The sequence below is a fragment of the Athene noctua genome, chromosome 8 (genome assembly GCF_965140245.1).
Source record: "Athene noctua chromosome 8, bAthNoc1.hap1.1, whole genome shotgun sequence".
Classification (NCBI taxonomy): Eukaryota; Metazoa; Chordata; class Aves; order Strigiformes; family Strigidae; genus Athene; species Athene noctua.
In genome coordinates, this window is record NC_134044.1 from 30,288,582 (window position 1) to 30,429,627 (window position 141,046).

The 141,046-nt window shown below is 41.5% G+C and overlaps 7 protein-coding genes across 14 annotated transcripts; 4 read left to right on the forward strand and 3 right to left on the reverse strand.

Annotated features, from left to right (window-relative positions):
* Positions 1-5,766: 5,766 nt before the first annotated feature.
* Positions 5,767-10,709, forward strand: LOC141963172 (transmembrane 4 L6 family member 1-like). The gene is made up of 5 exons (XM_074912247.1): positions 5,767-5,943; positions 7,652-7,741; positions 7,828-7,976; positions 9,366-9,546; positions 10,428-10,709. The coding sequence occupies exons 1-5, from the start codon at positions 5,767-5,769 to the stop codon at positions 10,440-10,442; spliced, it is 612 nt and encodes a 203-aa protein (XP_074768348.1). The 3' UTR covers positions 10,443-10,709.
* A 3,770-nt stretch (positions 10,710-14,479) lies between these two features.
* On the forward strand, positions 14,480-21,034 carry TM4SF18 (transmembrane 4 L six family member 18). Its single transcript, XM_074912312.1, has 5 exons — positions 14,480-14,770; positions 16,338-16,427; positions 17,090-17,232; positions 18,780-18,960; positions 20,688-21,034. The coding sequence occupies exons 1-5, from the start codon at positions 14,594-14,596 to the stop codon at positions 20,700-20,702; spliced, it is 606 nt and encodes a 201-aa protein (XP_074768413.1). The 5' UTR covers positions 14,480-14,593; the 3' UTR covers positions 20,703-21,034.
* A 4,967-nt stretch (positions 21,035-26,001) lies between these two features.
* CP (ceruloplasmin) lies at positions 26,002-47,309 on the forward strand. The gene is made up of 19 exons (XM_074912308.1): positions 26,002-26,230; positions 30,060-30,304; positions 31,516-31,728; positions 32,252-32,422; positions 33,018-33,272; positions 34,488-34,653; positions 35,635-35,774; positions 36,361-36,501; positions 36,623-36,834; positions 37,380-37,530; positions 39,344-39,556; positions 39,936-40,143; positions 41,231-41,370; positions 41,855-41,983; positions 42,519-42,625; positions 43,383-43,599; positions 44,228-44,367; positions 44,835-44,997; positions 46,031-47,309. Exons 1-19 carry the CDS (start codon positions 26,028-26,030, stop codon positions 46,102-46,104), a joined length of 3,288 nt encoding a protein of 1,095 aa, XP_074768409.1. The 5' UTR covers positions 26,002-26,027; the 3' UTR covers positions 46,105-47,309.
* Positions 47,310-47,435: 126 nt separating this feature from the next.
* On the reverse strand, positions 47,436-67,044 carry HPS3 (HPS3 biogenesis of lysosomal organelles complex 2 subunit 1). 3 transcript variants are annotated; one of them, XM_074912309.1, is made up of 17 exons: positions 66,795-67,044; positions 65,648-66,151; positions 64,140-64,326; positions 63,292-63,377; positions 61,939-62,131; positions 61,587-61,668; positions 58,995-59,149; positions 57,494-57,602; positions 57,110-57,291; positions 56,608-56,785; positions 55,761-55,991; positions 53,913-54,098; positions 52,550-52,738; positions 51,945-52,052; positions 51,387-51,593; positions 50,010-50,100; positions 47,436-48,466 (listed from the first exon to the last, which is right to left on the reverse strand). In XM_074912309.1, the coding sequence occupies exons 1-17, from the start codon at positions 67,015-67,017 to the stop codon at positions 48,339-48,341; spliced, it is 3,039 nt and encodes a 1,012-aa protein (XP_074768410.1). In that variant the 5' UTR covers positions 67,018-67,044; the 3' UTR covers positions 47,436-48,338. The 3 variants fall into 3 exon arrangements, with proteins under 3 accessions (XP_074768410.1, XP_074768412.1, XP_074768411.1); XM_074912311.1 differs by lacking the exon at positions 65,648-66,151 and having other exon boundaries at positions 64,140-64,311; XM_074912310.1 differs by lacking the exon at positions 65,648-66,151.
* Positions 67,045-68,272: 1,228 nt separating this feature from the next.
* Positions 68,273-72,531, reverse strand: LOC141963006 (tubulin alpha-3 chain). The gene is made up of 5 exons (XM_074911868.1): positions 72,466-72,531; positions 71,044-71,266; positions 70,373-70,521; positions 68,816-69,496; positions 68,273-68,590 (listed from the first exon to the last, which is right to left on the reverse strand). The coding sequence occupies exons 1-5, from the start codon at positions 72,466-72,468 to the stop codon at positions 68,285-68,287; spliced, it is 1,362 nt and encodes a 453-aa protein (XP_074767969.1). The 5' UTR covers positions 72,469-72,531; the 3' UTR covers positions 68,273-68,284.
* Positions 72,532-76,950: 4,419 nt separating this feature from the next.
* Positions 76,951-103,251, forward strand: HLTF (helicase like transcription factor). Of its 4 annotated transcripts, none has more exons than XM_074911701.1 (24): positions 76,951-77,070; positions 78,346-78,556; positions 79,138-79,304; positions 79,709-79,842; positions 80,837-80,937; positions 81,665-81,739; positions 81,957-82,148; positions 82,273-82,368; positions 83,262-83,310; positions 85,031-85,118; positions 85,827-85,903; positions 86,764-86,853; positions 87,078-87,175; positions 88,515-88,658; positions 89,486-89,624; positions 90,232-90,367; positions 90,677-90,856; positions 91,281-91,402; positions 92,685-92,863; positions 96,039-96,167; positions 96,849-96,961; positions 97,255-97,435; positions 100,297-100,377; positions 101,087-103,251. In XM_074911701.1, the coding sequence occupies exons 1-24, from the start codon at positions 77,051-77,053 to the stop codon at positions 101,237-101,239; spliced, it is 2,955 nt and encodes a 984-aa protein (XP_074767802.1). In that variant the 5' UTR covers positions 76,951-77,050; the 3' UTR covers positions 101,240-103,251. The 4 variants fall into 4 exon arrangements, with proteins under 4 accessions (XP_074767802.1, XP_074767803.1, XP_074767799.1 ...); XM_074911698.1 differs by lacking the exon at positions 76,951-77,070 and adding an exon at positions 77,191-77,718; XM_074911700.1 differs by lacking the exon at positions 76,951-77,070 and adding an exon at positions 77,192-77,718 and having other exon boundaries at positions 80,840-80,937.
* A 129-nt stretch (positions 103,252-103,380) lies between these two features.
* GYG1 (glycogenin 1) lies at positions 103,381-118,377 on the reverse strand. 3 transcript variants are annotated; one of them, XM_074911703.1, is made up of 8 exons: positions 118,221-118,377; positions 114,953-115,088; positions 112,904-113,078; positions 112,336-112,498; positions 108,479-108,605; positions 105,088-105,307; positions 104,390-104,440; positions 103,381-104,182 (listed from the first exon to the last, which is right to left on the reverse strand). In XM_074911703.1, exons 1-8 carry the CDS (start codon positions 118,357-118,359, stop codon positions 104,012-104,014), a joined length of 1,182 nt encoding a protein of 393 aa, XP_074767804.1. In that variant the 5' UTR covers positions 118,360-118,377; the 3' UTR covers positions 103,381-104,011. The 3 variants fall into 3 exon arrangements, with proteins under 3 accessions (XP_074767804.1, XP_074767805.1, XP_074767806.1); XM_074911704.1 differs by lacking the exon at positions 104,390-104,440 and having other exon boundaries at positions 118,221-118,376; XM_074911705.1 differs by lacking the exons at positions 103,381-104,182; positions 104,390-104,440 and adding an exon at positions 104,192-104,320.
* Between the last annotated feature and the right edge of the window lie 22,669 nt (positions 118,378-141,046).

Here is a 141,046-nt window from a genome sequence, read left to right on the forward strand (position 1 = left end):
CAGTACACTGAGTGTATGTTGTTAAATGAACTTAAGATCAGCAATTTAAATGATGGTAAAGGTTGATGGCAGAGTAGGAGTGCGGTTTAGGAAATCATCTTTAAAGTGTCTTGCGGTCATGTCTGTTTGTGATGTATGTGATCCAGACACTACTGATGCTGAAAGATTTGCAAGCAAATACAGCACGCTGCAGTATCAGTTATGGTAACATGAAAGACAGTTTTAAACACCATATTTCACATTTTGCTGCTATAGAATCAATACATAGGCTGTTCCTAGCCATGCAGTCTTATTCAGCAAGAATAGTTTTTAAAGTTTTTAACTGGCATGAACTTCGTAATGGCTAATTCTAGGGACAAGACTGCATGGACAGTGTGTGAAGCATATGCTAAGGAAACAAAATGGGCAATGAAATTTGTTGCTTTTCTTTTTTTCTTTTTATGAGCCTACAGATCCAAAATATATGAGATGATAGAGGTAATCTTTTTTGCTAGATTAGAGGTGAGTAGAAAATACTCACAGGATCACTACATGAGAAAGACAAAGATGTTTAATGAGTGACTTTTGCATCACAAGAGCCAAAGACATAATTGTGATATTTTTTGGTCCGTGTTCTCTGAAGTATCAGAACTGGATGACTTCCTGGATGTCTGGCTTATGCATACTGCTACAGGGGAGGGGAGTCACAAAAGCAGCACACTTCAAGCCTGGAAGATGGAAGACAGTCTGTTCCTCATGCTGTGTGACACAGATATGTGTGCGAAGCTAATCCCAGTTTTGTGGTTCATACGGCCATTACGTACACACAGTATGGAGCAGAGTATGCTGGCAGTGTAGTGATGATAATGCTTCATGCTTGTTTAACTTTTGCAAGAATGTTGTCACTTTGGGGATAGATTGGAAATACGGAATGCAAACCTGTGTGTACATACTACAGTCCAAGGGAGACCTTTGTTGGCTATTTTGCATGGCTCAAGTTTCATCCTCAGGCTCTGGCAGAAATAGAATTTGTTTGTCCTATGTCCTACTTTTATCTTAATAACATTGTTGCAGGAAGTAATGAACACAGGCTACATCATGGTTTTTATATGTCACCAGAAAACAGTTTTTTGAAGTGGTTGATTTGACTGTGGAATGATGTTACAGTAGCGTTGCAAGTCCAGTGTCAGTAATAGTTGTTCTTAAGTAAGGTTTATGGGCTCTTCAGAGGCATTTCTGTGCACTCATTTAGCAGCAGCTTTGCCCTGATTGTAAGCTTTTAAATGTCCAAGCTGGTTGGTTGTGTCAAAACTACTTTTGTTGCATCATTGCTGTCTCCTCCTTAAGTCAGCATTATTACTAATAAATTCTATTTTCTCTATATGTGTCAATATGTGTTGTTGCATAAAAGTGTGAGTGCTCGCTTCAAGCTGACTTCTGCAGTTCAGATTTTTCTGGTTTCTTTTTTCAGCTTTCTGTCTCAAAATGATGGCAAAAAGCAGACAAGCATATGCATGTGTATTATAGCATGTGAGGAGTTACTGCTTTTACGTCCAGTGATATGTCTTATAGGAACAGGTGGTTGCTCCACGTCAGAGGTAGCTCATTAGTTCATCTAAGGAGCTGTCATGTAATTAATAAAGGTAATCTAGAAACTTTCTTCTGGCTGTGGCCAGGAGACCACAGACCCCAGGGACCAGAGCCGAGCAGTCTGACTGTCCGGGCGGAGCTTGCCAGTTGACGTGCGCTGGTGAGGTGACATGCCTGGGGACAGTTGTAGCTACAGAACAGTGTTTGTGTGGATGGTGGCTGGAAAACATGAGCAATGCCTCACTTGGGCATTGGGAAACGGATGGTGGCACGGATGGGTGTTTCCCCATCTGCTCAAAGGGAAGCTGTGGGTGTTCCTAAGGTTGCTGGGAGCTCTCAACAGCTGGGCAAGAGGCTTCCCTTCGTTCAGCTGTCAGGTGGCTGCATCTTCATCATGCCTTCCCAACGGTTACCTGAGCTAGTATTTGCCTCTGCGAGCAGTAACCTACTAAACAGTAAGAGAAGAAAAAATGAGAATAGCTTATAAGGGAAGACAGGTGGCATTCGTAACCCATGCCAATACATGTGTGGTGTTGCCCAGTCTTTCCAAATGCATCTGTGCAGCCCGTGCTATTATTTCCCAGACTGCCTCACCTACAGATGTCATGCAGCTACCACGCCCTGCCAGTGTTTCTGCAAGAGGCACTTCCCTCCCATTAACCTTTTGCTGATGCTGGGTGGGGACCAGATGTTTTGCAAGAAAAGTTATAATGAGAAGCTCTCTGGTAGAAGTTGTGGTGTAGTGTCCACATGGCAATAATATTAGTAAATCCCTCTTGATTCACATCTGACCAGTTTTTATAATGTAGAAAAATTTATTTGCTTCAAGGATTTTTGATTTTTTTTATTTAGGTTGTTTTTGAGGTAATGGAAGACATTTGTCATGTGTGTTTGAGCTGTGTCTATTGATCACTATTGTGTCTTACCAAACCATGTCTGGGGTGGCTGTAAGGCAGTGTAAAGCAGTAGGACTGACCATTTGGAGCATTAGAAGAAACTATTGGGAAGAAACACGTTATGGTTTTCAGTAGAGGGACATCTTTCTTTCCATCTTTCTGTCATCTTTAATTTAAATCAGGAGATTGCTTATATTTGCTCAGAAAACACTGATAGTAAAAACATTTATTGCAAATGTTTTATCCTTTGGTTATAAAGAATGAGAACCTCTTTAGGTGCTAAAATAGTTGAAGAGGAAGAAAAGCAACATTCATTTTAGGGAGGATTAGCAAGATTAATACTGGGAACCTGGGATACCTGAGCTATAAAAATCTCCTGAAGGCAATGGCAGCCAGACTGCCCTGGCTGTGTGCCAGGGAGCTCAGGGAAGAAGGTTCTCCGGCATCCTCAGAGCACCGGCGCCTTACAACACACATGGGCATGAAGTTCAAGTATGGTAGAGTGCTCAGTGTCCTGTTAGGGCAACAGAGCCTGGGCTGCATGACCCTCTTCTTGACCCCAGGCTGACTCTGATGTGATGGGTCTGGGTCTGTCTGACCACTTTTGTAGTTATTTTGCAGATATCCTTACCCCCCTGTCCCCCCCTGATTTCATCTTTTGTAGAGTGGTGTGGGTGTTTCCAGGATTACTGTGGGCATTAAAATACATTAGTGGAATCCAGAGCTCTCCTTTGTTGTGCAGCACTCTTTGCAGTTGCAACTCAGTTTCTTCTGTTGATTCTGATGAATCTCCCTTGTGCCAGGAGAGTCTTTAACAGTGGTCCTACCTGCTGGACCTTAGGGCGTGTATCAAAAGGGCTTCACTGCCCCTTTGATTGTCTTGTCCTTCCTGTTCCACACTTCAACAGGTGGAGCTGAGGACTAGACCTACAGTTAGGCTTCAGCTTAGAATTAGACTTGTATTGTCTCTAATAATACTGGGTGATTGATTGCCATTTAATATGTGATCTTTATCCAGAACAGGCATCAGAGCTATGGGAACAGTCTTGTAAGAGAGAAATAGTAGAGCTTCCCATGGGCCATGGGGAAGCACCTGTGAGTGAGAATGCAATTATCTTACCTCTTTAAGTGAAAACACTGTGGTACTTGAGTAAAAGACTCAAAACTTGGTTCTGGCTTTGTTTACGCTAGTGCAGACTCTGCCTTCTCATGGTGCTGGACCATGTCTTAAGATGCAATTTGGGCCCTGCTGTTCCTCAGGTTGATGAGAAGCTTGTGTTTGGCTACTGCTCGTGAGGGGGTTGGTTTCATCACGTAAAACTCAGTGTGCCCAAAAGTCCACTGCATTCCAGAAATCCACCCCTGCTCACTTTGGCAGCCAGTAAAGTCAGGATTTATGAAGCAAACAGCCATGAGAAGTAAACAGGTTCAAGACTTATTGTAACATATATGGTTATATAGACAACTGCTATCACATTGTTTGGGAGGGGCAGGCGCTGGTAGTCACTGCAGACTGCAGTGCCCATGCAGTGTCCTGTGTGCTTGGTAATGTACAGAATTTATTTTAAATATAGGAAGTTCTTGATTATGTGAAATTTTATTTCAGATAAAGTGTTTAGAGAACAATTATACAGATTATGAATAGAACAGACTTTAATTCCCAGTGACCATATGTATGGGGTGGTGGTGGGTGGTGGGGTTTGTGGGGAGTGGTTTGGGTTTTTTTAGCATAACACAATAAAGGGAGTTTTCAGTTGAGCAGCCATCTCTTCCTGCAGAGGAAACTTGCAGGATGATGTTTATGCTTGTTTCAGTCATCAGAGGTGAAGGGCACAGTAATGGTAACCCTGTGTTTCTACAATTAGAGGATATTTTTCATAATGAAGGAAGTCTCCAAGGTCAACAGCTACAATACCCGGAGAAGTTACATCACAAGCCCACATCTGCACAAGGCTGCTCTCTTTCCTCCACACCTTTTCTTTTTGCACACACTTGCACCCTCAGCTTAAGTGTTGCTTGTGTCACTTTCAAGAACAGATTTGATTTGAACTTCTGTTTACAGTGTTATTTAGCTGTTAAAAAAAAATACACCCCAACTCAAAAAAAGGAATTAGTATTTTTTTCCCCTTAAGTAACTGAAAAAAAAATCTCACTGTAGTCTTCTGATATCCTGTACATTTCTGAACTTGGTTTGTCTAGCTACTGTTTTTTCAATGAGAACTGCACTGTATGATGAGGGCAGCAGCAGCACCACCTCCTGAATCTCATCTGGGCCTGTGTGTTTCTTAGTTATCATGGGATAGTAGTGGGCATGGCAGCTCATGCCTCTGCTGAGCTCCATGTAAGTGAAGAAGAAAGCTTTTGGCTATTTTAGCAGAATTTGCGTGAAGGGTAAGAGAAGACTGGATCTTAGTTTTTTCAGGTCACTTTATATCTCCACTTACTATGCAAATGAACGTTACTGGTACATGTAACACAGTTGGGAAACCCCTGATGTAGTACATTTCTCTGTTTGGGGTTATTCTATTTTTGTGTTTCTAAATTGTTGACATTTCAGTGCAAGGACTGTATTTTATAATCCTCTTTTTGACACAGTATTCTTTCTTTACTCAGTTTAGCTTTAACAAATGCCTGTCAATCTAAAGTCAGCTTGTCTTATAATGGCAAGAACAAGGACACTCCTTAGAAGCCTACCTGTCCATTTTATTTGTTTTCCAGTCTCCTGATGTTTGCTCTCATTCCATCAACAGGCTTGCAAAGCGAGAGGTTGCTCTACATACTCCTCATTGCTGTAGACCTTATTTTATTTATACACAAAACTCTGACTCAACATTGCTGAAGTCAGATGAGTCTTTCCCTGGCTTCAGGTTGTTCTGAATCATTCTATAAACCTAAAAGCTAAAGCTGCTTCTAACAACGAAAACAAAACCTTTTTCCTTCAGTTCCTAGCAGAACTTGTGTTGTGGTTTAAGTCTGTTGTTCATGTCTAATCATGTTCACTGGTGATCGTTCCAAGCATCATATATTAGAATGAAATTACCTAGTGTTCAATGTTTCCTTGATTGCATTTGGTTTGTCCACAATTACTGCATTTAAGAAGGGTGGTGGCGTTCTGCCATCCCTGTTCCTCACTCTGCAATTGGGAACGGCGGTCATGAAGAGGTGCAGACGTCATCGAGGTGGCTAGGTAACCCTGAGTATTTAAGGAGCTGAGAATAAAGGCTGATCTTCTTTTAGGTGTGGACAGATATGAGAGAGGTTGGATTGGACTAGTGAAAGAAAGATTTGTAAAGCTAAGAACATGTGTTTTGGAAGGTGTGCTAGATGTATTGGCTATAAGTTGCTTGTCCTTGCCTTGCTCAGCATCGTGGCCAACATCTTACTTTATTTTCCCAATGGCGAAACAAGATTTGCTTCAGAGCATCATCTTGGCAAATACGTGGAGTGCCTTCATGGCATTCTAGGTGGAGGCTTTTTGGTAAGTAATGAGCTAGTGGTTTCTTTTCTGTTTATCTTGGAACTACTTGGTATTACTGTTTTACCAGTTATATAAATTTATTGATCAAGTATGTTGACAGCAGGAATCTCTGGACTTGTATCAAAAGAATTTAGCTATATTACCCAATAGTTGTTATTAGTTACTATTGGTTACCTTATCTGAAACATAATGTCACTTCAAAGCTGAGAAAATTACAGGGTCTATGTTGCAGAATTCAAAGGCAAAACTGGAATCAAACCTCTCAGTGAGTCACAGTTTGTGGAAAAGGCTAAATCTTAAATTTTTGTTATATTATTGAACTAGTTTTCTTTTAAATGTCCCTAGATAACTAGCATTTAGTTACAATTCCTTAATTTCTGTTATCTGAGAAGTTAACAGTTATTCCTCTGCCTCTATCAAAGTCAGTTGTCAAAGCTTTACATTTGAGTAACAGCAAAGGATGAAGAATTGAGGATGTTGATTATAGGACATAGTTAATCAGAAACTCTTATCTTCTACCTCTTCAATTTTGTGGACCACACTGTAGCACATTTAAGTTCCCTGACTCCAGGTTTCCTTTTTCATTTGCTTTTAAAAGTCCTCTTAGAAATAGTCTACAGATGGAAAGGTGTCTGCAAAAAACAATTGTGTGGTAAGGGCCTCCATCTCATGAGAGGGGCTTACAGCTGTGACACAGCCCTGCTAGAGCCTCAACTGGCTTTTGCAAGGACTGGGCATTACACACAGAATAATACGAATGAAATCAATAGAACTGCTCCTGGAGCACACTTGTACAACCTCTCCTGGGCCTGCAGCACTGGGGCTCAGTAGTAGGCTTGAGTAAGAGCTGACAAGTACGTGACTGTTCCACTGGATGTTTTTTATTGCACTGTCTTGCTAAGTAAATCTGTGCAGTTTGCAGATAATACTTTGTTCTTTATGGTTTTTCAAGGTACTCCTGGGTGTAGAGTCTTTATAAGTGCAAGTCTTGTTAGTGCTGGTGGGGAGGATGATCTGTTCAATGAGCTCTGCTCCTTCTTGATTTTCTGCTAAAAGCTCTGGAGTATTCGTATTTCTTACAGATAGCTTCTGCTTTGTTACTTTGCATTTCTGTCACTGGAAACTGGTTGTGAAAACCTAGAAAAAGTTAGCTGTCTGTAATGAGAGGTTTGCCTGAATTGTGCAAAATATTCCTAGACTTTCTACTCCAGTCAGACTGGCTGCTTGTCCCACAGGCAGTGATGACTATTCTTCAGTGACTATATGTTGGTAGTTGGGTTTTTTTTAAACAAATAATTGAAAGACTTATCCTGTAATCCTCATTTGGCAGGAAGTGAGTGCTTTTTTTTTTTTTTTTTTTTTCTGCAAAGCATTTTACTTGCAGGATTGCAGCCTTTAATGTGAACAAAAACTTCTCAAAGTTGAAGTACTTTAAATTGCAGCAGTACCACGCCAGGCTCTTTATCGACAAGCTCTTTATGCACTTAAGTGCTGTGTATTCCCAAAGCAGAAATAGAAATAAATGTACCTACCCTGGTGTTGGTGCTGCTGATATCAGTAGTGAGATGCCTTCTGTGTTAATAGGAGTAAAACTGCCCCCCACCCCCTACCAAGAAGCAATATAAGTGATCACAGTGTGAGGATTGTGTTTCACCTGCGCCGTCTGTGCGACAGCCAGAACAGTGTGGTTTGTTTGCTCTGTTCCTAGGTGCTCATCCCAGCCGCAGTGTTCGTTGGGCTTCACAATGACGATGGCCGTGGGTGCTTTGGCCATGAGGACTGCGGGAAGAGCTGCACGGTAAGTGGGTCTCTGTGCTCCAGCCCCAGATAATCCTCAAGACAGACAATGGCTGCGTTGACCGTTTGTGTCTGTTTGCTGTGCAGATGCTGTCCTCAGTTCTGGCAGCCTTTATTGGGATCCTTGGTTCTGGATACTGTATAATCATTTCAGCACTCGGCTTGTCTCATGGGCCATATTGCTTTACTCGCCTAGAGAGAAACTGGATGTATCCTTTCACCGAATCCTCTGGAGGGTAAGTTGTCTGTTCCTGGGGGTGTTAGATCTTCCCCCACGTACACATGGGCTTTACTCCACTACCTTTCAGCAATGTCCAGTAACCATATACCAAGGTCCATTCATAAGTTTATGCTTCTCACTAAGAACTAAACAGATGACATCAGTTACCCACACTGCTACAGTTTAAAACCAAAGCAGTATAAATCCTCTATTCTACAAAAAGGGATCTGAGCATTTATAGAGGTAATAATACCTATATACCACATACTGTTCATGCCCATGAAATCTCTAACAGAAAGTATAAAGTTTTAGGACTTTGAGGCATTTACAAACTATGAATAGCGGTTGTTATGAAATCTGTCTTACTTGTGTAAGAATCTGTTTTGTGATACTTGCTTCTGAAGCTGCTTTGCGTCAGCGTAAACTGGCAGAATGCCTTCATTAGTGACAATAGCATAGAACCTTTGTAAACGAAAATAGGAGAAGTTTATAAGAATCTCTGTATGCTGTAGGGTGAGGAGGGCCAGAGGGTCTTAATTATCCCTAATTAGGGTTCTCCAGCAAACCAAGCCTGTGTAGCTTTGTATATTATTCCCCATTAATCCCCACAAATCCTGTGGGCTGGAGGAGGATTTGGGTTGGGTCATGATGTGCTTTGACAGTGTCTGTATGGTTGGCACCTCAAGGCTGTTTCTAGTAACAGTTTGTGGCTGATGCCGGACTGGAGGCAGCTTGAGTACTAAGCCACATAAAGCTCCTTTGCAGCAGGGAATTTGAATTCTGCATTCCAATTACATCTCTCCCAAGAGGGGGCTTTCCTCCTCCCCCCACCCCCGTCCTATATTCAGTTCTGTGACTGAACATAAAGAACTGAGTTAGGTCTGTGCTGAGGCTCAGTGGTGCTGATGTTCTGAAGATGTGGGTGGATGGCTGGAATATTGCAGTACCCCTCTGAATTTGCAGTGTTTGGCTCTTCCAGAGTAGGTGTGTGAGGGCCCAAAGACAGCAGCACAGGGGAGGAATGAGCCATTTGCTTCAGAGCAGTAATTGCTGTTTTTAGAATAAAGGCCCAGTCCTGAAAAGCTCTGTGGTTGTTTTGAGAAACAGCTTTGTTCTTCCAGCTTTCTTGAGCTTGTGTCTCACTTCAATCAGTCATAAAGATTCTGACTTTATAGCTTAGCTATTTTTCTAAAAAAAAGAAATTTAAAACATAACAAAAATGTATGGTTGATTGTTCAAGATGTTCTTAAACAGAGCTAACTGCATGGAATAAATCATTGCATTTCCTGTTGCCACTTAGAGTGATTATCCTCAGTGCAGTTACAGACTAGATGTAATTTGGTTCTAGTGTACGGTAAGCATCCCACTCGCTCAGTGTTAATATGCTTTTAATTGCTGTGTACAGGTACTTGTTTGAGTATAACAAGTGGTCTGCCTGTCAGGAACCTCACAACATCGTGCAGTGGAATGTCACCCTCTTTTCTATCCTCCTTGTCTTGGGAGCAATAGAGTTCATTCTGTGCTTCATACAGATAATCAACGGCATTCTTGGAGGAGTGTGTGGGCTGTGCTGCAGCCATGAGGAGGTAAGCCTTGTAGTTACAGCCGTGCTTCTCCGATGGGGGTGAAACACTGTTGTTACTGATGCTACTATGGAGTCTTACTTAGCAGCTATTTTTTTAACGTATTTTTAAGCAACAATTCAGTGTGCAACTTTTTTTACAGCCCTGTTGTGTTAAACATTTTCATGTAGTATTTGACCACATGCTTTCAGTTGATTCCTCAGCTGTCACAGTGAGGTTAGTCTGCATAGGAACTGGAAGCCTTTTTTCTTCCTGTGGCACGTGTGGTCATTAGCACTACTATATAGGTGATATAATAAAATACAAATCTGTTGATGGTGATGGTCTTTGCCATTGCTGCACAGTGGGGTGCAGTTTTGTGGTGGGCTGCTTGTTGCCCTGTATTTTGCTCACAGACTACTGAGAATGTTGTATGTCATGAAAACTGCAACATCCTGGCCTTGCTTAGGAAAATTAAGATAAGGAATAAACTGCACATAGCTAACAAAACCTGCAGAAAGATCTGGGGGTTTTTTTTGAATGAGGAGGGGAATTTCATCCAAATTTCTTCAGAGTCTTGTTAAACAGTTTGAGTATGTTGTTGTAATCAGTATCGTAGTGGTAGTGTTGGAATTGCAGTGGTTTAAGGTGTGAACCAGATACGATTTATTACACACATGTTATGTCTAAGAGTGTTTCAGTTTTTAATTGGCATAGTTGAATGTTGGGGCTCTTTCAAAGCTATTACTGTCTTCTTGTTCCTGTCCTCCATGCTGTAGCTGCAGTATCAAGAGCCGTGCTATGGTTGTCTAAATGTGGTCAGTTAAATTTGGCTCTTACAGTTGGATACAACATTAATGTTCTTCCCCTTAATATGTGTTTCTTTCTTTTTGTTCCCCCCACAGACATACGTTTGCTAGAAACCTGACAGTGCATTGACATCGGGGCACCTGTGGTGTGTGGGGTTTTTTATATTCCATGCATACTAAAATGCACACTGTTTGTTGTCAGGCTGTGCTGTTGCCATCAATTTAACTGACTTGGGGCCAGCCTTTGTTGTTGGAGTCATATGCAGGTTTTCCTCTAACCAGCCTGTATCTAAGGGCAAAATGTATTCTAAATTTCTTTGGTTTGTTTCATCTTAGTATGGGAATGGCCTGAACATGTCAACTGAAGATACCTTTTTTTTCTTTCTACTGACACAACAGCTCTGTACTTTATGCTGTCTTCCCAATAAAGTTGCACTTTCATTCTGGTGTTGGAATGAACACAAACCCAATCTAGTCTGGCTGGGGTATAAACAAATACTCGGCTGGAACAAAAGCAAAGCAGCAGTAAAACATGAATGATCGAGGGTAGATACATGCACTTCACCTTTTCAGGATTTTTTGGAACATCTGCTGTATTTCACAAATAAAGATTTGTATTAAAAATGTCCAGCAGGTGTCAGTGATTCTTTCCTTGGCAATGTGGAAACACTGCTTCCCTGGCCTTAGAGTAAGGGACTGTGGGGACATGAGAATATGCATATAAAGCAGTCATGTTATAACCTCCTTTTCCTCTCCAGCAGGTTCTGTCAGAGTGGGAGCTGCTCCGCTGTTTGGTTTGGATCGGTTAGCCGAGCCAGGCGATTGCGCATCAGCAGGGGTATGATTGATAGTCCAGTGGCATCACTGGGGTCTGACAGTTCAGTGGCAGCTCTGACGGATACAGCTGCGTGCGTGGAGCCCCAGCCCTGGCTCAGGGCTCGCAGTTCGTGGCTGGTGGCTGTTCAACGGCTGGAGCTGAGTTGCCTGGCAGTTGAGCCACTGCTCTGTGTCCCTTCTGCTGCTCTCCCAAGGGGCCTCACCTCCTGACTGCTCAGTCTTGAGACAAGACACCCTGCGGGTCTGGGGCCTGTTTGGTACCTCAGCAGACCCCCAGGCCTGGCAGGGTTCAGACAATATAGTGCAAATTCAGGTCAGCGGTGGCAGATTAACCTGAAATAGCTGACTTCACCAATAAGCAGCCTGGAGACGGTATTCTAAGGTCCTGTGCAAGAACCTCTGAAGTGTAGTTTGTAGCGTATTACAGTGAATGTTTTATTACAAGATAAAGTAAATCTGAATGATGTGCTGTCAGCAGCACTGTCAAGGTCAGTGTCCTACTGGCAGTGGTATTTTTAAAGTGAAAACCAAAATGTGATGTGCCATTTATTTCAAAGAAATGAGACTGATTACCACTACAGCTGAGTTTTGGAATGTACCATTTAATGTTGTCTTTGAAAACAGGTAAGTTTCTGCTTATGGGAGAAAAAAGAACTCCCTGTGGATGTCAGTGCATACTTAGTACTACTGTAACTAGGAGGGAGGTCTTTCAAAGGCACCCAGAAACTTGGTGTCTATCTCAAGCTGTCCTCACAGTCAAGTCTGCCCAGTACAAATATGTATCTGAAAAAAAAAAAATTAACTGTGAAAATGAAATTGTGCACACACATCTGCAGCAGCAAAAACTCACAGATGGGAAGAGTGTGTTTAGAATCTCGGGAGAAATACCATTTATTCATACATAAATAAGTAGAGGTAGGTGAGGGCAGTCTTAAATACCGTTTCTGCTTGTTGTGTTTATCCGTGCCTTGCCCTACTATGGGAGAGAGGAGAATATGCATGTGTTTATACACACACAATTCCTTGCAACTGTGCAGTATGGTGTCTCTGTATATGAAGCAGCACTCTTTGAAAAAGGATTTGCAAATTTAAATTGTGTGTAGTGAGAGGAGAAGAAAATGAGGGTCTGAATAGAGTAGGGTATAATTCCCACACAATTTACAGATTTTTTTTTTTTTGCCTTTGTATTTCCATAATTGTTACTTGTATTTGATACACACAACTAATTAACTGAAACAATTTTAGAGCTTGCAGTGGACAGAATGATTAGGCTAGAGTTTAGGATTAAAACTTTAGCTCAGATCCACATAGCACTAACACACAGCATTACTACTCACTGTTTATGATGTTGTTTAAAAAAAGGCCCTTTGTTGCCTGATGCATAAGACAGTGTTTTGGGCGTTTGATCAGTTACATCATGGAGAAGTGGTACTTTCAGGATATATTCATTTCAGTTTAGCAGAGCAGTCACTCATCCAGAGTAAACATGATTTTTCGGTAACGGGCTCGGCACCGACTCAGGAATATTGACAGCAATGGGAAAGCAGTTCTTGCAACACTTGGTTAGATATTTGAGAAACTGTTTGCTGGGTTTGCTTAATACTTGCTATAAAATGGTTGCTTCCTGTTCTAGCACTACCATGTGCCAGCAAAAAAAAACACACCTTGATTTGGTATTTGCAGAGTTCGGTTCCAATACAAAATAAATTCTGATGCAGAGTTCTGTACTGCACAATGAGTGCTGTTTCAGGTGTCATTTTCCAACCAAGTTTCTTCTAATCAGAACAGATTACTACAAGAAGTAACAGCAAATTTGATTGTAAACTAAGCTGCTCATTAGTGATTTTGGCCTTTGCTTTTAGAAAGAAAGATTTCAGCCTATTATGTCTCTGAGTTTTGTAATAAAAAAAAGAAAATCAGTCCTGGGGATGTGATGTGCCTGCTTTTAATTCAGCTGTTTCCTCTGATCTGTAAGACAGAGCGTTGATGATGTGTTCTGTCTGTGCCTGTGACCCTGCAAAGGAGGTTTGCTGCTAATTGTGATTAGAGGGAAACCTGAAAAAACTGTCCATAGTGATTAGGGAGTAGATCAGAAAATATGGAAAGATCCTCCAAGTAGAGTCTGAGGACTTCAAAATAAAACTATCTAGACAAAGGAGAGGAGAGGGAATTGGGAGAGTCACAGCAGAGAACAGGTAGAAAAATCGTGTAATCTCATGAGTATCACCATGCCCATTTCCTTGAGTGATCTCATTCAAAGCAATCAGAAGGAATTCGTTACAACATGCAACCCAGCTTTTATGAGATCATGAGAGGAGCCTCCTATGTGCAGAGCCTAAAACAGCTCATGAGGAAACAGAAGGAAAATAGGCCATGACATCATTGCTTCTAAAATCAGCAGTCTTGCTTTTGATAAAGCCCCAATTTTTTTTGTTCTCTCACTATGACTTTCCTGCTGTGAGCATTCAGACAGCTCTGGCTCTGTGTTACTGTGATGAATGTTTAATTGCTCAGGGAATGATGACACATGAAAATAGGGAAACTGTCTGGCTTTCGCTTTGCACAGTGCAGAACGACAGGCATTTCAAAAAACAGCCAGACCTTTTGTCCTGTACAAGAAGTCACGTGTCCTTAGGTCAGAGCCATAGCTGTGCATACTCAGCTGTAAGCACAGAATAGAGCAACTGGAGAAATAGCAGGATTTAATTTGTAAAACAGTTGAGCTGCGTAATTATGTGGAAAAGAGTAAGTAACTGAAGTGTGACAGTAAGTCTGCCTGTCAGTTTCTAACCAGTGTTATTTGGGCTTCTAGACTCCCTGCAAGGTAGCCGAGACTCAGCTTGGTGTTTGTGAGGCTGCCCTAAGCGAGCAGCAGGTGTTGGTTGGCCCTTAGGGCCATATCTGCCAAGCTCTGGTATTAATTCTGTGGTGTGAGGCAGTATGTGCCCCTCTGTAGAAAGACTGCACCTATTTATCATTTGACAGCTCCCTTCCCCACTTAAGGTAGAAAGAGTTTTGAGCTGCAGTAAGGCTGAGCGTCACAGAATATCCACATCCTGGTCCATGTTCTCGGGAGGAGTGTGTTTCTAAGCAGTCACTAGGAAATGAGATTTTTGAAGTTCCTTCCTGAGTCTGACTGCTAGACATGTTTCATTTGGAAGATCACAAAGGAGGATCTTTTAGAAGGGAAATTGCTATTTAAAGACATGCGCTTAGAAAGGACAATGAGTTTGGACAGCGGTACTCATCCATTGTTCTGTGAACCGTTAAACACCTCTGTGTCTCTGGAATCACACCCCAGTCACCTGGTTCCGGTGAACATGAAATGACTGAGTCCAGCTGAGGAGGTCCAAACACTTTTCATATCTAAAACCTTGTAATCTTTTGTTAGCTTAGAAGAGCAAAACCTCTAAAGTTCCTGAGAGATGGCTTTAGAGACATGTGGAAGCTGTTTGAGTTGTCTGCTGATACCTCTTGCCCTTTGGAGTATTGTTGTTAATGTCCTGTTATACTTCCCTAATGGGAGAGCTTCACATGCTGCCAGTTACCAGCTTCCCAACTACGTGTGGTATTTTGAAGGCATCTGTTTCTCAGGTGTGATGGTAAGTGTTGATTCTATGGATTTTTAATTAATTGCATTCCACTGCAAATAATATTGGGTTACAGCGCAGCGATGTAATTGTGCTTTTAAAGAGAACATGGATTACTTTGGTAAAATCACTGCAGGCAGACAAACTTGATCAAACTGAAAAAAATGTAAATATACTGAATGACATGCTGCATAGACTATTTAATTTCATGGAAGCGATTTTGCAGGGTTGACTCTTTTTTTCTGCTGGCTTTTTTTTTGTGTTATGCTTGTATTATGGAAGCAGGCACTATGTTGTTTTAATCCTCTGTGGAGGTTGAATTAGAGCTCTTTTACCAAAACAAAATGGAACAAAAACTCAAAAAACTTCTCATAACTGTTAGATGTTTGTAAGAGCTGGGTGCAGCCCAGTATTTAGAGGACTGGACACAGTTCACAGTGCACCAGGTGCCACTGTTGTTAGTTAAATACAGCTGATTGTCTCACAGATTGGCATAGTAGGATTTTCTCCATTACATTGTAACGTGCTCATCCGCAGTAGTAAGCAAACGCAGAGTTGCCCACTGCTCACACTGTTCTCTGTTCATAAAGAACTGTAGCCTCAGGGACAGAAGGCAGTAATGTAGTAAAAGTGTGTGTGCACAGTCAGTACTTAAGCAGGTATCCTGCATGAGTAAGGTGTTTTTATGAAGGTCCTGAACTGGGAGAATTATTAAAACATTAGACATTCTTTTCAAATTGTGTGTGCTTCCTAAAGCAGAAGAAAAACCTTATCTCTTCCAGTTGAGTAAAAAACTGTCAGGTAGAGAATTTGAACAGAAAAACATAGTTGAAAATTTGGGAAAAAGTTACCTGCCCAGTGATATTGATCTTTTGAAGCATTTTTAGCCTTAGGATTATTACCATTTTATTAAAAACATATATATTGTCCTGCAGCTTGTGAGAGAATAGCGCTGTAATTCAGAAACATTCCCTTTCCGTATTTCGCCTTTCAAACCAGTGCCTCTCGCAATTCATGGTTCTGGAGTCCCAATCTTATTTATGGAAATTATTCTAGTATCAGGTTTAAATAATCCAATAATCTGAGGAAAAGAGTATGGATACTTAGCAGAGAAAGCAAACAAAAGTCCAAGTGAATTCAATGAAAAACTTGTACTACTGACTATTTCTAGTATAACTGTTGGTGACAGGGGTGATAGATCCATAGAACTGTATCAGCAAGAAGCTGTTGAACTGGTGTGGTTGTGTCAATGAAATACCCTTCCCTTCATTGGTATTGATTCTTGTGAGCCTGAGTTTATTCTTTCAGCTTCAGTGATACAGCTGTGTCTGTGCTGGTAACACTTTGCTGTGGTAGGAGACACTGTACTCCTGTCTTTCAAGTACTGAAACAAGTACAGTAACAGCCTGATAAAATAGTCCTGTGGTTCCGTGGCGTGCCTTAGCAATTGTGCTCCACTACTGAGCAGTGTTACAGTCTCAGCAGGACAGAGCCGATGCAGTCGCCCCCTCCCACAGGTGATGAGGCTTTGGCTTCTAATCTGCAGTCATTTCACTGACCTTATAATGTCCTCTTATAGATCCTTCTGTTGGCAGTAATTCTAATAATACTGGAGTGTAACGTGTTCTATCGGTGCTGCCAGAGTGAGAGCTGTAACAAAACCTACAGGGTGAGTCCATGTTTTATTTTTGTGCATCTCTTTAGCTCTTTGCTCTGAGCAATTTCCTGTTTCTGTGTTTCCAGCACATCCTTCTGCCCTCTCTGCTGCTCTGTTTCCGCTTCCTTTCACAGATAAGGATTCTAAGCTGGGTTGAGAGGTCACAGAAAGTGTAGCACCTTCCTTCTGAAGCACAGACAAGATGAAAGAATTAAGAAAAAAAAAAAAAACACCCCCACACAAAAAATCCTTGTAAAATAAAAATGAAGAAGGCCTGAGAGTTTCAATGAAGTACCCCAACTAAATAGCTTCACCCCCTTGCTTGTATTATTTGGAAGTTATTTTACACTATCTGGGATGCAAACATGTTTAATGTGTGGTTGTGTTCCTCTAGCATTTTGGGAAACAGTTTTGTAAAAATGCAAGGGTGTTTTGTTTATTTTAAATTAAAACCCCCAAACAATATTTAACTGAGAGTTGTGAAACTGTCTTAATCTTTATTTTGTGTGTGTATGCTCACTATTTTGTACCCTGGTATTTTTCTTTTTGACTTTTGAAGATTGGGACTATCAGATGTGAAATTCAACCCCAAGGAAGTAGCTAGGCAGGCTGAATGACTGTGTTTGCTGTGGACACTGTGTCCACACAGTAATATTTTTCTTTCTTTACTGCAGAGTTTTATTTCGATTGTGCTAGCCCTGCTTGGAGTTGCTTTCTCTGGATACAGTTGCATCATTTTCACCTTGGGGTTGATCCAGGGCCCCTTCTGCAATTCATCACGTGGATGGGATTATATCTTCAAAGACACTGCTGGAGGGTAAGAAACGTCAGTGTAACTCTTCTGGAAGAAACTGTTTATCAAAACACGAGTCAGACAAATTCTCTGTTTTACACGAAATGGCATAGTCTCTTGAACACAAGACCTATATTGGTGAGTGAGGTTTTTCAGCTTCTTGAATGAGCACCTGAATCCTCAAAGAAAAGCATTTTCCGCCTTGTTTAAAGAAAGATTAAATGTAGGAATCTTCATACTGATCAGACCTGGTGGTCCATCTAGGTAAATGTGATTGTACCCACCACCAGATAAGGAATGTGTAGCAAAGAGTGTAAGATCAGAGTGAGCGTAGACGGGTACTTTTGCAGAATATTCTCTCAAATTCCTCAAGGTTTTGAGTCAAAGAGTATAGGTGGCATTTTTATATTTAATAACTCAATAGGTTTCTCTTCAGGTTCTAAAGCTCAGTGAAGTCTGTGGTTTGATGGCTACTTGTTTTTTCATACAGCTGCTGTATCCCATAAACACCTAATCAAGGTACACAACGTGTTGTCCATGTCCCAGCCTCTTCGAGGCGTGAAAGGTTTGGTTTAGACCTGTAACCTGAGGCTGCTTTTGCAAGATTTTACATTCTTCCTTTAAAAGATCAGAGCTTTATAAGACTTGAGTATTTCCAGTCGTATAATGCCAGGCTCTTCCAGCTCCATCTGAATGCACTGAGGATTAAATTTGTCAGAGAATCACAAACAAGTTTCTTCAGCATCCAACAGCAGTTCCTAAGCTATGGCCTTCTCTGACTACAGCCAGCTTTATTTTAAAATACTGAACTGCATCCTGCAATCTATACTATGTATCACCAGCATTACCATTCCATTTGTAAATACAAAAATGAGAGTTTGAGTTCAGTGTAAAGGGCCAGATGCTGAATAATGTACTCCAGATTTGGCTCAAAGCATTTCAGTTATGAATGTTTAAAAAAAAAAAAAAAAAAAAGCAACTGACAACAAACGAGTCTAACAAAGGTTCTTGCAATTGCCCTCCAGGCTATGGCATGTCTCAGTGAAAAGCGCCCATGTCATCTGTGCACATTATGATCCCCAAGGATGCAGAGCATGGCTCTGGAACAACTGGAAGTGGCACACGGTGACACTCACCTCAGATCTGCCCTTTAGGCTGTGTGGACTGGTTAGACTGATGGTGTGGGGTGTTCCTGCTCTCTGCACGGGACTGGTGTCAGCTGGACTTAACCTAAAGCTGAAATTAAATCAATAAAATGAGAATTCCTGTTTTAAACTTGGCTTTTGCCATTTGAAAAAAATAGCAGTGTCTTTCTAACACTTGAGTGTGTAACAGGGAAAGTAATGAAGCAGATATATTTGAGGAATAGAAGTCTTTTCACTCAGCTGCGTTTGTCAAACCTATGCAGGAGTTATGCTGGTGTAATGAAAGACTAGAGTCTGGCTCCTAAACTTGAAGCATATAAAGACCGGTATTTTTTTTTTCTATATATTATAGGTAAAATAATGTGTATCTAAATTGAATTGCATCCACCACATTTGACTGACTTCACACTGCTGTTTCTCCAATAGGTACCTCACAGATTACCTTGCTTGGTCTCAGTGCACCGAACCTGCTAAGATAGTGGAGTGGAACACCATTTTACTCTCTATTCTGATAGCTCTTAGTGGACTGCAGCTGATCATCTGTTCTCTCAAAGTGGTTGCTGAGTTGAAACGGACACTCTGCGGGAACTATTCTGTTTTTGTCCAGGTAACAATAGTTGAGGTAATTCCAAGTCAATTTAGCTTCAGCAGTTTCTCTCAGTTGAGGGACCTACCCTTTTGGCTTATGTATTCTCTATGCTACTGCATTTTTATTACCAGAGGATATGTACTGATAACAACTCTGTTGTGTTTCATTCATTTACCCTTATGGTATGCGGATATTGGTGACTGCTTACGCTGACCTTTAGGTCTAAGACTGAGAAGAAAAAAATGTGGCTGGGGATTCAGCACTGATGCTGAGTCCATTACTCCTATGTCAGCAGAAGTATCTGAGCACCTTCTAGTATTTAATTTCAAGTCATTGTTATCAATGTCTGGGTTTCACAGCAAACAGAAGGTGCAGGAGGTGATATGTAGCAGTCATGATCTAGGCATCAATAGGCCTTCTGGTTTTGGATGGGGTAGAGTTAATTTTCCTTCTTAGTAGCTAGAATGTTGCTGTGTTTTGGGTTCAGTATGGGATTTGGTATGAGAACAATTTTGATAACACACTGATGGTTTCAGCTGTTGCTGAGACATCAAGGACACTCGAACTCCCCATGTCCTGTCTGTGTGCAGATGTACAAAAAGCTGGGGGGAGCGCGGCCAGAGCACTGTACCCAAACTGGCCAATGAAATATTCCATATGGTGTAACGTCACGCTCAGTATGTAAAGGAGGGTCAGCTAGGAACTGGGGGGTTCTCTTTTGTTTCCGGGATTGCAATTACAGGAGCTTGGATTCCTTCAGGATCACCAGCCAGGAATGATATCAGACAGCAGGTGGTGAGCAGTTGCATTGTGCTTTACCTGTTTGTATTTCCTGTTATTTTACTTTATTTGTTATTAAATTGTTTTTATCTCGATCTATGGGCCTCCCTTTACCCCTCCAACATCTCCCCATCCCCTGGAATGGGGAGCGAGCGGCTGCCAGCTGGGTTCAAACCATGACAGTAATAACTGAGAGGGCTCTGCTTTGGGCAGAGGAACGAGGTAGAACCCTGGATCTCAGGTGGCTGATGTTGCCAACCTGCACGCTGGTGGGAAGTGGTGTGGTTCAGCCTGGTGCTTAGTTTCCTCAGCGTTGGAGGGAGGGTGACATTAGGGTTTACCCTTCCCTGCCCGTCTGTACTGGGATTGAGGAGCCCTCGGGGTTTGTCACCAACAGTCTCAGTGATGACAGCACATTTGAGAGAGATTTCTAATTTGGAAAAGCAGCCATCGCCAAGAGCGTGCCCGCACGCCCACACCCCCATACACACGTGTATCTGTACAGTGGCACACGCAGAGAGCACGGGGTGGGTTCCGCCCGCAAGGGGAGCGCTGGGTGGGCAGCGCTGGGTGGGCAGCGCCAGCGGGGCAGCGCCAGGCCTCCCGGGCAGCGCTGGCCAGGGAGCTGCGGTGCTGCACCGCCCGCGGGCGAGCAGGAAAGGGAGAGCTTCTCCTGGGAGCTGATTGTGACAGCAGCCCAGGGTGAGGTCAAGGCCTGTGGCAATTTTGTCTCAAAACACTCCTCTTGCCAGCGAAAGAGCCTCGCCAGCCTGGGACCCAGTCAGCTGCCACTGAAGGCAAAAGCGAGACTGTGGGCTTGTCCCTGGGCGCAGGGCAGGGTCAGCTCTGAGCTCCAGGTGTGTGTTGGGTTTAGACTGGATGTCAATTTGAACAGTCGAACAACTTCCATGTTGGCTTGACTTGGGAAAAAGAGGGCAACTACTTCCTTCCTTTTTTATTTGCAGGCTGGGATTCTCTGAAAATGACAAGGAAATCTTCACTGCTTCTTCCCCACACCCAGAGAAAGAGAGAAATGGCTTCTCCAACATTTATGGTGGTAGTTTTGGGTGCTGCAAAGACGAATTAAGCCCTTGTCTTAAATCTATGTCTCTCAAGCCTCTCTGTTTTGGATGAAGTTACTGAACTGTTTGACATCTACATTTTTCTACTTGTTTTCTAACCTGTTCAGTTGTCCCTGGCAGTGACACCCTCCCACTTGTTCTGACAACAGGGAAGTTTGAATACCATGAAACTGCTTTTGTATTGAAATCACCTTTTTTTCTTTTTTTAATAAACTGCTGTAAAACTGTTATAGAGCTGTTATACTCCCCTCTTTTTGTTTAGAACACAGGTAAGGGTCTGAGTCACATGGCAGTATGTCAGGAGGGGTTGTTCCCTGGAGAATTAGTGCACCAGGTTGAAGCCATGATTTCTAAATTAATAGATTTTAGTTACAGATAGACTGTGATGGTCACAAAAGGCAGCAACCTGACCTGCTCATTCCGTCTTGCAAGTTCTTAACTGCATGATTACTGAAAAAAGTCTGTCAAGCCTCCCTGCAGGTAAGGCTTTTAGAAAGGCATCCAGGCCTGATTGAAAGATTAGATAGACAGCTCTGAAGTTAGCTGTGCTAATTAGTACATATTAATAGCTGCACTGGGTTTCTTTTTATTTTATACTCAGAGGCAAACTTTTTTTTTTAAATCGGCTACTATATGGCTGGAGGGAGTATGTGAGGGAACCGTGTGAGCACCTAGTGCTAGCTTTTAATACTCTTCTAAATACCCTGACCTTGCTGCAATGGAAGGCTAATGTTCTTGACAATAATAATCAGATGAAAAAGAATAATCTGTTTTAAATAAGCGGCTAAAAAGTCTTTTTTTCACAAAGAATTATTATTTCATTCCCAGTGGAAATTCAGGGATTCACAATGAAGTGGACATGTGGCTCATTTGCAGCTGCATGTGCAACATCTGGCTGCATCCAGCACTCTGGTTTTGAGAGAATGAACACCCAGGGGGAAGCGAAATACATACTTCAGACTTGCAGTAATGCGTATATCCCTGTTACATCAGAACGAGCAGGATTCAGCTATATCAACATCTAATAAGCACTGTTAGAACGGCAAACCATACAATAAGTGGTAGCTGCAGGTAAGATATTTAGAAAAATAGAGTATATCAGTCATTTAATTCTGTTTCAAGACAATATTGAGATTTTGCCTTGATATTCCTTTACCAGATTATTTTGAAAAGCTTATTTCTTCTGTAGGATTTGAAGAATGCATGTAAAGCTTTAATAGCTTAGTTTCTATTAAGTTAGAAGAAGTTAACAAGAAATTAATTACATTTAAGAATAGGGCTAGTCTTTTGGCAGACAGTGCAAGGTGTCATGGGTGTTCAGAGGTGCATGATAAAAAGGCATGACTATACAATGGGGGCTGTTTGCAACTGCACTTTTGTTTTTCCTTAGTCTTAAATATACATCATATTGTATATCTAATTAAATGATAATCCCACATTCTTACGGATTTGTGGATATTGTTTATGAACAGAAGGAAAAGAAAGGAAACTTAACAATCGATCTGTACTGCTACCAAAGATCTTGGAGAATCTTGCTGATTTCATGCCTGCAAACCATGGAGCTGTTTATTTTGAAAATGTTAGAAATATTTGAAAAAAGGTTTTTCAGTATTCGGATGAAAAATAGTCTGTGTGGGGTAGACATTCAAAGCAGAAACCCCCTAGAATTGCTAAATATTCCTGAAGTGAATGGTGCCATTTCACTGAGGAATGTAAACAAATGGGGTATTCTATTCAGACTCCAGCTCAGCCACTGGGAAAATACAGGCTTATCTTTAGGCAAACAGGGTCTACTGAGATAGATTTTGCTATACTGGATGAGAGCAATTAAATACCTTAAAGTTACACCTGGAAACCCTTAACCCTTTAAGTTGCTCCTGCATGTGTCCTTTCTACTTTTCAGTAACTTCTGTCTCTAACCATGGAAAGTCTTGAACTTGGTAGACAGGAGACACAGAGAACAATATCTGGCTTTTCCGTAGTAGTAGTATTAGTGGCTATACCTAATCACTGGCAAGGCTTGGCTGTCTTTAATATTTTCTTTTTTTTGGTGATTGTGTCTTGTGAATTTACATTTCTGCTCTAACACAGGTTGATATCTCCTATTTCAGCAGTTTAAACCAAAGAATGAGTTTAGTTCTCATTGGATTTAGTGATTCTGCAACCCTCTTCATCCATAATCCAGATATGACTTGACTGCTCAGCCTTTAAATAAGCAGTTTATCAATTTGAAATTTGTAGAAATACTAAAGGCTAACAGTGGGTTGCATTTACAAATTTAACAAATTGTTTCATACTGGGCTTTTGATGTAAGGCAAAATTAAACTTGATCTAATCAATATGAGTCCTGATTCAATCCTAAGTATGGCATCTCTAACAAGAGATGCCATGAACTGTGTGAAACCAGGATTCCTGTAAGGAATATGAACTGACTTGAAATCTAGACGTAAGGGGCGACCCTGGTGGTGGTGTTTGAGGTATGTGACCCTCTGGCTCCCCTGCGGGACACAGACTTCACCCCAACAGCAGCAGGGAGGAGTGGGCTGCAGAGCCGGGACAAAGCTCTCACTGCTGACATATGAGAAACCCTTTTTTGAAGAAGTTTTCCTGAACATGAAGTGCATGTGCTGAAATCCACACATCAAATACCCTGGGCACACCTGAAAGCAAGCTGCAGATTTGAGTTTATAAACTTCTGTAAGTGAGGAGTTAATGCTGAAATCTAGAAGTAAGAGTTCCAGCATGATTTTTTCCTCACAGCCAGTGTCTTCTGCCTGAGTATTACAATGCTGTGTCTGGAGCAGGAACGTCCTTCGTTTAAAGCCCTGCAAGGGGAAATAGCTGTAGAGGCAGCTGTCAGAACAGCAGCACGAACAGCAGACTATAAACACAACAGTCACATTAGGGAATTACGAAATTGTGGAGTTTCAATTCAATCTTGCTGGGAGCTTTTGTTGAGACTCTTTTTTTGTCAGAATATTCTTTTTTTTTTTTTTTTCCCTCAAGGAAAATTTTTGAAGTAAAAGATCAACTCTATATTTTCAATGCAATTTCGAGGACTTTCAGAATAGTTACAGCATTTTTGGCATCCTCACTATGAAAAATGAGGTATTGCGGTTTAAAACAATAAGGGGATATTCTTGATGCCAAACTGCAGACTCATAATTTAACCAATTAAATTAGGTGTTCAGTCTTTTTAGGCCCTGTCTACCAGAAGAGAAAGGTTCCTGCTCTTCAGACACCTTCTGAAGATAATACAGGCTTGGGAAGCTCAGTTACCTCTATCAGTTTTGAGTTCCTTAAGAGAAAGATAATAGCAGTGTGGTCAGGCAGAGGAATATCTTAGTTTGGGTGAGGCATGATTAAAAGAGGTAGTGGAAAACCTTGCCTATCAGAAGTTTCTGTTTTATGTTTAAATAAAAACAACATGCAAGTTTTTTGCAAATCAAGAAAGAGCAATTTAGAGGCGTCAAGGGACTAAGGCAAAGAAATGCTCGTGGTTTTACCCTCAAATAAATGTGGGGATTTCAGGGATACTGCTTGTGTGTTTTTTCTCTTTCTCAGTCCAATGGAAATTTGAACAAAAATAAACGAAATAGGCCATATATACATGAACAAAAGCTAAGTATTAAGGAATGACTTTGAATTTAAGTAGTGTAAGAGGAGGTAAATGTTTTCTCATTTTTACCTCAGTCAATTTACAGATGGGCTGTGTGCAACCTGTACAAGCTGATCTTTTTACTGAATCACTGGCCTTCATCCATGGCAAAGCAAAAAAAAATCCCTACAGAAATTTTGAGCATGTGATGCCAACCTGGGAAACTCCAGAATTTCGTCATAGATTTGGTCAGATTTCGAAAACTTGGCTTTGGCCACAGTCACTTAGACAGAAGCAGAATCCTCCATTCAATGCACATATGTGTAGAAGGCTCTAAAGATAGGATTATGAACTTCACCATTCTGACAGTGCCTGAAATTACTGACAGTTTTAAGTTACCATACAACCAAAGATGTCATTTAGAATGAGTGTGACTGTGTCAGTGCTCAGAATGCAGAAGAGTGGTTTTTTGAAAATTCCCAAGTGACTGAAGATACGTATTTTTTAATAGAAATCTTTACAATTCACAAGTTTACGGGTGGCTTTGTAGTCTAAAGCTTCAGACACAACCATGATGTAACAGATGTTATCCTTGAAAAAAAATGCAGTTTCAAACTTTAGGTGATTTTTAAACATACCATGTTTAAGGTCCAATTTTATTCTTATTTTTCAATTAGATTAAAAGATACAAAATGCTTACAGAATCTGAATAAAGAAAAAGTATGGGATTCTGCACTGGGTAGTCCATTTAATAGATGATGGTAACAGTTAAGCTTATCTGGAACTTTATACATCTACTGTGCTTTTAATCACTGAAGAATGTGGCTTATCCTGTCTGGTGATAGACGTGGAGGAAGATAAAACACAGGGAGTTCATTTTGTGGAGTTTCTGAGCCTCGTTTCCATTTGGGCAAATCTGAAAGCGCTTGGAAATGAGATGCAGACACCCCCCCGCCTCCCCCCGTGACCTTTTCATCTCCAGCTCGGGATGTCACCGCTGGTGCTAGGGCGACGTTTCCAGGGGAGCCGTGGTGGTTTATCAGGGCTCATCCGCGCGGAGCTCAGCGCCTCCGCTCTGCCCTGACCGCCGCAGCCCTCGCTCCCCGCCCGCTGGCGGCGGGGAAGGACCTGCGGAGCGGGGAAGGGAGACGGGCACCCCGGGGCTGCGCCGCGCTGCCCAGCGCCCCGTTACACCCCACCCCGGCGTTCTTCGGGGCTCTTCACCGCCCGCTTCAAAAGCGGTGTTCGTGTGCCACACCTCACGGCGATTGTTCTCTCAGTAGTATACAAGCTATGGAGCGATAAAGATAATGAGAAATGCAATTACGCTTAAGTCTGTAAATCCACTTAAATCTACAGCACTTCCAATTCAGATTTACGATCTACAAGATTTACGATCCAATAACAGCCCAAATGGTAATTTGCGTGATAGTAGCTTGGCAGAAATTGAAAAAATTTCTTTGAAGATTATCTGAACTGAGGAGTTACCAGAATCATTTGTTTACTCTCGACACACAGAGACATTGTGCAACATTTTATTGTGTTCACCAAAGCAAACAGGAGTCGAGAGGGGGAGGAGTAAAGCGGGGGGGACGACGAGACAAGAACACATAAAGGGAAATTGCATGTGCCCGTCCTGTGTTTTTATTTCATATTTTCTTCAGGAACGCAAAATGAAGCTTTTCTTCCTAAATTGCTTGCTGGTCTCTTGCTGTTGCCAAGTCGGGGCAGTGAGCAGGGAGTACTACATCGGCATTAGAGAGACAGTGTGGAACTATGCACCTGGCAACACCAACATCATCTCTGGGCAGCTTTTTGCAGAAGAAGAGTAAGTAAAACAGTTTCCACTGGTTGGGTTTGATTTTATCACGTTGTCTGCTTTAGACACTGGGGCCAGACTGAAAACCTTGTGAGGGCAGTGAAATGAATGTTGGTGTCAGTGGATTTTCTGTCAGACATACACGGGAATTTTGATTTTTTTTTCCTGCCCTGCTTGAGAATTGAATTCCAACTGTCTGCTAATTAGAAGTATTGGGATATGTAGGTTTTTTGTGAATTTGTTGCAATGAAATGGTTACTAAGTAGAGACTAGAAAAAGACCCTTGAAAGTCTAGTCATAATTCTGAATGAATAAGATGCTAGTTCTGAAGAGAAGACTTTTGCCGTTATGTTTTTAAACACAGAAGTTTGACAAATTTAAAACTTTCCGACTGGGCACAGGTTTCCTTTTTAGATTTTGTTGGCACTGGTCATTTTCACTTGTGCAGCAGCTCAGCTGGGTCCTTGCATCCAGTGGAGGAGCTGGGTTGCTTGTTACAATGCAAGAAGAGTCCCGTACAGCATGAGAGTGGTGAGTAGGATGAGGATAGGTGTGGTGAGAAGGGGAGCACCCTGAAGATATGAGTAACCAAAAAAGAAACCCCATATATAAAAGGCATTAGAGAAGTATTTGAGAGAGAAAAAGTGTACCTTTTTTTTTTTTTAGTGCCTTTAAAATGAAATAAAACTATACTAAAATAAAGAACAGTTAAGAGATAAATCAGAAATTGGAAAAATCTCAGAAATATAGTTATCGTTTGGTCTGTAGATGAGGGATTAGAAGATTTCCTGTGGTTTGCTTTCTCTGGTGAGAGCCAACACTCAGCCACAGTCTGCCACTTCATCAGGCATGAGACAAAGCAGTCAATTTTTTATTTTTTTTACTCATAAACTGAGTGACATGTAAGACGCTGCCAGTGATTCAGCAGGCTGGTAATTCTGATAAATGGTGGAAGAAGGGCATCTTGTCTGAAAATTGCAGAGCAGTGTTGTAATACAAGTGACTACCATTCACTGAACTTCCACTGCTTTTCTCTGCTCTGTGACAACCTGCAGCATGTTAATTCCAGTTTTTCAGTGGTTGTATGCCTGTAGTGGAGCTAGTCCCCTTTATCTTACTTTTCATTTTCAGCTGCTCTGATTCTTCTCCTCCTCCTGAACCCTTCAACCATGAGGCTGTGCTTGTACAGAGGTTGATATAGAGATAGGGAAGAGCAGGAGAAGAGTGTGTGCCTGCTAGAAAGAATACTCTACAATTAAATGTTTAAATAGTCCAAGAAGACCCCATAACATATTTGTTTGAATTAATTTGTGGCTGAAAAGCTTCAGGCACTCAGACTTTCCGTAACTGAGCCTTTACAACTAAGTTTATGCTCTCCAAATTTCATGGAGCTCTGAACTGGCATTCTACTTACACTTCAGATCTGTGCATGCCAAGGTACAGACAATTCCTTCCCCACATTCTCAGACAGTGCTCAGCCTTGTGGAAAATACTTTGCATTTTGGGGCATTATTAACTGGCTTCACAGTATCGCCTGCTGGGAGTATGAAACCAAGTTGGCTTGGTTTCTCATCATGTAGAAATAAGGGGGGTGCTGAACTTCAGGCAGTGTTGCCCAATCTCCCAGGATTGCCTGCTTCCAGAATAGCCTTACTTCTACAGCTAGTCCTCCTGAAATGGGCAGGGAACCACGCAGCAGTATTTGTTGTTAAAGAGGCTCTAGAGCTTGGGTTAACAGCAGTAGGCAACAGGAGCACCACTGGTTTGAACAGCCAGTGCTTCAAATTGCTCTCACCATTGGAGTTAGCCAATATAAGCACTTTTTCCATAAAAATAACTCTTCTCAAGAGACTAAAATCTTTAATGGAAGGTACTTGACCCTCAGCACAGGCAAAGTTTGGCTCCAAGGCTGTTCCCAGCTGGTAGCTGACAGAACCTGGTGACCACTCGCCTGCGGCTGGTGGTCCTTGGGCAGCGTGTCCACCACAGCTACATGTGTCAGAGGGGTTGATACCATGTGTTAGGAAACACCATCTCCACCAGCCTCATCTTAGCTCATGGGTTAGGCTGTTTCCTTGCTAACCAGGCTCTCATTGTCAGTATAAGAGTTTCATTAATTGAGAGGAGCAGTGGTCCAGCAGTTAGGGCACTTAGTGATTGAGGAGGTTATTGATAATTCCCTGCTCTCATGTAACCTCTTTCTATACTCTTGGGCTGAATCTATAAAAATGAGATTTTCTTAGTGTAAACCTCTATCAAGCTCTCAGACTGTGGTTCTTCTTCATCTGTGACTGGTGAGGAAGCTGAGAGCTTGGCCTCACTCCTTTCAGCACTCTGCATCCCCCTCCCCTGCTGTAGGGGGAGGCGCTCGGAAGATCTCGCGATGTACGGGAAAAACAGAGGCACATGAAAAGATCTCGTGATGCACGGAAAGAACAGGGAACTAAAGATCTCGTGATGCACGGAAAGGGGTATATAAAGCAATTGCGCAGTTAATAAACCGAACAGATAGCATGCACCATATTGGCGTTTGTGCTCGCTTTCCCGCGGAGGTTAACCTCCTGCAAGGGTTAGCTGTGATCTGAGCGCCACACTCCTGTGGCTAAGCAGATGGAAAAAAAACAGCTAATGCCTTACCACAACACCCTGCCCCACACACTCTGGACCTTAGCAACACCATGTAGTTTTGCTTATGTCCAGACATCTTAAATGTATTCTACAGCTGAAAAGTCTGGTACTTATTACAATGGAGCAAGGATTATGCAGTCAACATGATGGTGTGATAATGGAAAATACTATTTTTAACAGGCCATGGAAAATCATACAGCAATTTAAGCATGTGAGTACAAAAGTTTTGAGCAATAAGAATTATTATTTACCTTGTCCACGTGGTCTAAAATTTGCCCAGAATTGTATCAACTACCCTTATCTTCAGTCTATCAAACAGGTAGAAAAAAATTCGTGTTGGTGCATAATATTTAATCTCCATATGGATGCCTAATTCTTCACGATAAGAGACCTGTTTGCTCCTAAATACAGATATAGCAGTGCGCAGCGCTACAGAGGCCTGGTCTTTATTTGAGACCCTAGAAATTAACAGCATTCAAATATACAATGAGTATCAAATGTTATAAACGGACTTCTTAAATTTGGCTGAGTCAGAGTTTTATTTAGCAAGCGGCAACAAGCAAAACAGCGCTGGGCGGCCGGGGAGTCTCCTGCTCCAACAACGGCCGCAACCCCAGGGCATTTTGTTTCAATCTTATACTATAAAGTGTTACATAGTCATTATACACTTATGCATATACATTACTTGGACCCGCCTATTCCCGCTTCGTATGGTAATTAGCTTATCAGTCTTTTACGCTTGCGCAGAAGCTGTTAAAAATACGGGTAAGGGTCTCCAAATTATGGGTGGTGGTCGTTTGGGATGAAGGCCGTAGGTCCTCCTCACAGTGTACTTTTCACCTTTCGCCTGGAATGGGATGATCCACTAAGTCTGCAGCGTCCTTATCAGCCTAGGCCCAGCAGTCTCTTTGAATAAGGAGATTTATGGTCGTGAACACTCTCTTGTTTGCTTAATTGGGCATCTGCAACTCTTCACACCTTTTGAAGTGCAGATGCTTCTTCTCTTGTTGTTCCCCCCCCCCCTTTCTTCTTGTCACAGTTCACACTATCGTGTTAATTCAATTAAACATTTGCTGTTAGTCTTACACAACATACAATAGTTCATATGACAGTTTGCTTTTCTATTGTCTTCTTACTGGATTTGATGAACAGACGATTTACTACCTATCACATCAAACACTGCAGATGTGTCTGTGTATTTCCTTTACAGGCAGGCTGGAGTCTTTCTCAAAAACGGACCGCATAGGATAGGAAGCACTTACAAGAAGGCTGTCTACACTCAGTACACCGATCATTTATATGATATAATGGTTGACAAACCTTCCTGGCTGGGTTTCTTAGGCCCTATCATTAAGGGAGAAGTTGGAGATTCTATTATTATTCACTTGAAAAACTTCGCTTCCAGAAGCTACACACTGCATCCACATGGTGTAAGATACACAAAGGAAAATGAAGGTAAGCTTGAGTCTGTTCTGTGCCAGACTTTATCAGAAGTTTATCATTGCCCTGAGTGTAAGTGATATTCTCTCATCAAAGAGAAGACTGGTCAAGTAAATAAAGATTTAAACAGGAAACAACCAATTTAAAATAGGAGCTAAAGTTTGATGATTTTTTCAAGAATGAAATACAAAGCCAAAAGTAGAATTCATAAAGAAGATTATTTTAGATCAACATTTCACCTAAAATAAGAGTATGTATATTTCACCTGAAATAAGGGTATAAAGGTATATAGGAGATGCAGGAATGGAGGATATCTAAAGGAAAAATTGATGCTGTTGTGAAGAAGATATCGTTAACTTAAAATTCCAGATTCTTAACACTTAATTTGTATGTACTGCATATAAGATACACAATACTTTATTAAAATGGAGAAACAGATACTGCTTAGTAATAAATTAATTAGATAAAAATATGACAGCCTTTAAGATGCATTGTAGGAGTGCTATTGGGATTAGTGGTGATTCACCCTTGCAAGAGCTGGTCTTGCTACGTTCAGGTGATGGGAGATTTTCTGCACCAGACACCACCAGAATATGGCTGTTGAAAGTTTTATTAGTGGGCCTTAAAAACAGTATGTGAATTGTTGGGAATATGATGTTGTCTCAGAAGCAGTCTTTAAAAGTTTTTCATTAGAAGAATTTATGAAGTATCAGCCTAATTTTCATGAAGATTTTCATCACAACTAATATGTGGCTTGATACAGACACGTTCTGTGGGAGCAGAACAGTGTGTTATGTAGCAGTACATGCACTTTTTAGAGAAATGTTTAGGGTTTTTTTTTTTCTGTTATTCTCATTCCAGTGACACCTGTATTCCTTGAGGATGTATGCAATATTTTAGAACAGTTTCCAGGATTAATGTTTAACAAATGTTTTATAAATATTTGAATTGTTACCTTTTTAGCAGAAGTACATAGTTCCCTTCTAATAAATTAAGGACTAAATTTAACATGCTATTAATTGAAGTGCTCCTTGAAATTCAAAGGTAAATGAAGAGACTCTGAAAGAGAAGGAAAAAAGATCTATTCACCTGACTTTATTTTAACCTGTATTCAGTTGTTCAGTCCATGTTACTGCAGCATGTAGTCAACTAAAGCATGGCTGGTGCTATCCTGACACCACACTGTGAATGTGTTGTGTTAATGGTGGCTGCATCACGTTCTTCAGGTGCTTTTTATCCCGACAACACCAAAGATTTGCAAAAGAGAGATGATGCTGTGGAACCTGGAGGCCAGTACACTTATACATGGGACGTGACGGAAGATCAAGGTCCAGCTGAGGGAGATGCAGACTGCATAACCAGGGTTTACCACTCCCACATAGATGCTCCAAGAGATGTTGCTTCAGGACTTGTTGGGCCTTTAATAATTTGCAGGAAAGGTAAACCATAAATAACTAAGTAAATAAATACACATGCAAGGTGATTGGTAATGGTTATCAATAAATACTCATGAAATAATTTACTGAAAAAGGATAATATTACAGTTAATTTTGCAATAGCAGCCATTTGTCTTCTCAATTAGCAGCCTTTCAATAGTATAGAAAGTAGTTTGATTTTGTGTGTGACAGCAAATATAGTTTGCAGAATGTTTTGTCCACAAATCCATATGGATGAGATGTGTTCATGCTAGTAATGCAAAAGGATATGTAAATACTGATATGAGAAACAGATTTACTGTAATCTTATCACATGCGATATTTATTGTTTGTAAAGTTATTTTAAAGTATCTATCAAAACCAATTTTTGTTTTCTGAGTGTGTCTGTGAGTTTATGTGTACACTCATACTCAAGAAAAGTGGCAAAATGTGAAGTAGAAAGTGACCAGCCCTACTGATACTACACTTAAAACTGATGAAAAAATGTCAGTTGCCAAAGATTTGAATGTACTGCTTTCTTTTTCAGATACAATGAATAAGGGCAATGATGAACACTTTGCTGAATTTATCCTTATGTTCTCTGTGATGGATGAAAATCTCAGTTGGTATCTAGAGGATAATATCAGGACATATTGTTCTGAGCCTTCCAAAGTTGACAAAGATGACGAGGACTTCCAGGAAAGCAATAAAATGCACTGTGAGAGAACATTATATTAATGTTGCTTGTCATTAGTATGGTGAAGTAATATTTCCATATGTTGTCTCTCTTAAAGATGAGCTGTAGAGATTTTTTTTTTTTTTTTTTTTTTTTCCTAAGCAGGGCTTTTTCTGGAAGGATTGAGAAAGATCTTTTTAAACACAAAAAATAGTAAAAAGTGATGGCAAATATTGTACAATCAAACCTTTGGAGTTGTCATATAAAATTCTTAGGGGCCAAGAACTTCTTTGAAAGTATAGTTTCCCAGGTGCTCTAAATAGACTTGTGTTACTTTATTCTGGTTTTTAGTCCTGAACTCTGTGCTATAATACCACAGGTTAGAAAAACAGTTTTTACTGTTAGTGTCAACAAAGAAGATACCTTTGGCTCTGATGAGGGTTCCAGAATCATAGCAGGAACTGCTGTTCATGCAGGTAGTTGTGCAGATGAAGTGTGTGTCTGACATTGGCACACTTTCAAAGGTGCAGTTTTCTTTTGAGCGTCTTTCGAAGAATAGAGCAATGGTTGCATGATACCTGCTTTTGAAGAAAAGATCCTAAGGTCTGTGAATGTAACTGAATAACATTTCTTCTAGCAATCAATGGGTATATGTATGGATACCTCCCAAACCTCACAATGTGTGTGGAAGATAAGGTAAAATGGCATCTTTTTGGCATGGGTAATGAAGCTGATATCCATTCCGCCTACTTTCATGGACAGACCTTAATAGAAAGGCATCATCGAGTGGACACCATTAACCTCTTCCCAGCCACGTTTATTGATGCTGTCATGGTGCCAAGGCATTCTGGGGAATGGCTGCTCAGCTGCCAGGTGAACGACCATATCGAAGGTACAGAATAAGTTCCAGTGGTGAGAATATTTTTACCTTGAGCTAACAGTTTCCTGAGTCACTTTAGCAGTACTCCTGACCTGGTTATATACCAGACGATGTTCTCCTCTAGGTAACAGGATTCTTATGGTAATTGAAATGCCTAGAGCTGTGTTAGGTGGGCTTGAGCATGTAGCTACGGAAATCAAGGAAATTCTTGTCTGTAATAAAAATCGTTATCAGTTGGCAGCAATTGGCACAGCTGCACTTTTGTAAGTCTCAACTGTAGATAAATCATAGCATGACATTTGCCTCTTACTGAAGGTAATTAATCACAATTTTCTGTTTGCCAACAAAAAAGTTTGGGCTCATGCCATGTTTGGGCAAGGGGCAGAGGACAGGCAGGCTAACTTGTCTGCTGGCAAAGATGTGTTCTGGAAAGGGCACTGACTAATAAGCAGAGATAATCTGCATTTCTCTTCCCTGTATCTTCCACATTTCCAGTGTTTGATAACTATATGAAACATTTAAAAGCTAATTCCACACTTTTCCATGATCTGTATCTCTGTGATTTAGAGAATTTGTCATAGAAGTGGGAAGGAATGCAGAACTCAAAATCATTCTCCAGAATTTGAAAATTCTGATATACAAAAGAGTATGTTTAACCTACAGATTCAACTACTCAGAGGTTATACGTTTTGAAATAGCTATCACATCAAGCAGCATCCTGGTGTGGTTGAAGCATCCTGGGCAAGATTAAATCCTACAAATTGGCCTAATCCATAGCTGTAAAAGGGTTCTCTTTATTAAATTATTTGTATCGCCAACAAGCGGATTTTCTAACATACCTTTCTGCTAGGGTGCAGAGACTCAGGAGTCTCCCAAGTAAGCTGTTGATTAGATTTAGAGGGAAGATGGTCAGTCTTGGTAGCACCTGGCCTTGCCTGAAGTGCTGACTGACAGCACTTCTTCCTCTCCACCCTAATCTTATCTGTAACTACCACATCAGGTGCAACTTTACAAGATGAATGCATTTTACCACACCTCTCTGCCTACTGTAAATACCATGGCTGTGCATGCTTTTATATCATTCATCTTCCTTTTCGTCTGTGATTTGCATCTCTATCAAAGGTATGGGGCTTCTTCAGGGAAGAGAAGCGCTGTTGGAAGTAGGGAAAGCAAAAACAAAGTGCAGTTCCTTCTCCCTAGTTTTCTCTACCTCCTCTTTTTTTTCAGGTGGTATGCAGGCCCTTTTTAAAGTAAAAGATTGTAGGAAATCCACAACAGATCACAATGAGAGTACAAAGATAAGACAGTACTTCATTGCTGCTGAAGAGATCATCTGGAATTATGGCCCATCTGCAATGAACCATTTTACAGGACAAGAATTAACTGCTGACAGGTAAATGCTTCTAATTAAAGAAGTTTTACTTTTCAAGCAGAATTGATATAAACATGGTAAATAAGGTAAGCCATATGGTAGAACTGACTTTTAAGTAGAATTTCTCATTGACCTCACCTCTGCTTAAATATTAATGCTAGGATAAATATCAGACCAAATTAGATCTATTGTTTTCTCTCTAATCTTACTATAAATTTTGCTTGTTAGTAGTTTCACTGGGATGAAGGTGATTTGTAATGTCATATGTAGGCAGTGACCTCTGATGATTCAAGATGGTTGATTATTCTGAGTTAGAGAGCAAAGCTAGGAATTCATGATCGTTTCTTTACCTGATGAAGATCGTGCCAACAGCATCTCAATTAGCAAACAACTTGCTTGAGGTAGCTTTGCCCTGTGCTTACATATTTAAGACCTGGATCAAATCACTGAATACAATGATTCCTCAGATTTTTAATCTATGAGCTAGAGAATACTTCTACCTGCTCCACAAGGGATCAGTCACAGTTCATTGTCTGAATAGTGCTTTTAAAACACTGAAAGGTCATCTTTTGAAGAGTAAAAGTGTAGACTAAAAAGTGTAGATTAAATGTTCTCACTTTCTATTTAGGTGTTACATATTCTTGGTGTTTGTATCTACTGTTGTTGAATTATTTGTAACTTTTATTAAAAAGAAGAGTAAACTTCAGGTTACAAAATGTTGACTAGCAATCACTGTTGATGAGTCTCTAAGCATCCTGGCTTTATGAGGGCAACACAGCACAGTGTCTTTTTCTTAAAGATAAGTTAGCGAAGGATAATGGATTCCTGCACATCCTTATAAGGAACTGCATAGAAGTGTGCAGCCAGATCACTGAAAGGAGTTCCTAAAGGCAAACGCCGAACATCATACCTCAGAAAATGGGGCTGACATCCTGACTGACTTTGTGAAGCTGACTGTTGTGACTTGAACTGTTTGCATCTATTGCATTTTCTTTTACATAGTGAATCTCGCATCTTTTTTGAACAAAGTGAGACAAGAATTGGTGGCTCTTATAAAAAAGCCATTTACAAAGAATACACTGATGGTTCTTTCACTGAACATAAAAAAAGACTCACAGAGGAAGCACATCTTGGACTCTTAGGTAAGATATCTAAAATTATTTCACGTCAAAGATTTATGAGAGAAAACTCAGTTGCACTGGCTAGCCAGCAGTCCCCTCCGCCTCCAAGGGAGGGGCCCTCAGCTCTCCCTGCCACCTGTGGATACTGGTGCCTGGGGCTTCCTCCAGGAGACACCACAGGGTGCAAGGAAGCTCTTGAAGGTTGTACTGTGGTGGTCCCCAGCTTGCCTGTGGCGGTATGCCGTAGTCTCCAAGGGCAAGGCTCTGAATTACAAGGCCAGGCTAGGCAGGCCTAGCCCTGTTTATAACCTGCTGCTCCTGGCAGGGCTCTGGACTGAGACCGAGGGTGGTGCTGATATCTGCAGGTCCCTTCCCAAAGGGAGGAGCTGTCCTGCCTGTCCCTGGGCCTCCATGAGGAACTGGGAGTGGAGCGGCCCAGTGGCTGCTGGGCTGCCAGGGGATTCAGGCCGTGTGCCAGGGACCACAGCGGCCCAGGGGAGACTCCCTCGAGGGGAGACGCCGCCAGCATCAATGGCTCCCAGCTCCTGGTGAGCTGTGCGTCGCTTGACCGAAACACCTTGTAATTAGACCACGTGCTCTCTTCTAGGACCTGTTATCAAGGCTGAAGTGGGCGAGAGCATCAGAGTGACCTTCCGAAACAATGCCAGCCATCCATTTAGCATTCAGCCCCACGGCGTGAGTTACCGCAAGAGTGACGAGGGGGCGTCCTACGGTGCTGCCTCCAGAGGTGCGCCCGGGCAGGAGCCTGCCGGCACCAGAGCACGAGCTCTCCTAGTGCTGATGTCCTGCAGGTGTTCAGACAAACAGTGGCCATTAGGCATGAAACCTGATGCTGATTTTTGTAATAGGTACGGAATCTTCAGCCTCTCATGTGAGTCCTGGTGCTACATTTACGTATGAATGGAATGTGCCAGAAGATGTGGGCCCCACAGACCAAGATCCAGACTGTTTGACGTGGCTTTATTACTCAGCCGTGGATGCAGTCAGAGATACCAGTTCTGGCCTTGTGGGTCCTCTCCTGGTGTGCAGAAAAGGAGCGCTGCTTCCTTCTGGGCAACAGGTCAGTCAAAGAAGAAGAATCACTGTAGCTGAATCTTACCTTCTGAATTGTGCCCTCAGGGCCTGCCATGTTAATGACCACTCAGTACCACCTTGTCTGGACATCACAGTCTCACCCATGTGCTGAGGGGAATACATAAAATGAAGCATTTTTTTCTTAAAAAAGAAAAAAGAAAAAAAAGGCAACATTGGTCTGGCTATAGATGGACAGACACTGTGTTGTGAAACCACCATCACAGTGAGCAACCACTGGTATTCAAGTCTCAGCTAGGATGAGAATGACTAGAAAATGTAGAAACTTTAAAGGTCAAACCACACATTAATTTCTGGAGGTGGTTTCTGCTTGTAGAAGGAGCATTAGCAGCAGATATCTAGTCACCAGATACAGCAATTGGAGAATTTTGAGATTATCAGAACGAAGTATCAGTGTATGCATCTATCCTACTTCATGAATTATACTCTTAAATTATTATGTGCATAGAATTTTTTTCCTGACATTTTCTGTTCACTTATTTCTATTTTTCTTTCTGCTATTTCTTCTCACAGAAAAATGTGAACATCGAGTTTTTTTTACTTGCCACAGTATTTGATGAGAATCTGAGCTGGTACTTGGATGACAATATTTTGATGTTTACACTGAATCCTAATAAAATCGACAAAGATGATGAGGACTTCCAGGAATCTAACAAAATGCACTGTAAGAAAATTATTAGCCAAATATTCATTTCTACAATAAGGTTTTTACTTCTGTGGTCTCATGTTGGAGACTGGGAAACTGTATAGTAGCAGAGACATTTCCTTTCCATTGGAAACAAAACCACGTTTGAATGCAATTCCATTTCAGCTAAACGTGGTAGTTCAGAGTATAATGCCAGCTGTCCAGTGCCTTGCATGCCAGTTGAGCATTTAGCACTGTTATGTACCACTTTGAGCAGGTGGAGGAATTAGGTCTGTGGCCCATGTGCAACTCCTAAGAGTGCAACCAGGCAGCAAGAGAAAACTGATGATGCAGATGATGTAGTTGAAAGGAGGATTTCCACAGGCTGTCTGAGGCTGTCGGGGAGCTCTGTATGTCGTCTGGCCCGACCCCCTGCTCAGGCAGGGCCACCCAGAGCCCGGTGCCCAGGACCATGTCCAGACGGCTTCTGAACACCTCCAGGGCTGGAGACTCCGCCACCTCCCTGGGCAGCCTGTGCACGGTGACAAAGTGTTTCCTGGTGCTCCGAGGGACCCTCCTGTGTGTCGGTGTGTGCCCACGGCCGCCGGTCCCGTCCCTGGGCACCCCTGGGAAGAGCCTGGCTGCGTCCCCGATGCCCCCTCCCTGCCGGGGTCTGTATCGTTGGTGAGATCCCCTGAGCCTCCTCCTCTGCAGCCTGAAACAGCCCCAGCCCTCTCGGCTGTTCCCCGCAGCAGAGATGCTGCTTGTCCCTTCATCATCCTTGTGGCCTTTCGCTGGACTCTCTCCAGTACGTCCGTGTCTCTTGTACTGGGGAGCCCAGCACTGGGCGCAGTGGCCTCGCCAGTGCTGAGGGGAAGGATCCCCTCCCTGAGCTGCTGGCCGTGCCTCGCCTCATGCAGCCCACGATACCGCTGGCCCTTGCAGCAAGGGCACATTGCTGGCTCATGTTCAGCTCGGAGCCCACCAGGACCCCCAGGTCCTTTTCTGCCAAGCTGCTTTCTGGCTCGATTTGCCTGCAGCATTTCTACACCAGCAGCTGCAATCTGACCTTCAGCATCTGACCTGCTGGCAACGCACCTCCTAACGCAGCCCAAGACACCATTAGCCTTCTCTGTGGCACATTGCTGGCTTGTTCTGTGTCTGTGGCCAAGTCTGGATTCCTTTGCTGGTAGTCTGGGCCCTTAGAATGAAAATCTTTGCTTCTTTAATAGTCAGAGCTGAGTTTCACACTGATCATATTTTGGTACTGTAGAAATGCCTTTCGTTTCATGTGAAAGAACATTTTTATCTTCAGTACCTAGTCCTGCAAATAAATCCTAAATGTATTTTGTGTTCTTTCGTAAATTTTGCCCTTAGGGGCATGCCTGCTATTTACAGAGCCTTGATACTGAGCATTCAGTGGTACCAGACCTAGGCTTTGAAAGTTTTGCACAGAAATAGCTGGAAAAGATTAGTAACTCAGACTAAAAACCACTTCAGGTGGATTGTCTCTGCTGTGTGGCAGGAGGGTCTTGCAGGGTATAAAGTAGGATGCTTTATGCATCCTGCACACTTGACAGGCATGAAGCAGTGGAAGTTCCGTTGGTGAAGTCAGCTACTAGTGCTTTAGACATTGAAAAGGAGAACTGTTAGAAGTTGTTTTTAAACACTGGGGTTTAAATGTTGTTTTACTTGAATTGATTCTCTAGTTTTGTTGATGTGATAACATATTTCATCATTGACATTTCTGTCACTCTAAGGCATCATATTACATCTGCAGTCTGTATTATTTAATCTGTATTGCAGAATTAATGTGTTAATCAAGGTGGGTTTTGCTTCCTCAACTCTACAGCCATTAATGGTTATATGTACGGAAATCAGCCTGGTCTGGAGATGTGTAAAGGAAGTGTGGTTTCCTGGCATTTGATGGGCTTGGGGTCAGAAGTCGATGTCCATGGGATATACTTTTCAGAAAACACATTCGTAACTAAAGGAACGAGAAGGGATACAGCAAATTTGTTTCCACATACATTTCTTACAGCTATTATGAAGCCTGATTCTGAAGGTAAAGGTCTTGTTTAAAAATTCTGTTACTAGTTTAGAAAATGCTTACCTATGAACATTTTATGCCTAAAGACAAGCTTTAAATAACTGGTATTTTGATCCTTTGGGTGCTAAAACTGTGTACAGCTGTGTTTGAAGGGCAGCAAACTTGTGTTCATAGGATGGAAGCTCTTAATGCTAAAGCCTTGCTTTTTCTAGCTTCTATGTATGCTGAATTTTATTACTACAAGTAGCCATACTACCCAGAGAATTTGGATCTTATATGAGCAATAGTCTGTGTCTCAGTCTCTAAACACTAAAACAACATAGGTAATACAATCTCAGGATCTACCAGTAACAGATTTTTGTCCTCAAATCTTTGTTTCTTGTGTGACCTCTAGGAGTTTTTGAAGTGTCGTGCCTGACAACAGATCACTACACAGGGGGCATGAAACAGAACTACAAAGTGAAACAGTGCCATTGGTGGAATGTAGATCTATCTATGTATTTGCATGAAAAGACTTACTATATTGCTGCAGTGGAAGTCGAGTGGGACTATTCTCCTAACAGGACATGGGAATTTGAGCGGCATCAACACCATGAGGAAAGGTACTTTGCCATATACATAAGGGAAAAAAATGCAAAAGAACAACTCGCTTCTCTGAACATTTTCCGCCACCAGGCATTTCTAAACACACTTTCTTTGCATATGTATGTTTAGGGCTCACTAGAATTTGTGGTCCTTCTCCAGTAATGTTGCCATGTAACCATTAGCCAGACAGCATGATGTTCATGAAATGGTCCAGCATAATTCCTGCAGATTTTCATGAATCCTGGATAGTGCATGTGCATTTATTCACTGATGTTAGTACCATCCTTGATGTGGGATGCTTAAAATGTTCATGAAGTTCTAGATATGACTATATTTTGTCCTGATATTTGATTACTTAAAATTTGTAACATGTCTTTGTCTCATATTTATCTGTACTCAAAGGTTCTTTTTCTCTCCTTTGTTTCATCAGCTTAGACAAGATAAATCCATGACCAAATCCATTCACTATGAAGCTTCACACCTTGGTGTTTTATTCCCAGTATTTTAATATCAATGAGAAGGAACTAACTTTTTTTTTTTTTTTAATTGACTTATATTTTCTTCTTTTTCCTCAGCTTGATAGCACATTTCTTTGTCCTCCACACCACAGTGGAATCTGTTACAGTTCTAAGCACAAGTAACATGGACTGTGCTGTTATCAGACTTTTTTTCCTCACTTTCTCCAGCCCCCATGATCTCAGCGGAGAATCAGTCCCTCATGTTTCATTTCAGCAAGGCACTGAAGCTTCACAAGTTTCAGGTTTCACTTCAGACCTACAGAAGTCACTGAGAGCTCTGTTTTTCAGAATGCAAGTTGCTGGTGGTGCAATCTGAAATATCTGCCAGGCCGAGCACTCAGCATCCTCTCAAATACTTCATAGACTTGGTCTATTTAGAATGTTTTTTTAACCATCCAGGTTAAGAGAAGCCTCCCATCTTAACCAGAACATTTTCATGTTGAAGGTACCAGGTGGTCTATGAGATTACTGTTTCACTCAGCCAGATTTTTGTTTGATGGTTAATTGACATACCTGCAAAAGATGTTCTAAAATACATACAGAAATGTACAACATAATAGCTTGCTTTTTTTTTTTTTTTTCCCAGCCCTGGCAATCCATTTTTAAATAAAGAAGACAAATTCATTGGCTCAAAATACAAAAAGGTAGTATATCGTGAGTACACCAATCAGACGTTCAGTACTCCCAAAAACAGAGCAGAGGAGCAGCAGCACCTGGAAATTCAAGGTATAGTCATCGAAGTTCAGTTTTGAAACTGGAAAAAATGCAGGGAAGCAAACCAAGAAGATACTATTTGAATAATGTTGAGTATAGTTCTACCCACCCAAAGTGCCTAAGCCTACACAGAATTGCTACTTTTATGATGGTGCTTTCCCTGCAAGATTACATTGCTTGCTTTACAAGAATGAAAACCTCCTGGTTTGCTACCTGACCACAGGTCAGGAGTTGCAAATTCAGCATAAAATTGGGAAGCAACATCCAAACTGACTTCAAATACACAGTATGTGCCTGGGGCTCTTGAGACTCAGGCCTCTACTTAATGCCCCACTTCAGCTGCTCAGTCAGTGTATCCCAGTGAATGACATTATCCATGTACAGGTCTAGCTGAATTATAAGCCAATGTTGTTGTCACTGTATTTGAACAAAACAAACTCTCTCTCTTCTCTGATCTTTTGTAAAACTAAGTTAATCTTTCTTTTCAATCCAACAGGGCCACTGCTTATGTCAAATATGGGAGATAAAGTTACAATAGTTTTTAAGAACTTGGCATCAAGACCTTATTCTATACACGCCCATGGAGTGAAAACAGACAGTTCTGTTGTAGCTGTAACTAACCCAGGTATCAAAGCATCCTTGTTTATTTCAGGCAGGTAACATCAAGCCTTCTAGTAAGGTTTAGCAAGCTGTAATTTTAAGATAGCAGGAAAGACTTTTTGTTTTTACCTCAGGTTCTTAAATTTTTGATGATTATGACAAATATTTCTACAATTAAAATGGCCCTGTTAACTATTCCTCTGTATCTTAGCCCTTGACAGGTCAGTAGTTTTTTGATGCAGGTGGTTGCACCTTTCATGAAAGCAAACAGATCAGGCTACACAGGGAGAGCACAGCTTATGCTAGCTATTACTCCAGGAGTTCCTCTGTGATCTTTACAAAAGGTACAATTTTTTTGTTTTTATTAAGTAAGGTGAACGGGACAGTGCAGTCATACAAAAAAACCACTGGCAAGAAGAGTCAGGGATCTGCAGAAGGGCAGTAAATATGCCAGCCAGTGCAGTAATTGCAAAGAGGAAGATCAAGCCAAATATAAACTGTAAATGGAGAAAACATCTGTTTCAGGACTTCTAAAATCCATCAATATTTATTTCATTCAGGTGAAACAAAAATGTATGTCTGGAAAATCCCAGAGAGATCTAGTTCTGAGAGAGGAGATCCACAGTGTATTGCATGGGCATACCACTCAACAGTGGACATCATTAAGGTGTGTCATTAATACCAACCTAAAGGGGTTTGTTCATGACTTCAACACGAATGTACTTACAGCAAAAGGGAAATGAGTTTGAAACTCCTGCTTTCTCTGTCAGGTCATTCCCCTCATTACCATATCATGGAATTTAAATGTCTTTTGAATAATCCAAGAAAGTCAGGGCAGAATTTGAGAGTCACAGCCCTTCTTGTTCTTGCTCCCTGTTTCTTCTGCTGCTGGTATAAATCATCTCACTCAGATTTCATTCTTAAAGCTAACACTTTATAGCTCGCTCAATATCTAATCAGTCGTATGTGGGAAAACTAACATGCAACTGTGGAACATAAATCTGCCATTTTTGTACAAGCACCCGTTAAGTTAACATGAACTAATAATTTTTAATGAAAATTAATATGTTCTTTCCTTTATGTCTCAGCAAACACAAAAACGTTAGTAGATTATGAATGGAAACCAAGCTCAAAATCCTAAAATCTAAAAAGGGGGGGGGGGAGATGAGCAATAAATTAAAATGAAACAAATATTTATTTCTAGCAAGAGATGAAAAAGAGGCAGTTACTCTTCACAGTCCATTGAACTTCATCCATGGATAGCATGTAATGGTGAAGAAATAACCTTTTTTGTCTGACACTGGCTACCTTTATTTCCAGATACTAACAGCTGTAAGAATAGTAAGAGGATTTATGTCTGGCATTAAAAGTGCTTCTGCTTGGTCACATCTTGTAATTGTATGATTTTTCATTTGTAATTTCAGGACACTTACAGTGGACTAATAGGCACACTTGTTGTGTGTCATAAACATTATTTGCCATCATTTCATACCCAAAAAAAAGTTCAGTTTGCTCTTCTTTTTATGGTTTTTGATGAAAATGAGTCATGGTATTTGGATGAAAACATAAAAACCTATTCTACCAACCCACACCTTGTTGACAAAGAGGATGAGGAATTCCTTGAAAGTAATAAAATGCACGGTATGTTTCCCAATTTAGTTAATGTAACTATGGAAACTATAAAATTATGTATTTGAAAGTACTGCATATAAATTGACTTTCTCATCCCCCCTGAATTTCCAGTTCCAGGGCAGAAGGCCTGAAAATTTTCACTCTATTTAAAAACACTGTTAATGCCACTGAATGATTTAAAAAACAAACAAACAAACAAAAAAAAATCAACCTAAGAAAAAGAGTCTCATGCTGAAATCTTGAGGAAAGAGTAAAAATTAAGTTTTACATTTCTGATTTGGTGTCAGGAAACAACTGTTCTGGATAAGTTGGAAAGGCAATACGCGTCCTGAAAGTGTGTCCTGGCAAAGCTTACCCTTTACAAAGAGCTGCAGGAAATGCAGGTCTTTTAAGAACTGAAATATTAGTAATGGTGTACAGCAAAGAACTTTTTCTTTTAAATACATCTTACTTTCTAGTTAAATATGGAATATCATCAGACCATTCATCATATGCTGCCCGACTGTTTTGTTTTTATATACCATTCATAGCTGTTACTTTTGCCTGGTATTGGCTTTCAAATCTTGTATTCTATTAAAGTTTGGAGAATAACAATGCACAAAATCTTTTGTTTTCTCTTGCTCTTTCCCTCTTTTAGCCATTAATGGAAAGGTGTTTGGAAATCTACATGGTCTGACTATGCACGTGGGAGATCATGTCAGCTGGTATTTGGTGGGAATGGGCAATGAGATAGACATTCACACAGCCCACTTCCACGGCCACAGCTTTGAGTACAAGGTAACAGCTCCTCTCTGCTCGTTTCTCGCTGTGTTAAGAATGAGAGGCAGCTCAGATACCAAGGACTGGCATCTCTGGTGAAAAGTCAGATGTGACAGTATTAAGCAGAACTTGTAATCTGAACTGTAAGTTTTTTATGGACCAAACCTGTATTTGCTCAACATACAAAGACAGAGACTATCTGCCAGTAGCATTTTCTGACTGGTAACCTCACAAGTTGCTTCAACAAGGTCGCTGTGAATTTTCATGGCTGTAGTAACACAACAGCTGTACTTTTCCTTCATTTCCACTAAGCTGCAAGTTTATTAATCTTTTAATCATTAAATTGATGTACAGAGTGATGCTTCTATAGAAATTATGTACAGTAGATGTCTTTTCACTCAACTGTGATTAAAAAGTTTGGTGGCAAAAAGGCAGATGCCTGGCGATGCTACGCTGTTTAACCACTGTTTCTCTTTGTCCTGAAGCAAACAGGGGTTTACCGGGCAGACGTCTTTGATTTGTTCCCTGGGACATTTCAAACTGTGGAAATGACCCCGCAGAACCCTGGAACATGGCTCTTGCACTGTCACGTTACCGACCACATCCACGCAGGCATGGAAGCAACCTACACCGTGCTCCCGAAAGAAGGTAGGAGCTTATCTGCCTCAGTGGTGTTCACTCTGTCTGAAGGTGCAGAATGGGGCCCACGGGCAGCCCTGTGTACTCAGGACTAGATCAGGCCTCCAGCAATATTTCATGGCTCAGTATCGGTGTTGCAAGCCACCCGGTTATACAGGCCCCAGTGCTGCTGCTCACAAAACACAAGTAGCCAGAGGCCTGGATGCTTACTGACTATTGTTTCAGCTTCCCATCAATGAAATTAACATGTCAGATTCTTTATTTTAAAAGACTTCTTCATGAAACAGAGTACTTCTGTACCCAAGAAGTGCCAGTAGTATCAGACTCCCTCTTAAATCTTCGTTTAAAACAGGAAGAACAGTTGGTAAATAAAGCTGAAGTCATCATCCCTAACAGTTAAAGTACTGAAAAAGTAAAATAGTGTGTTCTTTCTAAAAGACGTTATAGCTTTACAGACACTATTTAGCTTGCTTTAGCAATATTACCTGTGAAAAACCTTGAATCTTGAAGAATTTTGAAAGTTCTTGTTTCTACAAAGTTAATACAATTTTAAAAGCAACACCTTCCTGTACTTAAAACACAGAGCATAACAGATACGCATTACAGTTAATTGGCAGAAAGAGATAAGTAGGAACATCTCAGAATGGCGGTACGTTATATACAGATATGTCACTAGATACATGTGTATCTATACTAAAACCAGACTGGAGTGTTAAACACAATCTAGTTCTATTTCATAAACCATTCTGATTCACAGAATATGTTGTGCCAAACTTGCACAGATGATAAAATGGCTGACTTAAGCGTACGCAGAAAAAGATGTAGACTTTAGCTTGTAGAAGCAGCATGTTGGATTTTTCATAATCAGCCATCTCAAGTGCATTAAAATGTACCCTTTGTTGCATTTTAAAGCTGTTTTTAAATCTAACTCCCAATGTCTAGAAGTTACAGGGCTCCACTGCTCTCATTCTGGGCTCTGCTGTCCACACGCAGAATTCTTTCAATGAAACACCCGTAACAAAAGCTGTTTTCCCCCTTACAGACAAAAAGGCCTCTTTGTTTCCAAGATTGTTCAATCAGTTCAAGTGTAAAGGTACAGCAGGCACACTAGAATGATGAAAACATTTCACCACAGTGATTCTCCAAGCTCTACCTTCAGTGAAGCCTTTCTTGAGAAATACTCTTTCCTGGACGATTCATCTCCACCTGTGTTCTGGAAGATTTCACTTGGTGGTCCACGGCTAACAAGAGGGTGTTGACTAAGACAGCTGAATGGATATAACAGCTTAGGATACCTTTTTCTCTAAATAAAAAAAAGTAGTATCTTGCAAGCTAAGCATATTCTAGGTGATGCCTAATGCATGTTATTTAATTGCTGAGGAACATGGAAGAGCCAAACGTACTTTTTTTAAAAAATTTGTAAATAACACTGTGTAACAGCAAAATTTGTTTTAGGTATCTGCTATCGCATTTTACTTGAGTTATTGCTTGGGAAACAGGAATTTGGTTATCACTTTTTACATAGGTTCATACTTAAAATATATATAAAGTCATAACTGAACAGCTAACAAAATAGTTCTATTATTTCTGTTGCAATTATTTTATAATTTTATCCAGTAACATCTTTCAAGATAGTGAATTTAAAAGATGCAATGGCTGAGGGATCATAGTTGCACAAGACGTTTTTGTTTTTCTGTTATGAAAATAATTGCAAGACAAAGTTATGCTGAAATAAGCCTGATGACATTCAGACAGTAAAGGGCAAAATTTGGTGACTACCTAAGAAAGAGCTTTGCTCTCATGAATCTTAAACAACTCCTGCAGTAGAATCATTTTGATGTTAGTTGTGCAGTTAAGACCTAGCATTAAGACTAATGAAGATATTAAGCATTTCTTGACAGATGGAAGCAGCAGTATTAGAGCACGACTGATGTTGGTCAAAAATGAAAGCGGTAAGAGCAGGTGCCATCCACGTGCCATCGTGTTTTAACAACCCAACTCCATGTACGTTGGACCTCTGTCAAACACGAAGGAAGGATGTACGGGACAGGCAGGCAAAGCAGAACACCTGGGCTTTACAGCTGCCAGAACAAAAGAAATTGCTTCTCTGTCACAAGACTAAATTACTTCGGCCTTTCTTAAGGTAGAAAGATTCTACTGAAACCAGCATAATCCCTAATAGTAAATTAGATCGTTGATTTTGGCTGTAACAGGAATGCTACACAGATAAGTTAAAAAATAGTTTAAAAATATACTTTATTTGCAATGTAGATGACCTCTTCTGACTGACTTCTATAGGTTTAAGTAACATTACAGCTTCAGGGAAAATTGATTTGATAGAGTCAACATCAGCTAATTAGGCCTTTAGACGGTCATGGGATCGTGGACTCATTGATTTATTTGTGGTAGGTTCTCAAAAAAACCAAACTGCATTCATAAGAAAGCCATACACATCGTGACAGTTTATTATGATTGAATTCCAGCTGAAGGAACAAAAGGATGTTTTCTGCCCAAAAGAAAGGCAAACCAGTACATATACGCACAAGTACCTGAGATGCTTACCAAAAAACCTAGAAGATATTTCAAATACTTCTCTACTGCCTGAGTACAACAGGAGAAGAAAAGAAAAAAAAGAGCAAGCAAGCAGTAGTCCACATCTTCCACTCCCCTTGGGAACATGTCTGTTTCTTTCTTATTTATGGCCTTTTTTAGCCAATTGATGAATGAAAACATTTAACACTTGCATGGCTATGCAGCTGCGATGACAGAGCAGCTGACTGGCTTTGCCAGCTGGAATTCAAGGGAATGTCTGTGTTGCAAAATTAAGTGGGGCCCAATTCCACTTGGAAGGGGAAGGCACTTGCTTCTACCCAGTTAGACACACGCCTGAGCTCAAACTCTTCCCCAGGTCAGTGATCCAACTAACTAACACAGAATTAAGACTGACTCCCTGCTTTACTTTCAGTGAACACTGTACCTCCCATTGTACTACACAGTCTGTATTTTCTAGCTGCTTGGGCCCTAAGTTCACCCCCAGTGAGAAGGTGAATGATGCTGCCTGACAGCTCAGAGCTGTGTTGCCACCACTCCCACCACCATCATTTCTACCTGGCAGGAGTTCTGGTCTGCTGACCTTCATCAGGGTGCAATAATACTGGCTTCAAAAGAGATGCTCTGCCTCAGACGACAGCTCTCATTTAATAGTTGTCACGAGGTTTCAACTGAGAAATAAGGTGATTTATGTCAGGGGAGTCCCACAGTACCTTATATGTAGCTCTACTGTTTGTTGTATTTACTCCTGTATTCCAGCACATTCTCTGAACTTCGGTGCGTAGCAGACTCCCACTGTTTTAGGTCAGCAGCCTCCTCTGGCTGCAGTGAAGAAGATGTGGCAGGAAAAATGCTGCAGTTCCATCCTCTGGTAGAAGACTGAGGAAATCCCTTAGTTCCAGTTCCATTGCAACAACTGATAAAGTTTCTGAACAGGGGAGAAAATCTTGTTTAGGTATTTTGGTTTTAGAAAAAAAAAATGAAAAAAGATTGTGTGTATATATATATATATATACACACACACTATATATATACACACACACACATATATATGTGTATATATATATATAAAAATAACAATGTAATTACTAAGTGAAGTAATCAAATTATATAAGTATTGCAGTGGGAATGAAATTTGAGACACGCTCATTTAGGAGCAAATGCAACTACAGGAAGTGTCAAAAGTAAACTGAAATTATGCGTTCTATTAAACCCACAGCTCGATCTTGTCTCTAATGCTTATGGAAGTCTGACCTAGGACTTCACCTATTTTGTATCAAAGGCCAGGGAAGCCCTGGAAGCAGCACCCCAACTCAGCACTACCTCTAAACTGGGATGTCCTGCGAGTGGCTTCTCAGACCAAGCTGTTAATGTTCTTAAGTGATGACAGCAGAGTTACTCCATGAAAACAGTATTTCAAAAGAAAAGCCATCAGCACTAGAAACTAGAACATTATGATAGAGCATGGCAACCTGTGCTGCACAATGCAGCCCCGTGATGCTCTTTTCCTGCCCCCAGGCATTACAGTTGTAAAAAAATACAGGTGCTTTATTCACTCTTCTGTCAAAACAAACACACTGGCCCCTCAGCTGTACACAACATTCCTGACTTCCCACAAACGTGGCAACAGGACTACCAGGGTTGGTTTCTCTACTTCTAGTAGTAACACACTGTGTTTTTTTCAGCCAGTGATCTAATCATCAACACACACTTAAACACCTGCTGGGTTATCAAAAGTAACCTGTCATTGCTTAGAACTGTACAGGCACTTGGCCAAGGAGAAAAAACAATTACTGTCTATGAGTTTTATGTAGTAAGTTGGGTTTTTTTTTAATAGTATCTATTCTTGACCTATATAGAAACACTATCACAGAATCACAGGATGGTTTGGGTGGGAAGGGACCTCAAAGCCCACCCAGTGCCACCCCCTGCCCCAGGCAGGGCCACCTTCCACCAGCCCAGGATGCCCAAAGCCCCGTCCAACCTGGCCTTGAACCCTTCCAGGGAGGGGGCAGCCACAGCTTCTCCAGCTGATCACCACCACCACCTCACCCCCCCCACCCCCACCCCCAACTCTCCCAGCCTGTCCTCACAGGGGGGCTCCAGCCCCTCCAGCATCTCCGTGGCCTCCTCTGGCCCCGCTCCAGCAGGTCCGTGTCCTTCTGCTGTTGGTGCCCCCGAGCTGGACCCAGCCCTGCAGGGGGGTGTCTCACAGAGTAGATAGGATTCCATCATTTTAACTGTTTTCACTACAAAATGAATGCCATTTTTATATGAGGCAACACACGGTACGTTGCAGAATCCTGTGCTAACAACTAAAAAGCCTGCTGAGCTGTATTAGCTTTAACTGTAGACAAAGGTGCCCATTTTTTTCCAAATTATCCCATCAGTAGTCCTTAGCCTGACCAGTATTTGGAATGTCAGATGATGTGCAAAGGCTTCTGGAGTGAAGTTGCAATAAATTCATTTACCTTTCAGTGATGAAACTAGAACAGGGCAGTCATTGCCAGTAAGCCTGGTTCTCTCGCAAAGTTCAGGAAGCAGCTTGTTCCACCACACAGCCTAACCCACAAAAAACAACAGCAAAAGTGTGTATTAATAAGGACTGCAATTAAGAGTATGAAAGATCTGCTAAAAATACACTAAGCTCAGATGTGTACAAATGCAGGTAGGTTGCAATGAACTCAATACTTTATACAATGCTCTGAAATGCAGGTTTTTTTGCACATGATGTGTTTTTCAATTTTCAGTGTGACCTTTTTCTACTCCAAAAATTTTACATAGTGCCCCCTACTGCCTCTACAGAGAAAAGTTTATAAGAGAAAAAAGTCACATAATTAGTGAGACTGATGCAGTTAGACCATGAGGGGGTTTTTCCCTCCAAACAGCTCCATGCAAAGTGGTGAACAGCATTACTATAAGAATTCTGCTCGTGTCTACTGATCTGTCTACTTCCAACAGCGGTAGTAGTGAATTATGTTTATAATTTTGTTAATAAGAATGGAGAGAAGGAATTCCGTTCCTTCTTTTTTTCAATATGGCAACTCTTCCACCTGTGTTCAGATTCAGTACTGCAACCTCACATTCAACTCTGTAACTATGTGAAAACGATCAAAGAAACTATTTTCAGATCTGAATAAAAAGCACAAATCTGGCTCTGAACAGAGTTCTATCTGGTAGAGGATCAGCAAAACTGTACAATTATCTGAGTACCTCTGATGGGCAATAGAAGTAAACCCCTGTACTCCTGGAACACTTGAATAAAATTGGTTCCAAAATTAAAACTGTACAGAGGCTTAAGGGGAAAAATGGGACATAAAGAACATAATCTTTCCACTAGTGCACCAGTACCATTCTGGTGTTAGAAGGCCAGAAGATGTCACTAGAACACAGGAAGAACATATTTTAAGTGTGATTTTATTTGAAGGACCATGTGTTCTTATCAGGTAGCTTGTCACTAAAATTTCATGTTATACAACACTGTCAAACAAGTTAGAACACTGATTAGTGAGAAGCTGGTTTTTAATTGACAGTGGAAAAAGAATTTATTACTCTCTCTTTTCTGAGGCACTTTGCCATCTGAAAAGACTATGCTTTCAATTTGCTAGAATACATACAGAAAGTCACAGAAGAAAGCGGGGAAAAAATACTCCATTAAAATTAGTGGGGACTGAGTTATGGAATTTAAATGCTACGCCAGAGGTTCAAAGCAACTTTATAAGCAGTTTACTTTGTCTGAAAGTTGCACTATTTGATCCATTCAGAGTCCATCTGGACACACATCATTTATAGTTAGAAAACAAAACAAAAAAAAAAAAGCAAAAAATGCTGTAAGGGAAGTAGCTCACCTGATTGTCACCTTTCAGCTCGTGCCGAGCGTATAACACAGCTGCAGCAGGACACCTTCTGAGGAGCTGGTCGAGGGCTTCCTCATACCGGCCTAGACGGGTACTACAGAGAACATGGATGGTGAGGCCGACGTTGCCAGCCTCTGTCAGAGGCTCCAAGACAGGCAGAGCTGGAGCTATATTGACTGAGTGACTACACAAAAGGGACTGAAAATAAGAAGAAAAAGTATTGTTTGGATGTAAGACAAACTTTGCAAAAAAACGCTAACCATAACCTTAGAACAGAAGCCCTTACTTACTGGAATAATTTTGAAATAATACTTCCTTTAATAAATGTTATTGAAAACTGAGAAAGCAAGTTTAGAGTGGACTGCAAATGTAAATATCATTGTTACTGATGCATCTCTATATATTTTTTTCTGTCATCATTTCAACGGGCCTTTTAGTTTAACTTGTATAACCTGGGGGGGGGGGGGTGAGGAGGAAGTTGTTCATACATACATGAACATGTGCAGAATGGATCTAAGCTGTGAACAGTAAGATTTAAGGGTTTCATACCTGTAGTTTTGAGATATCTTCATGGTAATCCTCATCAGATGGAGATCCCATTGACATTATGGAAGTTACCCATGGGAAAATCAAGCCAAAATGATTACAGGAGTTTATCTATACAAGAAAGAATCATGTGGCAATACAAGAAATATTTCTGTTAGTGACAGTTCCATGTCAAAGCCACAAGTGAAGAAAACTTTCAAATAGCATAATTTACAATAGCAGCTACTCTTTCTTCTGCTTCATACAATTTAGTAACAAATTGGAAACCTCTATATAATTCTGTATTTCAGATTTCCCATTCAGAATCCCTTAAAATTCATCATTCACACACTTTTCTCATTTAGCCAGCTTTGTAAAACTGCAAACGCTCCACCTGACAAACTCTCATTGTTTCATTTTAGCCCTTATTTCCATCCAGAGCTGAGATGCCTGTTGGAAGTGTATTTGCAAAGGTCCCCAAAGTGTAGGACTCCCCAGAGCCAGCAGTACCTATTTGCTAACTGCATGCTACCTTATTTGCTTTCAGTCTTGCTTTACCAAGGATAGTATTTGGATCAATTCTGGAGGGACAATGCAGCCATAAAACTTCCTGCAAGTGGCAGACTTACCAGATCCTCTGTTGTTTTCAGTGGCTTAGTCTCAGGAAGTTGCTTCTTTGATATTCTCCAAACGTACTGAGAAGTAACCCTCAGTAAAAGCTCCTGAAATATTTCTTCCTGAGAGCACACTACAAGAAGAGCTTCCCAGAAATCCACCAAGAGCTGAGGAATAGTGTTTTCACTGTTACCACACAACATCTAAGAACAGAAACATTAGAAGACATCAAGTTAGCACAGACTGTGGTAATGATTAGTAGCAGAACTTAGAAGGGACAGGAGGAACAGTTTTTCACTTTTACTAGAAGCACAACTTTGGTTCCTTTCTTGTCTTGATGTATTTGTAATGGATGTGATTCTACATAATACACTGCTAGGCAAAGTAACAAGTACATGGAATGATTCTGAAGTAATCAATTCTGAACAATAGATTTGATTTATTCTTCAAGATTTACTCCGCTGCCAGAAATGTCAGCACACTGTCAGCAAGTAGTTACAGACTGCTGGTCTGTAGGATTTTATATATACCAATAAGTCAAGCAGGTATCTTAGCAAGAAGAATCTAAAGGCTGTAAGAGGTGCTGCGTAGCTCAGCTGGGTATAATGGTAGGACCCACAGGACAGATGCTTTGAAGGTCTGGTATGCCAGTGGAAAGGACTTTTGGTTACCGATTCGCTTTAAACAGCAACACTTGTTCTGATTCGAGTTTCATGACGGTATTTCTGATACAGGTCTTTCACAGTAACAGACACAAGACTGCAGCATACCTACACTGAAGAATACATGGCTTTAATCCAAACAGTGTTATTCATTGTAGAGAAAAGAAAAAAGGTTTGTCTATTCTCAATCTAAATAAAGAGTACTTCAGTGACACCAGAAACTGTTCTATTTGTCTTTCTCCTCTGCAGAGACCCACTCTTCTTTCAGAAATTTACACAGAATATCAAATATTATATACCTTCCTATTTAAGTCTGATTATTTAGAATTATGTTTCAATCCTAATGATTTCTTCCAGAGGAGCTTATGGAAGTGACTTCTCTAAATTCTGTTAAATTTCAGTAGCCTTAGGAAGTCCAATTACTAGGAAGCCACTGAAAGATCTCTGAGATCAGGGTATTCTCCATTCAAATGACAGGGTCAAAACAAAGCACTTAATGATTTATTTTTGTTCGTAATTTAACCAGTATTTCTTTCCAGATAGTCCAGTTTCTGACGCTGTAGACATCTGTCATAACTGGAATATATCAAACCCTCATCTCCCTCCTTCTGAAGAAATGCTGAAATGTGAGTGAAGGAGCAACTGCACCTGCTTTGCCTACCCATCACAACATCACTATGAGAAAAATAGAAGCGAAAAATTATTACACACCAACCTTGAAAAAGGTATCTGCTTCCTCTAGTTCAATTTTACTGTTCTCATGTAAAGCCACAGTGGCAGCCACCAGTAAACCAGGCTGCATCTCCTTCAGGTGAACAGCAAACTCAGTTGGCACGACAATTCCTTCCTTATGCTGTCTCAAGAGTTTTGGTTGCCCAGTGAAGCCACAAACCAGTGCTGTCTACAAATACAGTCAGATACAAATCAGGTAAAAAACTCAATCCACATTTGATTCAACTCAGAAAACTCAGTATTTCCTCAGGCAGTGAAGTTTAGACAGATGAAATGAAGGAAGGTCGGGAGAAGGAAACAAATCCTTTCTACAGTTGATAGAATAGCTCTGCAGACTGAGATCAAAACTGTGCCAGAACAGTGACTCCTGAGCAACAGGCCATTGCCTGAACACTGAAAGTAACACGCTGTTGGAAGCTGGAGTTACTGTGCATGTAAGAAAGATAGATTGCACTATGTAATCAAGACATTCAATACACACGGTGTTTTGAAAAATCACTGGCTGAAGTTTCAAAAGACTACTTTGCTAAAGTATGTATTTTATTTTGAAAAAAAAACTGAAACAATGATCAAAATGTGCTGCACTATGTGCAACAGCAAGTTGTTTCTGGATATCTGGGTGCTTTTGAAGGGAAGAATGACAAGATACTATATCCACTCTAAAGACAACGGGGAAGTGATGCCTAAGCGGACTAAGTGAATTACACAGGAAATATAAGGCAGACCTAGGAGGCAGTTTCAGATTTCACCCCACTATGCATACAAACTATCTTTCCTTTCTATAACTTTGTGAAAGGGTTATTCTGCTTTGCAACAAAATGCTTTTTAAAGGTAAGGTGCAATAGAACATTTTTTTAATAGGTCAGATTAAAAACAAAAAAACCCCCAACACATGCAGTGGAACGTGTGTATGTTTGCTCACAACAAGGGAATTTCACTTGATAGTGCTGTAAATGGTTAGAATGGTGCTGGGCATCATTGTTGAAACAACTCTCCACAACTCCCACCCTGCAATTCAAACTTTGAAATCTCTCCAGGATTTCTCCTACCAAAGTATGATATCTAACTTTGAAACAGCTATTTTAAAAATTTTTATACCTCCAATATCTCACTCTCAGAAAGAGTCTGTATTTCAATCTCTGTCACCTCTGAATATTCACCAGTCCAGAGCAACCTTTACAAGTAATTTACAGACAGGTCTCAATATGAAACCACATGTGAACATCTATGGCACAGTCTGCTGCACTAACATTTTTCCCCATTGGGGTGGAATCCTTCCTTTGATAGCACTGAAGTAAGTCCTGATCTGATCTTACTAAGGGTTAAGTGCTTTAACTCCACATAAGAAAGATGGAAAATTGTATACAGAAACTTTAGTTTGTGTGCATCATGGACATTCTGCTTCAAGAGCTATTTTATAAGGACTGTTTGCATACAGATGGTGTTTTCATGGGCATATCACATATTACAGGTGGAGGGGTGTAAAAATGCTGCTATACAACCCTGCTGTGCTGCTGAAGAGCAATGGCTCTGCAGAGCTTGTTATACCCCAGTAAGCAGCATTTACTTTAACAAGAACTTAACAGCTTCAAAACTTTCACTTATTTGGTAAAGCTTTGCCAAGATAAGACTACCCTTCCTGCAGAGGGAACAGTCCTGGTGTGAATGCCAGCCCTCGATTCCACTGTTACTGCACTCAGTGGAGCCTGTGCAGCCCAGCAGGAAGAGGAGTGACTGACAGCTGCTCCTACTGTAAAATACAACTACAGGCCAAACCAACTGACTCGGCCTTGGCAAAGCAGGAACAGCTTACACTTTCAGCATACCTCACCTCCTTATAGGAGCCCATCTCGTGTTCATACATTATCAGGTCTCCCATTTTCAGAGCCATGAAAGCCTTAGTAAGCGTCACGACCACTGATGGCATGATCTTTTCTACTTTCTGAAGATACTTCACCGCTGTCAGAGGACATACATTTCTCATACAGGGGCTGCAGAGGATATGAGGCAGCTGCACAGGGTCAGCAAGACAGAATATCTGGAGAACTTTATTTGCTGATTCCTATTGAAATAAAAGCCATTTGACAGATTAGTCCTTTCCAGATATGTATGTGAATATAAAAGTTTTGCAGTTTTATTTTGCTTTCTTTGGGTTTTTTTAATAACACAGACAAGTACATCTTAGCTATCAAATCACAGTGCCTTTCTTGACTCCTTCCCACTGGTAAAAGCAAAGGATCTCTAACTGGCAGTGATGCAACCCATATTCTGGGGTGCTAGGAGAACATCCATCACCACAGTGAATTGGTTTTAACAACTTGTACAATATGGCAATGTTCACAGAAAGAGTTTGTTCTGTTACAGAAATGGGAAATGAAATTTGCAGCAGAATTTGCTAAAATGGAAGTCTTTGTGTGCCAGTGGGAACCAGAACATTAGCAACATGCATCATGATAGCCAAACCCATAACGTTGCTTGAAAACAGCCCAAAGCTTCACAGGTGCTGCTTGCTACTTTGTCAACAAAAATGGGAAAATAAAAACCATGTGAAGAAGAACAACTGTAAAACTAAATATGCAACTCAGCATTTTCAAGGGGAATTTAATTAAAATTTGATACACAGTTCTTAAAATCAGAATTAAATCAACAGATTAAGAAAAAACCCCCGTTGTATCTACCTTATTTAATTCTTCATTTAAGTCTTCATTAAGAGAATGAGTTAAGTAAAAGATAAATCCTCTCTCATATGTCTGTATTTCATCACCTTCTGAAACTAGTCTCTTTAAAACTTCAGTCACTGATAAACCTGACATTCTGTAGTATGGCAAAGCAAGGTGGTAATCCTTTGTGTCAAACCTGAAGGCAACACAGAGGAAGAAAAGAACAAAACAATTAAGGGCAACACTTCCACCATCACTGTTTGTAAGAACTAATACATCAAACAAAGTTGCAGACACACCAGTATCTGCAAATACACAGCTCATACTCACTATAATATTGTATTCTGTGTTCAATAAAGACAAGCAGATACTGAAGAGATGACTAGATTAATCTGGTTTTGTAGAACATAAAGGCTTGTATTATATATGCAAAACTAATGTAAAACATCAAAGAATGATGACTTTTCATTTTACAATTACATTGTTGGAAAAAAAAAAAGCTCACCTATCTAAAACATACCTGCTATAGCAGTCTCCTAAGAAGGCACAACTTTCTCTGAATGCTTTTAGAAGTTCTTCTTTCTCATCTGATTTAAGGAAATGAGGGTCCATTATGGCTGCTCTGATCAGTAAGTGAGCCTCACTTAAAAGATGGATGCAACTCTCAGTTTTTACATTTTCGTAAATTCTACTATAATCTACCTAGAACAGACACAGGATATACTCAGGCTGCTGGCAAAAATTAAGAATATACAGGATCAACTGTAATGAGGGCAGCAGCCATCTGAAAAAGTATTATGGGCTATTCATGACAAATATATTCAGCAATGACATGCATCAAGAGATTAATTAGCAGTACTTTAATTTTAGTCACCAAACAACAAAAGGAGGAGTTGGGCAATACCATTTCTCTGTAAAGCTGAATAGTTGAAACAGTGTTTATAATATATAAATTCCAACCAGGCTCTGACTCAGAATTTGTTCTGGATTTGATGCTGTCAGCCTTTCTGGAACTAGAGAGAAGGAAAAGAGTTGTCAGTGTTCAAATAAACACTATGCAGCCAAAAAAATCTCACTCACTTGATAATTTCAATGCATAAATAGTATGTTTGCAGGCTAGTAACTGCTTGAGAGTTAAGCTGTGAATTTAAGTCATGATGGCTAATAACAAAACAGGGATAGGCATGTTCACACACCAGGAGTATCATCAAAACTATCTACTACATCTCCAGGCTTAACACCAGGTAGTATCAGATACTTACATGAAGTAACTCAAATTAGCTAAGATGTTTGCTTACTTTCTGTAAGGATTTACCACACATTTGCCCCTGCAGCTCTATTAAAGTGTTTGCCAAGACATGGCAAAAAAATATTTGAATGCTTTTACTCTAACACATTGGCTAGGTCTGTAGTACCCTAAGGCTAAACCACTGTAGGAAAACACAGACTGCTTTTGTTACGGCTTTTTGGTTTTTAACTCTTCTGGGATATTTGTATCACAATTTTCAAGTGATAGTATTAAGTAGCCTAGTATTTGTTCAACTTTCTTTAATGAAGGCAAAAAGTGTATCTTCCTCAAATGCCAACTATAATCTCTGAAACAGCACTACTGGCAGAAGAAACTGCTTTATACACAGAAAAATACAGTATTTTGAATTATCATTCTCATCTCATCCTCATCTTCTCCGGAATAATGTCTGTTCTAGGCTTTAAGAAATACTGGCTCAATTAACTCTTCAGTCAACTACAGTTGTCCCACTTTCGTTAATGAACTTGAACTGACTTTAACGCGATTTCCAAATACCTGCTTTAGAAGAGCTGGTTTGTAATTTTATGAAAAGCCCTCAAAAAAAGAATTGGAATAGCAGTTCTCGTGGAAATAGATAAAAAGTCACAAGAGCCTCTGGCTACATACATGCTAGAAGTGTATCTTGGGCCAAAGTCTGGTCCTTCTTTTGTCATGGATTACTACAGTGATGTTCATAACTTTTCTTGGGAAGAACCCTTAGCCAAATGTAAATTTTGTGTTAACATTTTGTTAGCCTGTAGCTTCAGTACTCCTACATATTTTTGTATCTCAAGATACATATTTCTTCTTCTCAGAAGCACATACGTGCTTAGTAATGTTATTTTAACATTACTTATATGAGGTTTTTTACAATCTTGAGTAACTTACTTTGTTGATTTCAAGCATTTGTGATCCTACACTATTTTCTTCTATGTCAGTTAATACAGTAGAACTGAAAAAAATAAATGCTCAATTTTTGTTCTCATGCACTAATTAGGGAATTCTATCCAAACAGTTTTTCCAAAGGAACCTCTCTTCAACTCCAACACTAACAAATTCAGCACTCACTGTACACAGAGCTATAAATACCATCTCCCCAAAAGACAGAAATCCTTACAGCATCCTTCTTGTAGGCTTTCTTCTTTCAGTAATATCTTCCGTGTCTGCCTTAGTCAAAAGAATTATATGGTTTTTGAAATGACAGATAGCTCTTGGTCCTATAAAAAGCTGCATTCTTAACGTGCAGACATCCAGTGCAACAGGTGGACAAGCCTATAAAGTATAGTAATTGCTTTGTAATTTCAGTTAGTATGTACTTTGAGTCTTTAAACAAAAAAAAAAGAAACAAGTTGAACCCCTGTTCAATTATCTGACACTAAAAACATTCACTGGATTTCCTAACTTTTGAGTCCTTTGCTTAAGCAAGAATAAAAATACTCATAACTATGACATAAATCATTTAACAATGGGTAAAAACCCCAATCATTTTACTCCTCAAAGCAACTACAGTTTTAGCTGTGTGCCTCAAAATAAGTGAGCCTGAGGGAGATGTCTAACATGGAAAACTTAATCCCAAATAGTTTGAATTTGGCCAAGTTGTAAAAGATTGCCTGACATGGTTATAAAATATTTATTTCATTTGCTTATGAGAAGCAATTATAGATAGAAGAAGTATATTTCCTTGCCTATTGTTATATTACATACCCAGTATTACATTCCTGATTTGTTCAATATGCATCTTTCAGTTAAACCTTACCATATAATCTATACTGGACTAAAAATGGAAAAAAACAACCACATTTGCCCAGAAGTATTTCACATGTACAGTTTTAAGATAAAATACCATATTTACAAATTAACATAGCAACACAGCACCATATGTGTACCCTGTTTTCTGAAGAAACCTTAACATTTCTTGTAAAGAGGCAGGGGGCTGCAGTGGTGACCAGGAGGCTCTAAACTGCCCTGGGCTAGTCATAACCAGAACCAGCCAGCTCTGAAACTGATTATAAACAGCACAAAAAATAAATAATAATCATCATTGTCATCACCACACTTTCAACTCCACACTGCAGCAGAAACACCCTGAGGGGCCGTGGCCCATGCAGGGCCCATGCCAGACTGAGTTTGCAGCCTGTGGAGCACAAGCTGCAGCAGGGACACCACTGGGGACTGCAGCCTGCCCACCACCACGACATGCACACCTCCTCAAACCTCCTGCTGAGACAGGAGGCAGCCTGGTGCCTGACTGCAGGAACTGTAATGGACTGCATGCAACCCACAGTGAAAACACAGAAAGCTGAGTCTGGACAAGGGACAGATTGTGTCATGTGTTTATATTCTTTATCTCAGTACCTTTGTGAGGAGCAGAGCTCTCATGTTTAGCTCTTGAGATTTTATAATACTTGTACTGTCCTATGGTTTCTTTGTCTGCTGTCTATATTCTCAAAAGGAATCACAGAATGGTTTGGGTGGGAGGGGACCTCAAAGCCCACCCAGTGCCACCCCCTGCCCCGGGCAGGGCCACCTTCCACCAGCCCAGGTTGCCCAAAGCCCCATCCAACCTGGCCTTGAACCCTTCCAGGGAGGGGGCAGCCACAGCTGCTCTGGGCAGCCTGTGCCAGGGCCTCACCCCCCTCACAGGGGAGAATTTCTCCCTTAGATCTCATCTAAATCTCCCTCTGTCAGTTTAAAACTGTTCCCCCTTGTCCTATCCCTCCCCCTGATGACGAGTCCCTCTCCCCTTTCCCGCAGCCCCTTTCAGCCCTGGGGGGCCGCTCTAAGGTCTCCCCGGAGCCTTCTCTTCCCCAGCTGAGCCCCCCAACTCTCCCAGCCTGTCCTCACAGGGGGGCTCCAGCCCCCCCAGCATCTCCGTGGCCTCCTCTGGCCCCGCTCCAGCAGGTCCGTGTCCTTCTGCTGTTGGTGCCCCAGAGCTGGACCCAGCCCTGCAGGGGGTCTCCCAGAGCGGAGCAGAGGGGGAGTATCATTGCTGGCTCACAGGCCGTTTTCTACTAACACCCTCCTCTCAGGGCTGCTCTCAATCCCCTCCTCACCGAGTCTGGATTTATGCTTGGGATTGTCCCAACCCATGGGCAGGACCTTGCACTTGGCCTCGTTGAACTTTGTAAGGTTTGCACGGACCTACTTCAGTCTATCTTTCCTGGTAATTTTATTAATGTATATCCCAATCTTTACAATTCAATAGATTTTTACTGATAGGCAATTTAAGGAAAGGGAGAAGTCTAGACCTCCAAGGATCAAAAGCCCTCCTCCTAAAAAACATGCACAAAGTATCTGCTAGCAGACTTGTTCAAGTGCTTACACTCCTTTTCCAAAACCTGATTTTTCAAGGATACCTGAGAGAGAGAAGCATCATCAGCTGCAATAAGGGAAAAACTCTGCACCCTTCATTCAGTTTAATGCAGGAAAGCATGGAATTTATTTTAAAATGTGATTGTATAGCTTTTCATGGTTTTGAAAACATACTACTAATCATCTAGAATCTCAAACAGCAATAATAGATTGTTTCATTGAGGCATTTGTAGACCATTAAAATACAATATGCCATAGATTTAAGTAAAATATTAATTTTTGAACTTATTTTATTGGTTCAGCCAATAGAATGTAACAGGATTTCAGAAGGAAACATAGGGAAACTAAGTGCCATACTACTACCCCCATTCTCTTAGCAAGGTAGTAAGAGGTGCACCTTCACAGTCGTATCAATATATGGATCCTCATCACGAGCTGCTGCTGCACTGCACCGCACTGTGAAACACTGCAGGTTCTCACTAGAGGGAAAGAAGGAACCACAATGATGAAGGGAAAAAAAATGAAGACTTGCAAAAATCAAGTATCCAAAACTACAGAGAACCAGGTATTTTTTCATCATAGAAATGTGCCTAGAAGCCTAAGCAGGAGGGCATGCTGCACTATCACATGAACCTACCCAGAGAGTTCCAGGAGGATATGAAGGATATATCAGAGGGAAAAAAAAAATTTAAATGGCGCTAGCATAGAGAAACATAGTGATACTATCAGCAAAACCATAAACACAGTACCTTGTAATGACGTGCAGGAACTGTGGAGTGAGAACTGCCTGCTCTGACTTCTCTGAATACTGGTAAGTAGAAATCAGTTCTACTAACTTTCCAACAGAGTAGAGATATCCAACATGAGGTAAAGAGAAAAAGCAAAAGAGACTCAGTAGTTCTCTCTTGTTCTCAGTTTCCTCATGGTCTGTCACAGAACTTCCTAGATGTAACAACAAGAAAGGCATTTTATATAACTTGTAAATCAAAACCGGGCAATTCCTTTGCAAGCCTAATGTCTAAAAGATACTATCAAATCTGCCCACATTGTGGACTGGTTTTGTTAGTAGCTAGCGAAGAGAAAAAGAACTATATGAAGATCAGTGTACAGGTCGGATCAGCGCACAGGTCACAGATTTGTATGCCATGTTCTCTCACTTGGAGTAATTTTTAACCAAGGAGTGGATGTACCACCAACTGAAGGAATTCTATAGATGTAACATCATCTGAGAGACCTGGCAGATTCATCACAACTAAGCATCCATAGATTGGATGATCAGCCTGATCTCAGACAACTCCTGGTGAGCTGGGATAAATGCTCATCCAGAGCTGCAGCTGCAGTGCACTGAAGTACAGGTCCTCACTTAAGGGAAAGAAAAGCTGGGAATGGTGGAATTTATTTATAAAGCCACTTTGGCAGGTAAAGGTTGTTTCCGTATTTTACAGATCCTCTTGTCAAGGACTGTAAATCACAAGAGAACATAAGACAGTTGGACGTAAATGGCAAGTAGCTTATTTTCAAGTCAGCTGCAACTTAAATGAGGCTCTGCTACTAAGCAGACAACCAACCACAATCTGAGTGAGCAGCCCGTAAAGCTGATGGTAACATACAGCATTAAATTTTTCCGTGGGTTTTTGGGGGCTTGAGCTAGTGTGTATTCATGAACCCCTAAAACTGGCACCCAACACTTGCAGTTTTAGTTAAAGGCTGGCAGAAGGGTAACCCATATCTTAATGATTACTAAGGTTTACTACTCTGATTTCCACTACTGACTCATGAAAGGCAGTTTAGTATCTTATAACACTGAGGATCACTATCCTGTGATGTAAAATTAATCAGTGAAGAACTGATAAAAGCTGATTTAGTCTTCCTCTTCTGGTGTGGTGAACTGATATTTTAATTCAAGGTTTATGCAGAGCTTGGAGAAACTTAAAGACTTTTTGACTAAAGCTCAGTTTAAATCACTGAAAAGGGTGGAAAGACCTTAATTTAAAACCAAATCATACAGAAACAGTGTACAAAACAGAACAAATAAAGCAGCTCCTTCCTTTCCCAGGTCTCCTGCGGCACAGACCATAATGCATCCATGTATATGCATGTACCTGTCTGGTATATAGGAAGCAGCTGAAGAGAGTGCAACTTCGTCTCTTCACAAAATCCAAAAGGCGACTGGTCAGGTGTAAAACGTCTAGAGATAAAAATCCAAAACAACAACATGTCACCTCAGTGAGAAATCATTACAAGCTACTTTGTACAAGCAAACAGCACTAGCTATATGTTTTATAATTTTTTTATAGATGTTTCAATACTCAAGAACAATGTGCACTCCTACTACTAATGTAATTAGCATGGCAATGCCAAGAAGCACATGGCACAGTTAGAGACAGCTATCTTGAGTTCTTGAGAATGGAGCATCGGGCAATCATCAATGGCATGAAATGTAACAAGTCCAAGTGCCAGATGCTGCACTGGGATGGAGTGAGGCACAAGTATAAACTGGGAGATGAGTCGCTGGAGAGCAGCCCTGGGACCCAGGGACAGGATGTTATTAGGAAGCATTTCTTTACCAAGAGGGTGGTCAAAGCCTGGAACAGGCTTCCTGGAGAGGTGGTCGCTGCCCCAAGCCTGTCGGTGTGTGAGAGGCATTTGGACAATGCCCCTACCAGCATGCTCTAACACTGGGTCAGCCCTAAGTGGCCAGGGAGCTGTACTAGATGTTGTCAGTCCCTTCCAAATGAAATTTCTATTCAAAAATAGGCTTTCTTTGAAATCACATTATTTTCTCAGTGGAAAACAAAAACCAAAAAAAGCCCAAACAAAAAACCCAAACCCTTATAAAACCCCCAAAGTCAAAATACCAGGATTTCTCTTTTAACAAGACATGAGCCACAGCTCATTATGGTCTCCTGTAGTAAATGAACCCATAAAGAGGAAAATACATTTGTAATACCTGAAAAGCAGATACTGCACTTGGAAGCGCCTTGTGTCTTCTGTAGGTAACTCTGTGGATTCCAGTGTGATGGGTATCTCACATAGCTTGCTTTCTTCCCCAAGCAGTTCCACTGGCTTCTGACATATGATGAACTCATCTAATTCAAGCTGCAAAGTAGGCATTGAAGGGCCTTCATCTTTTACACCTTAACAATGAAGATGCTATATTAATTGTTCAAATCATTCCATTTAGCAGTAAGAAAGTGGTATGACACAGTTATCGATTAAATACTCCAATGACAGCTACATAGCTAGCACTGGCTTCCTCAAACCATGAGATTTCAAAAACTGCTACGTTAGAAAATGAGACCAATCCTTCATGTAAGCCTCAACAGTCTGAATACCTAAGAGTCAAGATTTCTGGAAGAACAGGTAAACTATTCATTATAAGGCCAGTCCAAGGCAACCTGTGCTGCAAACAGCTGGCTGTCAACAAAAGCTGTCATTTGGCTGGAGAGGTTTTACGAAGGAAAAGGCAGTTATGATAGAAAGTTGGGTTCTCTTAAACTCACATCAGTTCTGGAAAGCAAATCCCAACAGCATGCAGAAATAAGCTGAACTTTCCTATTTTTATTCGTAAGAACAACTAGGGCCAGGAATGCCATTATCTGAGTTAAGATCCATCTCGACTCAGTGAAGAACATTCCAGTTTATATTTTACCTATCTTGACAAGTCTTATTTACCTTTAAATTTTTTCTAGGTACAGCTTCCATTTCCAAAAGACCATCCTTTTCTAAGTTTCTTCAATTATAAGTGAAAGGTTTTCCTAAGGTTTGTTGGTGTTTCTTTGATCCTTTTGGAAAGGTGGGAATTGAGTACATATGAATTGATTTCTTGCAATACACAGGAATGAGACCTACTGAGTAAATCTATTTCTGGGGTTTCTAGGATTCTAAGGCAAAAGCCCCTGAAAAACACAAAGGACTGAAAAAGGAGAATTTGCTGACACCTTGTTTATGCAAGTTCTGAGCCTAACAGTTACAAAAGTGCATATGCATCACCACAGCAGCATTCTTAAATGTGTAAGCCAGTACGAATGGTCCCACCTCAAGGCTCATGAGAGGCTTCTTCCATTAGGCCTCCCACTTGTCCCTTAGAGGAGACACTTATTTGAGCAGTGATGCTGACAGAGTAATTTTTCTGAACATAGCACACTGAACTCCTACCACCTTATTTTGGCCCATGGTGGCTCCCCAAAACAGGACCTAACTCTATGTCTGTAGAGGTTGCACTACCCTGAAAGCATCTGCAGAATGATGGTGTATTTACTTCAAGTGTTACCTCCAACTGCAGGTGGTACAACTTTTCATGAACTGCAGTATTTAGCTGACAGTCCTAAACTGATCTGGAAATATTTTCTAAAGGGCAACTGTCATGTTTGAGCCTGCTTTGAGAATAACAGGAGCCAGTTAGCAGATTCCTGGAAATAAAAAAAAAATCACAACAAAACCCAATTCTGCACTTACCTCCATCCTCTCCATCCTCAGGCTTTTCTAGCATACTACCTCTGTGTGCACACTGCTCTGTCCTGTCTGCACTCTGCTGGACCAGTTCCAGTTTCAGGATCAGAACCTCCAGCTCTGTCGTTACAACTATATGTCTGGCACAAAATGCGACCTCAGCAGGAATGAGATTATCAATGTGCAAAATTAAGGAGCGTTCAAAGTCTAACACAGTCACATTCTGGTTGATGACCAGATATTTCAAACAGAACATGACCAGTTTATTTTTGCAGCCCACAAGAAGATCTCCATTTACAGGACAACATGAAACGCACAGGGGAGGATCTGAAAGTGGCATTTCCACAATTGACATCTGTTCTTTTAAGGTTTCGCTGTATGACTCTTCCATCTTGTGACCAACCATCCGAACACAAACGCGAGAACTCCCTGCAGACATGCATCTCCAGTTTGTATATGCTCTCAGGAAAACTGCTTTGCTTTTCTCCTCAATTGTCACCAAGTAGTCTCCTTAAAAGAAAGCAGCAGTACTGATATATCATTGAAGAACAGATGACACTTCTGAGCTCTCTACCTGCTGCAGTACTTTACAGAGAACACTGTAAATTCTCAAATCTTACGTAAAATTCTGAAAGCAGTTTTCACCAGTTTTGCTCTAATGAAATCCAAAGTGCGAGTTTCTTTGCCGGAACACACTTAACATACCATTACCGAAAAAGGATTTACGGATGTAGGCCCGGACTAACTCCTAAACCCACTTTTGAGTTGTGATTGCAGACCAGGTGTCTCCTCTCACCCCCTGTATTTTGTCCCTTAAAGACGGGGGTAAGTCACAGACTGAGAAGGAGCTGCGGGGGCCGCCGCGTGCCCCGAAATCGCACAGCAGCACGGGCAGGAGCACGGGCGCGGACCGGGGCGGAGGAAAGCGGCAGAAAAACGCCCCGCGCTGGCCCCGCACGCGCTCCCGGCGGGCTGCCCCGCTCGGACCGGTCGGTGCCTCCGCCAACGCCCGCCCCGCGCTGCCGGGCCCAGCGGGAAGCTCCGGAGCGCGGCCGCAGCGAGGCCCTCCTCACCCACCCTGCCCCTCCCGCTGCGCGCCTCCCTCCCCCGGCCCGGCCCGGCCCGCGGGCCTCCCTCCGCGGCGCGCGCTGACCTGCGGAGCTGTGGGCCATGCGCCGCACGGGCCCCAGCGTGGCGAAGGAGCCCAGGGGCTCGCAGCCGCCGGGCTCGCGCAGCGCGAACGCCTCCACCCGGCAGCTGCCGCCCGCGCCGGCCACGAACAGCGCGTCGCGGCCGCAGCAGAAGCGCGCCGGCTCCTGCCGGCAGGGCACCACGCGCTGCGACCCGAACGGGTGCAGGTTGTACAGCTGCACCATGGCGGGCCGCGGAGCGAGCCGAGCCGGGCCGGGCCTCCGCAAAACGGCCCGTCCTTCCGCGTAACGTCACGGCTTCGCCAGCACTTCCGCGCGCCCCCGCCCACCGAGCCGGCAGCGATCGCTGAGGCAATTGAGAGCGGGGCGGGAGCGGCGGGGAAGGAGCGAGCGCGGAGCGGGGCCGGGAGGGGCCGCCGGCGGCCCCGGGCCCACCGAACGGGCTGCTGCCATCGGGACGCGCAGGCAAAGGCATTTTGGGGGTTAAACACAGCAGCTCTGTCTCTAGCACTGCATAAACGGTGCAGACAGCGTGTGCTCTACAGATAACAGTGAGAAGGGCTCTGAAAATAATTCACTTCGGCGATCTTGAGCAGGTGTAGCCCTTCTCCCTCCGGGTTATACAGAACATGTAGATAAGGAAAAAAATCAAAACCAAACCTACAAAAATCCCAAACCAAAACCCTATTTTTTTTACCCTTTTCAGGATTCAAGACTAGAAAGGTTTAAGATAGCAGGTCTGCAGTATTTACCCGAGTGTCTACAAAGCTGCATTCCTTTGGACACACTGTTAAGGCAGAATTTCTTCTACTATGCCAACAGAGAAATGTAAAAAGTGACAATGCTCTGTTAAAGCAGGTAACAGATCTGCTTTTATTTTCCTTTTATCAGAAACAAATGCAGGGGGGAGTGCTGAAAATTCTACCTTTTCCTCTGCATGTCACCCATCCCATTTCTGAAGTACCAAGTCTGATGTCGTTAGCAAATGACCCAGTGACAAGCACTAGCTTTGTTGACATGTAACGGCACCCACCCTGCCTAGTCAGGCCAATCTCCCCAGTATGCTACTGCTGTTAACCAGATCTGGAGATTTTAACACAAGCCTTCCATGAAGCTGGCCTTACCAGGGAAACACCTTTAGCGAAGATCAGGTTCCTCTGTGTGGTGTGGACGGGCTTGGAATAGTAACAGCCTTGTTAGTACTGAAACGGCCTGAAGTAGAAGCAGTTTCTAGCTTGTGAGAAACCAACAATTCAAAGACAGTAGGTCTCAGAACATGCTGGGATCACGCACAAAACTGCCCGATTTCTTCCATAATTTGCACATGACTAGATGCTACCAATGCCTGCAACCTCAAATGGTCCTCAGTGAGTATACACATCAACAGTAAAGAAGGAAAAAAAATCGAAGGTAGAACCTTTAGAACTTTGAGAAGTCAAACAAGTGAACAGTGTTCTGCAACTTTTTTTTTTCCAACATATTTTTCCAGACTTCAGTTTTCTAAATACTCATCTCCTTCTTCAGCCTCTGCATCTACTGAGTCTATGCCAACTTCTTCATAATCTTTCTCAAGGGCAGCCAGATCTTCCCGGGCTTCAGAGAACTCTCCCTCCTCCATTCCCTCCCCAACATACCAGTGCACGAAGGCACGCTTGGCGTACATGAGGTCAAACTTGTGGTCAAGGCGAGCCCAGGCTTCAGCAATGGCGGTGGTATTGCTCAGCATGCAGACCGCCCGCTGCACCTTGGCAAGGTCACCACCCGGCACCACCGTCGGAGGCTGGTAGTTAATGCCCACCTGCAGGAAAACAAACGCAAACTTTCCTCGTGAGCACTAAGCCTTAGAGACTTATTTCTGTTGACAGTCAAAACCCACAATGGTTACAAACACATGAAATAGCTTATGGTCATTTTGCACTTGAGCAAAGTATTTAACGGGGACGTTACGTTGCTGTGGAACAACTCTGAACACCACAGCGTACCCAGCAATCCAAACACCATGCACTTAAAGCCGTGCAAGTACCTTGAATCCAGTTGGGCACCAGTCCACAAACTGGATGGTGCGCTTGGTCTTGATGGTGGCGATAGCGGCGTTGACGTCCTTGGGCACGACGTCGCCCCTGTAGAGCATGCAGCATGCCATGTACTTGCCGTGCCGCGGGTCACACTTCACCATCTGGTTGGCCGGCTCGAAGCAGGCGTTGGTGATCTCGGCCACCGAGAGCTGCTCGTGGTAGGCCTTTTCCGCGGAGACCACGGGGGCGTACGTCACCAGGGGGAAATGGATTCGTGGGTACGGAACCAGGTTGGTTTGAAACTCTGTCAGATCTACGTTGAGGGCTCCATCAAAACGCAGTGAGGCTGTGATGGATGAAACAATTTGCCCAATTAACCGGTTTAAGTTGGTGTAAGTAGGACGTTCGATGTCAAGGTTACGACGACATATATCATAAATGGCTTCATTATCCACCATGAAGGCACAGTCTGAGTGCTCTAGTGTAGTGTGGGTGGTTAGAATCGAGTTGTAGGGTTCCACTACAGCAGTGGAAACTTCCGGTGCTGGATAAATTGCAAATTCTAGTTTAGATTTTTTGCCGTAGTCAACAGAGAGCCTTTCCATGAGCAGAGATGCAAACCCTGAGCCCGTCCCTCCTCCAAAACTATGGAAGATAAGGAAACCTTGCAGCCCTGTGCACAAATCAGCCTGTAATGGGGTAGGAGAAGAAAAAAGTTACTGAAGATTTTGGACAAAGCAGTACTAAAATAATTATTCAAAAGCATTTATTTCTGAAGTTTGTTAGTTTTAGATTGTTATAATAAAAAACCAGCATTCTTGAAAGGCGGTCTTCCTTTTTTTCTTGTGTGCCTTTTACTCAAAAGTACCAGTGCCTCTGTGTAACTTTTTCTGAATAGGAGTATTTTAATATTTAAAAGTTGCTTTATTGTCTTTGATGCCATTTTAATAGTACTGTAAACAAGAGCAGCTACGCACCACTGTGACAAATTACCAAATTACAACTGGGTTACAGCTTTAGAATCTGCTTATGTTCCCATTATAGCTTTCAGCAAGTATCAACTAGATGTTCAAAACAAGTTGGGGGGTGTTTTTTTTGTAATTTTAAATTGCCAATGACTACTTTACTTTGAATCATTAGTTTCTCAAAATGCAGTGTCAAAACAAAAAAAACCCCAGAGAAGTAATTAAAATTGCTGAGCATTCAACCAAAACCTGAGGTTCAGGGTACTAGAAATATTTTGTGTGACATAATGCCACAATTCAAACTGAAAATAACAAACAAAAAAGTGTAACAATTTGTTACACTTGGTTAAGACGTTTATGTTTCTGACATATCCTTATAGTACTTCAAAATACTGGTTTCAGACCCTAAAAAATTTTAAGTTTTACTGACTGGATTTTTACTAAAGCAGGGGGGAGAGGATCAAGGAGGCAAAAGGTTTTGTTTTAAACATTCAACTATGCACGACATTCTTAGAGAAAAAACACAGCAAATCATCATTATAGATAGCTATAGAGCTGTATCCATTATCTTAAATGCTGATTTGCAGCACGAATTCTTACCAGTTTGCGAATGCGGTCTAGCACTAGATCAACAATCTCTTTTCCAATGGTATAATGGCCTCTGGCGTAATTATTGGCTGCATCTTCTTTCCCAGTAATGAGCTGCTCAGGGTGGAATAACTGCCTGTATGTGCCTGTACGTACTTCATCTACAAAAAAAAATAATACCACAACATAAATTGGATCTGTTCAGTTCTGTGTGCGCTGCCTAGTGGCTACACACTATGTGCACGTGTCAAGAGTGCAGACAGCAGCCCTGACTATATGCAGCTTGGCTGATGAGCCTAAAAAGCTGCCAAACTTCAGCCCCTTTGTGTAGAGGAAAACATCAGGCACTCACAAAGCAGTATTTGTAACCGTGAACACAGAGATCAGAAAACTACACTACAGGTACAGACAAGATTCCAGATAGCAATTAAACAAAACTCTGGATGCAGTGCTGCAGTCTAGAAACATTACTCAGGCTGTAAAAAAGTTCTAATATTTTCCAAATGTTGTTACCTGTAGACCATTATTTTGATTTTCAAATAACAATAACCCCATATGTCAAAAGGGCAACCAGACACACATCTTTTAAAATCTATAGTGTTCTGAACAAATAAAAAAGACTATAGAGAATGCGTAGGGGATCTTTACTTTTGCACTGAATATCTTTAATGCTGGGTACATACCAACCACAGTTGGCTCTAGGTCCACAAACACTGCCCTGGGAACATGTTTACCAGCTCCTGTCTCACTGAAGAAAGTGTTAAATGAATCATCTCCACCTCCGATAGTTTTATCGCTAGGCATTTGGCCATCGGGCTGGATCCCATGTTCAAGACAATACAACTCCCAACATGCATTGCCGATCTGAACACCGGCCTGACCAACGTGGACGGAAATGCATTCACGCTGCAAATCAAAAACAGACAATGATAATGAGATACGGAGCTACCTGTCTTCTACGCATTACTCCCAGAATAACTAAGCTGTGGGTTGTATCTTTTTATGACCTCTCTCTGCTGCAGCATTCCCTGGTTGCTCGAGTAATAATTTAACTGACCAAACTGCTGCTGGCAAGACTCTACTCACCTTAGTTGACCTGGGCTGATTTTGAGAATATTGGAAGATCTTAAAGACAACATAGGCTCTGTGAACACACAGGGTAGGTAGAGATCCACTGTCCCTTACCAGGCTGCACATGTATCTTTGATATTCTGTCTGGTTTCTTTTTCACCCTCCTTTGGTTTTGGAATACTTCTTTATATAATATTCCCAGATTTCCTTGATTTGTTGCCAAATTGCATACTGGATGTTTCAAGAATCTTCTTTGTACAGGACCACTTACTATTTTTCTTTATAATAAGCACAGAGATATTGCCCCTGGCAACTCTTACACACTTGAGTTCCTCTGTAAAACCATCTGAGAGTCCCAATCAAATGCCACCTGGCCGCTTTTAGCCAGCTCCTTTGCCTCTAAGCGACTGTGCTATGTATGTTTGATCTCTGAACACTTCTATTTTGTCTTACACCCGAGGTGGAGAGCAGCCGTTTTTCTAGCTTACTGTGACAGTGTATCTAGGAAAAAGCCGAGGTGGAGAAGCAGCAGGGTGTCTTTCCTGTTTTCTTGACAGCTCCATCAAAACCCGTGTCCTCGCCTCCACGTTTTAGCTCTCAGCCCCGTGGCCCGTCCCTGCTCCGCGCAGTTCCACCTTCTCACAGCGCCCCCGGCCCTTGCCCGTCCCGCACGCGCGCTGCGGCCGCACGGCTGCCCCGGGACCGGCTGCGCGCGAGGCCCCGCGGCTCCTCGCGCCAAAACCACACAAAATGGCGGCGCGGCCGTCGCCGCGGCCGCCATCCGGCCCCTGGGCTCTCCGCGCGGGAGACGCCCGCTGCCAACAGGCCCCGCGGCTTTCCCGCGCGCCGCGCCTCCCCGGCCGTTACTTCTCACACCAGCTCCTCTGCCTCTCCCGGTCGTTCCCCTCGCGGCCCCCGGCCGGGGCTTCATGCACAGGCCGCCTCCGAGTGCTGCCGCAGCATGGGCGGCCACGATCTCCCCGCGCCGCCCGGCAGAAGCGTTCCCGCACCCCCGCGAGCGCCGCGCTGCCCACCATGACGCCGCCCTGAGGCGCTCCGGCCCCGCCGCCGCAACGACTGTCGACGGCGCCCGCCTCGAGCTCGAGCCCGCGCCCGAGCCCCAGCCCTCGTGCGCCGGGTCCCCATTGGCCGTTACCCAGCGGCCTCGAGGCAGACGGAGACGCCTGATTAGCTGAGGGGGAGCTTGTCCCCGCGTGGGGCGATGATTGCCACACGCTCTGCCGAAGCGCGCGAGCGCGAGGCGGGAGCCTGCGGCGCCTGGGGGCTGCGCCGGGGCGGGCGCTGCGGGGGGCCGCGGCCTTAGGGGCCGGGCCGCGCTGCACCGGCGGCCGCTTGAAGGCCGCGGGCAGCTGCTGCTTGTCCCAGGAACGGCACCGGTGCGTGCGGGCGGTGAGGGGAGACCTGACGGCCTGGAGATCCCTTTTAGCAGAAAAAGGCCCATAGCTGGATAGGGGAGGCTGGGTGTCCGGAGCTGAAGTGAGCACACTCGATTGCTTTCTAGAGTAACAGAATCCACAGGTGTCTTTTTTCCCCTCCCTTTCCTTCCTCCCACTCCCTTCCCTTTCTTTGACTTTTTTTTTTTTAAAAAAAAAACCCTAACTTTAGAAAGGCAGTTTATACCCAGGAACTGGTGCAAATATGGCCATATTCTTACTAAACAGATTTTTCCCAGTTGTACTCAAGAATCTTAACAATAGGACTTTTACCATTTTAAATTTCTGTTGATTTTATAAGGTCGATACTGCTATGGAATATTGAGCTGAAGGAAACGTGTGGCATGGCTTGCTTTCATTTACAGATGGTATTTTTTACATAATTTAAATATGTGTATGTCTGTATCTCTGGGTATACTGTGGATTAGGCTGGTTTATTGCTATGTTCTTTAATACACAGAGGACTAGCAGTGAGCAAATAAGATAATCCTCACACGCATATCATATCCTAAGTTAAGACTGGTGTCAGTGATGAGGTTCCATTTAAAGTTGGAGATGCCAAAGGCTGAAGTACTTCCTTTATTACAGAGCTTTTCAAGACTGCTGTGTATTAAATGCTTACAAAGACAAATTAATGATGTACTAACAATGACCTAGTCTGTGGTTGAAATTTGACTTTGGCCTTAATTTGAAGCCCAGGACCAGAGAGTTTTAAGAGGTAGGTGTACAGGACCGGAGAGTTTTAAGAGGTAGGTGTACAGCTTGATTCTCAAAGTCATAGGCCTATAATGCAGACTGCTATGGTAAAAGAGAACATAATTCCATCGGTGGTGTTGGTGCTTCATCCATCCCAAAACATATCTTTAGCAATGTAACTAGTCAGTCTGTTGAAGATGGAGTTTAGAAAGACCAAAGTAATCTGAAAATAAGCCTACTTAGGCTTTTTTTTTTTAATTTTTAAAGGTGCCAGACACTTTATTATGTCCAGTCCACTATGCTGATTTGCATCCACACAATTGTTTTTTATTATGTGAGCTGTAACTCCATTTTGAAGTACAAAAGTAGGTAACGTTTCTCTTGGGAGTGAAAAAAATCAATCATTGTTTGATTTATTTTCCATAAACATCACCCTAGAAGGGCCAGCTGTAAGTGTAGGCACTTTCTTGCACAAAGTCCCAGCTTCAGCGTATAAAGCTGGAATAGCAGACTGGGAAGAATCAGATGTTGGGCAGAAGCTTCTTCTGAGACAAAGGTGGCACCACTCAGCAGCACCAGCATTTGCATCTTTCCTTTGAATCATCTTTTCTTTGCAGCCGCTAGCCTGAGTCTCCTAGGCTTGTCACTTGCTGCTTTTTGTCAGCGCTTCATCACTTTCTCTGTGGAAAGGTTACAGGGAAAATGATATGTTGCCTACAGTGCTGGCAAGTCTTGAGACAACCCTTGAGCTGAATGCAATCTGTAGTCTGGAAATCAAAAAACAATGGAGGGGACATATTTGCTAGTGAACAGTTGATCCTTTTTGTCTTTGGGATTTTATTTTTATTAACAACCTACTAAAATTAAGGTTTCTTTTTGTTTTACTTTTAATATATTAATATAAAAATGTATCATCTTTATAAAATTGCATTGGATTATTTGAAAACCATCAAGTATCATCTCACAGATATTTGTGATTAGCTTTTCTGAAGAAGATATAGAGGTGACTTTAAATGATAGTGGGTTTCAGTGTAAATGACACAGATAATACTCCACAGGTGGCCCTTTTTAGACTGGTCCCTCAGCACATGCAGGACAGAAAACTACCTTTGAAGGGACAATACGAAGGCAATATGTATAAGTTTCTGAATGTGATAGTGCCCTTAACTTCAGTGTCCCTTTTTTTTTTTTTGTGCAACTTGCATCTGACAGAGATGTGCTCAGTGTGCACTTGCATCTGAATTGTGTTTGTTTGAATCCTGAAATACACAGGGTAGTAAAGGTTGACAGACTTTATGTTAGAATAAAATGTTATATCCTTATATTTGGTCTCTAAACCCATTGAGGGTCTTCAGATGCTTTGGCTAAGATTTGCCCCCCCTTGTCCATTTCCTCTTGCAAGTCCTTTCACATTTTTTTAAAACTTACATTTATACATTTTTGTTTTCTTACTATTTTATCTGCAAATTATTCCTATATTGGTGTCAATCATTAGCCAGTCATTTGGAGCCAATAATAAAGGCCTATTGTTTATTCTCCTGCAGTAAAATAGGACTTTAATTAAAATTAAAATTGGAGAGGGCAAAAATGAAATTTTTAGCACATCGTCATTCCTGGGGTATCATTATTTCCAGTTACTTACTAGCTGTGAGTATATCACTAACACTTGAGTATATAATTCTTAACTTTTCATCAATATCTCTAATACATTTTAACATAATTTTAGGCAAGATGCTGCTTGATGCAAGATGCTTCCTCCTCATCAAAACTATTTAGTATCATTCAGATGCTGAGTGTCTTGGTTGGAAAAACACAGAATTACTCACAAGTAGATTATGCCTTAACTGACAGATTTCAAGAATTGTAATTCACTAGTAAGTATTAGAAAATAATTTACAAACAGTATAAAATTACTATAAACTCGTACATCTTGTAAAGAAGATGCCACAAATGCAATTATGAAAGCAAGTGTTTCTGAAGGTTATACTGGTTTGCAATGGCGAGGTTACTCATCTTCCCTGTGGGGCAAGGAGATCTGACAATACTGTGCAGTTCCATTAATCAGTACCTCTTCTTGATTTTTCAAAGTTTCTTACCATACAGGCTATACTAATGAATAATTAATGACCCTTAAGGTCTAATACTCGTTATCAATTTCTTTGTAGTGTAGAATTTTTTATGAGAAAATTGCTACTCCCATTTATTCTCAGCTGCATCAAGAAGATACAGTATTAACTTTTTAAAAAACATATTCCCTCTTACGGTGGAAATTATAGATTTAACTATTAACATTACTAACATTGTTTACATTAATTTATTAATTTCTAGACCTTTCTTTATATTACACTTTTGTAAATGGCAGGCAAAACAAGGTACTCTGTGCAGTAATGAACGACATTTCCTGCCTTAAGCATAAAACCTCCAAACAAAAAAATGCAAACAAAACGCCCACCTTGTAATGATATATGATATTTACAATTAAGATCATAAATTAATTTCTCCTTTTTTTTTTTTTTTACTGTTAAGCAAGAACAGTGTGATTACCTCTTTCTCATTTTTACCAGAAATAGTATCTAAACCAGTAGTGAAATCAGACTAACAAATATAGACATCAGATACATTAGATTGTAATACTGGGACAGTTTGCCCTGATGCTAATATGCAAATGCTTTATACAAATGATGCTTTATACAAAGCTTGTTGGAAAAGTTTTAAGAGTAAGTAATTGAAAAACTGTTGGGTGGTTTGGTTTTTGGGTTGTGGGGTGTTTTTTTTTTGCATTAACTTGCGTCCTTTGATAAAATACAATTTTCTTTCATCTAGCATCCAGGTTTACCCAAGAAGACCGCTGCATAAATCCCTTCTTGACAGAACACGTCTTCTAATGGATAGCAGTAGCTGCCTCAGTGAATTTGTGGAATTATTTCAGTTATTTAATGGGATGCAACAGAACCCTAGAATGGTATCTATTTGACTTAAATTATAGCTCATTCGGTTAAAATTTTTGGGAGAAGCTGTAGGAAACTTCAGAGTGGTTTCACTTAAAGTGACGTGAAAATGTTTTTCCAAAGGCTCTATCCTGTAGCGGTATTACCGCTTTTAATGATCACTGACCACGGCAGCGATTAGTGAGCTCGCAACAGGTGCTCCAACGATTCTCAGCAGCACACAATCGATGGGTTTTTCAGCGCTCCTTCCAACAGGTTTTCCTTCCGCGCCCCCTGCGGGCCGGGCCGGGGTCCTGGGGCAGGGAGCTCCTGACATGTCGGCCCGCTGGCGCCGGAAGGCGGCCGACGGCGGGGCGGGAAGGGGGCGTCGCCTTCCGGTCAGCGGTGCCCTCATTGGCCAGCGGCGGCGGCGGCTCTGCCGGGCATTGGCGGGTGCCGATGCCGCGAGCGGAGGAGGCCGGGCGGCCGCAGCGGGGGAGCGCGCAGGGGGCTCGGCGGGCCGCGGGCGCCCCGCAGCCGCCATGTCGCGGAGGCTGCCCAAGTGAGACGGGGCTGGGGGCGGCGGCGGGCGGCGTGCCGGTGCCGCTCCGCATGGCGGCGAGTCCCGCCCGCGCTCGGCCGCTCGGCGCCGTGCCCTGCCGCGGGCGGGGGGTGAGGGGCGGTGGGGTGAAGCGAGGCGAGCCGGCGGGCGCAGGGGCCGTGGGCCTCCGCCGCCCCGTCCGGCCCTCGGGGGCGCCGTTCCCGTGGCTCTGCGCTCTGGCGGGGCTCCCGGAAAGGTCTCGCGCAGGGCGGTGGCAAAATGGCCTCTGGGGAACCCTCGGCTGGCTCCCCTGCAGCCCGCCCAGAGCAACGCCGCGTGACGGCTCCTTCTGTCGGAGAAAGCGGCATGCCCGTTATACAGTAGCCTTAGATGCCACTTGCGAAAGAAACCAAAGTTTATTATGCCAAGCTCTGAATAGCTAGGACATGCAAAGTAATCATTTTAATTCGCAGTACTCTTAAATTCAGCAACATAGTAGGATAGTTTCGGGATATAACAAAGATCATTATTATGATGATGCATCAGTTGAAACTGATGCTGAGATTTTAGTGTTACTTGATTAAAAACAATTGTTAGTATGTCGATCTTCACTCGGACACGTGTTAAATGCGCGACCAGAGGTGTTTCCATCTCGAAGTGTGTAATAACGTGAGTTGCCAGATGTATCTTCACCAAAAGGGGAGCCTGGCTGAGAGAAGTTTGTGTTAGAGACGCCTAGTGTAATTACCCGGGTCAGGCTGGAGTAGCTGATTATCTTTGAAGTTTATTATAAAGTATTAATAATAGGTGTGAAGGTGAGCTTAATAAATATGTTGGGAACAGTTGGTTTTAGTGTTTAAATTTTTGTGGATGTAGGCTTGAAGTAATACAGAGTTAATCAGTTACAAGCAATGTTTTTTTTAAGCCTTTTCTTAGACAAGAAAAATTGCTGTGAGGAAAATACAGGTAAAATTAAAAGATGTAACTGGGGAATTCTTAATGTTGTTGACAAAGATAATCTGTGAGAGAAGGTAGGGCAGAATGCATAAATACCATAGTTTAGTCAGTTGTCAGCTCTTTGCTGTAATTGGCTTAAACAAATTTATTTGGGATTTAAAAAATGACAAAGCTTTTTCCCGATATGAAACTTTTTTTGAATGTTTCCAGGTAAATACTATCTGAATAAAATTGTAAAACGGGTTCTTAAGTAGCCTTATATCACGGGGTAAAATAGATTACAAGGAAATCATATTTCTATTATTACTGAGAAATATTTCATGCTTTGCCTTTCTGCAGAGATCCTGCAAGAGGACGCTTTCAATATAACACCTGCAGAGGAGAGAGAAACTATTCCTGTTTTTCCTCTTCTGACTTTTACTCCAGTCTTGGGTTGGAAGACTTCCTCTCCGTAGGTGACATTTCTGGAACAGAGGAGGATACAGACTCAGCTATTTTATATGGAACTTTGCGAGGAAGTGTTGTTGGATTACGATACTACACAGGGATTGTAAGTGCATGATAAATTACAAAGCAGAAGAAAAAGTTGTTGTCAGCTTCAGGGAAACAAAATGTTTAATTTCAAAAATCTTTAGAACTTTTGACCAAGTATAATTTTAATAGAATTTTTTTCCTAACTTGCTGTATTACATGTTCTTCATAGGAAGTACTTAATCTAAAACTTTAATTCAAAATTTAATTAAGATAACTAAACCAGATTTGAAAGCTTGCTATTTGGTAGCTCTGCTCACCCACATAATGCAAATGAAAGTGACCGAAAACAAGAAATTAGATAGGTCTTTGAACTGTTTACATGAACAAAAAAGGAGTGTTTATTTGCTTACAAAATGTGTTAGCAGTTGAAGGTGGTTCTTGCTTGCAGGAATACTTTTGAAATTTCTGACATCTATCAGGTAGCTCTTCTGTAATGCTTTTGGTCTTTTGAATAAATAGTAAGGTATTTGACTGAACAGAATGATATACCATATTAATCTTTAAGCTTCACAGTATTAAAGTAAATGTATATTGGGTGTTTCTGCAAGTAATTTGCAACTAAATTAATGGGTTTTGGTATTTGTTTTGGTTTGTTAGGTTAATAACAATGAAATGGTTGCACTTCAGAGGGATCCTAATAATCCTTATGATAAAAATGCAGTGAGAGTAAATAATGTGAATGGAGACCAGGTAGGCCATATAAAAAAAGAACTGGCGGCAGCATTGGCAGGCATTATGGACAGCAAGCTAGCAGTAGTTGAAGGGTAAGTGTGAAGATTATGCTTTCAAGCATAATTCTGAAAACTATTTGTAAGTGTTCTCTTTTGGCAGAAATGACAGCTTCTGATAATATGAATGATGCTTCATGTTTTCACACTATTCTTCTGTTGAACTACTTTCATACAGTTTATTCTTTCCTATATATAATAAAATGTAGGGATGCCAAATCCCTTAAAGACTGTTGTGGAACTCTTAATTTAACTGCATGTGGTAATTTGTATAAAAGGTTTCCATGGTATGAGTATTAACACCTATCTGGTACATTCTGTGTTTTGATGAAAATAAGGACTTTGGAGTACCTCTTGCTGAAGAAATAACAAAGTTTGTTATAAAAAAAGTAAACAATTAAAGGATTAATGCTGTGGGTTTTCTTCATGCTTTTTATCAGGGTTGTCCCTTATGGAGCAAAAAATGTCTTTACCATGCCTGTACAAATGAGCTTTTGGGGAAGAGAAGAAAACAGGGAAGCAGTACTAGATCAGCTAAAAAGGCACGGGTTTAAATTATCTCCTCCTCTGAAAGGTAAGTCTTGAAGTTTGGGATTTTTTTCCTTTTGAAAATATTCAGATTGAATTTGCCACTTGTTGGAAGAAATGTTTAAGGGCTTAAGCCCTGGCATAGTCTTGTCATTCACAAAATTATTTTTTAACTTAGTTGGACTAATGCAGAGCTCACAGCTATTAATTTTAAACTTGATAGGAAGTATACTTTTGCATCCTATCTTTTATGTTACTTGATAGCAGCTGGAGGGGCATTTGAGCAACCTTTGTTTCTGAGGTTCTATTGCTCAATTCCATACATTCTTTAAAAATTCATAATGATTCCCTCCATTTCTCCAGACTTGAAAAAAATTTTTTTTAAGAAATAGGTTAGACCTCTTCATAGTGTGAGGGTTTCAGGGACAGTGTTGCTTTTTAGCAGAGTGCTAGGACATGTATCTGACTAGTGAGGTGTGAGCAAATAGAGATGTCTGAACAAATAAGCTTAGCAGACATGATGCTCTGCAGAGCCAGCCTTGCACAAAAAGCACCTGTGCTCCTGAAACTAGGCTTTGTTGAAGCAGTGGTAGTCAGGAGTAAGGATGCATGCAGAAATAAACATTTGGTAAAGGATAGGTAGATCTGTTTTACGTACAGCAAGATTTCAGTTTTTATCTTATAGGTTCTGTTGCACATAGTTAACAGAGAATGAGTTTGAAGTAAGAAAAGTTTTTGCATTATCAGTCATCACACTATTACCAAGTCAAATTTCATGTAACACCATTTTTAAGTAACACAGTTGCCATCTCAACAGATCCCAGCACGTGGCTCATTGCCTGTGAATCTTACAAAGCTTTGTGGCAAGCCTTTGTGGCCCATTGAAAGTAAAGGATAATTGAGGCTAAAAGACAAATGGTGAAAGACACTGTCTCATAGCCCACCATCTGGTCAGCATTGTTACTAATGAGCCAGTGAAGGCTGAGATTGGGAAGTCGTCATACAGTTGTGTTTCAAAATGCTGTCTTTTTAATGGCAAGTAGGTTCAGAAAGCAGGTTTGGATCAAAATGGATTTCTGGGAGAGCTGGTCCAAGTTACAGTGCTCCGGTTCATGCTGCTGTGCAGTTGACAACTGAACAGGTTTGCAGTTCATACTTAAACATTTGGAAGTTGGAATTTTAACAGTGGGGGCCTTTAACTTTTTCACTGATAAGACAGTAGTGGTGAAGTGGAAGTCTGTCACATTTTCTGAACCACAGATTTGCTTTGAAGTCATTGTGAACCTTTTAACTTTTCCATTTTTATACTGTAAGCAGATGTTTTAGCTGTGACAGCCTTGAGTCCCATGTAATTTTGGGAGGTTTTGGTTGTTCAGTAATTTTTTTATGTTGCTGTGGTGGTGTGTTTTCTTTTCTATGTCCTAATACTTTACCAGGTAACAAGTATGTTAAGTTCTCAAATGAAAATAAAATCAGACTTCCAGACTTTTATTTTCAGATTTGGCCCAGGGTGATATGTGAACGGTTGGGTGATTATTTGGTTGTGGTTTTGCTTTTCATTTGCTCTTTCAAATTAGAGTGAAGTAGTTATTTTAGTGAGTGTTGTACAAGGCTGAGAATATATTTAGCCATCCCTTCTCAAGCTTTTGGTTGTATTGGCATGTATTTGTCTTGGAAAGATTGAACTTACATTTGTTAGCTACTGCTATATAAAAACTATTCCAGCAAATCAGGTCTAAAGTGCTAGTCCTCTCTGTACTAATTGACATATGACAGGTAATTGTAATTTAATGGAGGCATTGATTATTTAGCGAGGTTATTTTTAATTGCAGTAATTTTAATTGCAATTTTTGTGTTCATTTATGCAGCTTAAAAGTGAATTTGACAAATTGTTTGAGGATCTCAAGGAAGATGATAAAACTTGCGAAATGGAAGGAGCAGAGGTATTTCTTAAGTTAGAAACCATTTTCTATAAAACTATGAATACTTAAACATCTAGATGTATACTTAGCTTTTCCTGGACACAGGAGATGCTTGAATCAGAAAAAAAATCGGCAGATACAAAGGACTTTATTAAAAAAAAAAAAAAAAATCTCTTCCAAAAGTGATATGTCAGATTTAACATGTGAATAGTGCTTAACGTATCTGTTTAATTTGCAGACTGTTGGGACACTCTTGCTTTCCCATCAGAAGCAGGCATTAGCTTGGATGGTTTCACGTGAAAACAGTAATGATTTGCCACCATTTTGGGAAGAGAGAAGTGACTTCTATTACAATATACTTACAAATTTTGCAGAAAAGAAGCGACCTGAAAATGTTCGTGGAGGAATACTGGCAGATGATATGGGACTGGTAATAATACTTATACAAAGCTTGAATTTTTGTTTATGCAGAATGTGTGTGCATGTTTCTTATTGGTTCATCATCTGGTTCATTTTAATCTGTGGAAAATATTATACTCTCTTCTGTTACGCAGGGTAAAACACTTACTACTATTGCATTGATTCTCACAAATTTTCAAGATGGCAAGCCTCTTCCTGTTGAAAGGATCACAAATGATAAGATTTGTGAGGTGAGATGAAAGAAAAAGATTGTTTTAACAAGAGTTAATTTAGCAGTTAATTAAAAACCCCGTGCCTAGTATCTTGACTGTGTTATCTTAGGAGTGTATGCCTGAGTATACTCCCAAAGAAGAATTTCTGAAGGCGTAAACATTTTCCAATGTTAAGGTTTACAAATTCTTAAACTACTTATAAATTTTTCCTATAGGCAAGTTGTGACTGCACAAATAGAAGTGGTGTTTTTTCTGGGAGTGTGCATGGATAGTTTCTGTGTGGTTTGGAGGAAACAACCAAAATAGGAAGCGGAGGATCTTGGTGTAAAGTACATAAATAAATCTCAGTTTGTTTTTGCCAAATACTTGAAGAGAGGAGGGGAAAATGTTAGTGAACTAACACTGATGTGCAGATTTCTTAGACAGTGTAGTTCAAGTGCTTTTTGCTTTCATTATAACATGATTTTCAAGACAATGAAATAAACTAAATGCTAGGATTAGGTGATTTATTATGCAATATTCCCTGACAGCATTAAGGCTGGGCGTCTGGTTGGCCATACTCATCTAAATTGAACAAAATAATGCTTTATGTTTTGACCTCAGAATGTTAACAGGGAAATGTTATTAGTGTGTTTTCTTCCTCGGACAGCTGTATAGCTGAGTTTGAGTTTCTCTCCCTCTTTACAGTTTCATTTGAACTCTGTGTGTGGCTACTAAAAAAAAAAAAACAAACCCCGACATAAATAGTAATATATTTTTCAGCACCTTTTAAGTGACTGTCTCATTTGCCACTGAGCAAGTTTTCCATGTTTCAGAGCAGTAACTAATTGCTGGTCAGATTACTGTAATAATGTTGTTGGTATTTTTTCCAGTTGCTACATTAAAGAGTAAAAGTTTCCATTCCTCAATAGGAATCTGGTACTAACAGTATGAACAGCGTTGGACGCAGACTATGTAAAGGTGACATCAAACTATGAAAAGTCCAGTAATGCTTGCACGATAATTTATTGCCTGTGGTACTCTTAGTATGTGGTCAGTGCTAGTCTTTACAACCTCTTGACAAGCTAAGTATCTCAGAAGTGTTTAAAACATAGCTTTAGAGTTGTTTCAGTTGACGCATGAGAAGATTAAGCGCTTCTTGAGAAAGTTGCACCCTGTTGGGAAAGGTACTGTGTCTAGAAAATGGATTCTGCATTCCTTTTGCTTTCATTTTTTCATTCCTTGTACATAAAGCAGGAGTACTTTTGCATCTGTTAGAACCTTCTTTGTCTGAACAGTAAATGTTAGTAATTAAATTGTAATTAGGTTCTGTATTGAGTCACTTTTCTTTTTAAATGTTTTTAAGTAATGAGCAAATGACAAGTATTTAAAAGGATTTTATCACAGTTGTAGTTTTCAGGTTATACTGGGGTAGTTTATGGATGTATATGAAAAATTGTACTCGCTGTTAGTACCTTTTGTAACTCATCATGGTCTTGAAAATGACCAAAGAAATCTATGAAGCTTGAAGTTTTCTTTCAGTAACCTTCCCTCACTGTCCTCCCCTGCAAGGAATTCTAAAACTGATGTCACAACAGGAATGAAAGGCACTGACAAGGAGGGAACACATTAGTATGAGCTGTCTCTGGTAAAAGTTATTTTTACCAGTACTCTAGAAGGGAGAAAATGCAGACTTTTGAGGGGTCAGTATGAGTGTCACTGGAAAATCAGTACCTTTACCAAAGCTTAAATGCCTAGCAGCATCCAAGATATTTACTGGGGTTTTTTAATTATTTTTTTTTTCCAGAGCATTAAGCATTTTAACAAGATACTGTTTACAGCAGTGAGGGGAGAGCCTGCTTCTAGTATTATTTAATCTGAAAAAGTGATTATAATGTCTTTCAGACCCCCATTTCTCATTCTATTGTACACTAGATTGATGCCTATTTCTTGAGTCTTTGCAAGTTTTGCCATATTTCAGGATTTTATTAAACTTTTTTTAATAAAAAAAATAAATACTGAAGTTTAGATGTGGAATTCAAGTATGAATTTACTTAACCTGAATTATAGCAAAACTCTTTCTGCAAGCACTGTTGCTTTCAGTTTTGTTATGAACTCTGTCCTAATGCACGTGGGGTTTTTTTGCATTTGCTTCTGGTATGCTATTATTGGCAGAGCACAGAGGTGATGTTTTGTTCTGTGCCTGATAGAAGACCTTCACCCCAACAAAACAAAACGACCTTACCCAAAACCCCCACATGTGCATCTGTGATGTTACCACATTTTTTGCTGTTGCTGTTATTCATTTAGTTTCAGTCAATGTAGAAATCATTAATTAGTAAGGTTTGACTTGTAAAAAGCCTTTACTGTTTAGCATTACTTTCTTTATAGACCTTTATCCTTACGGTTAACAGTACAATGCTTACATTTGGTTTTTCCTCTTTTCTTGCCGGTTTGTTTTTGACCACCTGCAAACTCAGTACACAGTTTATGACTTTGTAAAGATTTCAGATTGTTTTAAAGAGTATTCTCATTTTTTTATTGGTGATCGCAGCATCAGTAGTACTTGTCCCATGCAGAACTAAGATTGTTTTGAAGGAAGTTTGTACTTGTTCTTGATCAAGTTATGCAAAAGTTGGTTTGATAACCAAGCTGCAGACTATGTATGTTTTTCATAAATACCAATTTCTTCCTGATGAAGACTCTAACAGTGTGATGGAGCCTGGTGTTTCTAATGCAAAAAAGTTTGAAACTACTCCATTGAAATACTCAAGTTGTCTTCCAAAAAGGTAGATAGCTGGAATAATATTTTTCTTTTTGTTGGTTTGCTACATAGATTTTTGAGTAAAAATAAAGTGGTACTTGATTATGATTAACCTCAGCCTCAAACATGTTCCTACTCTCTCCTCAGCTTTCAGTATGCTGTACTTCAGCTTACGTTTATTATCATAAGTGTTCTGTATCTGTGTTGCATTTTGGAATATATTTAAAAAGCATTAACTCATTCTGTGTGGCTTGTGTGACTGCATGCTTGTGTGTCTGCAGTAGTGAAACTGTCCCATAACATCAGTGTGTGGCAACTAAAAAAAATGGCTGTGAAGTAATCTTCTAGTATCAACTGGATTTTTAAGTGGTTAAGAAATACTTCACAGGCATGCTTCTGACAGAGACAGCCTTGAGCTGATGAAGTTGTGAAGCTTACTCATGTGTTTGAACTTTCCCACCACACTAGCCGCTTATAATTGGTGTGAACTTCAGTGATCATCTGTACCAAGTTTTATGAGCATGATTGACCCTGCAGCTCTGTGCTTTCCCTTTTTCTAACCCTTCTAAAGAGAAAATTTTGAAATCATAGTGGTATCTTATTTGCAATATCAAGTTCATTTGCTTTATGCTCTTGAGATTTAGTATGTAAATTCAAGCAGTAGTAGAGTTGTGGATTTGACTTGCCTTTTTTTTTTTTTTTTTTTTTTTCTTTCTTGCTGGTGATATCTTAGCAATAAAGCCAAGAAACCCAGGTATTCAGGAAGTGGTTTAGGAGAGCCTGAAGAATTGCTACTGCAACGAACAGAAAGTAAGTTGCGGGGAATTTTTTTTGTAATTGGTTACTGTGATGCCTGGTGTTTTCGGTTTGGTTTCAGAAAGTAAAAGGATTCCTAATAAACTGGAAAAGGTATTAAACTACTCAGGGTTTTTTGTTATTCAACCAAAACTTGAAGCAAAAAATTTTAGAAATTGCTGAATAGGAAAGCAATGTTTTAGTCCTGAGTGGTGTACTTTATGTCCTTAGCTGAACAAGTGGTAGTGTAACAAGCCATGAGCAGGGCCAAACAGATGGTGAAAAACAGAATTACTGAGAAATTCAGAATGTGACATGGACTCATTGTCAGGGCACTAGGGTTGGAAAAACAAATTTAAAAAATTAAATCCATCTTTTGTTGTAAATACCAGTAATGTGATCATGAATAGTCAAGAACACATCATTTGTTGAACTAAGTATCTTGCATGAAAAACAAAAAAAGGGCTACAGGTATTCTGGAGTAAGCAGTTAAGTTTAGGTTTGAAGTTCACTTGGTGTGAACCATATGCTAAACTATTTTTTCTAAATGATTGGTTACTTGTATTCCTTTGAAGGTTCCTAACCTGAAATAGATGTATTAAGATACTATATTTCTGCACACACGCCAGTCAGACTTCAAGGAGAGTCTGGATGATGCTCTTACTCATGTGGTTTAGTTTTAGGAAGCTCTGCAGGGAGTTGAACTCGATGATCCTTATGGATCCCTTCCATCTTGAGATATTCTACATTATTGTATTGGAGAGGAGAAGTAATTTGGTTAAAAGGTTTGACGTTTATGAAACATGTTGTAAAAATAAATGCACACATACGGTCTGCATGGTGTGAAAAATCCATGTTTGTGTGGCTTTTTGCAGCAACTTCCTGTGTCATCCAAGAAGATACAGGCTTTGCTTCTGCACTTCTAACTTCATCTGCTTGTTTAAAAAGACAAAGAAAGAGAAAAGGTAATGAAGGGATAAACAGATAATATTAATTTCCGAGTTTTTTGAAGCTGAAGTATTATACATATTTGACTTAATAAATGAAGCTTATGTCTTTGTAAATTGCTTTGATGCTGTTCAGGTGAAGAAATTTAGGAAGGGCTTTAGGGAACCATAAAGTTCTTGAACAGAACACTTAGTTTTAAAGTGAACTGTTACATCACTAAATATGACTTCTGTTTTCTCAGGTACCACTAGCATTCAGTCTGTTCAGAAGAAATATTCTGATGATGGCCCCAGAGCAACACTGATTGTATGTCCACTCTCTGTCCTAAGCAATTGGATGGTAAGTGCTAAGCTGTTTTAATGTGTAAATGTGATATATGTTGATAATGATGCTGTAGAAATAGTACTCCCTGTAGTCTCTCATGCTAGTTAAAGGTCATGTTTTTCCTTTTTTATGAAACAGAGCTGCTTTCACAACAGAGGTTTATTTGATAGAAATCAAAAAACTGCAGTAGTAGTGTAAGGAGAGTGTGGTTCCGTGAGTAGAAAGCTCACCACTGTCAGAAAGAGTGAGCTCGCTTTCCATTCTTGCTTTTGACTTGGCAGGTTCACTTCAGCACTTCTTGAACTCATGTGGTTTAACTCCTTAAACCAGATGAGGAGGGTGGAGGAGACTGGTCCTCCTTCTTGCATGCTCAGAATAAAATACTGTTGTACTTTATTGATAATGCATGTGACATTTTGTTTATTAGAGGTGTTCAGTAATTTCGTGATCCTGTTGGTGATTTGTGGGAGTAGGTCTGCTAGAGTGAACAGACTGAAGGACCCTTCTAGCTCTGTCTCTGTGTTAATTTTTTTTGTTTTCATGACACTTTGAATACAAATATTAAGAGGATATCTTTAATTTTCAAGTTATGTTTTATTTGGAAGTCTTTGCTGTTAGTGCTTAGAACATTAATAAGAAAAGGAAACAATCTTAGACTGTAGGTAAACCATTAAAATAATATAATTTGGAAACATAGTGTAAAAAATACTCTTCCTCTATTCAAAACTGAATTAAGTATTTGAAAAGAAAACTTGTGAGTCTGGTGCTTCAGAAGCCAGTTTGATTTTTAGTGGCTGTTGGGATTACTGTATGCTGAGAGCTTCACAGAACAAATGTAGAGAATGTAAACGCTGGTTTTAAAATGAATGCTTTGACAATTGTGCCATCATGCTATCATTTATGTTAAAACTTAGGTGGTTAACTCAGTAAGGGGAACAAGCTGTAAAAGAACAGTGAAAGAATAAACAAAGAGAAGATGAAGATAGAAAGTGAAAAAGAACATAAAAGCTCTTTAAAACTTTAAAGACTTGTGTTTGGGAGGAACAGTGGATTTTGAAGTGCATATACCATCAGGATGTGAGTTAACGCTCTGCAAGAAGTAGAGCTCGAATTACCAGAATGTGATACTATGTCTGTTAATGGCTGAGGTGTGACTGCTTCTGGTCCCTCTTGTCACCTGGGTGGAGAGGTAAAAAACCCCCCAAACTAAAATTGCTTTTGTTATATAAGTGGATGTAGAACATCACAGAGCTGGAGGAAGTGGTTTTTAGTTAAGCAACTTAGAAGAATATTATTCTAACAGTCATGTAGTAACACAGTATCTTTTGGATGACTTTGATAACTTCTCTTTCAGGACCAATTTGAACAACATATCCACCAAGACTTTAATGTAAATATTTATGTTTATTACGGTTCTGACCGTAGCAAAGACCCATTGGTTCTTTCAGAACAAGACATTGTACTGACAACATACAACATCTTAGCTACTGATTATGGGGTAAGTAAATGAGAAAAAGTGTTCTTTGAAGATCCCTTACTGTTCAAGACTCCTCATGTTTGGGCTAATAATGGTGGTATATTCAAGTGCTATTCTGTTAGGCAGTCAAAAGGTTAGAGCTGTAGTTTTACTTTACGTACTTCATTACAGGATTGCTGGGGTAACAAAGGGAGGTTTTTTTATTGATTGCTCCTGTAGAGAATATTACTTGGCTGCAATTATGACTGACTACTTCAAAATGAGACTTTTTAAGGATAGAAAAGGATGGCAAGTATTTAAATCTTCCTGAACTGTAGTAGCATGAGGGTCCCACTTCTGCCTTTCCCTATCAAATTCAAAGAATGAGGCATATAACACATAATTCTATAGTTCTTGTTGTGCATGGGCTGCAACCAAGTAGCTCATTTCATGAGATGAATTTGAAAATTTGTTTTCATAGAAATTCCGTCCATTTTAAACGCCTGAAGATTACATCTTTAAATATAGTATGAACTTTTAAGATTCTCTCTGATCCATTTTCTATACCTCCCTGTCTTTGAAGCCTTTCTTCTTTTCAGGCTTATCTTAATTTTGCTGTAGCTTATTCCTCATATTTAAGTATGAGAAGACCATACTTGAACATGGTAACATTTTCCAGGAATCATTAAATCTAAAAGGAGGAATGCCTCATGCTTACTTCTGCTTTTCTGTGCTGATAAATAAACAGGATGCTAATAAATACTCTCCATTACTAATTGTGTTATTGATATATTAATAGCTTGCTTAATCCAAATTGCATAAAAATTTATCAATTTTAGTCAAAGACTTTAAAAAATGCTGTGTTTCAGATCAGAGGTGGCAGCCCTTTACACAAAGTCAAGTGGCTGAGAATTGTGTTGGATGAGGGGCACACTATACGAAATCCAAATGCTCAGCAAACTAAAGCTGTCTTAAATCTGGAGGGACAGAGAAGATGGGTACTTACAGGTAAAATATTTTGATACCAGAGGAAGTGCAATGCAAATCATCTGCATACTACACCATCTTGTCTTTCCCACTTAGTGTTTCTACTTTTCTGGGATATAGTTAATGTCTGTCTGCCTCAGATTCATCCGGAATGTTTTTAGACTTGTCTTTGAGCAGTGTTTTAGGTGTGTCTCCTTTCAGTTGTTCTTTATTTTGTTTGCTTGTTTGTTTTTTTTTCTTAGTTTTTATTCAGTTTGTATTTTAAAATAAGTTTTGATATGCAGGTTTAGTGGAAGTGCAAGTAAAAAAAAAAAATTATGAGCTGGCACTTTATGTCTGGTTAGGAGCTCACGCTATGACATACTTACCCGAACCTCAGTAGCATTTTGAAGTGTAATAGTCATCCTAAAAACTGCCAGGGACCATTCACACATATGATCCTTAAACATAAGTTAATGATGATGTAACCGCTGCTGGTGAGGATGAAATGGAAAGAATAATGTCCAAGTCTTCCTAGCACCGAGAGCTGCAGTTTTCTCACTCTTACATATTTTAAGTCTTTTGTAAAATTTTAATTTAAAAAATAAGTCTCATACATGATCTTTTTGTTTGCTTGTTTTCTGTTTAGGGACTCCTATTCAGAATTCTGTAAAGGATTTATGGTCTCTTATTTCCTTCTTAAAAATGAAACCTTTTACTGATCGAGAGTGGTGGCACAGAACAATTCAGCGTCCAGTCACAATGGGAACTCCAGGAGGACTTGGGTACGAAGTGTTCCCAAAGGGTTTGTCAGCAACTATGACTGACAGTCCTTGGGCAATGTGACAAATCAGTGTTTCATGGTTAAAACTAAAATGCAAGTGTCATCAGTTCTTTTTTCAATTTTTTAGTTCAAATTATTTAATAAACTTGCATTATTTAATATTTCAGATTAATGAATTATAATGTAGTCCTGGGCTTGGATTTTTTACAGAACATGTACTTATGCAATAAACTGGAAAAAGAAAACCCCAACAACCCCAAACCAAACCAACCCCAGCTGAGTAATATGTCGTCTATATATGTATTTTTAGGCGTTTACAGTCTCTGATTAGGAGTATTACCCTTAGAAGAACTAAAACAAGTAAAGTTAAAGGAAAACCCGTTTTGGAGTTACCAGAACGTAAAGTGCTTATTCAGCATGTTACACTTACAGAGGAAGAGAGACAAGCCTATCAGTCTGTGAAGAAGGAGGGCAAGGCTGCTATTAGCAGGTAAGTAGAAGGCTTTCTTAATCCTGAAGGCTGAAGTTTGATACCACAAGCTTGTGTTTCGGACATTTTGATTATGTTAGCTCTAGTAGCCAAGTGTGTCAGTTTGTATGCTGTAAGCTAATAATTGCAAATTAGCATACATCTCTTCAGTTCTGAAGAGTGAACTATATATTAAGTTTTGTCCTGCGAGAAACAGAAAGGGATACTGTATATGTAAAGACTGGCCTTAAAATTTTTGTTGCCATGTTAGCATTTCTTCTAGAACATGTTATTGGTAGAGTTTTGTAACTTGTTTCAGGAGAAGATTTGAAAAAATATATTCAAACAGGAAAGTGAAAAATCAGAACAGCTAAATGTGATCACTTGATGTCATCTGTTACTTCAGGCAGTAGTGTTTCACACTAACAATAAAACTCTCGTGCAGATTTTTCAGTGAAGGGACTGTACTAGCTCACTATGCTGACATCCTTGGTGTCCTGCTCAGACTGAGGCAGCTTTGTTGTCATCCTCATCTTTGTGTAAATACATCTTCTAGTTTTTCAGCTGGTGAGTGAATGCTTTTGGTTCTTGTATTTCTAAAACCAGGACTTGCACTTTGTATTCAAGAACAGAAACATGTTCCATGATACGTGGAAAACATGTATGTTTTCCAAGCTTTCTAGCTTCAGCCTTTTCTTTTCAGCTTGGGTTTTTAGCTTTTAACTACTTCTAGCTTTGTTACCTTTTTTTTTTGTACCATAACATGTTTTGATATGTTCTAGAAGTGCGTACTCGAGCACATACTCAAATATGAACAAAAACAATGAAGTATGAGTAGTTACAAAGACCAGAAGCAGGAGTTAATAAGCTTTGACAGCCCATACAGAAATGACCGAAGAGGACCTCTGCAGAGCCAAATGCAGAAGGCTTGTTAAAAAGCAGTGTATCTGTTGTTGTAATAATTTACAGAAGTGCTTTTACAGCAAATTTTTTTCTTTGCCTCAGGAGAGAAGATGTAGAGGAGCTTTGGGGAATGGCTTGTAGATTGGTAGCCATGTCAGCAGAACCATTGCCTCTTCAGCAGAATAGGAAACTGTTGACTTTGTTACAGCTGTAAGGAAGGGTGAACACAGAGGACTGAAAGGAGAGTGAAATTTTATTTTGACGAGCCAGAACTGTACAGCTGCATAGGGTTGAAAATTACATGCATTTCTTTCAGAGGAAAGTATAGTCTGTTTGAAATACTTTACTGTTTTTGAAAAATCCTATTTTGAGATGCCATTGGTATGGGTGTGGGGTTTTTTGGTGGTGGGTTTATTTTTTTTTTAGTAAACCAAAAGGCCAATGAGATATGGTTAGAACCTTTTTTAGAAGATTGTGATTTATCTTCCTGAAAAATACAGGATGGAGAACCGATTGGATAATTGTTCAATAATTATTCAGAAATTAAGTAGCAAGTATGATTTGAATTCACCTAAAATAAAGCAATCTTAAATATAAATAGTGTCATCTCCATAGTATTGTTACTACTTGAACAGCTGCCCTATGAAAATTGCTTGTTTCTTATAGGCATTGTCACATGTGCACTTACCACTGAGCATGCAGTTGATGTTCTTGGAGAAATAGTAATTAGAATTCAGAGTAAGTTACTCTAATGTGTTTTGAAGTAGTAGGTCTGAATTTTCTCTAGTATTTGGCAGCTTGTGTTCTTACACATTGTAGGTTATATCCTCCTTGTGCATAAACTGTCCTAATTGCATTTTGATCAATGGAACTGTGTTGATGTATGCCAGTTCAGAGTGTTTCTTCTATGGAAATATTTTTTTAAAGTATCTTTCTGTATCTGCAGATAATAAAACTCCTGAAGAACTGCATGAGACTTTAGTGAAAAAAATGAAGTTGGTTCTGAGCTCTGGTTCAGATGAAGAATGTGCAGTTTGCTTGGAATCACTGACTGTTCCTGTGATAACACGCTGTGCACATGTGTTTTGTAAGCCATGTATTTTTGAAGTCATCAGAAGTGAGCAGGTTAGTTGTTCTATGGTTACAGTCAATTGTAATAGCTATTCAGAAGCAATGAACTGGTATCACCAGAAGGTCATCTAGCTATTGTTCTTTTAAATCGTAAATGGTGAACAGTGTAAACCTAGTTATCAGCCGGGTTATAAAAAGTATTGGCCTGAAGTCAAATTATGGCGAGAGTAGCTGTCAAACTGAACAGTATTAGAGTCCCATCAGTATTTTCAAGGACCTTTTCCCTAGTTCTCACCTTGCTTTGTCTCTAAGGTAAAAGTGATAGCATCCAGAGCAGCATTGTATACCTCTGTAAGGCTGGGTGCCTCTTCACTGCTTCTGTGTGATGCGATGAATGTATATATTGTTGTGTTTAAAAGAGGCCAGAGCTGTGTACTGGAAATTGACTGTTAAACTAAACTCATGTCTACCCTCCTTACTCCAAGCTGATAACCTGCTACAGTGAGATAGCTGCCCAGCTAGAGGTTCATCTTTATAGCCCTTCTCTGGACTCTCTCTATAATAAGCTTGGATGAACGCTTTCTGGTTGCTTTTTTGAAAAACAGTATTTATTTTTCTTGCGTGCTTCTGAGCCACACTCCTCCTCCTTGTTTGCCCTTTCCTTTCTAGGGTGATCGGATAGTGTGGTAGTCTCACCATCTGTATCCAGTGCTGCTGCACTTACTCTCTGGAATTGTTCTGCCTCCTACTCAGCCACAGTAGAGCTGCAAGTGCCAGGCTAAACCTAGGTGGTGTTCTTTGTAGGAGGCAGTGGGGGACGAAGTAGCCCTGCTTGTGCATAATCAGTCAGCCTGACAGGACAGAGGTGGGAAGTGGTGTCTGCTTGGCCTGTAGATTGACTTTGTTTCATTGCCAGACAGGCAAGCTTCACACAGATATCCCAGTAGAGAGTTTCTGAGAATTTTGAGGGAGACTAGTGATGTGAAATTATTCTCTAAGGAAAGAGCACTTGCAGAGGCCTTTTTTCATTGCAGAGGTTCTTGATGTGTCTGTAGCAAGAGTCGGTATCTTTGACTCAACCTTCAGGTGTATTTAGACATACAGAGAAATAAATCGGGTTATGACGTGATGGAACCTGTATTACTTGGCTGTACAGTCAGGTTATTTGCTATGCTTTGCCTAGAAAAGATCTTGTAAACTGTAAACTAGGGCCGTTGTCCAATTCCATGTTGTTCCATAGATTGCTTTCATAGCAGTGAAGTCTGAACAGAGGTGGGTATAGATTCTGCTCTTTTGAACTATTGTGAGTTTATAAAACAGTGAGTAAGCCTTTCCCATGTTCAGAATTATTTCTGATTTAAGTCAATTTCCAGGTAAGTTTTTGCAGATTCCAGACAAAAACCTGACAGATTCTGGAGTCAGGAAATTCAGTGTTTCCACAGGATAGGTATTTGTCCTAGTGCTGCATCTTGGGTGGGTAGTTCCTGTGCCTCAGTGGTTACAGTGCAACTCTCTCCTAGTAAGTAGCTCAGGAAAGTACTTTACTTACCACCTTAGAAACAAACAAAACTCATACCCTGCCTCCAAAACAGCTTGGGTTCAAACAGGATTCTTCCAGGCTTCCATTAATACAAACGTGAGAACATTAAGCCATCAGCGAGGAATGGGACATGAAGCTGTCAACACAAAACTGCTAAGTGAAAAAGATTGGCCTTTAATTCATTAGAAACTTGAAGACCATTTTATCTTCCTAATGTTAACCTAAATGTATTTACTGAAATTGGAAAAACTTAGTAGTTAACTGCTTGAGAGTTAACACCTTCATTTCTGTCCTTCATTTGAGGCTAGCTTCAGTGTTGTGCAAGTAAGTAAAGATCCTCTGCAGAAGTCCCAATAAAGCTATAAAATCTCTACAGTAGTCTAGCGTCTGTTTTAACTGCATTCTTGTAACAGCTTGACAGATACGCATTAAAACATTCTTTTTTTCTCTTCTAGTTGTTGATTGTGAGACATTTTTGTCATTTTCCCTGCAAGTCTTCATTTGCGTTGTCATTGTTCAGTTGTGTTTGGGGTTTTCTGTTGTTGTTAATTACAGTACTAAATCAGAGAAGGGATGCAGAAAGATGTGAGCGTTTTATTAAAAAAAGTCTTTATGAGCACTATTCAGATTTTTTTGCAGAAAATTTTTTTAGATTTGAGTTAATTTATTTTGCCTCATCATTGGAGGACTTTTGGATTGCTGCCAAATCAGGAATGGTTCATTTGTAACTGCAGTTTGGAGACTGTTATTTTAGATTCGTTTGTGTTAAGATTCTGTCTCTTGAAAGGATATCTTTATTGCTGCAACAAATTCATGTATGCAGACTACGACTGCCAACCTCTAATTGCTAGAGGTTTGCTCCAGATTAGCAGCCCCCCGTGTTCATCTGCTTTGTGAGGTCTGTTTGCAGCCTGTCTAAAGATGCCTTGGTTCTGTGGCCAGATTGCTGTATAAGCTGAGTTAGCTAATTTTAAAGGGTTACCCTGTTAGGCAAAAGTTTTTCATGTCTCTCATTTTTGCTTCACGAAGTTGTGAATTTGTACAGTGCACACAGTCTTTTGTTAAATTTTGTGAGTTGTCCTATGGAAGTCCTACTGTGTAAATTCTAAACTTTGCATTATCTAGAGTATGGTTCAGAGAAAAAAGCTTTTGGTGTTAAATTATGTCTCATTTTTCATGGCTGTTGGGGGAAAAAGAGAAGATACACTGTGTCTGGCCCTGACAGAGCATATTTCATCAGACTGCTATTATTTCTGTGCAGGCTTTGAAGAAAAGGGGTAAAAGGTCACTCTTTGTTTGTAACTAAGATGTTGTCTTTGAAAGTTGGTTTATTTTTCTGATATTTTAAATAGTCTTCTCCCAATAGCCCAAGTATTTGCTTGCTTTTAAATGCTGAGCTGCTTATTTCACATACAAACACGCTTAGAAAGACCACTTTTAAGGAAGGCTGATTGTTTTTAAAACATGTAGCATTCATGTGACCTTAATATTCTCCCAAAGTATTTTTATCATGTGAGAAATTACAAAGCAGTGTGTCACAAGATTTAATGTACTTCTTGAGGATTTTTTGTATGAACATCAATATAATAATTTCATGAAAGGTGCTTTGTAAAGGTGGTCTTCAGTACTCACTATAAATAATTTGATTTAATATGTTTCTACTAATGTGTTATTGGGGCTTTTTCGTAGCCAAATGCCAAATGCCCTCTCTGTAGGAATAAGCTTCGGGTAGAGCACTTGGTGGAATGTCCCCTAGAGGAAGAAATAGACTCCAGTAATGGAAAGAAGTCTGATCAGGAGTGGATATCCAGTTCAAAGGTACATTACATTGTGGTTTACTTGGCTTTCATTATGGTTTTGTAGAGTACTCTCTAGAATTTGTATGTAAATATGCTGAACATGCTTTACATATGCATAACAGACTTTAAATTATTATTTAAAAGTCTGCACAGCATGTCTAGCCAGCACAGGAGAAAATGTGTAATTAAAACGTCATGACAAACAAATTTTGCAGCAGGGAACCAAGACAAAAGGAGCACCAGTTGTAATTTGATGCTGGTCGCTGTGCAGTACATAGATGTGTATAATAAAACTTCTGGTAAAAGAACTATTGCTTTGCCTTTTGTTTCTGTTTCTGAGGAATAGTTATATAACCACTGAAACTATTCAGCTCTTAATTCACTTTTGGAAACTAAAAATATAAATAAATCCAGGTAGGGGACTCCTGACAGCAGGAGGTATGTCTGGAAAAAGGGGCTTGTGAATCTTCTTCCCCAAAGCACCATCAATCACCCTGTAGTCCCTGATCATTAAAAGTGCTCAACCCTTAGTTTCCTGTGGAAACTAAAAGAAACCTTACCCACAGAATGTAAGATTAGCTTGTTTAAAAGGTATTACTGAACAGTGATTGCTCAAGTGATGTGAACTGCATCAAAGCACCTGTAGGAGTAGAAACTAACCAAGTGAGAGTAAGCTACATAAGTCTTCATTTGATTTCAGGTAAATGCTCTCATGCACGCTTTGATAGAACTACGGAGGGATAGTCCAAATGCTAAATGCCTGGTTGTTTCTCAGTTCACAACTTTCCTGACCCTGATAGAAAATCCCTTGAAGTAAGTAGACCTAATGGCAGTTTAATAAACACGTGCTTTTACGGTGTTTTAGAAAGATCTCTCAAAGAATATAGTATCTTTTTGATTTTTAAATCTTCAGAAGAGGAACAAATTGCTTAAATACTTTCAGTGGAATAAAGCCATGAATCTTTCTTGTTATTTTTAATGTATCTCCTGTTAAATGCAGAATTTTAAATATGCATTTCAAAGTAGACGTCAGGATTTAAATGTATTTATTTCCTCTTGTCACAGGAAATGGATTGTTAAATTAAACATTTCTACTTTCTCTTCAGAGAGTCAGGGTTTGCCTTTACTCGTTTGGATGGATCAATGGCACAGAAGAAAAGAGTAGAAGCAATTCAGTGTTTCCAAAGCAGCCAAGCAGGATCCCCAACTGTAATGCTTTTGTCTCTGAAAGCAGGTGGAGTTGGATTAAATCTGACAGCAGCTTCCCGAGTGTTTTTAATGGATCCTGTGAGTGATGGGTTGTTCATAATGATCTGGCTTAATCTAGATGAAACTCCTTTGATGTTTTCCTAAGGGGTGGAAGGAAAGCCCCCCTGAGAATGAACCACACTGATGAGTATCTGTTAAAGGGAAAGTAGGACTTTTCTTAATTTGTTTCCCTGGCATGTTTTTGTGCTGTTCATTTATTTACTGTGAATGGAAAGAATGCTAGTAGTACTGTCAACAGAGTGGTTTGACATCTTACAGTGTAGCATTTGACATCTGTTCTTCTTTCTTTTTCTTTCTGATACTTTTGAATGTGGTTTTCTGCATGTTCTACTTAATAACTTCAGAAGCCATAGTGGAATTTCAGGAACTGTATTTTCTCCTGCGTTATAATGCGGTGCTTCTCTGCTCTAGTCTCTTCTGTTATTTTTGTGAATTTATTTATAAATATATTAGTCTGAGGTTACTTTTTGTGCTTGTAGGAGACTGAAAAAGATGGCAATATCTGAATTTAGGGAGTTTTTATTTCCTTTCATTAAAGCACTTGGGAATGCAAAATTATTTGTAAGGAATAAAAATGTAAGTTACATTTATTGATAGCAAACTGGTACTCTCTACAGAATTGGTTCATGTCTTCTTGTGTCATTGTACAAAATCAAACTTTTTCTGTTCACTTCCTCCTTTCCCCACTATTTACTCCTCTACTCTGATGTCCTAGTTTTTGGCAGTTGGAAACTGAGATGAATTTGGTAGTTTGTGCACTTGAAAACAAAAACAAAGCAAATGAAAATTACAGTGTTGCTTTGGACTTGGGCATCTGTTAACACAAATAGTAAAGAAAAGGTACTAGCTTGGACACCAGGTTAGTGATAACAGCATGAAGACAAAAGCTATTTACTTAATAAATGGAAAGAATTAAATATGAGAGTCTGGAGAAGTTGCCTTGGAAAAAGATTTTTCATGAATTGTGATACATCTTCACAAGCATCGTTTGTGTGCTGCATTGAATAGTTCAGTTGGAAGGGACCTACAACACCATCTAGTCCAACTGCTTTTTTTTTTTTTTTAAAAAAAATATCTCTGAATAAGAGAACTTGTGGAACATACTAGCGAATTTTCATTTTCTGTGAAGATAATGAGGTATAATGCATACACTCTCCTGCGACAAGAAAATTAAGCTAAGCACTGTTAACACTGAATGTATAGTTATCACTCTACAGCATATAGTTATACCTCACAAATCAGAGCCAAATATAATTGCAGCCTTTATACACCATCAAACAACTTCTCACCCTGCTGGTAACCATCCCATGATGGTAACCATCCCAAGTGGCAGTGATTGACTAATTGTGTTTAATGAAGGAACAGTGGGACCACGTGATCCTTTACAATCTCACTTTTGAATGTTCGGTGCCAAATGAGATTGTCACACATTAGCATTTCTTGAAGTGAATTAGCAGCAATAATAGGATTTAAGAAGCAGAAATACCTCGCCAGTGAGTAACTAGTTTTTCTACTCAGGCTATGTGGTTTTGTTGTGGAACTGTAGCTTAGAGGTCTGCATTCTTTCTCCAAGATGTGTTATATCACAGTGCAAGGGAGGAGGAGCATTTATCCAACCATGGACTACTTTATTCCCTTTATTTAATTGGTTGTCTGTTTAAATACAAGCATATCTGCTGAATTCTCACCTTTAAGAAGAAATACGAACCTTTAACATGAGAGTGTCACAAGTATACAGATGTTTCTCTGTATTTCCTCGTGTGAAATGTAGTATCCTTTCTATGAGGCATTGCAGCAAGGCATAGAGGTCTTGCAATTCAGTTTTCTTTGGACTCATGAGAGAAGAGAGTAGTACACTTTGGTTCTCCTCGACTACAGCAAAGGCAGAATGGAACATGGTTGTGCCTGTTTGGGCTGTGTCTTTCCTCAAGACGAGATCTTGTTTGTACAGTGAGGTTAGAACAGTTTGCTGTACATAGCTTGCCAAGAATGTTCATCTTGCAGTGACAGATACATCATTTGTTGCACTTCTCTCTACCTTAGAGTGGAGAAACAAGACCTGTTTTGGCTTTTATCTTGCAGCTTGATGTCTTAAGTGTGTTTGGGCATCAGAGGTTCTTAGAATCTAAAATTAATTTTTTGAGCTAGCCTAGTGCTGTTTTTTCCCCCTCTTCTACAGAAAGGAGTCATTAAGAAGAGTTCCTAGATAACTTTCAGTATGTGGGTGACATGGCAAGATGAGCCCACTGCATGAGACTTGCTTATCACAGACAGAACATTATTACATTTTAGGTAGATTTAAATATCTGTTCTGTGAGAACTAGTAGCACTGTACCTTTATATAGAAGAAACATGCTGGAAAAACACAGAGTGCAGACTTGGCATTTCACAAATCCTTGTATTTAGTGTTATATCCTAAGCATAAGTAGGAACAGCTACACTACCATTTTGTGTTTAGCAAGTTTCTTGTTTACCAAACTTGATTATTTCTTAATAGTCAAGGGACTTAGTCTACTGATAAATAACTGTTATTCAGCTGGTTTAGATTTTGCTGTCAGGAAAAGGGTACTGAGACAGTATATGCAGCGTTTATTTCAGAATTAAAATGATAGTGAGATTGATGTCTCTTTGACTCCTGACAAACTTAATTTTTAAAGCATTTACCTGAAGTTCCTACTGGTTATGAATATATGACCAGAAGTTCTCAAAGTTTTCTTTATAGTGGGATACTTAAGGAGTGAGACATTAGGTTAGTAGTAGTTAATCTGCAAGAAATACTTGTTCAAGTGGTGATGGTACAGTAACTTCTTTGTGATTCTGTGTGCACTGTACTGTGTATTTTGAAGGGAGATTAACTTGTTCTTTGCTTCTACTTACAGGCTTGGAATCCTGCTGCAGAAGACCAGTGTTTTGACAGGTGTCACAGGCTGGGTCAGAAGCATGATGTTGTTATTACAAAGGTGAGCTGAGAGATCATCTGTTTTATCTCTGAACAGTTTGCTGGTTAGGAATAAATACATTTCTGAAAAGTTTTACTGTATTTTTAAAAGAATCATGACATTCTGTGTCTCACCAGTAAACTTGAACTGTGGTATGATTTTTTTTTTTTTAAGTGTGGGCTTTGGATTGTAAGGTTTTATTAAATATAACCTATTTCCTGTGAAATAATAACTATAGAAATTAGATATTCCTGTTGAGCTATTTGGAGGGACTAAGACTGGGGTAGTATTGCCATTGTATAGCCTGGCTATTGCAGTTTAGTGTCTTGAAGGTATGTAGAATGTTTTTGCTTTGTCATAGCAGCGTGTTCAGCTGTGGAAGAGCAGCTGGTCTGTCTCATTAATACCCAGTCACAAAAATGTTACTTGGGGAAACTGAAGAGAGGTTCTCTTGAGTATAAGTAGCAAAGAAGAGACAGATAACCTTCCAATAAGTGTTTTAAAAAAAAAAGGGGGGGGGGGGGAAATATTAAATTGCCAAACCTTTTCCTCCAACTGCTTTCTCTTGTGTTTTCTTTACAAAGTAGTAACAAAGTAATGGAACTGTGCTTTACACTACTGACCTTTTTAAACTTTTTTTTCCCAAAGTATATAAATTTCTCATCCTAAACTTTTCATTAAAAACAAACCACAACACCTTCATTTCAGTGGGGCTTCTTTCGTATTTCAGTTCATTGTGAAGGATTCAGTAGAAGAAAATATGATGAAAATTCAGAACAAGAAGAGGGAACTTGCAGCAGGAGCCTTTGCTACCAAAAAGCCTTCAGCAAGTGAAGTAAAACAAACCAAAATTAATGAAATTAAGGCTCTAATTGATTTATAGCTCTCAACTGGTATTTTGAGTAAATAATATATTTTAGTTAATACTGCTCTTCAAGTTACGTGTTTCATGCTAACTTTTAGTTTTGCTGTCTTTGTGGTCAAAACATAAGTGCTTCAGAGATTACAAAACCTAATTTGCTCCTAAATATCAATGTCGAAGTGCACAAACTTGTTTTGCATTCCTGGAATCTTTCCAGTGTTCATTTGTTCGAAATGTTGCTTATTATGTACAACAGTTAAGAATATGTAAAATCACTCAAAACAGAAATGCATATTAATGCTTTCTAACTTGCAAGAATTTAATCTATTTTTAGAGGTGAAAAGGTAACAAAATGTAAATAATGTCTTTTGTCCTTCAGACAAAACCCTTAAGAAATTAATTAGCTTCAAGTTTCAATCTCGGTGTTTCCTGATGCCCAAACAGATCATCTGGATTGTTTGTTTCCGAATAGGTGGTCAGTGAGTGCTTCATAAGGAATTCTTACTTCTGCAGATTATGTTCAAAGATGGTATTTAATTCAGAAGTTTAAGTTTTGCGTTGTTTTTCTGCATAATACACAGGTGCAGCAGGGAGTTCCTCTGTTTACTTCCCAGGAGCTAGTAAAAATGAAGTACTTAAATTTGTAACACACTTTCTTTTAATATTTTACTTCCCTTAAACAGAATTCTACTGGTAAAGGATAAAAAGCTAGAATCATAGGCTTGTATTGATAATACACTTTCTAATAACTTCTGTACACACTTTGAACAATATGGCTGTGCTACATGCAAAGTAGAATATGACCCACTTGCTTGTCAGTGAATCAGTCCCTGCAAAACAAACAAAACAAATTTTTTCAATAGCTGCCAGCTTTCTAACAGTTTTCTTGCACTGCTAAGTGCTTTTCCAGTCCCATACATATGTCTTAATGGAATGCTGATCTGTGTGCATCTTGATTATAGAGGAAGAATTTGGTAGGTTATGTTCTCATGTACTGCAAAGTAATAAACAGCACTAAAGAATCTCAGTTGAATATTCCTGTCTGTTCCTTCTATCTCTTTGCATTTGATTCTGGTCTGTTACATGTTTTCTTAACTCTATGCTGCCTTCCCTGTAATGCTCAGACTTGGAATTGGAGGCAGAGGTTGCTGTTTCAGTCCTGTTCAGAGTGAGGAAGTGTATTTGGCAGCAAAGAAATGGACTCTGATTTGCTTCTAATGCCTTTCACCTTTTCTTACATCTTGGAATACCAGCCAGCTGGTTATAAGATAAATTGCAAACACAGGAAATGGAAAAGGACTGAGAAATAAAGGGAAGATGTCTGATGTTTGGAGAAACAGGGAGCAAAGGGAAGGAGTGAAAAGGTAATTCAGAATATGTAACCTAACAAGCTGATGGAGTTTTTGGGGAGCCAGCATCTTAGCTATGGAGAAAAGTGTGGTTTAGGTCTGTTGAAGAAAGAATTAGAGACGTGCATGATGGAAGACAGCATGAACCCCAGTAACTGGTGGTCACTGGAGAGTTGGCAGAAGAATGAGAGAACAGAGCTACACCTGGACAAAAATTTAAACTTCCTTTAGGTTTTTGTGGTTCAGATGCTGATGTTTAGAGATAAAGTGGAGAAATAATTCCTGATTATGAACAAGTTGGCTTTGTGTCATTCTTTTTAAGTCAAAATTCCATGAGGATTTCAGTATCAGTGGCTAGTCAAGCTACATTGTTACCTGTGTTAAAATATACTGACATTTTGCAGAGTAGCTGAGTTATGATTACAAAAACAATTACTAGTATCATTTTTTCCTAGATGGTTTCATGTTCCAAAGCCAAATAAACACTTAATGGAGTCAGTACTAAGCTGTATGGGTAGTTAAGGTCTCTCCCCCAAAAGCAGTTAATGTGGACACAAACAGAAAAGAGTCAAAGCTGAGAGCTGAAAGGTCCTGAGTTGGAGCTGTTTAGTTACTTAGGTGGTTTGGAGTTTACTTCCGCTTTTCGTGATCGGTAAGTAGTCTTTGGGCTGTTGGTAAAAAAACCTGGACACTTGCTACTGTCAGCTAGAGCAGCATTAGGAAAGCTGAAGGGTTATACCTGTTGAATATTTCAGTTGGACTGTGTTGGAGCTCCCTCTTTTTAATTGCTCAAGAGTTTAGGGCAGCCGGAAATGCATGACAACTTTTTATTTTTGTATCAAGTGTAACATTGCAAGTAACAGATAAAACTCAGTTTACTAGTCCCATAGTATACAGAACTGAAAAATGCATTCTGCCATGCTGTAGGCACTGTGCGTAAGAACCTGGTCAAAACTTCAGTGCAATTGTGACTGGAAGAGCAAAGCAGTGCTATTACTGTTACATCTGTGTGTATCCCAGTGTCTTTAATACATTTATGGTAAAGCAGAATGGCTACCACTCTAGTGTATGAGCAATCCCATGAATTAGATTTTACATCTAAAACAGCAAGCAAAGGAATCAATGCTAATCACCTTAATGAGGTGAGGTAACAAACCCAGTTTGAAGGAGTATGTTGAGCCAATTGATCACAACAGAAGAAAATTTAAGCTGAAAATACCTGGTTTTATCTAGTAGGGAGAATTGGAAATTGGGCAGTTACAGGTGGCCCAAGGAATTCTGCTTCCTAGCTTTTGCTCAGTCTTCATCTGTAGCACTGCAGAGGCCTTCAGCCAAGAAGTTTTTCATCAAGCTACTAGCAAGTGTAACTGACCACCATCTACACCTTTCTAGCTGTTAGTTCTGGAACAAGTCCTTGCATCACCACTGTTTGAGACAGGCACTTCTACTGAAGGTAGGTATCAAGTTTCTTCTTGATGTTGTCAAAGGAATCCACTCCCATATAGTCAGCTTGGCCCTGTTCCCACCGTTCCTTGCGTTCTTCTGAAGATACAGTTGGTAATACTGGTGATGGTGCTGATATTGATATGTGGGACACTGCCTCTGTAACCTCTGCCTAAAAGGAAAGGCAGAGTAAAAATACAGAAATACTTTGCATAACTAAAGTGAGCAACAGGTCTTAGAATGGGACAACGAAGTAGACGCTCATGCGCAGCAGCAAGCATTGCCAATGGGCAGGGATTGTGCAGCTTTCCTAGCAAAATAACAAAGCAATAAGTTAGCAGGGACGGAAAAAAAAAGTAAAAGTTTACGTTCTTCATACCTCTCTACAGAAGCCACAAGAGAAAGCCAGAGTATAGACCAAGCCCGATAGCTGCAAATAGTTCATTAGAAAAATGTAAGATAAACAAGAGAAAGCACATCTTAAGGGGTCAGTAACTTTGGTCTTAGAAAGGTTGAGAACTTAAACTGGCCCATGTACTATACTAAGACTAAAGTCTGCAGTCAGATGCAAGCTACTAGACTCTGTGAAGGAGAACTAGAATTAGAAGCATTACTTTGGTCTTGATATGTACTGGGATTCATCACTGCCACTCTATGTATTCACTAGTTCTAGGCTTACCTAGATCTGCTCAGCATGCAAGGTCTGTATGTACACACTGCCTGCTGAGCTGGGGTGGTTCTGCTTGAGAACCTCACTGGCTACAACACGTTAAAGAGTTTTAGGGCCCTTCTCTGTATTAAAGAAGTTCCTACAGCATAATTTCTGGTGCACCATTAGCTCTTCACATAGTTTGTTTTGGGCAAGCAGACAGCTACATTCAAGACCCCTATAGCATGCTTCTCTTTTGTAGTAGTGTTTATTCCAAGCTTAAAAGAACAAAACCAGAACACCCTGCATCCCACAAACTAAACTACACCCATGCTTTGAGCTGGGCAGCGGGAAGGGAAATCGGTGGAATGGTAAAGAACCTGTCATCCATACTTAAGTAGTTTGTACAAGAATATTAAAGCACATACCATGTTTACACCTGTAGTAGCTTCTTCAACAATTCCATGCTGTTCTAGTAATGGTAAAACATTAGCTATATAGGCATTCCACCACATGTTGAGGAATTCTGGATGAACTACTTTAGGGTCGTCCATGTTGCCTTTTATGCTTTTTGTTCTGGAGTCATATGTATAGTTCCATGGCTTTATGCTTCCGAGGAAATGCACCACTTTAGTATTTGCACCAAACCTGTTGGACAGAAGAAGTCAGAACCCACAGTTTGTGCAGGTGTCTAGAAAACAAGAGTTTTGACTGGCAAACATTTTTTTATAACCTGCAGTTTCTGTAAGTGTCCAGAAAACAGAAATATTATTTAGGAGGCTAAACACTAAATGATCAAACTGCCAACACCTACTGGGACCCAAAGCATCACTATACAACAGAAAAAATGCAAACAGATTTCTACATTACACTAGTCAGAATACAGCCAAAACCTAATGGTCTGGGCTATTTAAGTACTTACAGCCAACTCAAGTCTTTAGGTAGAGTGATGTCCATAGCTCAGGAGAGAGCAGTCTCAAGCAGCCGTTGCAATCGGAACTGGTTTTAAAAGTGAAAAAGATTCTACTCCAAAGTCAGTGATCCAGATAGTTAGGCATTACAAGCATTACGTAGAAAAGGGTCAGTGTTAAGAGTTACCCTTTCAGTTTACAGCCCTATAGAAATGGATCATTGGAAGGCCCTGCTGCAAGAAGAATGTGCCCCTGCAAAATAATAGCTTACTATAACCCAGGCGTTTCAGAGGACTTCTGATGGTGGTGCAGCAGGGTCTTGCTAGACAACCAACCTAAGTAATGTTAGTTCAGCCATGGGTGGATGTGGAGGGCAGGGGGGTTTCTGTTTCTTTTAAAAACTATTTTAAATCTATTTTCAATATGAACTTCTAGCTGTGTCCCAAATGTTACCAGTATGTTCTTTTCCATTAAGACTGTAGATGAGATCCACCCCTTTTTGAAGTAAAAAACTTAACATTAAAAGAGACAGCATTAGTTCTGGAACCATAGAAAAATAGAATGGGAGTTCAACTTGAGTCAGTTTTGTGAACAAGCAATACTAGTCTCTCTAGTGACAGCAACTCTCTCACCTAGTTCAGTTTGTATCACATTGGGATTTCTTCTCAACACATGAGTAACATTATTAAAATGGATAATAATGCCAAACCACTTTAACATTGTTAGCTACACCCTGGTCATTTTGACCAGGACTCAGACATTGAAGGAGTTTTACATACAGAGACAATGCAGGTATGTTTCAAAAAAATTTAGAATATTCAAAACAAGACAGTATGTATTGGGGTAGGTATTTTTGTACTATTGTAAGATCCTTAACTGTATTTCAATATTCATGTTCAATGTTTTGAGCACAACTGATCTTACTGCAGAATGAAAATGTATGCATGTGTGAAACAAGGTCAAGCATTTGCACTAATTACAAGAAAAAAAAAAAAATCTAAGAGGTCAGTTCCTCAGATTTCACTTTAAACTTTGTATGTCGAGATTTGGCATAAGAGAACTCCCTTAGTTTTATTAGCTGACACAGCTCTACTTAACAGCCTGAGATTTCATCTGAGGCAGCTGTTGCTGCTCTGAGGAAACTGGTCATTGTTTAAAAATCAAGGCTATTTAAGCTGGAGGATGCCTAAGAAGCTTTATGATATGCTTGCTACAAAGGGAGAAATGTGTTCTTAGTATTCTGTCCACTTAAGACCTGCACCACAGTTGGCAGATGCCAAGTTTCTACAATGTTTATAGTATCTGCTTTCTGGATGCTTTCTAGATCTGCAAAACTTTCTTTGGACATTTAAGCTCAACTGTTAGGAAGCTTTATGTCCACAGTGGCCTCAGCAACTAATCCACTTTCCCCATCTCCCAGAAAAGTCCTTCATCAATGTTTTGAAGTTACAGAGCATTTGTCATGAATTGGCATTTTGCTTTGGAAAAAGGATTACTGAGACTGCTGTGAAATCTAGTCTCGCTGTACAAAGCTGCAAAAAACTTAGCTATTGATGTCAGTAGGTTTAAATTTCACTTTATTCCAACTGCTGATTATCAGGAGTGTAGCTGCTGATCTAACCAAGGGAAATTGTTCCACTTATTGAGCAGGGTATTCTACTTAAAGGGCTGCACTTCCAGCATTATACTTCTGAAGGTCTGCTGAATTCAGTTAGGTGACTGATTCAGTCAGTTGAATGGAATTTTTGTCAGGAGCCCTCAGATCCAATTAGTCTTTTGTGGCAACAAGGTCATTTGTAAATTTTAGGTCATGTGACTAAACACCAGCCATAGAAAGAAGATGTACGTTACAATAGACATTAGCTTATCAAACACTATCCAACTACTTAGTCACTCTTAGGCTTGCATATATTTCTTTAAATAAGTGTTCCACTTTTAGCATGACAGGATTTCAAATGGTATTCTGATCACAAGACATAGTTTGATCTTGAGCCAGCAACAGCCCTGCTTATGATAGCTGCTGCTTTGGACACTAGTAACCTGATGTCATTTAGAGATCACACTGTTTTTATGCAATTGGTACATCCCCTGCCCCCCTCCAGCTTACACAGCTCTTAAGAAGAGTTTCTGTGTAACATTTCAGGTTCCCATGCTTCCCCACCTTCCTCCTGTGCTTGTTATAACAGTTCAAGTGACCCTGCCACTGACATATGGTTTACTCACATGCCAAATCTAGTGCTGCTAGCTAGGGAGGATAGGGTAGTTTTCCTTACACAGGAAACATGCAATGGTGTGGTGATTGGCTGCAGTCTGTGTTCCATCTTGCTGTTAGTTAAGGAACTGTCTGAGACCTAGAAAGACTGTTGGGAGAGACTTCTAGTTTTATACAAGGTCTTTATTCACTATGTTTATTTCAACAGTATTGGTTGATTAGATGAACTGTAACTAATGGTTGTGAAATACCCTGAGGACTTTGAGTGAGGAAAGGGCAAGTTACCTAGGTGGGAACAATACCACCAGTGGCATGCTGAAATTCAGCTCAAGTTGATTCCAGAGCTAACTCAAGAGCTACTGCCTTTGGTTAGAGCTGCAATGGTATCCCATACTGGAGGAGTGGTTCTTCCTTTCACGAGTGATCTGTCAAATGTGCTTACTCTAAGTCAGCTTCAGTGTTACCGCCAGGGATGAGTGGTTTTAAGCTCCACATACAGCTTTCTCCCTGCATTTATCATGAGGTGATTAATTTAATTAGTATTAAACTTTGAGAGGAAATTATTATACCTTCTTTTAGTGACAATAATGGTCTTCCTTTAGAAAAATTGTGTAAGTTCATATTGTACCTGTTTATTCTGTCACAAGAGGTTTGTTTATATAAGCTCTGAAAGTCACCTTAGAATTTTGAACTTACGCTTTAAATGCTGGAAGGTAGGAATATACAGAAGTGCTGCTCAAATTATAAATAAATGGTAGATGTTTGCTCATGTCTGTTGTTGCCCAGCTGCTGAAGAAGGTGTTTAATAACCCCTGATCTGCACCTGAAAGAGAAAGCATTAATAGGCTACAAGCATCAGAAAGCTGTTTTAGGATCTTTTTCAATCACTCTACTAAGTAAGATTTGGTAATGCAGTTGTCGTGTCCAGTAGGATTTTGGCACAGAGCACTAGAGTTCTATTTGTGAACAACCCTGTGAACCTTGCAGCCTTTGAAAATCCAAAACAGAGAATTAAAAAGATAGCATGTGGGGTTACTTTTTGCAAAAAAGCAGCAAGCTACTCAAACCCTGCCATTCAGTTTCTTTTACAGTTTAAGTTCAAGCTGTATAAGGCAACAAAAAGCAGGACTTGACAACTGAGTACTGTTCAGCTTCAGGAAAGCTATAGCTCAAAAGTTCAAGTGCCAACGATTAGTTTTATTACTTATGTCTACAGATGTATGGCCAACATCTCAATGCCAGAGTTCAGGTCTAGCAGACTGCTGATACCCTCAGTCCTGGATCCATCTGCCTGCACTGTGATCTGATAAGGAAAGCACATTCAGTCTTGGTGAGAACTCCAGTAAAACAACATAAAATCCCTTAACAGGCAATAGGCATTCCTCGTTCTGTACTAGAAGGCTGCTGACTAACCCTTAAGTGAGGATGGCAAGCTGAGTTATGGCCAGACCTACTGTGTTGCAAGAGGTCACCTCTTCTTAGTTTGCAAGTAGATGTTGTAACAAGGTCAAGTGAGTCTGAAGTTGTTTGGTATGTCAGTAGTAGAGTAGCTACAGAAAGGTGTCTGGCCCAAAGCAGACTAGTTTATAAGCAGCTACTGAGAAATAAAAACTACTTATTCATTCTTCATTGCAGTGAATATACAGTAAAGAGATGTCTTTAAGTTCCAATAGTTCCTCTTATGAAGGAGATTGAAGGGAGTCCCTCAACTTTCATTTGCTTTCTTCACCTGTAACTACATTCACAAGTAGCATTGCTAAAGAGTAGGTAAATGCATAGCTTAGTTAGAAAAAATAATGTTCTTCTTAATCTTTAATTTTCTAAAGCACTCCGTCTCTGCTGAGTCAGAGAAGGGTTTTTTTAACTGGCCTATGATTAGATTTAGGACAGTACTAAGTTTATACCCTCACTGCTGTTTGAATTTTCTTTTTGCAACTGAAGTATCTGGACACTGGGCATAAACTTAAACAGTACACTGACAAATATAAATTCTAAGTATCCTGTTACAGCTGTCAGCATACATGCAGATTGCAGTGAGAAATTTCCTAGAGACTCAGTCCAGTAATTTCAAATGTCTGACTTGCCTCCCAATGCATAAAGGCAGAAAAGCACTTCTGAAGAAGTCATGCCCATCACAAGACAACAGAGAAACCAGACAAGTCCCCTGGTCTTTACTCAGCTGTTTTTCATCTTCACTTCTAACTTAATGCGTGTTAAGAATGCATATGTTAACAATAAGATCATCTACAAGAGAAGAAAGTCTGGGGTGCCCTCTCAGCACAGATAGCTCATAACTTGAAGGGGCAGCAACAATGTGTTTAACTTATTCTACAGGACCTCCTCTCACTCAGATTGTTTTACATACTCAGCTTTTTTCAGGTTGCATGCATTTGTGCCAAAGCAGCCACTGAAAGCAACATTCAGCTGTCCCAGTTCAGACTTCAACAGTTGTCTTGTAAAAACGGGACCTTAGACATAAGGTGAAAGAATCAGGCAGTAGTTACATTAGCTACATCCCTACAGATACAGTCCTGCTGCATTGTAGCTCTATATGTAAAAGCAACCAATCTCAGGCTAAAGGGTCAAAGGGTTGTCAGAGCAATAGCAATGTTCTTAATTACTACCAGATTTCTTCTAAAACCAACTTTGCTAATTTTTGATAGTATCTAGAATTATTGCATGACATATTCCTCATTATCTAGACAGGTGAGGTTCACATAAAGCAGTTGTCTGCTTAAGTAGCCAGTGCTCCACCATTTCTGGACAACAGCATTACAGAGGAGGCATCTGTCTGCTTTAAACACATTAAACACTCTGGAAGGTCTCACATTCCCTAGTTACTACTACTGCAGATGGGGTGTTCAGAGCTCAACTTCAATTATGCATACCCTGGTAGCTTGAGTTTGCATCCCTGTGTCCTATTAAGGGCAGTGACCCTTCACAAGTTTCTCTCACAAAAAGTTTCCTGAAAACCTCTATTACTGTCTAGATCGATTTAGGTTTAGGTCCCCTTTCTCCTCGAGTTCATGAACTGAGCAGCAGATTATGCAGGTAGCGTAAGTCTGTATGGTCTCATTCACATCAAGGCTACCATTTAAGAAAAAAAAAAATTAAAGCTGAAATACAAATGACAGTTCTAGAAATTTGGCACCTAAACCATTAACCCACCATTTTTGCTGTTAAGAGCTGCAACGATTGCTTCACATTTAGGACACTGAGGAAGTTTCACCATCGTGTGGCTTGAGTTTTTCTCAGAAAGTATATTGTGAAAGCAGTTCTATTCTTTTAAAGCACAGGGGCCTTAGACCTAGAAGATGGCTCTGCTAGCAGTCAAGCAGAAAGCTCAGAGGAGACACTTACCAAGTCTTGCATGATCCTGGAGCTACTCAGCAGTCAGATGTGGGTTTGTTTGGGTTTTTTTGGTTGGCTGGGGTTTGGGTGGGTTTTGATTGCTTGGGTTTTTTAAAATGCAAACATTCAGTATTGTGCTACAGCTTTTGCCATAGCTGGTGATCAATTTACACCTAACATTTGAGAGCACTCCCAGAGCTACTGACAGCTACATTGTCAGTAACAAGGTACAGACAGACCTTCATTATGCTGCAGTACTCATTTTCACTAGAGTTTATTCATATGGCAGCATTAAGCATCCAGCTGCAACTAATGTTCTTTAGGAGGCCACACAGGAACAGGAATTATTCTGCAGACCGGGAGTAACATCTAGAAATTTTACTTTTTACGAAGTACTGAAAGGTAAGTCAACAGGATGGCTAATTACTTTCTATTAAGAGTTCCATTTTGTGGTCTTATTTATGTAGTTTTCTGTAGCTTTTTCAGTTAAGACTTTGTTTTGTACCACAGTAGTTACATAATGAAATTCAGTGACAGGAGGCAGTGAGTGTCATTTAGAAGCCTTTAACTATAGCAGTCTTCAAGCAACACGTGCATTTACTGCAGTGGTAATAGATTTGGGAGACATACAGGAGAGCCAAACTTGGCTTCTCAAATCTGGCACAGTGGCCGATCCCAAGTGACCTATAGTGGGAAGCAGCCAAGGCTACATGCACTTGATAGTAGGAAAAAGACAGTCACCACCCTGTAATGACAGGAAGCTATCAACACAGCATACAAAGAGGTAGTTGCATCTTCAGATGTTTGTTTCTCTTGAAGCTGCACTCAAGTTGATCAGTACTCTTTTTCCACAGCAACTTGAGTTAGCATAAAGCATTCAACTCTTGAGTGTTAGGACTGTATAGAGCATAGTACTGCAGTTTCATGTGCTAATGCACACACTGTGCTTGCTCCATCTTAAGATTTCTTGTTACATCGATCTATATCACTGATGCTCACAGCTACTAGTTTTGAGGCCACACTCTTAGGGTTCTTTTTATTTCATGAACCCTGAAAAAAGTAAGTTTACTACATATTGTAGTGATAGCGTCTGTGGTGAGAAGGATATAGTTTTTGTGCAGTTGCTTTTGTGTTGTGTGAGCCATACCAACCACTATTATCATTTTGGCCTAACTTATTTTGAAATACAAATTAATACATACCATCAAAGCTGCCTTTCTCTGTGGCAAACTGTAACAGCTGATTGTATGTTTCAATGGAAGGTCGGTAAACAAAAACTCCAGAATTAAAACAGTCAGGCCAGCCTGGATCTGGTGCTGCAGACAGCTCTTCTCTCTCAAAAAGCTCATCGATATTTGACAAAACCTAGTTGTAAATGGGGGAAAAAAAAAAAATTGTTTTCTGGTTTTTAGGTTAGGAAATGGGGTATCATGTTTGAATGGATTTTGACATCCACCTTGAGACATGAAAGAAAGTTCTCTTATCAATGATCTTGTCTTATGGAAGACAATACTTTATGGAAATAGTCCCCCACAGCCTATGTTACAGTTAATTTAGGTAAAAAAGGCACGTACATTTTTAGAGTTACTGATCCAAATAGCAAAAAGGCCTCTACTGCCCCTTCTCTAAAAAAAGAAAAAAAAATACATACCACTCCCCCCACCCCCCCTCCAAAAAAAACCCCAAACAACAAAACGAGAAACAGCCCACAAAAGTCCAAGAACCCCCATACCAGGTCATTAAGAGGTACCATGAAACATGGCCACTAACCATTGTGTCTGCATCCATGAAGACGCATTTTGAAAACTGTGTCAGTTCCCAGCAGTGAAGCTTTGTTAATGTGACACCCAGCTCAGGTCTTTTCATTAACGCCAAGTGTGCTGAATCCCCACTATCCAAGACGTTTACCAATATGACTTCATCAAAGACCTTTTCCAGCACTCTCCTGGGGAAAGAGTCAATTGCCAAGAGGTAGTTCTATTGTTATTCCAGCACCACACCATGTGACAGATTCCACAAAAAACAGTGGAATAACAGGGAAGCTGGCAGTGTTTCTTGTGCCAGGTAGAGAATCTTGACTGCATGTGTTGTCACGCACAACCTGCCTGCCTCAAGGTTTCTAGTTCGTAATGGGCACATTTTGGGAAACAAAGTTTGGGGTTTTTTTTTCTTCCACAAGCAGGGCTTCGGCTGGCATTGCTACCAAGTCCAGTAGGTCATGGCTACATAGTACAATTTTTCTGCACAGTTTTTTTTCAGCCAGAGTCTGATTTTTGGCAAGTTAACAGTCTACTTTGAGCAGGCAATTAAAAAATGGGAAGCTGTTAGAGTAGCTTGACCAGTATAGTAGCTGAATTCTAAACAGTTGAAACAGAAGTTTATGCAATAGTTACAACAACACCGTCCTGGATTTGTGACTGTTAGGGACATCTGATTAGACCCAGTTGCTATAGCTTTCTTTATCCTATAAAGTTTTAAAGAGTCACTTAATAATGGCTGTGGGTACAGCAGTGTTTTGACCCAGTATCATATTCACCTAAGGGTGAATAACTTTCAGACATTGTAGTGAAATCCTGTGGCAGATTTCCAAGCTTTACTTTACCATCAGTAAAGCATTACCATTAGTTCAAGAGATGTTAAGGAGTTCATGCTGCTTAAAACATAAAGCAACTGTATCTCGCTCTTCTACAGCATATCCTGAATGCTCAGCAATTAATTATCAATTTGAGCCACGAAGCTTGTAAATGAGTTTTAGAACTCTGCCTTGCAAGGCTGTCTATACTGACAGTTTGGTATGGACAGTCGCTTCTGAACTTAAGATGTATGTTGTTAGTGGGCGCAGAGTGAGGCAGTTCCAGTTACACCACTAGGACAGTAGGCATCACTGGTCTGAGGGCACAGTACTAGCTGGCTTGCACTAGCATATAAGGACATCTATGATTCATCTTAAAAGAGCACACTCACCTAATAGGCCAGAATGGATGTTCCTATATGTAACATCTTTATAAGGTTGTTTAGCTGCCGAAAGACTCCAGGGAGAGTCGCTCCATTTATTATTGAGCTGTTTCTCCACTGTCTATAAATTGAGAGATCTTTTCAGATGAACTTCCCTGTGTAGAGAATCTTGACCTACCATCTGTAGTTCATGCAGCTACTAAGTTAACTGGGTTTCTACCTTCCTCTTACATTTGGAAAGAACACCCAGTCCACTTCATACTGAGACTATTCTAGAGAGGCTGTGGGAAGTGGTTGCCTGTTAATTTGTTGTACTGTGGTGACCTCATGAGATGTCTCTGTTGATCTGCTGATTTGACAGACTCAGTGCTACTTTAGTTCTGCTCATTTTCTTCTCTCATGATAAAAATTGATTTGAAGTGTCTGCTAGATTTCAAAAGAGCTTGTGCTATATTATCTTAATCAGGAATGCTTCTGCATGACAAATAAATACCAATCCCCTACTCCCACCTCCACATGTATACACACAGCACTAATGAACGCACAGGCAATATTGTATTGTTGGACAGTTCTAAGTAGGACTACAAAAGAACAAAGATCCAGTTGAAATATCAAGTCACAGTTTAGTGCTCTAACTACAGAGTATTTGTTAACTCATCATGTGGAAGAAAGAAAAAAAAAAAAAAACAACAACCAGTTTCATGTTTGAAGAACTTACAGAATTCTAGATAAGTTGAAATCTGCTAAGCTTAGCTGTTAGGATTCCAGAGTTTTGGAAGGTTACTATTAAGGAATTTAACTTCCATTTTTCAACCTTCACATCAGCAGGAACTGTGGCAGTTTGAAGTACATAAGTGACCTTACCTCATAAGATCTGAGACCTGAGGAGTTATGAGTGCAGTCAGCTTCCTTGTTGTTCTGTACTGTTGCAAGGATGAACCAAGTACCAGTGCTCCTTTCACATAGGAGTCATTTGTGGCTAGAGTCACAAAAGACTGGTCTGGAAGAAACGAACTTGTTCAAGTTAGCATGATCCACTACTTGATTTTGAGACAGATATACTAGAAACCTAGTATTGTTAGGTAATCATGCTGTGAGACCTCTAAGATGTGCCCTTTAACTCTGTGTATTGGGCCTGCCTACATGGCTGAATGAAGCAGATTATGCTTGCATAGCTATACCAGCTATTAACTTGACACATGGCAGAATGCAGTAAAAGACACAAAACTGAGACTTGTTGCAAGAGAAAACCAGTTCTAGTTTGCCCACAGGTTAAATAAGTCATGCCAAACGTTAGAGACAATCCAAAAGGTTTGAAGAGCCTTATTCTGGCCATTAATACACTATATTTAAGCTAAAAGTACTGGGAGTCAGTGAGCTTGCATTTGGTCTAAAGTTAGTAACAGTAGCTTTGCAGAGTTACTCTAGGTTCAGCTCTCCACCCTGAAGCTAGGGCAGCATAAAACTGTTTCATTTTCAAATGAAAGTAAGCATTGAATTAGATCTTGGACAACAGTATTAAGTTTTGCTAGCTCAGGATTTTGCAGATGAGTTGTTCTGCAACCCATGGCTGCAGCTCTATCACAAGAATGCAAGATTTAAATGGGAAGTAACCAGTAATACGATAAGCAATTTAAGACTTGCAGCAAGTTTTTGCTCTTCAAGCAAAAAGAGGTAAGGTTGGATTGTTACTATAATCTGCTCCAGCTGTACCTTAAAAATAAATTAAGATGGATCGCTTTGCCATATACTGCTAATTGAGGCCATGTAATATAAGCTTTGCATTCTTGCAATTGTCATGTTGTGTTAAACTGCCAGGGTGGGACTGACAAAAGCAAACAAGTAACTTCTAAACTTCTACAGTTCACTGTTAACTATCATCATGTGGACTGTTAACTATAATCATGTTGTACTCCTTTCCAAGCTACAGGGCTTTATAAAGTATGCTCTTTTCCACCCAGCCATTTTTAACACCATCAACAAAGTAGTTTCCTCCTAAGAATTTCAAGAGTAGATTTGCACTTTTAAATTTATTTTAACAACTGTGGTTTTTTTTCTTTACAGAAGTTGTTAACTAGGTTAGATCAGGATTGAGAGTGAGGGTTCTGGACACTTAAAGGCTTACTATCAAGTCTCGTAGTAAAATTAAAATAGTGACTGCACTACTTTCAGAGAGATTGTTGAGACAGTCATCATCAAGATCATTTTAACTTAATACCATCTTAACAGTTGATGACAGAAAGTCATATTTCATAACTGTCTATAAGCTCTGCAGACCTGGTTTGCAAGCTCTACAGACCAGCTACAAAACCTTCTATTTTGCTTAGCAGCAAAACCAACTAGTCCCAAGGGATTTAGATTATAGTAGTCAATTACAAAGTTCAAAAAAGTTCTACAATGCCAGGAATAAAGATTTTTTTTTTCCCCCAATTCACTTTAGCTACCGATTTGAAATAGTTCATATAATTCAACAAATCTACAGAACAATTTTGCGTTTCTTTGAAGCTTTACAAACAGCAAGTGTGTAGCATTTTAAGCGGTGTGAACATCCTCCTAATAGGGCTGCATTTTTCATTACTTAATTTGCATGTTACTCCTCAGCTACTCAATACACAGAAGTCTGCCACTCTGTGCTGACAGACAGCTCACTAAAAATCCAGTGTAGACACAGTGGGCTTGTGCTCATGTTGGTGGGGTTTTTTTTCTTTCCCAGAAGTGTGAGACTAATTCTTAAAGTGACCTTGCCACTGAAAGACTAGTCTTTTTCATTAAACTGTTACAGGTATACATCTACCACACCTTGTCATCCTACTGAAACTATTTGCACACAAAGGTCTTAGAGAAATAATGCCAATTTAATGGAGTAAAGGCTAAGCAGCCCCCTATTACATCCCAACTGCAGCAGGAAACTTTATGACTGCTTGACAGGAGGAGGAGATGGGCAACTTGGAGACCATCCAGGTCAGTACAGCTTTCCAACGCTCTGAATAACCTATGTCCTATTTCATACCTTCTCTAAAACACATGCAGACATGTTACATGTGAGCCCATACCACACAATAGGCAAGACCAGTTGCTGCTTAACATAGAAGTTACATCTGCAAGAGACCGGTCCATTCTACCTAAGCCACAAGTATTGCAGTTACGTGGGTTCTCCCTTCCCATCTCTCCCCCTTCTCCATAAACATTTCCTCCACAGTAGGTCATGTTCACACAGCAGTCACTGTCACTGCCTAAAACATACTGAACTATTAGTAACAGTGTGGCTGCAACAACACAGAGAACGTGAGACAGTTGCACAGCTTCATAATTGATTTATTCAGGTAAAACCGAGCTACCTCAGAGACATCTTTGGCTGCCGAGTTCACAGGCTGCGGTGTCTGTATACCTCGTACTAGCCCCTGCGCGCCTGAGAGCATCCTGGGGTACTCGGCCAGTGGCAATTTCATCTGACACGTGCAGGAGGGGACTGGAGTGCTTTCCCCAGAACATTTCCCCCGGACGCATTTTCCCAGGCATAGCCAGAGTTCACAAGTGTTTGCCTGTTCCCCTGTTCTCCGAGTTAAGTACTAATACATCCGACTTTTTTTTTGAGTATAGGATTCTTAAAGAGACAGGAGCATCTAATCAAGACGTGCGTCGGGAGGCAGACTTCCTACAGCCTTCCAGATCTCAAAGCGAAACCGACTCCGTGCACGGCTTCAGGTAAAATGCGAATCGGGGAAAAAAAAAATCCAGAAGAAAAAAGCCAGGCATACTTGGAGAGGGGGTAGGGAATTGCTCATTGCGAAGTATCAAACCGCGCCGAAGTTACACGCGCCCTTCAGCCTTTCAACAGAGAGCTGGCCTCCCCCCTGCCCGCCGCCACATCCCCTCCCTGAGGGACGGAGCCCTGGGCCGGGCTCTGAGGCGGGCGGCGGGGCCGAGCGGGCAGCGCGGCCGCCCCGACAGCGGCCCCAGCCGCACCCCCCCCCCCCCCCCCGCGCCCGCCGCCGGCAGGGCCGCCCGCCCCCCCCCCGACCAGGCGCGGCCCGGCCCGGCCCGCTCCGCCCCCGCGCCGCCAGCGGGGGCCGCGCGCCGGCTCCGCGGCTGCGGCCCGGTGTCCCGGGGAGGCGTGTCAGCGCGCACTGACCTGCCATGGTGCCAGCTCCGCGGAACGGCCGCGCTCCGGGCGCTGCGCGCCGCCCGGCCCTTATATAAGGGCGGGGCCACGCGCCGCACGCCCCGCCCCAAGGAATCCCCGCGCCGCCGCGGGGTGGGGTCTCCGCCATGGTCTCCCGTGGCGGTGGCACGTCATCCTCCTTCGGCCGCGGGGGGGGCTGCGCCGCCACGGCCTCCGCGCCCCGGGGCGGTGAGAGCCCTCGTCGGGCTGCCGCGGCGGGCGGGACCCCCCCCCCTCCCTCCCGGCCCGGCGCCGCCCGCGGCTGGGGCGAGCGCGTGCCCGGCCCCACGGCCGCGCGAGGGAAGCACGCGCGGGGCGTCTGACCCCGGCGCCGCCGCAAAATGGCAGCTGGGGCCGGCGCCGCCGGGAGGGGCCGGGCGCGGCGGGCAGCGGTCGCTGCAGGGGGCTGCGCCGTGGCGGGAGGGGCCCCAGCAAAGGTGCGAGGTGAGTGCGCTCCTTCAGAGGCGTACAGCGTCCCGCCGCTGCTAGGCCGGCAGGGTGGGGGCTGTTGGAGGCGCACCATGGGGAGGCTGTGTCAGCAGGTGAGAGCAGGAGGTAGGCCCATGCTTGGGCATTTTCTTTATGGCTCGAGTTCAGTCCTTAAATTTAAGCTGTAACTTTTCAGGAATATCGGAAGGGTGCTAATAATTTTCTTGTGTTCTGTGTCACCCTTGCAAGCATTACCGGTGTTAAGACTCCAGTACAGGTTCTTTGTTGCACGACTCTTTACCTACTAGTCAAAGCTAAGTAATTAAAGATGATGGCAAGTAGTGAAGGCTGTAGATATACACAGTACCACTAACGGAAGAGATGAGTTAGTCCAAAGAATCAGAGACTGACAGACTGTCTGAGGCTGTCAGGGAGCTCTGTATGTCGTCTGGCCCGACCCCCTGCTCAGGCAGGGCCACCCAGAGCCCGGTGCCCAGGACCATGTCCAGACGGCTTCTGAACACCTCCAGGGCTGGAGACTCCGCCACCTCCCTGGGCAGCCTGTGCACGGTGACAAAGTGTTTCCTGGTGCTCCGAGGGACCCTCCTGTGTGTCGGTGTGTGCCCACGGCCGCCGGTCCCGTCCCTGGGCACCCCTGGGAAGAGCCTGGCTGCGTCCCCGATGCCCCCTCCCTGCCGGGGTCTGTATCGTTGGTGAGATCCCCTGAGCCTCCTCCTCTGCAGCCTGAAACAGCCCCAGCCCTCTCGGCTGTTCCCCGCAGCAGAGATGCTGCTTGTCCCTTCATCATCCTTGTGGCCCTTCGCTGGACTCTCTCCAGTACGTCCGTGTCTCTTGTACTGGGGAGCCCAGCACTGGGCGCAGTGGCCTCGCCAGTGCTGAGGGGAAGGATCCCCTCCCTGAGCTGCTGGCCGTGCCTCGCCTCATGCAGCCCACGATACCGCTGGCCCTTGCAGCAAGGGCACATTGCTGGCTCATGTTCAGCTCGGAGCCCACCAGGACCCCCAGGTCCTTTTCTGCAATCCATTATCTTCCTCAAGACAATGACATACACCTGCTTTTTCACCAGAATAAGCAGAGGAAAGTCTGTTAGGAAGGGAATTCCTCTCTAACCTAAAACGGCAAATAGTTTTGTCATGAAAGGATTTAAAAATGAAACAAACCCTCATATGCAAACTGATGAACAAAGAACATGCCACCTCCAAATTTCCCCAATATGGGAAATTATGTTTGAGCTGAGGCAACTTTTGTAGATTGATCCCTTTTAAAATCAAATTGCTTGCTTTTCAAAATACCAAAGCCAGGGAAGTGTTCCTTGACCAACAACAAATAAAAGCTTTTAGAACATACCAGTAATTCATAAAACATCATGTGCATAAAAATGCTAGAATCATTATAGGCTGGTAATGTTGTATGTGAGTAGGGATTACTAACATTTTCCGGTATGCGGCCCTTTTCCAGGTATCCGTGGCTTTGACAAACTTTCTCTGTGATGCTGTTGGGCATGGTTTGTGTCTGTCTCAGATGAAAGTTTTGAGAAATTTTTAGCCAGCACATTTCAGCTGTGTCTAGCTTGTTGCTTTGCCAAGTTTTTGAGAGAAAACAATAGAATAGCCACTGTTGGTGATTGCCCTCCCCCTCTCCACCACCACCCCCTCCCCGCCCCCCCTCCCCGGCTCCTTTGTATTATGTTCGAGTGGAGCAAAAGAGCATCATTCCTTCTGGTTTCCATGTTACAAACAAACAATCGAAAGAAAAAACCTAGGTATGTCAGTGTTAAGCTTGATGGTGTGATAGAGAAATGCTCCCCCCACCCCTATACACACACCTGTTTGCACATGCTTGTTTGAGATTTTTCAGATGTTCATGGTTGACCAGGCTGTAAATTTATGGTTCCATTGTGTGACTGGATTGCATATACATCCATGCCCCTCTACTGACATGCTCCTTTCCCCACAGCCTGGAGGGGAAAAGTGTCAGGAAGAACCTGAGAGATCTAGATCAATTGGAAGAAAAGATCATGTGACATGAGGATAGAAGGGAAAAAGCTGGGGAAAAAAAAGAGAGGAATGCTTGGGACAGGCTCTCATGAGATGAGGGCTAAAATGGGAAAGCATCTAAGCCGAGGACAAGCTGAGCAAAAAAAAATCTTGGTCTCAATTTTTATGGCAGAGGATACATTTAAGACTAGGTGGAAGAGAAGTATATGAGGATGGGAACTAGCCAGGGAAACTGTTACTTCTCAGCACGTCATAGGGCTTGATAAAAATCTGGTGAGGAGGAAGAAGGAATAGATTTCTCAATAAAGAGACAGGTGGCATTCAGAAAGAATGGACGAAGTGCTGCACAGCAGCTCATTAGGTGAATACTGGCACACTGAACAAGGTGCAGCTCTATGGAAAATGAGCCAGTGATCGTGCAATTAAAAAACTACATCACAATGCATGTCACAGAAGTTGAATTACCAGTGCACATTATATAACTTCCTACTTTTCATGACTAATAGTATTATTTTAGTAGGAGCTTGTCTAAAACTTAAGTAAAAAGACATTTCAAAACGCCAAATACGAAGAAGCAGCTTTGAAAGATAGTCAGGATTTACATACCAGTAACAGAAACTGCTACCCCTGTAAGTGGACTGTCTTAAGTTGGAAGCACTTCATTAGCCATTTACACTTGAGCTGTATGATAATTCTGCAAACATGCACAGTGAGTCCAACCATTAAATTAATAAAATATTGTAGGGAAGGTTTCAGTATAAAACATTATTTCTGCCTCTGCAAAATCTGGAGAAAAAAGGAAAAACAGTCGACTCCATGTATTCAGTCCAAGTTTAAAGTACTGGAATTCAGTTTTTACAACACTGCAACTGAAGTGGTAATCTGTCTGGTTAGGAAAGAGACTTCCACAGTGTGAAGTGTGTAGCTGGATATATGAAAATAACATAGCCTGACTCAATACTGTATTAAGAGGTTTTATTCCATTTTTGTCCTGCCATCTCTTGTCTTGCCCTGTCATAAACCTCCCTAATGACAAAAGCTGTTCTGGGTCATCCCCTCTGCTTTTTGAAGCCCTTCTTACCTTGACCTTACTGTCCTAGACTGGACATTTATTATTTGAGAACTTAGAATAGTCTGCATAGAATTTTAAAATTTGGCACAAATTTTTGCTAGTGCTAGGATTTCAATATAATGTACTTTATTCTAATAGGACTGAAAAGGCTTTGGTGTTTCTATTTGAATAATCAAAATATTATGCTGTCACTCCAGTTTATTTCAACCTTTCACGTTCTCCTTTCCTAGTGGGCATTCTCTTTGCCTCTCCCAGAGCCAGTTACAGTTTTGGCCTCATTTCCTTCAAAAAAATCCACCTGTTACATAAATGTGATAGCCTTCTGAAAAGCTAGGCTCTATCTTGTAAATCTTGTATTTGCTTGGTATGTGTTACTTAACACCTGGCAGTGAGCACATGTGTAGCGAATTAAGGAGTTCTTATGATTTCTTCTGGCCAACGTGATAATAAACACTCCTATAAACAGTGAATCAGGTAGGTCTCAGTTTCTTTTGGTTCATACCATCTTTTAGTTTAATTCTTAGTGGTCTATCATGCAAGATACAATAGAAGCTTTTCTCCTGTTTGCATGAATAACCTGCATCTCTTAAGTAGTAAATTGATGCTGAGCATTTTTTCTCATTGGAGAAATGGTTACTTGTCTCATCAGTCTGTACAAAACTGTTAAAAACTAGTAATGCTAGTTTTCTTACTCACCTAGTAGTGCTGAGACCTCTCTCCACTTTCTTAAACTTAATGGAAAGGTTTAAAGTTATTGGTGAACACAGAACCACATACAAATGATTTTAAAAACCTCTTCTCCTTTGGCAAATAGGCTAAACAAGGCATGTGTACATGTGGTTTTATCCTAACCTGCCCTTCACTCCATCTCTGTCTGCTCCTCTTTGCTAGTGATTCTTCTGGGATGGGAGGCCACAAGACCTACCGATTAGGACATGTGGCTGGGAGCAAAAAGCAGGCGTTTGTCATCAGTTCTTCTCCTCATCTGCCACGATGCCAAGGGCAGGCAAGGCAGTTACGTATTTGTTTCCCTTTTTTTCCTCTCTTTATCACTTGATTAAAAACAGTAAATCAATCTCTTGGTCTGTATTTGTAGAGGGGAGTCCCAGTCATTCATCCAAGCTGTAGGTGCTACTGCCTCAGTAGCTAAGAGTCAATCTTAGTTTCTTACTTGCACAGATGTGCTGACCAGAATCTTAAACTCTCCCAAAATAAAAGACTTCTAGTACCTTGTCTTAACATGCATTTCATTCTTTACTACAGGAAGCACTAAAACTCTTAATACTTAAACAAATTAGCAGATAATAAAATTCCTGGAGGTGAAAAGTTCTCAAGTTGTAGGAATTCTATCAGGGATTTGGGAAGAAGCAGTGGTAATACTTCCACCAAGTTACTCAGACTTACAACAATGCTCTAGTTTCATGCTAGAGTTGTACTGAATTTCAAGCTAGTACTTCCTCCAGTTTAGGCCAGGTAATTAACTTTAGTTTCATGTGATGATAAAAAAAAAATCAGGACGATATACTGGGAATGACATTTCTGATTAATATGAAGTGAATTACTCCCTTTTGGAAAACCTTAGTATTGTTAAGTTCAGATGCTTCAACCCCTTTCATAGCTAAAGAATTAGAATAGAATAGAATAGAATTAGAAATAGGAATAGAATAGAATAGAATAGAATAGAATAGAATAGAATAGAATAGAATAGAATAGAATAGAATAGAATAGCGTTCATTTGGAAGGGACTGACAACATCTAGTACAGCTCCCTGGCCACTTAGGGCTGACCCAGTGTTAGAGCATGCTGGTAGGGGCATTGTCCAAATGCCTCTCACACACCGACAGGCTTGGGGCAGCGACCACCTCTCCAGGAAGCCTGTTCCAGGCTTTGACCACCCTCTTGGTAAAGAAATGCTTCCTAATAATGTCCAGCCCCAACCCCCCTGAGAGACCCAGCTCTGAGCCCTTCCCCAGGTCCTGTCCCTGGGTCCCGGGGAGCAGAGCTCAGCACCTCCCTGTCCCCTCCCCAGGAAGCTGCAGGGAGCCACAGGTCGCCCCTCAGCCCCCTTCTCTCCAAAGGAGACAAACCCAGAGTCCTTGTCTAGGACTAGAACATTACTAGAGAAGTGATACATTAATAGTAATGCTCAGCAATTATAGTTGTCAAAAACCTATACAAGTATTAATCCCACATCTCTGAGTGGTTAATTATTGCCACATCCATTTTTACAGAAGACGACTGTTGGGCTCAATTGAATGGGAAGATAGTTTGCAGTTTATGCTAGCACAGAAAACTGCAGTGTTGTTTGAGCAGTCATTTTAATTGACTTCAAAGGATTGTTTCATCATGACACCATCAGTTCAGGCAACACTGGTCTTTCTTACACACTTCCTCAGCACTGCACAGATTATCAGCAACACAAATCTGTAGTGTAACAGCTTCCACACCTGACCTCACTGGCAAGGTCTTTACTCATCAGAGCACAATGATGTGAGTCTAGAGGTACACATTCCTGGATTCTTGACCTAACTGTGCCAGTGTCCTCGAGGGCTGATAAGTAAGGTCTTTAAGTGGAGTTTTATCTTAAGGATATTCAGGTTTGAGCATGAGTAAGGTCATTAGTCAGGGTTGCAAGGTGTTGATCAGAAGTCCTTGTTATTGGAACTATCACAGCGCAAAATGGTCTGTAGGTGTTAAACAGCATCTCTCTGCTAAAATCAGTGTATTTCATGCTGAAGGACAGAGGTCTTGTCACAGTGCTGGAAATAAACAGAAATGTATCTGGTGAACGGTTAAAGGAGTAGTAACTGAGTCAGCCTTACAATTCCTCATTCACGCTGATGGTGTACTGTAGTGCTACAAATTCCACTCAAGAGGGATGATTGTTTTTCTGTTGAAAGTCTGCAGCAAACAACTTCTTGCTGTGTCTTATTTACAGCATCCATGTTGGCTGTGCTGGGTACATTTGCTATCTCAGGTGTATCATTCCAAGTAAATATCCCCGTGTTAAAAGGTTGATACATAAGTTTACTCTCCATCAGTTAAAATAGCTGTCAAATGTAGCTACCTTGCAGTATATCCTGCATGAAGTGGGCGTCTTAAAAATGTTTGGGGACTGTATCAGGAAGCTGGGCATAATTAGTTTGACAGTGCTTTATCTTATGAATTGGTCTCTGCATGTCAGGCATGGCTCAGTGATGATTTTCTAGCTGTATAGTTCACACAGACCATAGCATTATTTATCCTGTGCAAACATTGAAACAACATCTCATGCTTTTCTCACTGTACAGTCTGGTTATTTTTTCATTGTCTTTTATCAGGATTTTCATCAATGTTTCCCCACAGCTTCCAGATTGTTCACAATGCAGATGCAGCAGTTCTGTTCACTGGGCTGGGCAACAGCAATCACGTTACCCATGCCCTGCATTCTTTACATTAGTTGTTCATCGGAAGACAAATTTAATTATAGCTAGTACTAATTGGGGACGGATGGACACTTGGCTGTTCGTTTTAAAAGCCACAGCTGACATAATAACAAGGCCTAAGCTCCATTTGCTTCTTTCTGATGCTTTTGCTAATGACTCTTTTTATTTTGATTGCCTGTAAAGGTCAGTTTGTTATAGCAGTTACAGTGATATAGCTGTTGTGGCTGGCACTTAAGATCTGAAGCAGGTGGGTTTGAGTGGGTTTTGAACCTTAGAGTTTTTCAGTACTATTTTTGTGGCTGAATTTTTATTTTCCGTAAATACGTAAAACAGTTAGAAGCCCTGCAATGCTTCTGACTATAACATCATGTGAATTGAACTCCGCTGGTTAACATTTTGTCACTGTTAAGTATAGGCTATAGATCCTTCCCATTCTGTGTTCCCCAATATCTTCTGGAGAAGCCCTGCTTAAAGTGATGGGTTTACTGTTTCAGGAAAGGTTTAAGGCATATTTTTTGTTATTTAAGGGGTCCTATATGTTCCTCTAATAATAATTATTTTCAAGGGATGTTCTGAATATTTTAGATCACACAGACTGCTGAGAAGTTTCTGGATTTTATTGCTGCGTTCTTTGCTACAAGAGGCATAAAAATATTGTAGGTAGGAATTCTCAGTCATTACTTTTCATCTAAATGTATAATTTATACTCTTTATAAAAGCTATAATACAGAATTATTTGTGACATGACTCTTGCTTAGGAAAAAAAAAAAAAAACAAACCAAAAAACCACCCCACTTGTACATAAGTTGAAAATTGTTTTATTTAAATGTTTAATGGTAATAATGGTCCAGCCGAGAGATCATAGGATTTAGCGTGTATGTTTTAAGCACTTAACACTGATACAGCTTATGTTCAGGAGGCCCATTTGGATAAAGCACAGTATCACTTATGTGAATATATGTTGAGGAAATGTGTTTCATTTAGGAAAAGGTACAGCAAAGAGTACCACTCTTTATGGAGCCAGTAACAATTATGAAAAGCATAGTAGAAAATACTTGATTCCGGCATCTCCTTCAGCCTTGGCACATTTAATGTCCATAGCTTCACGTCAATTCATGTCCTTTTTCCTTCTAGCATTTTAGGTATATTTAGAGCCACTGGTAAAATATTATATGGAGATCTTTAATGAGACCCTTTTATGATTAATTGTATTAGAGAGGACAGAGCTTTGTTCTGGAGTAATAGAAATGAAACAGAACGTGCTGCATTTTCCTAATGATTACTGTTTATACACTGTTTTTCTGTTCAGTTTTGTATTGCTTCTCAACTGAACTTGGGGAGTTAAGACAGATCAAAGCTCTGTATTGGTCCAGATAAGAAGTGAAAAAAGATCAAGAGGCGAGACAGCAGCAGGAGTAGCAATTTGGAGCATCTGTGAGAGGAGGAAGGATTGGGAGATGTCAGAAAATCAGTAGGAGAGCGTTTACGCACTGCAGAGTCATGCTGGAGAATGTGGTCATTAAACTATAAAGATGATAAACAGGGATGGTCAGGACCAGAAGCTATACATTACAGTAGGCTTCTCTAAATTTTTAATCTAGCTTTTTAAAAGCTGGTCATATTAAACAACTCTGATAGGGAAATCTGTGTAATGCTTGTCTTGTAACTGCGCATCACATCTTTCAAAGGCCTCTGTGTCCAAATATACCTTCAGAGCTAATCGTGGTTGAGACAAAGAGAGTTTTAGTGCTGATTGCAGTGTAATGGGAAGTGAGCTGTGGAATTCCACTTACTTAAATATGACATCTGTGATAGTGAAACATGACCATAGAGCAGGACATCAGAAATAGAATTTGTAGGTAGAGGTCTTTTACTAGGTCAGCTGATTTAGTAGGAGACAGTACACAAGCTTTTGGAAACATAAGCCCTTTAGTCTCAAATAAAACCGTGGACTCAGTAGCCTTACTGTTTTTTTGGCATATCATAATGTACCTCTTCATTAACCTCTTTGTTCCGCAGGCAACAAACTGCCTGTTTCTCTTCTCTAACCTTGTCTCCTCTCTTATCCCCTTAATAACTTCTCTTTTACTTCAGAGCTGTCAGCTATCTTGTCTTCCAGTGGTGATCTGATAGGCACCTAGCTAAACTCTGAGCAATTGCTTTCTAGTTGTATTTAGCTCAGCTAATTTTATTTAGGTCTGCTACATCTATTTTGGACCTGTTGAAGGCCTCTGAGTGTTCAAAAGCTTGTCTGTTTTTTTTTTTTTTTTTACAGCTATAGCAACTGGTTTCATGCAGCATAATACCTCTATATGCAAATCTAATGATTAATTTTTGAGGGATGAGAAAATGAATGAGGAAAAAGGAACACATACTGGACCCAACAGACTGAAAACAGCAGTAACAGGAGTTTTAGCCATTTAAGAACTATTACATTTTACTTGTGTCTTCAAGCCTTGCAATTGTATTGGTTCCCATATAAGGAAGAAGTCCAGAAATGCTATCTTCACAATCTCTGATATAGGTATGTCTTACTCTGAATGTTGTGAAGGCAAAAATGTTTCCAGAGTCATGTAACATTTGTGACAGATCTTGATATCAGTTTCTGGTTTAAGTGCATTTCCCATCCTTTTCTTGTTTCCTTAGGCATACTCATTGACACTTAGACCTTTGGCTGTACTCTGGTGAGCTTAGTGGGACAGAAACTTGTTACCTTCTGGTGTGCAGTCTTCTGAAATGAGCTGGAATATAGCAAGAGTAATTAGTGCAACCTTTACAGCTTTGCTATCTCTCCTTTGCAACAACAAGGTTATTGACCATCCCAACTTTTCTAAAGCTAAGTACTGTTTATTCAGCCACACAATTTATAGAAGTAAACCTGTAAAACAACAAACTGTTATTCCATGCAACCAGGCAGGCTATCAGTATTTGTATATATCATCTGGTACCACCTCCTGGCACTACTAGGTGACCATAGTTCAGTTCTCAGGTAGATATGAATAAACCTGAAGAAGCAAACGTGCATGCTCACGTGAGGGCCACCACTGAGGTTGTTTGCAGCCCTCCTTTGTTGCCAGCCCTTCAATATTAGATCAAACCAGAAAATTATACCTGCCATGCTCTTGGGGTGAGCCTCTAAAGGGCATAAGTCATGCACATTTCCAATGTTGTTTTTCCTCTGTCTGCTTTTCCCACCTTTCACTGGGAACTCCACTGCGAGACTTCTAGTTATTTGAAAATATATTTCACATGGCTGAGTTTGCTACGAATACATTCAGTGACAAACAACGATAAATGTGTCCTTTATAACATCAAAACAGAAGCGTTTGAATATTTTGTGCCTTCTCAGCATCTGTTATGTTGCTACATCGCAGTTTTTGAGTGATCCAGGATGTTAGGACATTACAGTAGGATTTTTTTTTTTTTATTCTTGGTTTCAACATTGCCCCAGTTATCATTATATAGACATAAATCTCACTCTACCTTTTGCCCTCACAGTGCCAGCTGAAACTGTCTATTTAGGTTTCTCAGAGTTCCTTTTCAGCAAAGACAGAGAATGTATAGCAGATAATAGTTTCTGTAGGCCATGGCCTAGCTCCCTGACTTCTTTTATTATGGAATGGAAGAGGAGTGGCCATGCCAAACAATGATGGAGCTCAGCTGAACTGAATGGGCCTGAGAGTCACTTGGTTGCCAGGCTTGCAGTGGAGTAAAAACCAGTTTCTCTGCTTCTGTATAGTGAGGGGGAACGCAGAAAAAGCTGTAAGGGAAAGTGAAATGGTTTAGAGAAAGAAAAATGTGAGGTAGGCCTGGGAAAAGGAGAGGATTTATGAAAACTGAGGAGAGGCTGAAGAGGGCATAGTGTAAATGAGAATAAGTGAAATTGAAATAGAAGAAGGGCTGAAGAAGAATTTCAGCTCCAAGGAGTTTTCAGAACTGGAAGAGACCCCTAAGAATAAAAATAAGGTTTCTTCTGGGGTTCTTGGCCATAAGATGACAATGATGTAGTGAAAGGGGGAGACAGCAAAATCAGGGGCTTCTGCTGGGACACTAAATGAGATTAATTTTTAAAAGGCTTCAGTGCTGAGGCTAAGAGAATAAGGGAAGCTAAAGAATCGCCTGGAAGAGAAGTCTGAAGACAGGATGGAGTGCTCTGTTAGGTAGGGACATTTGGCAGTATCTCTTGAAACCATTGCCCAGAAAGACTTGTGGAAAATAAGAGGAGCAATAGCCAAGCTTCTTTATAGCAAGACCTCCCTAGGAAACCAGTGGATTGTGATATGTAAGAGTGAGGTACAGTCAGCACTTTCACTGAGGCTGGCATTCAGCTACTAATGCTGCAGGATACTTTGTACCCCACTTTGCTTCAATTAGATCTTTTCTCCTCCATCTTTCCTTAACAGAGCTACTACTCTATTCAGTTTCCAATAAAGGAATGGAATTAGCTGGAACAATTCGTGGTGGGTCTGCATGCAGTGTATGTTTCATTGTCTTACATTGTACTTCGTTTAGTATAATGATTAAAAAACTCAATATTTAGATAACATTACCCTTCTCATTACTAATGGCTGAAATACCAAGAAAAAAGTATGCATCTTGTCTGACTGTAAATATTTTTTTTTTAATCTGAAAATTAAGCTTAAATTTTTGTAAGTGTTCATTTTCCTAGCCAATCTATGTGTTTGAAAACTGACATGCACAGACATAGTCACTTTTGAAATTGCCCTGTTAATGAGGACTGAATCTTTCCTTTTTCATTTTGGTGAAGAGCCCATCCTGTGTCAAAACCAGTGCTGCTTTCAGAACAGTAGGACTTAAGGAAAGAAGTGCTTTCAAGCCACCCTGTATTTACCCATGCAGTATAAAATGTACCCCATATGGAAAGGGAATTCCTGTCCATCAGTGTGGGGAAGCAGGAGATCCAAATCTGGACAACACATTTAAGCACTCCAGAACCTCTTCAGCCATTGCTCCTTGTAGGAACTGAAACATCTGCTTTGAGAGATTTAGAATTTGACGCTTCCACTTTAATCCATGTGTCCTGGATTTGATGTATAATGTTGACAGATTTCATTAGCTGCGTTCAAATTATATTTGTTGTCAAAGTTCCATTTGTATTGAAGCCCATGTGTGATTTTGATGCTGGGCCTCTGCAGTCAGTCTCTCCTCATAAACATTTCTTATTTCATGAGCAGACTTGAGTGCAACTATATTTAAGAATGGATGGGAAAAGCACTGTTAATCAAGATGAAATCCCTTTGGAATCCTGATTTCTATGTTGCTGTGTGAAGTTTTTGTCAGAAGATTTTAATTTTGCCTTGAAGAGCATTCAGTTGTTCTTCCTTTTCTTTTAAATACTGACCGTTGTAAATTGTTTGGTTTGGAAGATTTGGTTAAAGTGTCTGATACAATTTAAGGATGTTAGATTTGCAAACCACTGCACAGAAGAGGCACTGTGCTAAAACCACATGCTGTTGTGTATTTTTAGTCTTGACTTTCTCTGACTACTATATAGATTTGGGAAAAAAATATAACTCTTAAAGTAACATATTCCTCAGTCTTCTCTTCGTAGTTAATGCAGTAATTTAAGTTGCATGTGCTATGTGCATGCTAGCAAGTAGAAGACAGAGGAGGCTGCCTTAATGCTCGAGGAATCTCATATGAGACAGGAAAGAAAAAAGACTGAGGTCTCAATTTACCTCATGGTGCTGGCAACATGTTCTCCTTGATTTGTGGCCAGTGCACGTGCAGTGCCTGGGAGTGGCATGGCAGAGACCCTGTGCCCGTGGCAGGGTGAGGATCAGGGACACCAGTCAGGTGAGGGAGACCTTCGGCAGTGGCGAGCTTGGGCTCCTGCCTGCAGTGGCTGCCTGGAAGTGGGGCTGTGGGCAAGGGGTTCTTGGCCCAGGCCCACTCTGTGCAGGGGCGTGCGGGGTAGGGTCTGCTGAGAGTGCAGAGCTGACTTTCCCATCCCGTGTCCTGACTTTCAGGCCCCGGTTCCTCCCCGACACCAGCCCGGGTGTGCGGTCGGCCCTGTGGGCACGGCAGCAGGGAGCTGGGAGCAAGAAGGCAGGCCTGGGAGCGGGATGGTGACCTGCTGCTCCCAGGGGAGGGTGGTCCTGCTGTTGGCAGGCCTGCCTGAGAGTGCTGGTAAGTGGCAAGATGGTTTAAAATGCTGTGGGTTTCAGCGGCACTGCCTGTAGATGTTGGACCATGGAGATGAAGGGGCTGAAAATACTGTGTCAATTGTCACTAATGTAGACGAGTTAGTGCTCACGGTGATGCAGGTAGGTTCAGTGGAAGTGCGGCTTACTGCAGTCCTGTGGATTGATTCTTGCATATGGTGGCTAAAATCAGACCTATAAACAGCACTTGTAACACATTCCTGGTGTGTATCTCCCTGTTCTGCTACACTTCCAAAGGAAGTGGAAACTTGAGAAAAACTGTAGGCAAAAATTCCTCAGCTTCTTTTTACCGTTTCCCTGCCTTTATGTGATGTGGCATGTATTGCTCAAAACTGAGAGTTCAGTCACTCATGTTCCGTCAATTGTTTAGAGTTCATTGTTTAGTTTCTCACTCAGGTGTTACACTTTATGACTTTATTCTGTGGGACTCTGTATCTGTCAATCAGGGCTTCAGTTTACTTATTTATTGATCAAGACACAGAGTTTAAAATCTAACCTCATCCATAAGCTGTAAAGCACCAGCTATCATTTGGGTTCCATGATACGTACATAACACTTAAAGTTGAGGGTTTAGAGCTTACAGTTAAATTAAAAGGTCCAAATCCTTAGATAATAAATTGTAAGTCCTGAACCCTGAACAGTAGGCTGTGAACCATTTGGGGGTGTCTTTTACATCTTGCCCCTGGTGCCTGCCAGCATTCAGCTCTGTGGTCTGATCTGAGGCAATGAGCAGGAGCTAAGTGGGCCAAGTGTTGGAAGAAGTGGATCAGTGTGTGCATGCCCGAAGTGAAAGAGGGGCATGGCATGGTTATGCCAAAAATGTGGACACAGGTAACCCACAGTGACTACTTACTCTGACCTTTCTTGCAGCAAACCCTAATGTTGTGGTAGTCTTCAAAATGAGGGTGGAGGGGCAGTGTTTGTGGCTTCTGTGTTCTCGTTCACCTTGTTTGTGGTATTCATTAGTGTTTGTATACTGAATTTGGTTTCTTGTGCTTTTCTGCAGGGCTTTCAGTTTTTGCGTTGCTTTATGCTTTTATAGGATGACACCTTTTACTACGTCTGTCAACAAGAGCTGATCACAAATTATTGTCACACCGGATACCAAGGCAGGACAGTTGATACACGCCGAGGAGAGCCTGGCGCCGGTGCACAGGGCTGGCCGGGCCGGACGCGGGAGCTTTCCGCACGTGCACAGGTTCTTTCTCCATCCCGCTGTTTCTGTCTCTCGGCCAGACCGTCCTGTCCGCCAACGCCGCCCCACCGCTCCGTCCCGCCCGCCGCGGCGTCCGCGCTCCGCCGCCATCGCGCTCCCTCTTGCCAGCGGTCGGTCGAGCGCAGCTGCGGTGGCGCCGCGGGGGACACGCATGCGCAGTGCCGGCGCTACGCCACGCCACGCCCCCCGCTTGCCCTCGGCTGCTCCCGGCCCCGTCCCGCCGCCTCGCGCACGCGCGGTGCCGCCCCCGCCGGGCGGCCGCTGCTCGGCCCCGGCCCCGGCCGCCCGCTCCGCGCCTCCTCTGCCGCTCGCCGCTGCCCTGGGCTGAGCCCGCACGGCGCCGCCGGCCGAGCCGCGCCGCTGCCGCCGCGCTCGCCGCTACCCCCCCCCTCCCCGGCCGCAGCCTGGGGACACGAGCGCGCGCGGCATCTCCCTCCAGCCCGCTGAGAGCTTCCGGTCCCGTTCCCCGGCGCGGCGGTGCGCATGCGCGGTACCGCTGTGTCCGGCCGCCCCGCTCGGCAGTGGCCCGTGTCGGCGCGCAGGTGCCGCCCGCTGCCGCGGGGACGGGCGGTCAGGCTCGGGGGCGCTCCGGGGCGCTCACGCGCCTGTACAGCGGCACGGCTGCCCGCCGGGCTCCGCGGGGCAGTGGCGGGCCCCAGGGCGCGTGTGCGCGCCAGCCGCGCCGAGGGGACGCACGGTGAGCGCCAGGGCCAGGGGACAGAGAATGGGGCCGGTGCGGCACCGCGCCGCCAGAGCTTCGCGCCGCCTCTGCCGTACCGCCGCCCGCCCGCAGCGTTGGCAGCCGGCGCCTGTGTGCGGTGCCTGCCACCAGCGCGACGGCGGCGTGCAGGCCTCAGGGGTGGGGGCTGCTCGGTGCGGAGTGTCTAGGGACGCTTCCGAGCCAAGCGAGACCCTTCGTGGCTGGGGCTTGGGGATGCCTCCTGCCTGCTAGGGCCGCCGCTTCCCGGAGGCAGCGCCTTCCGGGTCTCGGCCCGGCCACAGTCGGCCGCGGGGTGCCCGAGCCAGAGCCTGCCGGGAGCCGGGGGAAGGTTCTTCCTTCCCTTCGGGGGCCCTGTTGCTCCCCCACAGCAGGTGGTGCGTGTCCGCCATCCTATGATGGCAGCGGGGAGCTGCGGGCAGGCCCTGGAGCAGGGTCGTGGAGCTGCAGCCCTACTCACGAGGCACATGAGTGCACCCTCAAGTTAGTAACCTGAGAATTGGGGGAAGCAGGAAGATAGACTGAAAGAAAGGCTCCCCCAGGCACCTTGAGGCCTCCCTGCTTGTAGGCACACACTGCAGGTACCTACCCAACTAACGTAAACTTCCACTGTGTCTCCCTGAGCCCTGCTTGCCCCATACAGTTACGCCAAAGCTATGGGACTCCCCAGTCCTCTGCGTGCCACTGGGTCACATGTTGCTTCCACTGTCTTCCCCAGGCACCAAGAAGCAACCAGCCATACACACTCTGGGATAGAACCCTCACTCTGATGTGCAGCCACATCAGCTGTTATGATAGATGCCTGTGGTAGGGCGGTCTGGTGCTGCCATCATCATCTGTGCTCTGTGGCAGTGCAGTCTGCCGGTACAGCGTTATTTCCTCAGGCATGGTTGCCTCCCAGCGCAGCTTGAATCATGTTTGCAATGCTGGCATCAAGCCCTGTTTCTTGATGGATGTGTCTTTATGCAAACCAGTGTATTCCTTCTGCTCCTCTTCTGCCTGTGTGCAGCACAAACCTGGACCTGACTCTGCTTTCTGGCACACTGTCCTGTCACTAGGACTTTCTATCAAAGTCTGTTTGATTTAGGCCATTTGCATTCTCTCTTCAGCAGTGTGATTGAAGCAAAACCCTGCTTCTGTGACTTTCTTGGTTAGAGTCTGTTTCATGTTAGCTGAGTCTCTCCAGTGCTTAGAGTTTTTAAAGGCCATGGGTTTTTTTCCCTGTCTTTGCTGAATGATGCTTTCTGAGCAGTCTGAAGATGACCTAAAACATTGGGTGCTATTGGTGTTGTGTGCCTGTGTTTTCTGTGGGAGAAGGGCTAGGGCTGTGCTAAGTGAAGAAGCATAGGTTGTGTGTGGAAGGCGGACATCTGGCTGACTTCCTTGCTCTCAGAGTGGATGAGTCTTTCTGGTGAGAGCTCACTGAATGTATACCGCTGTTAGGCATAGTGGTGGGTGGTTGCTTTGGAGTCTGAAATCTTTTGCTTTCCATTTTCTGCCAGTGTTGAATGAGAGGGTGGCTAGGTCAGTGGAGACTGCTTATTTCTCCTTTCTCGTTTACCTGTGTACAAGTAAGATGCTTCCAGCATTGCAGTGTCTGTGCTGCAGTTGCCCTGAGGAGTACCATCTGCCATAGGCTGGAGTTAACTGTGTGCCCAAGCAAGCCGGGCCATCTGTGAGGACTGCTGTTGCATCTTGGTGATGAAGCAGAACCAGAGAACATGGCTGAAACAGCACAGAGAGTCAGTTGTAACTGCGGGAGCAATTATGGGCCTTGGATTTTGGATAGTTCTAGAAGGGCCGTGTTGGAGAATGGCTTGCAGAGAGCAAGGCCATGGGTCTCTGCAGGAGCTGACTGCAGCCATCAGAGGTAAACAAAGGAAACAACCCAGGGTACAGTTATGCTTACAATGGACTGTTATGTTAACAAAGAGAGAAACTGAGGTACATTATGGCCTTGTGTATGATAAAGGAACGGCCCTGGGAGACAAAACAGGTTCAGAAGAGGGAAGATGTTGTGACATATCTGAAATGCCACAAGGGGCTGGGATATTATAATGTAGCCTTTTACATGTATCCAATAGTTTTGTGAGTAGTATGCATGATTATTGTAGAGTGCTTATATAAGGGGTGATTTCTTTCAATAAAGTTGAAGCTTGCTCTATCATTCACATTGAATCGGCTGCTTGCTTCCTCCGCCCGTGGCAGGCTGTGCAGTTGCTTGGCCTCTCAGTAACAACTGTTCTGGCCTTTTGCAGGTGCTGAAGCATAGTCTGGCAGTTGAAGGAGCATCACAGATTGGAGTCCTGTGGGATATGAGGCCAGACACAAAGGACAAGCTCTGACTCGCAGCATGGGCACAGATAAGTCCTGAGGCTGCATCGTAGATGAGGGAGGCTGGGTGGGTGGAAGGTGGTTGTGCCCCAATTGGGAATGAGACAGACTTGCAGTCTGGGTACTGCTGGGTGGAGGGAGCTGGAAGTTGTGTCTGGGAGACTGAAGTTTGGGCATTTGGCGAGTAATGTGCAAGCCTGGCAATGGGAATTTGCTTGATGTGCGAAGTGGTTAGGTACCTTGGACTACAAATGTTCATCATGTGAGCAATAAGCTAAAAAACCCCAGTCTGTTTTACATAATAAAAAGTATTTTCCCAGCTGCCTTGTTTTACCCTTGTTCTGGCAACTCTTTGAGGCATTTTCTGGTCACTCTTTAGAGTGGGATTTACCAGTCAGAGGAAAAGGCTTTTGCAGTGGTGTTAGTGACTGCAGGAATGGTGTTACCAGTTGTCACAAACACTTCTCTCTCTCAACAGGTACCACTTCCCTTAAGGAGAGGCTGGTTTGTGGTTACAGGTGTCACTGGCTCTGGATGTTGGCCCACAGAGCTGAGAGGACCACAAATATTAAGTTATTTGTCTGTAATGAAGATTGAGTGCTTGTGTTATGGGTAGGTTCAGTGGAAGTGCAGTTTAGTACAGTAGATCAAGCTATGGATTGATTCTTACATATGGTCACTTAGGAATAGTGGCTGAAACCAAGCCTATAAACAGCAATAGCAAAGTGTTTCTGGTGTGTGTGTATTCCCATTCTGCTGCCCTTCCAAATGAAGGGGAAACTTGTAAAGCTACAGCCAAAAATTCTCATCTTCTTTTTACTTTTCTCTTTACCATTTTCCTGATCACACATTCTTTGGCATTTCTTGCTTTAAATTGAGTGCTCAGAGTTGTAGTTCATTGTTTAGAGTTTGTGGGTTTCAGTGGTTTCTCACCCAGAGGTTATGGTTTATTGTTTTTTGTGGGGCTCTGTATTTATCAGGGTTTACTATTTACTCATTTATTGATCAGGGCACTGGATGTAAAAATCTAATCTCATCCGTAAGCGCTAAATCCCCAATGACTGCTTGGGTTCTGAGATATGTAGTTTATTGCTTTAGGGTTTATGGTGTGAAATGGAAAAAGTCTAAGTCCCTAGGTAATAAACTGAAAGCCCTGAACCCTGAACAGGAGTAGGCTGTGAGCCTGGGGTTTGTAACCATCATGCACCAGGTCTCACATTCATTGTGATTCCGCTCAGAAAGGCACTCAGACTCTTTAAATTATTGATCAGAATTCCATTTATTGAAGCTAACACTAGCAGGAAAAAGAGCTTAGTAGAGTCTTACCTTCCTTCAGATGCTAGGAACATCATGTTATGCAGCTCCTGTCTGTGGGGAGGTTTTGTTGACATCTTGGTCTCTAAAGCTCTTACAGGATTTTCTTGTAAGAAAATAATTCTATTCATCCTTTTACTGTCAAACAAGAAAGCTTTCACTTGGGAACCTGCTGCTTCAGTGTAAGATAAAGACAAATAAGTGTAATCACCAGTGCCAAGCAGGAACTGCTTGTGGGCTCCTTTGTCACAATTAGCTAAGTTTATCCTGTGACCAAGGTGTATGTGCAGCACAACACATGCCTGAAGACCCAGCTATACATGCATGGAGAGTTGCTTAAGTACATGATCAGATTTATAGCCAAATCTCACTTAATATTGTTGCTGTTGGTCTTCACTTCCATTAATTTCCCCACTGCACCTTTATGCTTGGGAGCTCTGATTCATAATTTTTTTCAGTCTTTTAACACATTTTTTTCCCCAAGGAGAGGCTACATTTAAAAGCTAATCAGTTACAAATGTATAAGTCAATAAAATTGAGTTATGATTATTAAAAACATAAAAATGACTCCAGTCTTGCAGATCTGGACTATTTCTGAACATGTATTCATCACATGCAAATGTCATCAGCATACGGATTATCTGCACTTTGTGCTCTGATGAGACAATATGCTGAGACAGGGTTGAGCTCAAAAAAAAAAAAAGTCATGGTTTTGATTTGTTGTTTGTTTGCTTTCAGAGAGTGCAATGTTGACAGGTGTCAACCTGCAGAGCTCTTTTGCTACCTGATTTATCCTTTTATTTTCTTTCATTCCTTTTCATGGCTCTAATTTTTGTTTGGATAATTTTAGAAGAGCAATTTAGTTACTTGCCTGTGTAAATGTGCTGGCAATACCAGGAAGGTAAATGCTTGAACCAGTAGTGAATAACTTGGCTACAAGTAGAATTTCTGAAGGAAGGACCACAACAACAGCAAGCAAATAGCAAGTTACTGAAAATCTAGGTGTGTCAAACAGATCAAATATTTATTGCCAGATGTTGTTTGGCAATATGTTCCCAGTGGCTATTTTTGATAAACATAAATATTCAGGAAATTCAGGGTTGTGTATGGAAAAACATGTCCCTCTGTCTATGGGTCCTACTACATAAATAGCATGTCCAGTGGCAGGGCTGTTGTTCCCTACCCTCAGTATTGCCGTAGAAGCATTGTGGTATCTAGATCTTAATAGGTAGGTTTGGAAGAATGCCCGTCTTCTTTCAGGGCTATGAATGCTGACCCTTTTCTCTGTCTGCTGCTCTCCTGTGCATGAGATGAAGCTGTTTGATTTTTCTGCCTTGTTCCTCGTCTAAATATTTCTGAAGCTATTGCTGCTGTGGGTTTGCATTTTGTGTTACCGTGTTTTTGTAGAGTTCTAGTTATGGATCATTTATACTGTGGCAAAGTGTCAAGACACAGTTTTCAGTTTAATGCTTCAGAAACTCCATTCACTGAAATCAGTACTGCTCAGTGTAGGGGAAACTAATCTGGCGTGTGCTGCTTTGCTTGCAGGGATGCTTGGTGGCTCCTCATCAAAACAGCGAGGTGTGTATGGACATCTGCAGGGCTGGGCTCCAGGTCTGACAGTGTTGGGTATTTTTGCTGTTGGAAGGAGGAATAGAGCATGTGCCTGTTAAGCCTAAGGACAGTCCAAAGCTGGGAGGAACCCTCAGTTGGTTTGGTGGCACAGCTGCAGTTTTAAAAGATCTTGACCACTTGGAGAAACAGCCCAGAAAAAATCATTCCTTTTTTGCACTGAGGCAGTTCACAAGGACAGATGTGTTGCTGTACTCTTTAACAAAATAGTCAACTTGGCACATACAGTGTGCAGGTTTAAGCCCTGCCGGGACCGGAGAGCACGTTGCCGTGGCCCCTCCCTCACCCACAGCCGGTCGGGCTGGAAGTTAAGCACAGACCCCGGGCTGAAAGAAGAAGAAATTTAATACAACAGAGTGATAAAACAATCTGAACAGCAGCAGTGGCAATGATAACAACAATAAACAGCAATAACAATGAACAAGACAAATGATATACAGAAAAATACCACTAGTTGGTTACGGAAAAAGGTGCCCGCCAAAGAGCAAGGTAAAAAGGTTCCATGCCTGGACCTGACGCCAGCATGGTATGAATAACCCGGCTGGAGATCCCTTACCCCTCTCTCTCTGCTGGGGAAACCTAACCCTATCCTAGCTGAACCAGGACAACAGGATGAAGAAATCTTGGCTGTACTTAGACTTGAGAAAGTGTATGTAGATGTTTGTATGTCGCCTGGGCGTATCTAGGAAAGTGGGTTCTAGTGAAGCTAAAGCTGCCAATGAGCCAAAAAGAAAAAGGCATGGTTGTCTAAAAAATGCAAAAGCTCTAGTGGCCTGCATCAATGACTGTATCAGAGATGATGCACTGTCTTCACAAACCTTCACAAAAATTGTACTGTCTTCACAAACCTTCACAAAAAAGGAAGCTTTAGATTCCTACTCAGATTTATGCTAAAGGATTTTTTTCCTCTCTCAGCTGGATGTCAACTGCCACCATTTCACTGTGGCTGTCCTTTCTTCTGCCACAAAAAGTAAAAGACAGATGGAAAGAATCCGTAGTGGTCTGCAAGTACAAGGTACATCTACGATGTATGTCTGCATTTTTCCTCAGGTACTTGTAGTATGGACTTTAAAGTTAACACTGAGAATGTGCTGTCTTTTCTATATTTTTATGTGAAATATTTTAACACAAATACTAACATTTGAGCTGGGCCAGCACCCTGGAAGCAGGGCTGGGGCCTCTGCTCTGTCCTCCGGGTGGGGGACCTGGTGCCTGGCTGCGCCTTCCTTCCGAGCACCAGCTCCTCGAGAAGCAAGACAAGGCATCGTGAAGGAGCTGCGAGGCCAGAGCGAGGGAGAGGAGGAGCGGCGGGCTGAAGAGAGGGCTGGGGGGAGAGGAGGGAGCTCAGGGCAAAGGGGCCTCCCCACGGCACCGTTGCCGGCACCTTTGGTGTCCTGGCCGGCGCTGCGCCGGGTGACCTCCCTGTAAGCAGGGCTCGGGTCTCTGGCCTTTTGCCCCCTTGCCCCGACGGTTTGGCTGCCCGGAGAGAGGGGCGACCCTGTAAGGAAAGAGCGGCACCGTCCCCGCACCGAGGGGCAAATGGGGCTCTCTGGCCCCCAAGCCCGCCCTGTAGCTCGGGCTGGCGTGGGGTGTCTCTGCCCGGCCTGGCGCTCCTCACGGCTCGGGGGCCAGAAGGGACGGGCGGAGCCGAGCCTTCCCGGCCGTGGGCAGCGGGGCGGGAGCCGCCGCGGCTGGAGCTGGAGGGGCCGGAGAAAGGGAAGGAAGGAGAACGTCAAGGGCATGTGGGCAGCAGCCGCCTCGCCCTGCAGGAGGAGAGCGCCTGCCTCTCCGGGTGAGCGAGGAGCCCTCTGCACAGTCCGCAGCGGGCCGGACCCAGGCGCGGAACGGCCGCGGAGCGAGCGAGCGAGCGAGGCTGCGTGTGTCGGAAGCCACGTCTTGTAAGAGCCGAGAGACACCCGCGTATTCTTTTAGGGGGAGGTCAGCCAGGCGAGTGGAGTTTCAGAAGAAGAGGAGGGGCAGGAGGAAGGAAGGAGAAAGAAGCATCTGACCTGTCCAGTTCTCCCGGCAGTGCCGGGAGCGAGAGCCGCGGTGAGTCCCGGGCCCTCGGGGCCCTGTCGCCCCCCTTGTATGTCCCAGTCCCTTCCTGCCCTTCTCTTTCCCATGCTGTGATTTTTTTTTTCTTCTTCTCTATATCTTTTCTTTCTATTCTTCTGCCTTGCTCCCCCTTCCTCTCTCACTTTCTCTCTCTTGTCTTGCTGCTCCCTTTTCTTTTTCTGTCTGCACTTCTGACTGCTTGTTCTGTACCTTTTGCATCACTCCTCAGTCCATTTCTCTCTCGATCCTTCCGTTCTGCTCCTCACTTCTCAGTTTCTCTCTCTTTCCTCTGTCCTACTCCTGCACGTAGTGTGTGATTGAATGAGGTTCTGTGTCTAGCAGGCCTCATCTCGTAAGAGCTGTGAGACACCTACATCTTCTCATAAGTGGAGGACAGC

Excerpts from the sequence above, each read along its gene's own strand:
- LOC141963172 (XM_074912247.1), top strand. The coding sequence starts at position 5,767 with ATGTGTTTTGGAAGGTGTGCTAGATGTATTGGCTATAAGTTGCTTGTC. Across the intron at positions 5,944-7,651 it reads TTCTAGGTGGAGGCTTTTTG|GTGCTCATCCCAGCCGCAGT; the intron begins GTAAGTAATGAG and ends CTCTGTTCCTAG. Across the intron at positions 7,977-9,365 it reads TTCACCGAATCCTCTGGAGG|GTACTTGTTTGAGTATAACA; the intron begins GTAAGTTGTCTG and ends TGCTGTGTACAG.
- TM4SF18 (XM_074912312.1), top strand. The coding sequence starts at position 14,594 with ATGGCTTTAGAGACATGTGGAAGCTGTTTGAGTTGTCTGCTGATACCT. Across the intron at positions 14,771-16,337 it reads TCTGTTTCTCAGGTGTGATG|ATCCTTCTGTTGGCAGTAAT; the intron begins GTAAGTGTTGAT and ends GTCCTCTTATAG. Across the intron at positions 16,428-17,089 it reads GCTGTAACAAAACCTACAGG|AGTTTTATTTCGATTGTGCT; the intron begins GTGAGTCCATGT and ends TCTTTACTGCAG.
- CP (XM_074912308.1), top strand. The coding sequence starts at position 26,028 with ATGTGCCCGTCCTGTGTTTTTATTTCATATTTTCTTCAGGAACGCAAA. Across the intron at positions 34,654-35,634 it reads CAAGAATTAACTGCTGACAG|TGAATCTCGCATCTTTTTTG; the intron begins GTAAATGCTTCT and ends TCTTTTACATAG. Across the intron at positions 43,600-44,227 it reads TGAAAGTAATAAAATGCACG|CCATTAATGGAAAGGTGTTT; the intron begins GTATGTTTCCCA and ends TCCCTCTTTTAG.
- HPS3 (XM_074912309.1), bottom strand. The coding sequence starts at position 67,017 with ATGGTGCAGCTGTACAACCTGCACCCGTTCGGGTCGCAGCGCGTGGTG. Across the intron at positions 64,327-65,647 it reads TGAGGATGGAGAGGATGGAG|GTGTAAAAGATGAAGGCCCT; the intron begins GTAAGTGCAGAA and ends TTCATTGTTAAG. Across the intron at positions 59,150-61,586 it reads ATATTGATACGACTGTGAAG|GCTTGTCCACCTGTTGCACT; the intron begins GTGCACCTCTTA and ends TATACTTTATAG.
- LOC141963006 (XM_074911868.1), bottom strand. Across the intron at positions 70,522-71,043 it reads CCTAGAGCCAACTGTGGTTG|ATGAAGTACGTACAGGCACA; the intron begins GTATGTACCCAG and ends TTTTTTTTGTAG. Across the intron at positions 68,591-68,815 it reads GGTGCCCAACTGGATTCAAG|GTGGGCATTAACTACCAGCC; the intron begins GTACTTGCACGG and ends GTTTTCCTGCAG.
- HLTF (XM_074911698.1), top strand. The coding sequence starts at position 77,648 with ATGTCGATCTTCACTCGGACACGTGTTAAATGCGCGACCAGAGGTGTT. Across the intron at positions 90,857-91,280 it reads GGCAAGGCTGCTATTAGCAG|ATTTTTCAGTGAAGGGACTG; the intron begins GTAAGTAGAAGG and ends ACTCTCGTGCAG. Across the intron at positions 97,436-100,296 it reads GAGTGTTTTTAATGGATCCT|GCTTGGAATCCTGCTGCAGA; the intron begins GTGAGTGATGGG and ends TTCTACTTACAG.
- GYG1 (XM_074911703.1), bottom strand. The coding sequence starts at position 118,359 with ATGGCGGAGACCCCACCCCGCGGCGGCGCGGGGATTCCTTGGGGCGGG. Across the intron at positions 105,308-108,478 it reads TACCTTCCAGCATTTAAAGC|GTTTGGTGCAAATACTAAAG; the intron begins GTAAGTTCAAAA and ends TCTGTCCAACAG. Across the intron at positions 104,441-105,087 it reads CTACTACAGGTGTAAACATG|CTATCGGGCTTGGTCTATAC; the intron begins GTATGTGCTTTA and ends AACTATTTGCAG.